At 36.7% G+C, this 144179-nt stretch overlaps 2 protein-coding genes and 2 long non-coding RNA genes across 4 annotated transcripts in view; 3 read left to right on the top strand and 1 right to left on the bottom strand.

The window, feature by feature from the left end:
• Positions 1-2643, top strand: part of LOC140170223 (uncharacterized) — a 5198-nt gene extending 2555 nt beyond the window's left edge. Inside the window, exons 2-3 of the long non-coding RNA XR_011861502.1 lie at positions 338-429; positions 2506-2643. This is a non-coding gene — a long non-coding RNA (uncharacterized lncRNA). The remainder of the gene's footprint in view (positions 1-337; positions 430-2505) is intronic.
• A 36438-nt stretch (positions 2644-39081) lies between these two features.
• Positions 39082-44779, top strand: LOC140169063 (uncharacterized). The gene is made up of 3 exons (XR_011861336.1): positions 39082-39225; positions 41987-42137; positions 44578-44779. It is a non-coding gene; the product is annotated as an uncharacterized lncRNA (long non-coding RNA).
• An 8951-nt stretch (positions 44780-53730) lies between these two features.
• LOC140170222 (UDP-N-acetylglucosamine--dolichyl-phosphate N-acetylglucosaminephosphotransferase-like) lies at positions 53731-69286 on the bottom strand. Its single transcript, XM_072193559.1, has 9 exons — positions 68966-69286; positions 67599-67716; positions 65639-65852; positions 64293-64439; positions 60928-61012; positions 59974-60162; positions 58464-58534; positions 57736-57908; positions 53731-54289 (listed from the first exon to the last, which is right to left on the bottom strand). Exons 1-9 carry the CDS (start codon positions 69181-69183, stop codon positions 54218-54220), a joined length of 1287 nt encoding a protein of 428 aa, XP_072049660.1. The 5' UTR covers positions 69184-69286; the 3' UTR covers positions 53731-54217.
• A 5435-nt stretch (positions 69287-74721) lies between these two features.
• On the top strand, positions 74722-120044 carry LOC140170221 (uncharacterized). The gene is given in 18 exon segments (XM_072193558.1): positions 74722-74841; positions 76626-77067; positions 78241-78616; positions 79684-79895; positions 83650-83821; positions 88716-88825; positions 90685-90801; positions 91607-91788; positions 93993-94089; positions 96518-96698; positions 97082-97213; positions 106604-106833; positions 108499-108757; positions 115851-116315; positions 116318-116607; positions 117208-117280; positions 117892-117957; positions 118686-120044. Coding segments are annotated over 17 exon segments (3375 nt in total). The 5' UTR covers positions 74722-74841; positions 76626-76905; the 3' UTR covers positions 118937-120044.
• The last annotated feature ends 24135 nt before the right edge of the window (positions 120045-144179 follow it).

Below are 144179 nucleotides of genomic sequence, written 5' to 3'. Positions count from 1 at the left end.
GTTTGAAATCTTACACCCAATGACCATCTTTTTTCAAAATATTATACCCAAATGAACCCCTTTTTAATTTGCTTGTACCCAACAACCCCCTTTTTAAAATAATGTTTTGTACCCGATAGGCCCCTACTTCATGATGCCGATAGGCACATACTCGACACTTCTAAAGTTTAGTGCCCCCCCCCCGGATTTGAGGCCTACAAAATTTGTTATCTTTAATTTCAGCCGAATATACTAGCTGGTACTAGTATATTCACAACACTGAAATAATAAAACACAAACAAATTGACACCCAGCATTGAGTGACATTGACATACTACGTATGGATTTATTATTTCAGATTTTGAAAACATACTCTGGTGAACTGGTCCAAATCATAGAAAAGACATGACAGAGAGAAGACTGACACTTGTAAACAAAGATACAATTTAGGTAAGTTATTTCTGCGAATATTTTTGCATTCCATAATTACTTAATTCAGGACCATCACCATGGGGGGCAGGGCTGTCAACTTTTGAAATTGCTTGGCGTGAGACAGAGGCGTACCGGGCTTAGCCGACTCCATATCCAATGTTCATTTTGTACCACGATTATTTGAGCCACGGTGCTCGATAATGTGAAAAGCAGGGGGGGGATTAGGAGTAACAAATTATTCATGACGATGTGTGCGATTTTACTCATTATCCAGCTTTTTGCGTGAGATTTACTTCCTAGGCGTGAGATTATACTACCTTGGCGTGAGACTGTGAGAAAGTGACCCAATGCGTGAGACTCACGGCCAATGCGTGAGAGTTGACAGCCCTGATGGGGGGTGGTGTATGAAGTATTTTCAATGACTTGTTGTTTTAAAGCAGGAATAGCGGCATGCCATAGGTTCCAGAGTAGTGCATGATACTCTTTGATTTAAAAAAAATCAGAAAAATAAAAAAATTAAGTTTCTTAACAATTTTGAAGTGTATTTTATGTCTGTTGAAATATTTGAAAACATAAAACATGCCAGGAGATCCTTCCTATACCACTTTCAGTGGCCAAAACCAGGGCGTCGCTAGACCAATATGATTGGGGGTGTCTGTGTTTTGCAGACGGAAATATGTGTTGACCAATTTTTAATTAGTAACTACTATAACATTCACAATGTCTATTACGTAACAACAACTATTTCGTAACACATTAAGGGGTACTACACCCCTGTGGTAAATTTGTGACTATTTTTGCATTTTTCTCAAAAAATAATAACACACTGGTAAGGCCAAAAAAAAAAAAGTTTGTCTACAAGCTCACGAGAAATTTAAAAACAAATGCGAAATTCGATTTTTTTTTATTTCAAAAAATCAGCGGAAATCATACTTTTTTCTCAAAATACCATGAAAAAAGTCGGGAATAAAAAAAATTTCCGCATTTCTTTTTTATCAAATCGTGCGATTTTACAAACGCGCGCGCAAGCTTTGAGACAAACCTTTTTTTTTTTTGCCTAATAAAAGTTATGTATATTATTGGGGCAAGGAATCAAATTACTACACTGAAATTTCAATGACTCAAGACAAGCGGTTCAGTATATATGATAGGAAACGAGGTACATACTAGCGGTACCTTAATTCTTATCATAAATAACAAACCGCTTGTCTTGGGTCACTGAAATTCCAGTGTAGTAATTGGATTCCTTGCCCCTATTATATACATAACTTTTACCAGTTAACAGTTACCACTGTGTTATTAGTTTTTTAGAAAAATGCAAAAATAGACACAAATTTGTCTAGGGGTGTAGTACCCCCTTAATCTTATGTCTCTTGCAATTTGCCGACAATCACATAGCTTTGACTACATTTGCCGACAAAATTGTGTATGGGGGTGTTGCACCCCATACCCCCCCTCTAGCGTCACCCCTGGCTAAACCACAAGCTTCCAGGGACCCTGAACCCCACCCATGAGATGCTACGCTATATTTGATTAGTGGCATTGTGCACAATTGTGGTGACGCAGTACAACAAAAGCTTTTCATACACTCCTATCAAAGCAGTCAATCAGAAAAACTGTTAGAAAAGTACGCGAAATGCATTGATTGTGTATAATGTGCACTCTGCATACTACGTGCAGCGTTTCGTGCTTGTTCACATCGCTTATAGGATTCATTCATTTTTCGGGTGGGTATGATGCATTTATATTTGTTTCTATTTTCCCATATTTTACTGTGATAATTTGTATTTTCAGCAAGAATCTTAGTTTTTTTCTTCTCTTGTATGAAATAGATTAATGTATTTGTTGCTGGATAAATTAGGCAAAATAATGCAATTGCGCTGATGTTGACGCATCTAATGCACGAGCCCCGAATATTAGATGCATCAACATCAGCATGCGTGCATTATTTTGTCTACTTTCTCTCCGAACAAATAATACACATTCATTATTAGTACATGTAAATATCAATATTTATCAATGTCATGTTGGAATATTGTGTACGAATTGAATCACTGAAATAAATTAATTTACAATATTTGTTTTTTTTTGCAGCTTCATTCCGACTAATAGGGCCAGCCAGGCAGAAGAACAAGATCACCATGTCAGTTACTACCGAAGAGCTGAAAATTACCTTTGCGACCCCAGCCCTGTTTGCAAAGAAGAACAAGATCACCTATGTCAGTTACTACCGAGAAGTGCCGAAGAGTTGAAAATTACCTTTGGTTTAACATGGTGTTTCTGGTGCTGGATTTGCCATTGGGTGCTCCTTTGGCAAAAAATAAAACTTGTCCTCGCACTCTCTGTGGAAGACAGGGTCGGGTTGGTCGATTAAAATAAGAAAGCCAAAACATGTTTTACATCTAGGCATATGCTATTTGGGATATTTATCTATGAAATATACACATGCGCAATGTGCACAGGGACGATATATGCAGGTGAGGTATTCACAGGTGCAATCTGCGCAGGTGGTTTATGCGCAGGGGTATCTGCACATCCGCAGGGGAAATCTGTGCAGGTACTGTATGCGCACTTGCACAGGGGCAATAAGTGCAGTTCATGTATGCACATGGGCAATCGGCGCATGCACAATGTGCGTATGGGCAATATGTGCAGGTATGGTACAGGAGCAATTTGCGAAGGTAGTATATCTTGAATGTCTTAAAACAGGTTGGAAGTGTGTGAAAAAACTGTTTAAAAAAAAATAACCAAAGAATAAATGTTTTCCAGATTATTAAAATTAGGGTGGGCCTAGTGAGGACAAGCAATTGAAATGAATTATTTTTTGGTCTTATCTATCCAGGCCAGCAGTAAATACAGAGAACTCAGTAATGCCAAGGACATTGGTCTTCCTATCTTAATGTGGAAAGGACACAAGCATTGCATAATGCATTACAAAATACAACATACTACTTTTTCAAATTCTGTTTTATTTTGACTTTAATAGCTTATATTGTACAAATTGTATAGAATATGAACTTATTTTGACTACAGCCATGTATGTACCAATCACAGGTATAAAAGGTTTGGAAAATCAACATTATTCGCTACTTGCATGGTTCCGCCATAGTGCACAATGTACGGGGAGAGCCTTGAACATACATGAAAGGAAGAATTACATAACCTTACGCAGAATGTTATACAACAATTCCCATTCATGTATGCTGCCAGTTCGAGGCTCTCCCCGTACATTGTGCACTATGGCGGAACCATGCAAGTAGCGAATTGTACACCATATCTGGCTTTCTGATCTTGGATCTTTGTACGTAGCATGATAGAACATCTACTTTGTTTGGCTTATAATTTGCAAGAATGACTAGCTTACTTACACTTGTTTATGTGCAACTAGCATAGGTGCTTCGCCCGACCATGTGCATGCCATTCTATATCAATATAAGATGTTTATGCATCTTGTTTTTACCAAGTATAAGCCGAACAAAGTATAGTACAAGGCATTATAGTGCTTCTCTTCTGAAGTTGAGAGTAACAATTTTGCAGTGGCAGCATCAAATTGTGTGTTGTTACCATAATTCCGCAGGCGTATCGTATACACACAGGTAAAGGGCAATTTGTACCCATGCTGACGATGCAGCCGTGCAAACTCACTGACAGTTCGGAACTAGTTTCTTCCGGGGTGGGGCACTCACTAATAAATGGGTGACAGGGATGTGCGGCCACATTGACCCCCATTTTTCAACTCCGTCTCACCCAATGAACCCCCATTTTATTTTACCGAACTCCCTCTCCCCCAATGACCCCCTATTTTGTTTTCCCGTTACCAAAAGACCCCCTTTTTTCAAAAATTTTGGAGAAATTTCTGATAATCTCTCACAGAATTGTATGTATCCCCATGATCCACCAGTGGATCATCTGCGACCCCTACGCAGAACTTCCAATAGTGGATTAACTGCGCACGGTGGGCGCAAATGCCAATGAATCCACAGTCGTAGGCAGGAACTCCCCTCCATATATAAACAAATCCAACAAGCCAAGTGATAGTCAGAATTCAGGCGGCCATTACTGGGTCCCGTTTGCACCAAACTGGTGTTGTTACTGCCGAATTGGGTGGATTAAATCCGCTTAAAAATTGGTGTTGAATAGTATTGTGTTGTAAACCTTTATCATTCTTTTGTGTAGGTGTGTATGTGTAACACAGGTGATGGAATGCAGTTTAATATCCCCGCCAAGGCCATGTCATTTCACATTTTAGGTGGAATACACCTAAGGGGGACCCAGCTACATGTATGGCTGCCATTGAGGTGTAGGAATGCGTGAAAATGGATTTGTCTATAGCGGCGGTGGAATTAATTCTGCGCACGGTCACAGGGAATCCACTGACGGATTTTTGGCGCACGATATAATCTGAGACGATTAGGTCTACCTTATGATTAAAACATTACTTTCAGTGCATGTACGATGATTATTTATTATACTTTTTTTTATTTGTTATATTTCTTGTATCTTAATACCCACTGACGGATTCTCGGCGGACGTGCGCAGAAATTCCCCTCCGTATATAATGCCGGTGGAGTTATTCTGTGCGAGGTCGCAGGGAATCCACTGACGGATTTTCGGCGCACGTGCGCTGAAAATCCCCTCCATATATAGCACCGGTGGAGTAATTCTGCGCACGGTCTCAGGGAATCCACTGGCGGATTTTCGGCGCACGATGAGACGAATAGGCCTACCCTGGAATTCATATCTCTTATGAAACAAGCTAGCATAATATTAAATCATTGCAATTCATGAGAGGATTAAAACGTGCGCCGAAAATCCGTCAGTGGATACTCTGCGACTGTGCGCAGAATTACTCCATCCGCGCCTATATACGGACGGGAGTTTCAGCGCACGTGCGCCGAGAATCCGTCAGTGGATTCCCTGCGACTGCGCAGAAATACTCCACCGGCGCCTAGTATATACGGAGGGTTGTTTCAGTGCACGTGCGCAGAAAATCCGTCAATGGATTCCTTGCGTCCACCGTGCACAGTTAATCCACTCTCGGAAGTTCTGCGTAGGGGTCGCAGAAGAGCCACTGGTGGAATACATAACTCAGAATTGCCCTATTTTTTATTATTTTTATTCAATTTTGTATAAACTTTTATGTTGCAGGGCCTAGATTTCAACGAGAATCACAGAATTGATTCTCGTAATGACTCTCGTAAGATTCGATTGCGAGAATCAACTTCCCTCATTGTATCATACAGTAAGTGCAGTGATTGTGTATTTTGATTCTCGCAAACCAAGACGAAATCTAGGCCCTGTGTTGTCCCAAATTTTTCCCAAGTCTCACTGAATGACACGGGTGAATGACCCCTTTTTGGTCAGATTCTCCCCAGTCTCACAAAAAGACCCCTATTTTGAGACCAGACCCCTTTTTGGTGTCTAGGCTCTCACCGAAAGATCCCTAGTTCGAACTGTTGTCTGCATATTCCCTGTCACTTCCAGAGTCGAGTGCCCCCCTGTTTCTTCTGGTTTCTGTACATTTCTGTGTTTGAAAACAAATTACATGTATTACTGTATTGATTCAATCCATCTGTAAAAGACAGATCATGTACCTTCATTTGTCATTCCTGCACTGAGGATAGACCTGGAAAAAAATGTTTACTTTATTCTGCTTCTGCTCATATAAAGAAAAACTTAATTGATGGGATTGGGAAATACACTATACAGCAATGTAGGAAGTTTCCTCCTGAGAATTTCCCATAATTTTCTTTTGCACTTCTTTATCTACAGAAGCAGAATTTCCCTCCAAATCACAAATTATGTGGCAAGGAGCTGCGCCGATTGCCTCCGTTTTTCCAGGCCTGTTCCTGGGTGTTCCTTAAGTGACACATTAAAGTGTTTTTAAACCTTTAACTTGTATGTGCTTGCTTTATTTACGGTACATTATAACTTCCCTTCATGCTGTATACTTAGTACATTATAACTTACCTACATCCTGTCGATAATCAGATGTGATAAATAGCGATTGGCCCTCTCCCACTTGAACAGACTTGAGACTGTCACACACAATTTGTGTCCCTCTCCCACTTGAACGGACTTGAGTGTGTCACTCACAATTTTTCAGAAGTACTACATTTTCTTCAGAATAATACAAAACAGGTGTGGGTCTGCACTGATCTGTCTGAACTGACAAAATTGTGCTCATCTTTAATTTTAGTTTTACGTAAGGCCAAATTAAAAAATAAACATGTTTCATGTCCCCTCCCGCTTCCTTTTTTAAGGTTTCTTCAATAATATATATTTTTTTTAATTCAGTTGTAACGTTCCAAAAATATGTCTAGGAAGTAGAGATGCTTTCTAATATATAACAGGGGTGTGAGTGACCACAGATAAAAAGAAAGTTTGAAATTGGGAAAGCTCCTTTACTTTTGTACAGAGGAAGTGCAGAAAAAATGATAAAAATCTAAGATCAAAAAGTCTCATATCTCTGATATAAGAAACACTTTTGGAAGGTCTTGTGATAAATAGAGGGGCCTACCTCTGAGAAAAACAAATAAAAAAGGCGCTCCTGCTTTTCCAGGCATTATTGTACGCTAAAACTGCTCTCTTTAATTAGTCTAATTATGGGTATTTACACCGATTTTACGATAAAACACCTCTTCCTCCTTTTTTTTCAAAAACCAGGATGTGAAACATGCTTTATTTTTTACTTGGCCTGAAGTTCATAGTCCCATACCATTTGTAAGAAATTTAAGCAACATGCTTGATAAAATATGTGCAATATTAGTATATTATTGTGCGTGGTGTGGTTAAGCCAATCGGGAAAACCATGCAGGACTTTGCAGGTACAGGCAATCTGCTTCTACTTGGATGAGCCTTGAGGGTGCTAGGGATCATGCAGGCATCTACAAGTACTACACTCTGAAATGGAATGTCAGAAAGCAGATAGGGTGAAGAGGAAATAAATCAAAGAGGAATTAATTACACAAACAGAAAAGAAAGCTTGTTTACAGACAACAACAGTGAATGACACAGGGTTGCTATTAGCTTTTAAAATGATACAGTACTTGTGAAGTATGAGAAGAGGTTTTTTTACTCGGATTGCAATTTGCATAAATTTACTAAACGTACTATACCTGCTGGAATGTGCCTTAGTAAATCTTTCAATTCTTCAATATGCAAACTTGTGCCCGAAGTCTGCGTTTGATTTGTTATTCCGCATTAACTTTGGAAAATAACGAATAATGAAAAGTTACCAGATTTTATTTTGGAAAATACATGTAATTATGTGACTGGAAACTTTGAATCAAGTGCCAAGGGCCTGATCTTAACCTTAATTTCATGAATTTGTAATTGTTTGAGCATTGAGATCCAGAGTCGAAAATGTGTAGGCCAACCGTACCGAAGGTTTGGTGAAAGTTGACCAATATTTTAGCATGTTTCTGCATGGAGCAACCGTTTCAACACAGATATCGACTTCTAATGACGACCCGGAGCAACTTTTATCGAATCCAATTCCCAACATTTGCAGTGTAGGCCTATTACAAACACACAATTAAAAGTCGTCTTCATATTGGTTCAATTTGAAGCATGAGCAAGTGATGGCATAATAAAAGTCAAAATATATAAATTCACTATTTGTTTTGAAGTCGACTCAGTCAGTACGTACCATGCATTGCGGTACGGTATCACAATAAAAATTATACATTTTAAGTTGAATGTGGCAAGCAAGTTGCGTTGAGTTACGGCATAAAGTATCCGGAATGCACCCACCGCAAAACAATTGCGGCGTAGTATGAACGGGGCCTACAGTGCACTACTCTGCTACTATCTGTGGTTCACCTCTTGAAAGTTTGGTAGTGACGTCAACATTTTTTGTGGCTGCGCCGCAAATGTGTGGGCAAACTGCCCTTGGCCTTGTACGCGTGCTTGTACACTCTGTGCGATTAACGTTACACATGCAGTTCGATAACTGCGCACAGCGAAATACGTAACCATGCATTGCCTACATGTACGTCACTACCGAACTTTGATGTGAACCACAGTCATGACAGTATACTCATCATGTACTAATTTGATATACGTATGGCTGGTTAGATAATATGATGTGTGTTAGTACTGAGTGTTTACATGACATATTAAAAGCTTACCATGTCTGATTTATATCCAATACACGATGTTATCCTGAGACGATTCGTCTCAGATGTGATCGGTCATGTTTAGTAAATTAGTACATGAGTACATGACATGAGTACATTGGAAATTCAGTACATTGACAGTATCATCATGACTGTCATCATGCTGTGTCATGAGTGCACATTTTTTGCCGATTGCTCTGACAGTGTACATTACCATGCATAGGCTAGCGGCAGCGCCGTTGCCTCGCACAGTACATTGAGTGAGTTTATATCATGATGAACAAAACTGAATTGGAAAAGAGAATGACAAAATAAACTGAATTTTGAAAGTGTATTTTGCATTCTCGTATCCCGGTCTCGTATATATTTTCGTTTTCTTCTCTGGTAATTACGGCGTGTGCTAATTGTGTGCATCATCGGGATCGGTTCAGCCCAAACGGAAAGATCGCGGGCCAGACTTGATAGTCGAATCAATCGATCACAGAATCAGAATCCATCGCATAGTCCATCAGTCCTGGAATTGCTACGCACGATTATTTGCCCCGCCATGTTTATAGTTTCGGGATCGGGGTCGAAATACTTAGGCTACTATCGCGCGAAAAAGTAAATTTGGCGGCGCCCTATAAAAAATCGTAACTCAATACGGGCCGACAGGGGTGAAGAATGCCTCGCGATTTTGTTGATATCCTGCCAGAGTATTTTAATTGATTAAACTGAACATGAAGCTATATCTTTACTAGCTTCATGCACTAATTTGCAGACCCGCCCGGCCTTCTACATGTAGTGAGTACCACATTAGATTGTGTTTACAAGAAATAATAAGCGCTGCCTCCTCGAAATTTCTTATGCCAGCAGCTTTGATGATTAAATATTATCTACAACCCGCGCACATGTGTTCAATGCCTTTCTTTTATCTATTGACCTCAAAAGAAAGGATTAGAATGATCAGAATACCGTCCCAGGGATCGATATAATGGGATAGGCATCGTAGTATTACGTAACACACCAGAAGATGTAGTTTAACTCTAGACAATAGGCGCCATATTGCAGGAGGGTTAGAGTTCATAGAGGAAACGTTAAAGGTTAGTAGATTAGGTCACCCAGGCACATCACTAATGTGTTTCACGAGTTGTAATACCGACAGGTAAAAACATTGATTTTGTAAAATTCACCCGATTTTTTAAAATTACTAAATAAGGTTAGTACTTCAAACCATTCTTTGATAAATCTATGCAATATGACGGTAATTTTTGAAACATCTATGAATCAATCTTAAACATCTTCATGATACACCTGTCAATTATTTTTTTGCGCATGGTCAAAGCATGCTCTTACGCTATCCACAGACTATCCGGTGGAAACTTCAAAGCAACGATCATGCGTTAATATTTACAAAATGGCGAATGATATAGTTTAAGTCGAACAATAGCGTGACGTAGTTTTTGGCGTTGTTCCTATATGCACTTTCACCCTCCTGACCGTCCCTGACCCCTTTCCACACATTAATAATGAGTCGGTAAGGGAACGTGCTACCGTTATAACGAGTACGTATGGCCACAACACAGTCCACACAGTTCCCTCCGCACTGTATAACTATTTGATTCCATTGCATGTGTTAATGATATAATATTTCAGTCAGTTTGTAGAATTATTATTCTCTGTCTTGATTAATTCATATTTATGATTTATTTATGTTATATTTGCCTTGATCTTCATGACATGATGTAGTTATAATCAGTGCTGTGGTGATTTATCGGGTTCGCTTTTTATTTGATTTCTCATGCATTAGGCCTCTTGGTTTTATTGCTCTCCTTTCATATTTAACTGCAATCCTGATTTCCCTCCGCACTGTATAACTATTTGATTCCATTGCATGTGTTAATTATATAATATTCCAGTCAATTTGTAGAATTATTATTCTCTGTCTTGAATAATTCATATTTATGTTACATTTATGATATTTTTGCCTTGATTTTCATGACATGATATAGTTATAATCAGTGCTGTGGTGATTTACCAGTGTTGCTTTTTATTGATTTCTCATGCATTTAGGCCTCTTGGTTTTATTGCTCTCCTTTCATATTTAACTGCAATCCTGATTTCCCTCCGCACTGTATAACTATTTGATTCCATTGCATGTGTTAATGATATAATATTTCAGTCAGTTTGTGGAATTAATATTCTCTGTCTTGATTAATTCATATTTATGATATATTTATGTTATATTTGCCTTGATTTTCATGACATGATGTAGTTATAATCAGTGCTGTGGTGATTTATCGGGTTCGCTATTTATTTGATTTCTCATGCATTAGGCCTCTTGGTTTTATTGCTCTCCTTTCATATTTAACTGCAATCCTGATTTCCCTCCGCACTGTATAACTATTTGATTCCATTGCATGTTTTAATTATATAATATTTCAGTCAGTTTGTGGAATTACTATTTTCTGTCTTGATTAATTCATATTTATGATATATTTATTATTATTTCTGCCTTGATTTTCATGACATGATATAGTTATAATCAGTGCTGTGGTGATTTACCAGTGTTGCTTCTTATTTGATTTCTCATGCATTAGGCCTTTTGGTTTTATTGCTCTCCTTTCATATTTAACTGCAATCCTGATTTCCCTCCGCACTGTATAACTATTTGATTCCATTGCATGTTTTAATTATATAATATTTCAGTCAGTTTGTGGAATTACTATTTTCTGTCTTGATTAATTCATATTTATGATATATTTATATTATTTCTGCCTTGATTTTCATGACATGATATAGTTATAATCAGTGCTGTTGTGATTTACCAGTGTTGCTTCTTATTTGATTTCTCATGCATTAGGCCTTTTGGTTTTATTGCTCTCCTTTCATATTTAACTGCAATCCTGATTTCCCTCCGCACTGTATAACTATTTGATTCCATTGCATGTGTTAATTATATAATATTTCAGTCAGTTTGTGGAATTACTATTTTCTGTCTTGATTAATTCATATTTATGATATATTTATATTATTTCTGCCTTGATTTTCATGACATGATATAGTTATAATCAGTGCTGTGGTGATTTACCAGTGTTGCTTCTTATTTGATTTCTCATGCATTAGGCCTTTTGGTTTTATTGCTCTCCTTTCATATTTAACTGCAACCCTGATTTCTCTCCGCACTGTATAACTATTTGATTCCATTGCTTGTGTTAATTATATAATTTGCCAGTCAGTTTTTGAAATTGTTTGCTCTGTCTTGGTTAATTCATATTCATGATATATTTATGTTTATACTAGAATTGATTTTTATGTCATGGTATAACTTTTGATTTCATTGCATGTGTTAATTATATTTTATGCCAGTTAGCTTTTGGAATTATATGCTCTGTCGTGATAAATTTATATTTATGTTATATTTGCCTTGATCTTCATAACATGATGTATTTATAATCAGTGCTGTGGTGATTTATCAGGGTTGCTTTTTATTTGATTTTTCATGCATTAGGCCTCTTGGTTTTATTGCTCTCCTTTCATATTTAACTGCATCCCTGATTTCCCTCCGCTCTGTGTTATATTTTGCTGTTATATTATTATTTGTTTCCACTACCTTGATATTCAACTCTTAAAAACATCCAGTTATACTTGGTCTCTTTTATCAAATTTTGCAAAATTACTTTCCAACATTCCAGGCATTTATGCTCCACAAGCAGTGCTTGTTTATTCTTGCTTTAAATAGTAAGTTTGTAAAATCATTCTCAGTTGTAAGTTAAGTTGTAAGTTTAATTTTTGTAGTTTATTTAAGATCTTTGAGCAATCGCTGTTCCATCGTATATTTGATACACATTGATGTGCTCAATAGTAATTTTACTTAACTTTGTATAACTTTGTTATACAAAGTTATACTTGTGTTATTATCTGTTTTGTGTTTTTATGTTCAATTTGTCTAACGGACCCAGATTTGACCCATTTAAATTCAATAGTACCCTCAACCCTCATACCACGACCTCTGATGATGACTGTAATATTGACTCTATTCAAAGCCCCCATTGTAGCTACTACCTTTGTGACGATCTCAATGACAACCTAAAAACCGCGCGCAACAGTTACCCTGAGCTTTCCTTATTTCATCATAATATTCGCAGCTTGAATAAACACTCTAACGACATCACCAATTATCTTTCCGCTATCAATCACAAATTCCACATTTAAGCAGTATTCAGACTTTTTATTGTACGTACAATATTGTATACAACATATCTACGTTGTTTAATCTATTGCCATTCTATTTCCAGTAATGTTTAAGTTCTAACGAATGTTTGATGACGTAAAATCGATAATATATTTCTACTAGATATTACATGTAACATATTATCGATTTTTCGTCATCAAACATTCGTTAGAACTTAAACATTACTGGAAATAGAATGACAATAGATAAAATAACGTAGATATGTTGCATACAATATTGTACGTACAATACTCGGAGTCTGTGGAGCGCTTTATGGCTTTTCTGAATCCTGGTTCAGGTCTGATGATGATTCTAATTTAGTTGATGTCGGTGAAGGATATAGTGTTATAAACTCTATTCGTCATGGCCGTAACGGCGGCGGGGCATCCCTTTTTATTGATCCCGATATTGACTATACAATTAGACCTGACCTCAACATCGACTGCCCAGATTGCTACTCTGTTTTCATTGAGATAAACAATTCCAAAACCCTCTCTCGAAAGAAACACAATCGTTGGCATTATCTATCGTCCTGATGCGGTCATCCTGGACTCTTTTTATACCGAGCTTTCACGCGTTCTTGATATAGTTAATAATGAAAGCAAGCCCTGTTACATCATGGGAGATTACAATATTGACTTGCTTAAATTTGAAACCAAATCTTATGTCAGCGATTTCATTAATCTGATTTTCTCACATGGCTTTTTTCCAACCATTGATAGGCCTACCCGTGTTACCGAAACTTCTGCAACGATCATTGATAACATCATCACTAATGATCCTTCCGGTCGCATTGATTCTGGCGTGCTAGTTACCGATATCTCGGACCATTTTCCAATATTTTCATTAAAAAATCGCAATATCAATTCTAGTAACGCAACACAGCCCAGCTCAGATTTCCAAACGCGGCAAACGCGTCAATTAAAACCCAATAACATCAAGGGATTCCTCCACGGTCTGTCGCTTACCAACTGGGATAGTGTCTACAAGGATGACAATCCGGAAACCGCATTTAATGAATTCCACGACAGGTTATCTCAAATATATAACATCCACTGCCCTATCAAATCAATAAAGCAATCTAAACGTAAAACACCTAAGAAACCCTGGATAACCATAGGACTAATTAATTCAATAATCACTAAAGATAAACTTTTCAGGAAATACCGATCAAATCCCAGCCACGACAATAAACTTAAATATACTAAATACCGTAATACACTCAATCATCTCCTTAGAGTCTCCAAAAAATCATATCACTGCTGAGCTCGATGCCCACAAATACAAAATTAAGAAGACGTGGCAAACCCTTAACCACATTCTTGGCAGGAATAAATCCTCCAAGCCACCTTCTCATTTGATTGACAGTGATGGTTCAGAAATCAAAGACCCTATCCAAATTGCGAATAAACTCAATGACTTCTTCACCAACATTGGTCCGTCCCTTGCTGCAAAAATACCTCCGCCCAATAACACCAAATTCAGCAATCCAAATTCACTAAATCACAGTATCTTCCTATCCCCCACCACGGAAGAGGAAGTGCTAGATATTTCTTCATCTCTCAAATCTAGCACCAGTTGTGGCGTTGACGGTATAAGTTCAAACCTCCTCAAACAAATCATGCCTAAAATTGTCGGTCCTATTGTTCATATTTTCAATAACTCCATATCCACTGGCATTGTTCCATCAATTTTCAAAACTGCCAAAGTAATCCCTATTTTTAAATCCGGCGACAAATAGTTATTTAATAACTACAGGCCAATCTCCATTCTACCTGCGTTGTCAAAAATTCTTGAGAAATTGATTTACAAAAGGATCATTAACTTTGTCGAGAAACATGACATTCTTACCAGTGACCAATTTGGTTTTAGGCCAAAACTTTCAACCTATATGGCCATTAATAAATTATATGATACAATTGTCACATCTCTCGACAAAAAGCTTTGCACGGTAGGAATTTTCTTAGACTTAAGCAAAGCATTCGACACGTTAAATCACCAAATTCTTATTAACAAGCTTGATAATTATGGTATTAGGGGAATTGCCAATCTTTGGATTCAAAATTACCTGAATGATAGGAAGCAGTTTGTTGTTTTTAATCAACATCGCTCTTCCACCTTACCAATTGAGTGCGGGGTTCCCCAAGGTTCGATCTTAGGCCCCCTACTCTTTTTATTATATATTAATGATCTCCCTAAATGCGCTCCAAATCTCCTTTTTATCATGTTTGCAGATGATACTAATATAATTTATTCGGATAAAGACCAAAAATCACTGGAGTCTAAGCTGAATAAAGAACTTAATGTTATATCTGACTGAAAAAAACTAGTTTCATGTTATTTAAAAATAAACATACCCGCTTTCCCCCGTCAACTATAAAAATTTACATTGATGATAAATTAATTGAACAAGTTAATGTAACTAAATTTCTTGGCATTCTAATAGACGACGACCTGTCGTGGAAATCACACACATCCCATGTTACAAAAATTGTCTCGAAATACAATGGTATCATTAGGAAGGTTAGACCCTTTCTCCCCCCCCTGATTCTTGATCCCCCACTCTCTACAATACTCTTGTTTTCCCCTATCTTAATTACTGTGCCATGATCTGGGCAGACAAAAACAATTCCCATCTCCATACACTTTTTTTGATGCAGAAGAAAATTATCAGAACATGTACTTATTCAGTTTGGCTCGCCCACACCGACCCCTTATTCAAGTCTCTCAGGACGCTTAAAATCCAAGACCTCTACATTTTCCAAACTGCCCAATTTATGTTCAATTACCTTCATGACCAACTATCATCTCATACTACTGACCCAGACTATTTCATAACCAACAAAGACATACACACCCATCACACCCGTTTTTCGAATGACCTTCATGTAAGCCTTTTTTTTTTTTTTCTTTTTTTTTTGACGAGTTGTCAGGCATAAGCCTTTATTATACATATTACGAAAACCACATATTATACATATTTAAATCATTAAATCACACATTTTCAGAACACACAGATTATTGCATTACGCTATATAAAATATACAAATATAAGAAATTAAATTGAACAATTAGATATATTGCGAATTTTGAGTTCATTATCAAACAAAAAAAGAAGATTGGGGTGATTACCATATCTATATTTGCTAATACAAAGCTTGGCAATTACAATTACATAGTTGACAAACAAGTTGTCTTTGCTGTGTGAACCATGTTCACCAAACATGACATTTTTAACATTGAGAGAGATGTTATGTTGGATATTCAAAGATATCACTGTTTTGACTTTATCCCAAATGGGATTGATTTTTTGCAATAGTAAAAGAAATGATCAACATGATCAATAACATTACAGGTTTCACACATATTAGAATTTTCTTTGCCCATTTTATACAACATTGTTTTTGTGGGGTATATGTTGTGAAGAATCTTCCAATTAAGAGAAATCAGACGAGCTTCTTTAGTGCATTGGGGACATTATTCCAAATAGAATTCCAGTTAAAATGATACCTGGGGAATTTGTTCGCCCAGAATTTGTAACACGTTGGGGTTGTATACATCGACCTGATTTTAATTTCTATTTAAGTTGAATAGCATTGTTGTTCCATATTATTTCAGTACCAGGCATATCAATATCCTGTTTGTAAACAACAGGTTTTGTGTTAAACCAATATTTGATTACAGATGAGTAAAACTTGGGTAACTTATCAATGATATTGACACAATCAATGCCCATGGTTTTAACAGAGCAGTTACATTTAAAAAGGTCTGTATTAAGACCAATCTTAGACACATGATATAAAGCAATATTTTTCCACACAGCAACCTCATTATTGACGAGTTTCTTTATCCAAGACAACGTCAATGATTCAAAAAAGATGTTACATGAAACATTTTTATTCCTCCCATATCAAAGTCAGAAATGATTGTTCTGCGTTTTACCGCTTCAGCTCTATTCCAAACAAATTTTATAAACATGTTGTTGATTTTTGTCACCACTTTGTCTGGAATAATAATCGTGGAAGCAATATATGTGAGCTGTGATGCTAAAAGAGACTTGACAATTAAGTTTCTACCAATCATTGATAATCCTCTCATTTGCCATGCACGGATAGAACTCTCGGTTTTTTTATTTTTTTCATCCCAGTTACAATTGAGTTTTTCAAGAGGAACGTTTGGGCTAAAGGTAATACCAAGGATTTTAATAGTATTATCTGGAGAAAGCTTCCAATTAACATTACCAATTTTAAAATCGTTGTTTTTGAGAGAACCAATCCAGATGGCGTCACATTTATTGTAATTCAAACAGAGACCAGATAGAAGCGCAAACTTATCAAGAATGACTAGAGTATTTTGGAGTGCCTCAGCAGAATTGACAAAATTGTTGTATCATCAGCAAAGGCTGAAATTTTGACTTCGTTGCGACCATATCCTTCTATAGGAAGTTTTATACCTTTAATAGATTTGGATTGGCGAATTTTACATGATAACAGTTCCACACTTAGAACAAAGAGCAATGATGCAATCGGGCATCCCTGTCTTACACCGCGTTCGACTTCAAAGAATTTAGAGATATGCCCATTGTTTATGATACAATTTGATGTGTTTTTAAAAATGACAGAAATCCATTTTATAAATGATTCATCGAAATTGAACTTTCTTAAAGCATACAAGATAAATTCACGTTCAATTGTGTCGAACGCTTTTTATAATCAACACATAACATAATACCAGGAATGTCATTATCATCAACATAACGTAAAACATCTTCAATTAAACGAATGTTATTATGAATACTACGACCTTTTACAAATCCATTTTGATCATTGTTGACCAGTCCCTTAAGCACTTTTTGCAATCGAGCAGCAAGAGACTTTGTTACAATCTTGTAATCGATGTTAAGAAGTGTAATTGGACGCCAATTATCGAGCCTATCACGAGGCAATCCTTTGCCTTTGTGAAGAAGAGAGATAATTCCCTGGTTTTGGACAGGAGTTAAACCATCAGTATTGTATGATTCATTATATGCATCAACAACCAATTGACCTACTTTTGGCCAGTATTTACTATAGAATTCAACAGTGATACCATCATATCCCGGGCTTTTGTTCCGGGCCATCCCACGTATGGCATCACTACATTCGGATGTTGTTAACTCTCCATTACATAATACCTTTTCATCCTCTGTTAACTTTGGAATGTCAACACTATTGAAGAACTCATCCAAATCTGTCTCAGAGATGTTATTCTGACCTTTATACAAAGAAGAAAAGTACTTGATTTCTTCATCAAGGATTTTATCTTGAGCAGTTATATTGTTACCATTGTCATCGCTCAGGATAGTGATTGACTTGCGATTAATGTTACTTTTTTCGAGGTTAAGAAAGTATTTAGATGATTTTTCACCTTCTTCGATCCATTTTGTCTTAGATCTAATTTGTAAACCTTTCATATAGTGCTCAGTACAAACCTCATACTCAAGTTTCAATTTGTTATAAACACATTTAAAGTTGTCGTCACTGGGATTTTTACAGTGTTAACATAGGCTTCTTGAAGTTTACACTCAATTTCAGAAATTCTGTTTTTCTTATACCGGTTACACCTAGATGCAAATTCGATACTGAAAGAACGAATTTTATTTTTACATAAAGACCAGAGGTCAGCACAAGATAAAAATTCACCATAATTATTTACACATTCATCAATCATAGTTAGTAAATTCTCAGAGTAATCATCATTTTTTAGTAACTCATTGTTGAATTTCCAGTAACTATTACCTCTTATGACATTATCAAAAGAAAGACACATATGAACTGCTAAATGATCAGTTCTTGCTACTGTTAATATATCAACAGATTTTGTTGCAACATCCATGGTAGATGGTATAAACCAATAATCAAGAGTACTGCATATATATGGCTTATTTTGTTTCCAAGTATATCTTACTTCATTAGGACCATGTTTAACACGCCATATATCAATAAACTCATTTTCAACAAGAAAATCATTAATAATATTAGCACACACAGGGCTTGGTGTATTACCACCAATTTTATCAACAGATGGATTCAACACAGTATTCAAATCACCACCAATAATAACTTGCCCATCACTACTATTTTCTTGGATAGCACTGATCATTTTCTTAAGAAATGTCTTACGGTCATCGATACCATTAGGTGCATACACATTCCATAAATAATATATCTCATTGTTGTAAGCCTTACCAATACCAGGCTGGCTGAAAATATCCTTCGGATTCAGGGTGCCCTGCTCTGGAACTCCCTCGACCAATCATTGAAACAGTCTCCAACATTGGCTATTTTCAAACATAGATTATTTAATCGAATCTTATACCACAACTGATTAAGGGTATTTTCAAACTTTCCATCTCTCTTGGGTCTGTCCCGTCCTGTCCTGTCTTGTATTGTTCAGTCTGTCCATACTCCATTTATTTATTTGGCACAATATATTTGATTCCGATCTTGTCCAAATTATCCTTATGTGAAGGAATCATACGCTTCTCCTTTCATTCAGCTTTGTGTCAAAATATGTGATTTATTATATATTTTTTTTATTATTGTATTTTTGATTATCTGATTTAATGATTCCGTTCAATTAAATTTCATTTATTCTTATTTCGGCCACATGATTTCATCATTGTAGCACATATTAATATTGTAGCGTAAGTTAAATTTCCATCTTGTTCAGATTGGGTGCCACAAGCTTCACGCTCTGCGTCTTTGCGGCATCCACATCTCTTCACTTCTCATGTTCTTATATTGTATTTCTATAAGTAATTATCATTAAGTATTTCTTATCTTGCATTTCCAATTGTATAACTTTTTGTGAATTGAGATGAAAACAAATAAAACTTGAACTTGAACTTGAACTTGAACTTGAATGGCCTTATTGTGATCTGGCGGGCGTTTTAAAAGCACGGTCCCTGACTGCGTGGGCATATTTCCGGGCAAGGAACAATAGAGACCAATTGCCTGGCAATGACGTCACATGTAATCCCAGTCTATAGTGTGATTAGAACATTATAGGCTGGTGGTCACTTATAGTACGATCAGTACGAAAAGTCCAATGCGATTATTAATGTATTTTCTAAAATTAAAAGAACCACTTTTTAGAGGGAATTTTTGTAAGTTACACAGCTGAAGTTGTGAAAGGGTTGAAAGACTACAATATTACGGCATAAACAAGAATTTCTTTGTTTGGTCGTTATTCCTATAGGCTCATCCCTTAAGAAAATTCATTATTCAATAAGTTGATTTCAAGAGATGCACGTTGGTACTAATTTTATGATAATTATTATAATGGTGCCCAATTTTTTGTGGGCAAAATAATTTACTGGGTGGGCACTTTTGGGCAATGGGCAAGTTGAATTTACTGGGTGGGCAAAATAATTTACTGGGTGGGCATTTGCCCACCCAGTTAACATGTTATTTACCTCCCTGGTAGGACAGGTTACATCAGAGAGTAGATATTCTTGAGAGGGCACTCTATTCACGTGGTTTCTTTTCCAACGCTAAAAGATCACGAATTTTGGTGGTTTGCAAATGAAAGTGTCCGCACTATCGATTGATGACGTAACTGTTATGTATAATTTATTAGGTTTTTCAATGCAATCGCCTCGACCCATTAATACATATTATCTGTATTATCAAAGTACTTGGAATAGCAATCCGGTGAGTTCACTGAACTACGCCCTAATACTGATGGAGTTTTAATGGCGTTTAATGGCGCTAATCCTCTCCATACACAGATGAACAAATACAATAGATGAAAGTCAACACGTATAACCTCCTATGTTACATGTTATATGTGATGTACAAAAACCTGAATATCATAAAGATCAGTATTCGTTTGTGCATATGAACTGCACATTTACGTTGCTAAATATTACTCATTATATATAATGACAAATATTGGTATTATGACAATACGGTATATACACCAATCCGAGAAGCGTTTACTGTATTTGGCCCTCTATTGACGGCAACACAGATGTACCAGAGCGGGAGATTTAATTCGCAATTCAATACTCATGATTGTGTATTGAATATCACTGTTGTGTACAATTCCCGGGTACAATTCTGTATAGCACACAATAAATAATGGATGGAACCCCCGACCTCGGGACACCGCAGTTTTACATCGGGGACACCGCAGTAATGGCGAAGTCGGATAGGTGTATACATTGTATATAAAACGACTAATAGATCCTACTATCATGGCAATGTTCATCATACCCCGTATATTTCTTAAAATTCATTCATATTCATATAAAACGAATACGTGCTCCCGGTTGGCTCTATAGCGATTTCACAGAAAAGGTATTTCTAGTGCAATGCAGCGTCGGACTCTAGCTGAGAGCGTAGCCTAAGTCATTCCGGACTCCAAAAGGGCTCTCCATACACAAATGAACAAACACAAAGGAGGGTAGTCTCCTCCGTGACCAGCTTGATTTCGATGGAGCGGAACCAAATTGGCTGCGGAGTAGACGGGTCATTTGGATATGCAAATTAGGTATTGTCGCTGCCCTGGTTACATGACTGCGGACACACTTTGTTTGAGCAGTTTATTTGAGTATTGTTACGGTCGATAAATTACCGATGCTTAAATCACCTGCTATCGAGTTCATTCAACACCAAAAACGCTATTTATTATACAGGCATGAGACTGCACTTTAAAAAAAAAAAGGAAAATGCGCGTGAAAATGGGCAAAAAGTACCAAAAAGAGGCTGGAATTAAATACAGTTGCGGAAATTTTGAAAAACAAAAACAAAAACTGAATGCAGTTTTAAAACTGAAAATTCTCATGCCGGATTATATCAAACAACTTATGATTTTAGGGATTCAATCACCTGGGAGCCAAGGGAAAACAGTGCCAGTGCATTGATTTGTCACCCCATGTTAAATAGTAAATAAATAAATAAATAAATGAATAAATAAATAAATAAATAAATAAATAAATAAATAAATAAATAAATAAATAAATAAATAAATAAATAAATAAATAAATAAATAAATAAATAAATAAATAGTGGATTAAATACTATCTACTGAAGTTGGCAATATTGGACTAAATGCTATCTTCTGAAGATATCAATATTAGACTAAATGCTATCTACTGTAGATATCAATATTGGATTAAATGCTATCTACTGAAGCTGGCAATATTGGAATCAAATGCTATCTACTGAATTTGGCAATGTTGTAATCAATGATATCTACCGAAGATACGGTATCAATATAGAACCAAATGCTATCTACTGTAGATATCAATATTGGATTAAATGCTATCTACTGGAGATGGCAATATTGGATCAAATGCTATCTACTGAATTTGGCAATGTTGTAATCAATGATATCTACCGAAGATACGGTATCAATATAGGACCAAATGCTATCTACTGTAGATATCAATATTGGATTAAATGCTCTCTACTGAAGATAGCAATATTAGAATCAATGCTATCTAAAGAAGATATCAATATATTTGGACCAAATGATATCTACTGTAGATATCAATAATCCAATATTGATATCTTAGCATTTAGTTTAATTGGATAAATTCTATCTACTAAAGATATCAATATTGGACAAAATGCTATTTACTGATGCTAAGAATGTTGGATCAAATGCTATCTACTGAAGTTGGTAATATTGAACTAAATGCTATCTACTGTAAATAAATACCGATGCAAATTACACATTTAGTATGTGTTCTGCACGAAAAATCTAATCATGCAAGAAGTAACCATATAGACCGACTCCCTCACCAACTTTCATCACCATATGCGCCTTACGGATCGTCAGATATATCGTCCACAAATTTTGTAACATCACACAAAATACAGTTTATAAAGTTTTATTACATAAATCACATGCCATAAATATAGCTTTATAGCAAAAATACTGACAATTATAAAGATTTAACATGATTTGTATTCATATCTCTCTTTCTCTTAGCTGCTTTGAAATTTGCAATAAAACTGAAAAACTCAGCTGCAAAAACGTGATGTACGAAATGGATGCCTTGTGTATTTTGTAATCAATATTGTTCTTGTTGGTGTTAAACTATATTTTTGGCCACAAAACAAATCCTGTGCTACGGGTGGCTGGGCCTTTCTAGTATGGTTACCCGGGTGGACCATTAAATTTGCAAATGACCCTAAAATCATCAAAATCTTTAATTATTTTGAAATGCAAAAACAAACAAAAAAGAAATTTGGGTCAGCATTCATTTGTAGTATTTGAAAGTCTGGGTCGGTCAGGCCCGTAGAACGGGTTTTTTTTAAAATTCTGCCAAGGCAATCACATGCTAAAGAATACATCCAAAGTTACACATTTTGACAGCAACTGTCTGCAAAACTCAAGTTCTCTACTCAAAGTATTGGAAATTACTTTAGGGTCTTTGTGGGATGTGAATAGCGCACTGTCGTCAGCATATAACAAAATATTACAGGTAACACTTGATGACATATCGTTAACATAACATAAGAAGAGCAGTGGGCGTAGTATATTACCCTGTGTCACGCCACATATTCATGGGTTTGGATTCAACTTGCTTTGCACTAACAATCTGTTGTCTATCAGATAGAGATGATTTGAACCATTTAACAGAGTCAATGTGAATATCCAAAGCCTGCAATTTGCTACAAAGGATATCATGTTCTACTGTGTCAAATGCCTTTTGCGGGTCTAGGAGCACCATGCCAGTATATTTAACATCAGCCATCTGTGATCTAATAATATGTATTGAGGTGAATTAGGCATGTATCAGTAGAATATGAGCGTCTGAAACCAGATTGCAGGTGATAAATCAAATTGTTATTAGATGAGTACATTTCAAGTTGGTTTTACACTACTTTTTCAAGAATTTTGAAACGATGGGTAATATGCTTACCGGACATTAGCCTAATAAGACAACACAATTATACAGTGTTACGTCTTATTTATTACAATACTGCATGCACGTGCATTCGACTATCGTTAAATATCTTATGACATAATAAAATATTATAAAATACCTTTTATTTCTTTAATACAATTAAAGTACCCAAATTTACGACTTTAGTTTGATTAGCTCGTAATCGGCGAGCCTTAAAACATCGCGGATTAATACCAATATGTTTATTTGGAGAATTGTTTTGTTACATCGCGCCAAGTATTCGAAATTATTATTAATTTAAGTCCGAGACTAGGTAGATCAACTATATCACTCTTAACGTGGGTCTACTTTTCGGCGTAGTGTTAAAAGCCTAATAATTCCCGCCGATAGTATTTACGAGCTGATCAAAGTATATTATAAGTATTATAAATATATAAATATAATGTAATATTATTTATAGCACTATACTACATGTATCTCTCATTTATTTTTACAATCGTGCACCTACGACATATTGTAAGAGAAGCGACTTTGGAAGCTACAGGTATGTATGGCAAGTTGGCAACAACTCTGAAACTTGGTGTCTTTCAGTGGGAGATTTGTACCATTTGGTGAGAAGGCACGGAAAGAGAGGCGCTCTTTCCGTCAGACTGAGAATAATTATTTTGGATCAAAATATTTATAAAGTGTTTTTTTTTAATAATACAATTTTATAAATTTTAGAGAAAAACGGAGTGAATCGGTGACATTTGTGTGGGGATTATGTTACGGTGCAGATGGTTGCCCCGCTGTCTGTCTGTCCGGGTTTTTTTCTTTCGTTCGCTGGGAGGAAGCAAAATCATTTATCCACTCTGCAACCTATGCACAATAACGAATTAATTTCATTATTATGTTTTGATGAATCCAAGTGTGTGAAAATATTGGATCCAACACATAATAATCAGTGATAATGATACAATTGGATGCTTTACGCCCAATATTTATTGGTCTCGCTATGAGTTTTAAAATATTGGACGAGAGGTAGGTCCACGTCCAATATTTTGAAACTCATATAGCTCAACCTATAAATATGGGCTCAATCGATCCAATTTTATATCATAATTGGTAAGCTGTAATCCCTAGCTGTAACACTTTTTAAACATGTTAGGCATTTAGCTAAATTTTTATTATTATACACATGTACCTTTTCAAAATTATTTGATATCAGGATCAGGAAGACATTCCGCGTATTCAGAATGCAATTTGGTGTGTCTGATGTGCTCTCAGGTCCCACAAAAAATACTGTGCAAACGTTGCTATCCGGCCTGCTATCCGACCCCTTAAAACATGTAAAAGGTAAGTTTTTAACACCAATTATCTGCCATTTATAGGCACGCCATCGAACCTTCTTGGAAGTATAAGCCTAACAAAATAAACAAATTGGTGCCATGAATGAAATTATACAGGAATGGTAAAATCTTTCATGAATTTTTCTTACAGTTTCACATACTATCTCATGATGATGCAGCATAAATTCGTTATCATCTGCGTGGGGATCTTGATGGTCATGAATTCGTCTCTGGTCTTTGCAGGAAAATCCCGGGGAGGTTATCACCCTGATTACTGATTATGTTTATTCAGCCCGGAATGCAGGTTATGAAGGTGGGTTTGGATTTACGGTCCTTTATAGACTATTCGACTGATGAATAATCATGTCTTTGGTATCTAATCTATTCCCATTCTATTTCCAGTAATGTTTAACTTCTACCGAATGTTTGATGATGTAAAATCGATAATGTAAACGTCACATATTATCGATTTTACGTCATCAAATATTCGTTAGAAGTTAATCATTACTATATACTAGTAATAGAATTGGAATAGATTAAATAGCGGGGAATATTATATCGAATATTCTATGTCGAATATTTAGGGTCTACTTCATGAATATTGATTCGCAACATTTTCCAATAGAGGTTATCCGTGTTCTATTTCAAGCTGCGTATCCTTTCAGCGACAGCTATACCTTGTTTAGGACTTTCAAAAGAAGTACCTGCATGTGCAATCATGACTGTTTCAAAATAGCCCGCCAAAGTCATGCAGGTAACTCGGAGGTCGTGCATTGAATTGGATTGAATGAGGAATACTAAGGGAATCAGCGTTAGAAGTCACACATGAGTAAAGTGGATAACCTCTATTATGTGTAAAATCAGGTAATATTTTGTGTATTGACGAGCTTCGAACATGCCTTCGTTGCATTCCGAAGTCGCAAATATCTATCATAATTCTTATTTCAAGGTCCTGTAAATACCTCAGCAAAAAGATAGGGTCATCGTCCAACACGGACTGCTCGAAAAGAGTTCACCTATAAAAAACCTGCGTGGGCTGTTATGCGTCGTTATATGTACAGGCATATTTGAAGAATTTCCTATCAACTAATAATATTAAGATTGCTAAAATATTAATCTAAAGACTTCAATCTTAAAAGTGCACCATCAATTTTGCACCTGAGATAGATATTGCTAGGCAAAATTTCACAGCAAACATGGCAGTTTTCTCCCATTTCGGAGATATTTGAGACAATACAGCTCGAGCCCTTAATCATTACTATAATACTAGTAATAGAATTGGAGTAGATTAAATAGCGGGGAATATTATATCGAATATTCTATGTCGAATATTTAGGGTCTACTTCATGAATATTGATTCGCAACATTTTCCAATATAGAGGTTGCCCATGTTATAAGCTGCGTATCCTTTCAGCGACTGCTATACCTTGTTTAGGACTTTCAAAAGAAGTACCTGCATGTGCAATCATGACTGTTTCAAAATAGCACGCCAAAGTCATGCAGGTAACTCGGAGGTCGTGCATTGAATTGGATTGAATGAGGAATACTAAGGGAATCAGCGTTAGAAGTCACACATGAGTAAAGTGGATAACCTCTATTATGTCAGCGCTCAATTCGGACACATTAGATGAATAAAGAAAGTTTCATCAGTTCCGTTGATTTGCCGAAGGACCATAGCATTAGGTTAAAATGGTTTTTTTAATATATCGCACGGCACTATTACGTTCACGCGGTACCTCTGCATTGAACCATCTCTCAAAAAGAACAGGAAAAAGACCTGAGTCGTAATTCTATAGAATATTCATATTATTCTGATCACTCGCACCTGTAAGTTTAGTATCTTTGAAGAGGAGCGGTATTGTATTCAATCTATGATTGCTGATATACACAAGTGATGAGTGCAACCTGCTTGTAGTGCGGGACGATATATTCTAAAATTGTTTTAACCTATTGCTATCCCGTTACATTATCACTTCCACGGCGAATTAATTGTACAATTAGGCGACGTTATTTATTAGGTGTTTTTATTTTCATGCAGTGGGCTTATCGAGTCGACGTATCTTCAGCTCATATTAAACGTGTCCATATATAATCATTTTCTCCAAATTAGCTGCACCAAATTAGAGTAACTCAAGCACAACTACTGTAAAGCATTAATGAATATTATGCTGCCGGATCAGTTACCAATTTAATAGGGGAACCCTTTTATTTCGGCATCAAACGAACATTGTGTTACGTGATCCATTTCTCCATGTTTATATAACCTCCTTGGAGCAAACCATATAACAATGCTAATATAATATTTGTAGCGTAAAATTCGCAAGCAGAAATAAATGTATAGCAGGGTTGCCAAACTTGCTATCTGTTAGCCCAATTGGGCGACTTTTCAAGATTTTCCCCTCAACAACTTCCTGCCCAGAGCAACCAAGCAATGGTTAAAGAAAGACAACTTTTGCTCCTATGACTTCCGGTAGTTTCCTGTTCCGTGACTTTCGATTGGACTGACATTTTTGGCGACCATGACGTAAAACTGGAAACTCAACGTTTTGAAATCTTACATGTAAACATGAGAAAAAATCGTGCAAAAAGGTTAATCATTTATTTTTTGCTTCAAAATAGAACTTTTGATATTATTATAATTTACCATTTTCACCGGGTAACTTCTTGTTAAATTTGATGTCTGTTACTGTTTGTTGCTGTGCCTGATGCTGTTGCATTTGTTGTTTATTGCACAAAGATTGTTGGGATGGTCAACCGATGCTGGATAAAATAAGTCTAGATTATAGCCATAATCAAAAGGGTGAGCAGAGGCAATGGAACGAACTAAAATGTTAGCTAAATTGAATTTTCATCAAATTTATGTATAGGATCACCACAGTTGCGAATCCCTCCAACACATTTTGTATTGTTACCCATATTAGTAATATTTATCCAAAAATAGTTGTGTACAAATCTGGATTACGTTTTATTTACTTGCTTATTTTTTTCATTATACTTTGTTATTATAGAGCCCCTTGAAAAAGGATTGGAGATTGAGCAAAAGAGAACGGAAGAAACAACAAGCAAAAAATCGAATCCGGGTCACCAGTTGCCAACTCTGCACAAAAAATTTCGATATACAGGGTGAAGTTCCTTTGAATGAATGCAGGTTCTTAGTCATCCAGTAGATGATATCAGTAAAGTTTGGCGTTTGGAAATAAATAAAGTATATTTTACATTTAAAATAGACTTGGTGGTTTATTAAAGCATTATTCAAAGCATTATTAAAGCATTATTAAAGCATTATTATTATCAAAGAATTATTAAAGTATATTTTACACACGGGATTTGTAATGACTTTAATTTAAAAACGAAAATATATCCTCGTGATTTGTATCGAAGGTTCTGGTGATTCTGATCTCTTTATATGATAAAATAATAGATTCTGTTCTCGATCGTCATGGACTTGAACTCTTGTCGGTATTGTTACCATTACGTTTCACTACCTGGAGAGAATTGATCAAAATTGAATTTCCTCCTGAGGTTCCTATCTGTCAGTGAGTTGACCAGATCACAAGGATGTCATTAAAGCTAGAGGCAGTATATAACAAAAATGGGTCAATGAGTGACATAAAAATGACCTTGTGTGGTTTTTGGTTCCCAGGAAGCGAGTTTTGCCTGAGGTAATTTGTGGTTAAATGTTGATCCCTCACGACAAGAGTTATTACCATCGATTTGAAAAAGGAGGTGAGACATGATCAAAACTCTCTAGGTAACAAAACGTAATGACATATCATAAGATGCCAGTGGACATAAATCTAAATGAAAACGATGCAGAATAAAACAAATAAATTGTCGTGGGTTACGATGTTTACGACACTGATTAACTCTTAGTAAAGTTTCCTTTCATTACAAAAATCATTTCATTTTCAGTTGCACGGCTCTTTTCAGAGCCACCAATTAACGAGTATGTCATTTAATAGTATCTGTCCATTATCTTTCATCTTGTTCTTCGAAGAACACAATGTAGGTTGTAGTTTTCTAAGAGTATTGTTACGGTCACTAAAATAACCGAGGCCATAATCACCTGTTATCAACAGCAAACACGCTGTTTATTATACAGGCATGAGACTGCACTTTCCTAGGAAAAATGAAAATGCGCATGAAATTGGGCAAAAAAGTACAAAAAAGAGGCTGACATTAAATTGCGGAAATTTTGACCAAAAAAAATGAATTCAGTTTAAAAACTGAAAATTCTCATGCCGGATTATATCAAACAACTTGAAGATGGCAATGTAGGGCTAAATTCTATCTACTAAAGATATCAATATTGGACTAAATGCTATCTACTCAAGATAGCAATATTGGATGGATCAAATGCTATCTACTGAAGTTGGCAATATTGTAATCAATGATATCTTCTGAAAATATCAATATTGGATTAAATGCTATCTACTGAAGATGGCAATATTGGAATAAATGCTATCTGCTGAAGATATCAATATTGGACCAAATGTTATCTACTGTAGATATCAATAATCCAATATTGCTATCTTAGCATTTAGTCCAATTGGATAAATTCTATCTACTAAAGATATCAATATTGGACTAAATGCTATAAATTGGACTAAATGATATCTACTGAAGATGGCAATATTATAATCAATGCTATCTACTGAAGATATCAATATTGGACCAAATGCTATCTACTGTAGACATCAATATTGGATTAAATGCTATCTACTGGAGATGGCAATATTGGACTAAATTCTACTAAAGATATCCAATATTGGACTAAATGCTATCAACTGAAGATAGCAATATTGGATCAAATGCTATCTACTGAATTTGGCAATATTGTAATCAATGATATCTACCGAAGATATCAATATAGAACCAAATGCTATCTACTGTAGATATCAATATTGAATTAAATGCCCTCTATTGAAGATGGCAATATCGGAATCAATGCTATCTACTGAAGATATCAATATTGGACCAAATGCTTTCTACTGTAGATATCAATAAGCCAATATTGCTATCTTAGCATTTCGTTCAATTGGATAAATTATATCTACTAAATATATCAATATTGGACTAAATGCTATCTACTGATGCTAAGAGTATTGGATCAAATGCTATCTACTGAAGTTGGTCATATTGGACTAAATGCTATCTTCTGAAGATATCAATATTAGACTAAATGCTATCTACTGTAGATATCAATATTGGATTTAAAAATGCTATCTACTGAAGATAGCAATATTGTAATAAATGCTATCTACTGAAGATATCAATACTGGACCAAATGCTATCTACTGAATATAGCAATAGTGTATTAAATGTTATCTACTGAAGATGGTAATATTGGACTAAATGCTATCTACTGTAGATATCAATATTTGCTAATGATATCTACTGAAAATAGCAATATTGGACTAAATAGACACCACTTGACCCAACCATACATCACTGACCCACCCGTACCCCTTGGCATACCCTGACACCACTTTGACCCCCCCCCCCTCCCTTAACACCTGATACAGTTGTTATGAATGACTTTATTATGCAATTAGACAATACACTGAACATCGTCACTAAAGAGAAAAAACCCTGTTACATCACTGGTGATTTCAACATTGATCTCCTAAAATATGATTCTAGGCCTGAAGTAAATACTTTTGTCCATCTTTTTTATTCTTACCAATTCATCCCATGTATAGATAGGCCTACACGTATTAAAACAAATAAAAATGGAGTCACCAGTGTTTCCCTCATTGATAACATTTTCACCAATAACATATCACAAGTAACTAAGTCTGGTATTTTTGTTACCGACCTCTCTGACCACTTTCCAATATTTTCCCTCGTTAATAGGAATTCACGTCATAACACATCCAAGAAAACATCATTTAAAAGTCACGTCAAATGAAACCAGATAACATCAGAGGTTTTAAAAGTGCTCTTGCACTTGTGGATTGGTCATTCATTACAAACAACAATGACACAGAATGTGCTTATAATGATTTCAATAACAAATTAACCACCTTGTTTGATATTCATTGTCCAATCAAAATAACTAAATTATCCAAAGAAAAATCGCCTCGGAAACCATGGATTACAAGTGGCCTAATAAAATCGATTAAAACTAAAGACAGACTCTATAAAAAATATACCTCTAAGCCCACTGTGGAGAATAAACTGAAATATAATAAATATAGAAACTACTTAAACTCACTGCTTCGTACCTCAAAGAAACTGCACATCACATCCGAAATTGAATTTCACAGTCATAACATGAAAAAATGTGGCAAACTCTAAATAAACTCTTAGGTAGGAATAAAAAACGAAATTTCCTGATTTCTTTACTGATACCGTTAACGGTCATAAAGTCACTAATAATAAAGACATTGCATTGAAATTTAATGATTTTTTCACAAATATTGGACCATTATTGGCAGAAAAAATTCCGGAACCCGATAATAATTCCCCGTCAACCTTCAATGACTTTTCAAACAACAAAAGCCTCTTCCTTTCTCCAACATCAATTGAGGAAATTATCAAGCTCTCTTCCAAAATTAACAACACCTATAGCTCTGGTGCAGACGGAATAAGCTCCAATCTTCTAAAATCAATCATCTTCGAAATAAGTATTCCTCTCACCCACATCTTCAATTCATCTTTATCATCCGGTATTGTACCCTCAAAACTAAAAATTGCTAAAGTCACACCCATTTTTAAAGCAGACGATTGTCACAATTTCTCTAATTATAGGCCTATATCAATTCTACCATCAATATCAAAACTTCTTGAAAAAGTTATTTATAATCGTATTTTAAATTTTATTTCACTTCATGATATTCTAAGTCCTCATCAGTTTGGTTTCCGGCCACAAAGATCCACATATATGGCCATTAATGAGCTTTATTGCAAAATTGCAGAAAACCTTGATAAAAAGCATCATGTTGCAGGCATTTTCTTGACCTCAGTAAGGCATTCGATACCTTAAACCACAACATCCTCTTGAACAAACTCGATCATTATGGTATCAGAGGTCTGGCCAATACATGGATTCGAAATTATCTCAGTGATAGGAAACAATGTGTGGTATTTAATGAAGCAGTTTCTCCTCTCACGAATATCACCTGCGGAGTTCCACAGGGGTCAATTCTTGGTCCCTCCTCTTCTTATTATATATTAATGACCTTCCCCTGTGTTCCAAAATCCCACATTTTATCCTTTTCGCAGATGATACCAACATACTTTTCTCGCATTAAGATCACCATCACCTCGAATGAATCATTAATGCTGAGCTTATTTTAATATCAAATTGGTTTAAATTAAATAAACTTTCACTAAACATCAAAAAAACTAATTATATGCTTTTTAAAAATAAATACAATAATAAATCTGAAATCAATATAAAAGTACTAATAGATAATACAGAATTAAATCTGGTTCATACTACCAAATTTCTAGGCCTACTTATTGATGATAACCTCAGCTGGAAATCACACACTACACACATCACTAAAATTGTGTCAAAATATAATGGTATTATACGTAAAGTCCGCCCTTTTCTACCGGAGGCCTCTTTGCAAACCTTATACAGGGTGTCCCAGAATGATTTGTACCGTGTTTGCGAAAATAACTAAAAATAGAAGACGGGCAGTGTATATATTTTTGATACCAGCATTATAATGTTGGACATGTCTCCTACTTATTCTGTTAATTTCAGCACGCTACCTTTATTTGTTTTGGCGTGGCATGCAATAATGTAAAATCGATGAAAAACGACTCGCATACCTTTGAAAAATGGCACGATACGATTAAATGAAGAACGTGGGATGTTTGGCACAGCATTTCGACGACAACTACTGTTGGGGTTGGGCCTTAAAGCTTGCCGGACAGCGGCAATGTTCGCTCAAGTTCTTACAGTCTTACGAGCACCTGAAGCTTCACTCTGCCGATTCCTGACAGTTCCGTGCTCGTCAAACTTCTTTACGTTATACACTATCGTCTAATTAATCTTCTGTGCGTCTCAACATAGCTGCCGGTTTGCCAGTAAGTTTTTGAAAGAAATCCACGTTGCTGCACAGTAAATTGAGGAGCCGTCTTTTCTGTACCACAAGCAGTTCGATCTCTGCAAGCATTTCAAATGACATGGACATCACACCACAATAACTATATTTAAAACTACCGCCAAAGAGAGAATGGGATTAGGCCACACATCCTTAATTCCATATAATGCTTGCTTCGTAACGTCATAAATAATAGATAGATATCGGCTATTAAGTGGAAATATGAACAGGGCACAACCAAAATACCTGCATAACTTTTTCTAAATAACTTTGTGCTGAACGGTTAGTAATGTTACAGATTTTCAAAATAGGTTGCGTTGTCAAAACTTAGAATTCACCATTTTTACGCAATCTTCTATAACATCTACTAGAAACATCAAATTTTTAAAATCTAAAAAAATCTGAGAAAGCTAAATATATGTATAACTTAAAATGCAAAACAATATGACCATTCAACATGCCCTTCATACCTAAAAAATTCCATCTTTCCCGGTACAGATCATTCTGGGACACCCTGTATAATACACTTGTGCTTCCCTATTTAACTTACTGTGCAATTGTCTGGGCAGATAAAAACAACGCCAATCTGGATTCTCTTTTTCTCCTACAAAAACGAGTTGTTAGGACGTGCACAAATTCTTTGTGGCTCGCCCACACTGACCCACTTTTCCACCAATTAAATGCCCTTAAGATTCATGACATTTTCAAATTTCAAACAGCATTTTTTATGCATAAATTTCATTACAAAATGCTACCAAATGACCTCTACGACAACTTCTTTACTACTAATGACGACATCCATACACACGATACCAGACATTCTAAAGACTTTCACATCCAATTATTTAATACGGTTTTTGCTAGCAACACCATCAAAACACATGGTGCTCTCCTCTGGAATGATCTTGACCAATCCCTTAAACTCATCCCGTCTCCTACAGTATTTAAAAAAACATTCAAACAAAACCTCATCAATGGATATTTACATGATGATGTTTAAAGTGCTTTCTCCTGCATGATGGATTTACATGCGCTGCTTTAGTTCGCATTTTATGCTTCATTGATTTTTCGGACTTTATGTTGTCTGTCTATGGCATTCATAGAATTTGTAACCTTATAAATATCGAATATTGTATTTAAGCTATAGACTTGTCTGTAACTTTCAAATGGGTGCCACAACTTTACACGCTTTGCGTTTCTGTGGCATCCACATCTCTCATACCACATTGTTAAAATATTATTTTGTAATATTAATATTGGTATCTCAATTATAAATTATTTGGCATTGCATTGTTACTAATTTATTACAAAATGTTTTTTTTTTTTTATATCATGTTATTTATATGTATGTGTGTTGAGATGAAAATAAAACTGAACTGAACTGAACTGAACACCACATGACCAATCCTGACACACTTGATCCACCTTGACATCACTTGACCCTCAACGCCAACATTTGACCCACCTGACACTCCTTAACTCATCTTGACACCCTTTGACCCAACCTGACACCCCTTGACCCACCCTGACACATCGTGATCCACCCCAACGCATCTTCACCAGCTTTACCACCAAGCGTTATACGGATTGTCAGGTATCTCATCCATAACCTTTTTTTTTTTAGAGGGGGGGGACAGCTGCATAAATATGCTAACATATGTGCCACATTAATCAGGTTACTTGTCCCCGCCATTCTGCCATGAACCCTGAAGATGGTACCATGTTAGATCTGCTGTTTACATCAAGACCGGACCGTATTTGCAATGTTGACGTCACTGATGGGCTTGGCAAGTCTTATCACTTGGGTGTGAAATTTCGCATCCGTGGTACTCCGAGTCGCCTTCAAAACCCTCTCCGGACATGCTTTGTTTATGCAAAGGCTGACAAGATTAAATTGCAAAATCTTGTTTCCCGGACTGCATGGGACGTCTTGCTCCCCCTCGACATCGATGGTGCCTGGGATCAATTTCTCGATTTATTCATGGCATGTGTTAGGGACTCCATACCTTCTCGCACTCAAAGAAAACGTCCCAAGCCCTGGATTACACCAGAAATGCACAGACTCATAACTCGTAAACATGCCCTTTTTCGCAAGGCGAAGTCTTCTCAATCACAAACTGATTGGGCTGCATTTAAAAAAACTCGTAACAGGGTATCCAATGGTATAAAAGCTGCTTACAGTAACTACCTTCATTCTCTCCTCACTGCTGACGACAGTAAAAAACGCTTTTGGTCTTTTGTTCGTGGTCGCAAGAAAGAACCCGATGTTAAATCATTTGTTGTCAACGGCAAACTGTGCTCTGACCCGGCCGTTATTGCTGACAATTTTAACCAAACTTTTGCTAGCTACTTTACTGCCCCCACCTCTCCAGCCTTTGATATCACATCTCCCTTATTACCTGTGACCCCCTTATGCTCCCTCCAAATAACCATAGACCAAGTTTTACACCGCATCAAAAAAATTAAAACCGATGGTGCTGTTGGTCCCGATGGTTTGTCAGCGAGGATGCTTAAGCTCTGCATGTACCAGGTTGCTCCAATTCTCACCAAATTATTTAATCTTTCTCTTAGTTCTGGTCACCTTCCTAGCGGCTGGAAACAAGCCAATATTGTCCCTGTTTATAAAAAGGGGACCGCTCAAATGTTGCCAATTACAGGCCCATCGCTCTGACTAGTATTGTCTGTAAAATGCTTGAAAGCATCGTGGCTGACAACCTTCGTGTCCATCTAGGTAACAACAATCTCTTATCATTAAGTCAACATGGCTTTAAGCCTGGTTTATCATGCTGTACACTATTACTTGATAAAACAAATGAACTCTTGGAATTAATGGACAGTAAATCTACTCAAGTTGACCTCATTTCTCTAGACTACAGCAAAGCATTTGACTGTATATCACATAACATTCTAATTTCTAAACTTGAAAAAACTTATGGTATCAGAGGTCAACTGCTTGCCTGGATCAGTTCCTTTGTCTTTTAGAGGGCAGAGTGCTGATTGGGTCTCGGTCCTTTCTGGAATTCCTCAGGGCTCTGTTCTTGGCCCCCTGCTCTTCACCATTTATGCCAATGATCTAGGCCAGCACATGACCTCTGGAATCGGGCAATTTGCTGATGATACATTTCTTTATCGTGCTATTTACAATGCTAATGATGTAAGGGATTTACAAATGGATCTTGACAATCTTTCAGTATGGTCGTCTCGTAATTCACTTCAATTGAATCCTACCAAATGTAAATTTATATCTATCACTCGTTAACGTACTTCATATCCATCAGTGTATAGTATTAACAACATCAATCTTGATCAGGTAAATAATCTTCCCCTCTTGGGTGTCATCATCTCAGATAAGCTTAATTGGGATGCTCATGTTAAGGATGTTATAGCAAGAAGCAACAAACTTCTTGGTTTTATTCGCCATGTGGCCGGGGAATCTCCCCCAGAGGTTCTTCTCCAATTATATCGGACCATGGTCTTGCCCATCCTCGATTATTGCTCCCCTGTCTGGATGCCCCACACAAAGCGTCTCAAAAATGCTCTTGAACGCGTTCAAAGGACAGCCACCAAGGAGGAGTACAATGTTCGTTTGGCGCGTCTTGACCTCAGTTATTTGTCCCAAAGACGTGAATTCATGTCCATTTCACTTGTTTCCAAATGCCTCCTCAATGTTGACTGCTGCAATGCTATGCCTGCTTTAAATAAAATCCGTCCAAATAGTAGGCATCCCGATCACCTTATTTTTCACCATCTCAAAGCCAAAACTGATGCTTTTCTTTATCATTCCATCCAACGCTTCCCCAAAAATGGTCTGACCTCCCCGTCACATCACTGATATTTATTTGTGCAATAGCTTTAACTGCTTCAAATCCCACTTGAGAGACTACTTTCAGTCCATTCAAGAAATTTAATCCTTGGTGCCATCTATGTTTTGTTGTGGTGATAGGGTGGGAGGGGGGGCATTATCTCATTATGTTGTGGTTTGTTCTTTCCTGCTTGGCTAAGTGCAATATATTGTGTCTCTTGTATCTTGGGGCTTCATGCTTCTAGTTTTAACATAGTGCTGTTTTTAAAAAATGTTTGTACTTTTAATGTGTTAATAATCTTTGTAATTTTTATGTGTATTTATAGTGCAATACTTTGTTTATTTTCATGACCAGCTTGCAAGGGTGGGGTCCACTCATCTTTTAGATGTCAGTGCTTTATTTGCCACTTTTGTTGGGCCCTGGCAGCCCTTGCTTGCTGGTCTAATTTTGCTGTATATTTTTGTTGAAATGCCTAATGAATAATAAATAAATAAATAAATAAACATCCTGCATGACACCCCTAATCCTGACACCCATGATCTGTGCTGTAAATCTAATCAGCAAGTAGACCTTTCCCTCTACTAGTTTCGTCACCATATGCTAAGCTTATGGATCATCAGATACCTTGGCCAGAAACCTTTTTTAACTGCATAAATTATGTAAATAAATATAAAAATTACACATTTAGTATGTGTTCTGCACCAAAAATCTAATCATGCAAGAACTAACCATATAGACCCATTCCCTAACCAAATTTTATCACCATATGCCTTACCATACGGATCGTCAGATATAGGCCCTATCGTCCACAAATTTTGTAACATCACACAAAATACAGTTTGTAAAGTTTTATTACATAAATCACATGCCATAAATATAGCTTTAAAGCAAAAATACTGACAATTATAAAGATTTTACATGATTTGTATTCATATCTCTTTTCTCTTAGCTGCTTTGAAATTTGCAATAAAACTGAAAAACTCAGCTGCAAAAACGTGATGTACGAAATGGATGCCTTGTGTATTTTGTAATCAATATTGTTCTTGTTAGTATTAAACTATATTTTTGGCCACAAAAAAAAATCCTGTGTTACGGGTGGCTGGACCTTTCTAGTATGGTTACCCGGGTGGACCTATTTTTTGCAAATGAGCCTAAAACCATCAAAATCTGTAATTATTTTGAATGCAAAAACAATCAAAAAAGAAATTTAGGTCAGCATTCATTTGTAGTATTTGAAAGTCTGGGTCGGTCAGGACGGGTAGGACCCGTAGAACGGGTTTTTTTAATTCTGCCAAGGCAATCACATGCTAAAGAATACATCCAAAGTTACACATTTTGACAGCAACTGTCTGCAAAACTCAAGTTCTCTACTTAAAATATTGAAAATTACTTTAGGGTCTTTGTGGGATGTGAATAGCGCACTGTCGTCAGCATATAACAAAATATTACAGGTAACACTTGATGACATATCGTTAACATAACATAAGAAGAGCAGTGGGCGTAATATATTACCCTGTGTCACGCCACATATTCATGGGTTTGGATTCAACTTGCTTTGCACTAACAATCTGTTGTCTATCAGATAGAGATGATTTGAACCATTTAACAGAGTCAATGTGAATATCCAAAGCTTGCAATTGCTACAAAGGATATCATGTTCTACCGTGTCAAATGCCTTTTGCGGGTCTAGGAGCACCATGCCAGTATATTTAACATCAGCCATCTGTGATCTAATAATATGTGTTGAGGTGAATTAGGCATATATTATCAGTAGAATATGAGCGTCTGAAACCAGATTGCAGGTTATAAATCAAATTGTTATTAGATGAGTACATTTCAAGTTGGTTGTACACTGCTTTTTCAAGAATTTTGAAACGATGGGTAAATAAATGCTTACCGGACATTAGCCTAATAAGACAACACACCTATACAGAGCTACGTCTTATTTATTACAATACTGCATGCACGTGCATTCGACTATCGTTAAATATCTTATGACATAATAAAATATTATAAAATACCTTTTATTTCTTTAATACAATTAAAGTACCTAAATTTACGACTATAGTTTGATTTATAGCTCGTAATCGTCGAGCCTTAAAACATCGCGGATTAATATCAATGTATTTTATTTTGGAGAATTGTCTCGTGACATCTCGCCAGAAGTATTAGAAATTATTAAATGAAGTCCTAGACCAAGCAGATCAACTATATCACTCTTAACGTGGGTCTACTTTTCGGCGTAGTGGTAAAAGCCTAATAATTCCCGCTGATAGTGTTTACGAGTTGATCAAAGTATAGGCATATACTACATGTATGTCTCATTTATTACAATACTGCATCTACGACATAATGTACGTGGAGCTCTCCGACTTTGGAAGTTACAGGTATGTACGGCAACCATTTTGGGGAGATTTGTCACCATTAGGTGAGAAGGCACAAAAAGGGAAGGGCTCTTTCCGTGAGACTGGAAACAATTTTGGATAAAATTATATATACATGTAAAGGTTTTTTGTTTGTTTTTTAAATTGAAGAAAATTGGAAATGCGTTAATGAAATAATATTAATTAAATTGATCCAGTACACCTCCTGCTATAATTTGCTCAACAGTTTAAAGTCACATGTTCGTTTTAATCTTGCACTTTATGGTAACGTATGTTACATTTCTTAACCATACGGTCAGAACCTTCGTATTTCCTATAGGATGTTTTCCTCAAATACACAAATCATGTAGTCCTGACAACATAACATTCCTATAACTTGCATGATAAATCGTATATTTAAGGACAATTTGGTTCAGTTTGCACTGAACGACTAAGGTACGTGTTAACATATCGTGGTAACGTAGGTTTCACGAAACCTTGTGACATATTTCGATGGTTTTTATCAGTATAGACCGTTACTACAAATACGAGCCATGTTCGAACTGAATGCACGTTTATGGCAAGCTAAGCGGCTCAGAACGTCGGACTAGCTACGCGCAGCTTCTTTCTCGTTACGTGCAGCTTATTAACCAATCAGATTCGCAGTTTTAAACACGTGGAGCTGATGTAAACATCCTCTCTCACAAATATTACGTTGTTAATTTTGTAAATGAAAATATCTGTAGTATATCAGCAAAAAATGGTATAGGTGCTATTATAAAGTAATATCTGAACAGAATGATGATTGTTCTATATTTAGGGGCTATCATTTTCTTCGGAAGGGGATCCCAAATATAGGGGTCATACTTTTTGGAAAGAAAAATAAGGGGAGGGGGGCATAAATTGATAATGACAAAATGTAGGGAGTCACAAGATGACTACAGATAGTGTGTTTATTGTATTCAAAAAGACTAATTCAATACATTTTTAGGTAAGGTGTATCGGTGGTGGGAGTCGGGGGTCATAACATTTTGATGCCGAAATAGTGAGGGCCGCAATTTATTGACGCTAACTTTTTGTAAATTTAGGACCCAACATCCCTTCTAAGAAAAAAATGATGACCCATTTTACTCTCTCCATATTTACACAGTGGCATGTGATATCGCTTTCCCTGCAATATCTTTACACAGCGCTTTACATCAGTAGTACTTGTTGTTTGACCTTCATATCCACTGTACCGCTAATACAGCACGAGTATAAAGTTACTTGCTATTAAACACGGTGTAAACTTGGAAACACTAAATAAATATGCTTTGTGTCATTTTAGCCAGGCATTAGCAACATGTTCTCTTGACACGTGCTGTGATTTGGCCTCCTTTACCCGTTCGTTATCTATATGCTAATTCCGTAAATTAATTACAAGATAATAATTGTGAAAGAGGATACCTATAACTATACTACGCGCAGCTAACGACCTAACCACGTGATTAAATTTGACTATTTTGATTGGTCAAACAGCTGCTCGTAACGAGAAAGAAGCTACGCGTAGCTGTTCCACGCTTTTGGCCCCCTTGGCTTGCCATACACGTTTGCTTAAGAACGAGCAACATTAAATATCAAGAATATTTCATTTGCGACCAGAGGATGATTTAAGGAAGCCCCATCATGCACTGTAAAAGTGTTATCACTAGAGTTTCAACTGCCACTTTACTTTTCAAATCCCATTGAACTCTGTGCAAAAGATGTTGTTTTAGAATTGCCCGTGTGTCATTATTTCTTGGTCGATTTCAGATCTAAAGTGATGTATGCATGAAGGATAATTCATACCTACTGTATATAACATAAAATGTGAAATCGACCAACCTCTAGAAGGTGTTTTTACTGTAAATATATCTGTCCAAATTCAAATTTAACCATGCACGTGTGTATGCAGTGGGCGGACAGTGGTGTCGTGTTCACTCACACAGCTGTGCTAACCGCAAGACTTGCTGGGAAGTGCTTAAATCATCCTCTGATTTGCGACACAGTGTTTTGGCTATATCCATCAAACAACTTCATGTGGTTTACAAAAGGAATTAATCCAAGATTAAAAAACATTTCCATTTTTGAGCGTGCAGTTTGGTTGTTTGATTTTACAAAAGGAATTTACAGTGCGAGCTAAAGTATTCGTGAAAAATAGAATCCAATGTGTGCGACACGATTTTTTTATCGGATTTTACCCAATAACCATGATAACAGTACTGATTAATCTCAAACTAGAAACACTGTATAATCCATAACTGTAACACTTTTTAACATGTTAGGCGTTAGCCTATTATTATCTACATGAACCTTTTCAGAATAGGGTTCATATTTGGAAATCTGTTCTTCTCCCACAAAGACATCACAAATCTTAGGGATTTACAGTGCAGGCTGATAGAGTATGATGATCGTACATGTACTTGTATAGTTTTGGGTGAAGTTATTTGCATATTTATGAATATTAACGGGCTTACTTGCATGTTTCCAGAAATTCCATTAATTTACTCTGCAGCCTACACCATTGTACATGCCGCAATAACCAATTAACTTATAAATTTGGTTTGTCTGATGTGCTCTCAGGTCCCTCAAAAAATAATGTGCAGAAGTTGCTATCTGATCCCTTAAACCTGTGTAAAAGGTAAGTTTTTAACACCAATTTCTGCCAGCATAGGCACACCAACGAACCTTCTTGGAAGTATAACAAAATAAATGAATGAATGAAATGTACAGGAATGGTAAAATATTTCATTAATTTTTCTTACAGTTTTACATATATCTCATGATGATGCAGCCTAAATTCGTTATCTTCTGCGTGGGGATCTTAATGGTCATGAATTCATCTCTGGTCTTTGCTGCAAAATCCCGGAAACACCCTGATATATATATTTATTCAGCCCGGAATGCAGGTTATGAAGGTAGGTTTGGATTTACGGGCGCTAGACTTTTTTTATATTCAATGTAATATATGTAAAAAATGTCTTCGTTGTCTAATCTATTCCTATTCTATTCGCAGTAATGTTTAACTTCTACCGAATGTTTGATGCCAGGGGGGGCACTCGAGTATGAAAGTGACGTACCTGTGCCCATCAGCGTATGAAACTAGGGGTCTATCGGTGTAGAAATTTTCAGAAAAAAGGGGGTGGTGTTGGCAACGTCAAAAATTGGGTGATTTTGTATGTGAGCGCCCAAAATTTCACATCGTTAACAATAATCAAAAATAGCTTTTTACCCAATTTTACAGTACAAAACAGACAAAACTTGTTCATTTTGCTGAAATTTCAATTTTGCTGAAATTTTCAATTGTTCAAAATAGGGGTCATTCAGTATAGGCTGCTGACAAACGGGGTCATTGGGTGTAGGATTTGCCAAAAATACCAGGGTCTTTTCATGGGCACATGACGTATGTCAATATGGGAGTGCCTCCTACACGTCACATTATCAATTTTACGTCATCAAATATTCGTTAGAAAATAAACATTACTTGAAATAGAATTGGAATCGATTAAGGGATCTAAAATGAGCGTTTATTGCGTTTCGACAGTATTTTTTGTGGGACATGAGAGCACCTCAGACGTATCGAATTGCATTCTGAATACGAAGCATGTCTTTCTGATATCAAATAATTTTCTTTTTTTTATATTCACGATGTAATACAAATTTTATGACAAAGTCGTAAAATTTGATATTTTTCACATTTTTGATATATAACAGTCCTCGAAATAAATTATATAAATCTAATGATATATTCTTAAAGTGTATGTAGCAGGGAGGAAAAGCCGATGGTCAATTGAAAATTTTGACCTTTCATATTGAAGATATGAAAGGTCAAAATCACAATATAATACAAATTTTATGACAAATTATAAAAATTTGATATTTTTCACATTTTTGATATATAACAGTCCTCGAAATAAATTATATAAATCTAATGATATATTCTTAAAGTGTATGTAGCAGGGAGGAAAAGCCGATGGTCAATTGAAAATTTTGACCTTTCATATTGAAGATATGGATTTTTTTCCCCCAAAAAGACTATTTTTGTTTTGGTGTTTTGGGAAAAAATCCATATCGTCAATACGAAAGGTCAAAATTTTCAATTGATCGTCGGCTTTTCATCCCACCTACATACACTTTAAGTATAAATCATCAGATTTATCAAGTTTACTTCAAGTACTGTTAAATATCAAAAATATCAATTTTTAATGATTTGCCATAAAATGTGTATTAAATTGCGAATTTCGTATTCAGAATGCAATTCGATATGTCTGATGTGCTCTAATGTCCAAAAATAAATACTGTCCAAACGTTCATACCCCAGCCCTTAAATAGCGAAGGAATGTTATATCGAATATTCTATGTCGAATTGCAAATCAACGGAATGAAACTTTATTTATTCATCTAATGTGTCCGAATTGAGCGCTGACATAATTGGAAAATATTGCGAATCAATATTCATGGTGTCGTACGATCGACACCTATTCGCCGTAGAAGTGATGATGTAACAGAATGAACTACCATAGCAATAGGTTAAAATAACATTAACATATCGCACTGCACTATTACGTTCATGCGGTACCTCTGCATTGAACCATAGATGTCAAGGAACAGGGATAAAGACCTCGGTCGTAATTCTATAGAATATTTATATCATTCCGCTCACTGGCACCTGTAGCCTAAGTTTAGTATCGGACAAAAACGGTATTGTATTCTATTCTATGAATACAGACATACACATGTGATGAGTGCAACCTGCTTGTAGTGCAGATTTTTGAAGATTTTCCCCTCGACAATTTGCTGCCCAGAACAACCAAGCAATGGTTAAGAAAAAACATTGAGCGACTTTTCAACTTTTGCTCTCATGACTTCCGGTAGTTTGCTGTTCCATGATTAAGAAAAAATTAGGTGACTTTCGATTGGACTGACATTTTTGGCGACCATGACGTAAAACTGGAAACTCAACGTTTAGAAATCTTGCATGTAAACATGAGAAAAAATCTTGCAAAAAAGTTTATCATTTATTTTTGCTTCAAAATAGAACTTTTCATATTATTATAATTTACCATTTTCACCATTTTCACCGGGTAACTTCTTGCTAAATTCGATATCTGTTACTGTTTGTTGCTGTGCCTGTTGCCGTTGCGTTTGTTGTTTATTGCACAAAGATTGTTGGGATGGTCAACTGTTGTTGCAAGCTCGTTCCGATGCTGGATAAAATAAGTCTAAATTACAGCCACAATCAAGCACATTTTGTATTGTTACTCATATTAGTAATATTTTTCTAAAAATAGTTGTGTACAAATCTGGATTACGTTTTATTTACTTGCTTATTTTTTTCATTATACTTTGTTATTATAGAGGCCCACGACAAAGGATTGGAGATTGGGCAAAAGAGAACGGAAGAAACAAAGAGCAAAAAATCGAATCTGGGTCACCATTTGCCAACTCTGCACAACAAATTTCGATCTAGGCCCCCTCCAGGGTGAAGTTTCTTTGAATGAATGGGGCTTCTTAGTCACCCCTAGTAAATGATATCAGTAAAGTTTGGCGTTTGGAAATAAATAAAGCACTTTTCACACACGGGATTTGCAATGACTTTAATTTAAAAACGAAAATATCCTCGTGATTTGTATCGTAGGCTTAGAGCCAGAAGGTTCTGGTGATTCTGATATCTTTATACGATAAAATAATAGATTCTGTTTTCGATCGTCATGGATTTTAACTCTGTTCGGTATTGTTACATATCATAAGATAACAGTGAACATTAATCTAAATGAAAATGATGCAGAATAGAACAAATAAATCGCGGTGGATTACGACACTGGTTAACTCTTAATAATGTTTCCTTTCGTTACAAAAATCATTTCATTTTTCAATTGCACGGGTTCACTCAACACCAAACACGTTATTTATTATACAGGCATGAGACTGCACTTTCAAAAATGAAAAGGAAAATGCGCGTGAAATTGGGCAAAAAGTACCAAAAAGAGGCTGGAATTAAATACAGTTGCGGAAATTTTGAAAAACAAAAACAAAAACTGAATTCAGTTTTAAAACTGAAAATTCTCATGCCGGACTATATCTAACAACTTCTGATTTAGGGATTCAAGCACCTGGGAGCCAAGGGAAAATAGTGCCAGTGCATTGATTGGTCACCCCAGGTTAAATAAATAAATAAATAAATAAATAAATAAATAAATAAATAAATAAATAAATAAATAAATAAATAAATAAATAAATAAATAAATAAATAAATAAATAAATAAATAAATAAATAAATAAATAAATAAATAAATAAATAAATAAATAAATAAATAAATAAATAAATAAATTAATTAATTAATTAATTAATTAATTAATTAATTAATTAATTAATTCATTAATTCATTAATTCATTAATTAATTAATTAATTAATTTATTTAAAAAAATATCTACCGAAGATATCAATATAAGACCAAATGCTATCTACTGTAGATATCAATATTGGATGAAATGCTATCTACTGAAAATGGCAATATTGGAATCAATGCTCTCTACTGAAGATAGCAATATCGGCCAAATAATTTCTACTACAAATATCAATATTGGACTAAATATATCAATATTGGACTAAATTATATCTACTAAAGATATCAATATTGGACTAAATGCTATCTACTGAAGATAGCAATATTGGATCAAATGCCATACCTTATACAGTGATATTGGCCAAATGCTAGCTACATAAAATGATATCTACTAAATAATATCAATATTGGACTAAATGCTATCTACTGAAGATAGCAATATTAGATTAAATACTATCTACTGAAGATATCGTTATTAGACTAAATGCTACCTGCTGAAGATATCAATATTGGATTAAATGCTATCTTATCTACTGAAGATGGCAAAATTGGAATCAATTCTATCTACTGAAGATATCAATATTGGACCAAATGCTATCTACTGTAGATATCAATATTGAACTAAATTCTATCTAGGCCCCTACTAAAGCTGGAATCAATGCTATTGGCCATATGATATCTACTGAAGATAGCAATATTGGACTAAATGCTATCTACTGAAGATGGCAATATTGGACCAAATGCTATCTACTGTAGATATCATAGTTACTGCTATCTACAGTAGATATCATTTAGTCCAATGGGATAAACTATAAGATATCAATATTGGACTAAATGATATCTACTGTAGATAGCAGTATCTATGATAGCATTCAGTGATATCTTCAGTAGATAGCATTTAGTCCAATATTACCAACTTCAGTAGATACAATTTGATCCAATTTTGCTAACTTCAGTAGATAACATTTAGTCCAATGGGATAAACTCTATCTACTAAAGTTAGCAATATTGGATCAAATGCTATCTACTGAAGTTGGTAATATTGGACTAAATGCTATCTACTGAAGATATCAATATTAGACTAAATGCTGTATGCTGAAGATATCAATATTGGTCCAAATGCTATCTACTGAATATAGCAATATTGTATTACATATTATCTATTGAAGATGGCAATATTGGACTATATGTTATCTACTGAAGATAGCAATATTGGATCAAATGCCATACAGTAGACAGTGATATTGGCCAAATGCTAGCTACATAAAATGATATCTACTAAATGATATCAATATTGTACTAAATGCTATCTACTGAAGATAGCAATATTGGATCAAATGCCATACCGTAGATAGTGATATTGACTAAATGCTAGCTACATGAAATGATATCTACTAAATGATATCAATATTGTACTAAATGCTATCTACTGAAGATAGCAATATTGGATCAAATGCCATACCGTAGATAGTGATATTGGCTAAATGTTAGCTACATAAAATGATATCTACTAAATGATATCAATATTATTGTACTAAATGCTATCTACTGAAGATAACAATATTGGATCAAATGCCATACCGTAGATAGTGATATTGGCTAAATGCTAGCTACATAAAATAGCAATATTGACTCAATCGCTTGAAGATACCATATTAAAGATACAGAAATTGAACTAAATGATATCTACAGAATACAGCAATACTGACTTAAGCCTGCATATCAAGGATAGCAATATTAGTCTTAACGCTAGAAGGCAGCAATAGCGTGTGGAATGCAATCTATTCAGGATACCAATATGGGCTAAATGCTACATATAGAGGACAACAATATTGCAATAAATGTTATCTAATGACGATGATATAAAATTGAATTGATTGAGTCCATATTTGAAGAGCTTTGTTGCAAAAGGCCTTATATTCACTTTTTGAGAAAAACAGCTTTTTTAATTGAGCAATCATTACTTGTTCAATTTGATTCATTTTGGTTTTGGATAAAGTGTTGATGATAAACTAAAATAATAGGTTTGGTACAATTTTTAGCCTTCTCGCCTTTTGTGGATGCGAGGCCTTTTGCAGCAAAATAAATGTATCCCTTTTCTAGAAACCACCTTTGCAATCAAATTTGAGCCCATGTTTTACACTACTTTATGTAACTTGACTAATGCTTTCAAAATCAAAAAGAATAATAGAAATATCTCATTTACTCTTTTAATTATGATTTTTTAATTAAATCCGACATTTTGACATAAAATTACATTTTTGACCAAAAATCACACTTTTGACCAAAAATCAGATTCTCGAAGCATAATAATGATAAAATCGAATGGATCATTTCGCACGATACACAAAGATATTTGTCTCGCTGTGAGTTTAAAAGATATCGTGTGCGGCTATTGCCTCACATGATATCTTTTAAAACTCCACAAGCTTTGATCACCAAACGTTGTACGGAGTGTCAGGTAACACATTAAACCTTTGTTTGGAACAACTGCATAAATTATGCAAACATCTGTGCCACATCCTGCATGGCACCCCTATCTTGACACCCATGATCTGTGCTGCAAATCTAATCAGCAAATAGACCTTCCTTCTACCAGTTTTGTCACCATACGCCTTATGGTTCATCAGATACCTTGTCCACAAGCTTTTTTAACTGCATAAATTATGTAAATAAATATGCAAATTACACATTTAGTATGTGTTCTGCACCAAAAATCTTATCATGCAAGAAGTAAGCATACAATGTCATCGCCTCGATATCTTCATGAGGACGGAAATCGCCATGGTAGGTTGAATCCATTGCCACGCATGGCCATTTTGTTCCGACCTGTTTAATAGTTTTGAGACGCATAATGAGCCGAGGGACATTTGACTAAGGCTATTGACAATAGCCTGGTGACTGACCTGTGTGGGAGAGCGAGCATGGTATACACCATGAGGTCATCTGCTTTTAGACTGCCTCCACGATTGGCCTATGCTGCACTATAGTTTGCACATATAAAATCAGAATTTTTGTCAGCTTTTGAGCTCAATACGCACAGTTCTTTCTCAATACGCAAGCTAACGACTATCATAAGCTTTCAACACATATATTCAAGTGCAAGCAAAAAATATGGCTTCATTAGAATAATAAAATTACGGGAGATTCTACCCCGGTATCCGAGATTTATCGTCTGAATATCAAATCGTGCATAGCATATTCATGTGTATCGATCACGGGTATTGATTTTAGTATCTCTGCTGTACAATGTAATTATTAACCAGGCGATGTCAGTGTGCCATATAGACCCATTCCCTCACCAACTTTCATCACCATACGCCTTACGGATCTTCAGATATATCATCCACAAATTTTTGTAACATTCAAGACAGACAGATGAACGGATAAAAAAATACTTGATATCAAACGAAATGTAGTTTGTAAAGTTTTATTACATAAATCACATGCCATAAATATAGCTTTATAGCAAAAATACTGACAATTATAAGATTTAACATGATTTGTATTCATATCTCTTTCTCTTAGCTGCTATGAAACTTGCAATAAAACTGCAGAGCTCAGCTGCAAAAACGTGACATACAAAATGGATGCCTTGTGTATTTTCTTTTTAGCAATATTGTTATTAATAATGTTATACTATAACAAAAAAAATCGTGTTCTATAGAGGCCGTCAGCGTGACGTCATATGCCGCCATCTTGTGGGTACACGCTGTGATGGTCGTTCTATCTCCATGCGTGAGCAGCAAAATCACCGCGTTGAGGCGCGATAACAGCTGCGTGGCACGCTGCGCCTTGCGCGTAGTGTCCGACGCATGAACACACAGATCATTTGTACCCACAAGATGGCGAAAGGCTGACGGCCTCTATTGGCGGCTGGACCTTTCAAGACCGGGTCTAGTAAATTACCATAAACTAATCAAAATCTGTATATATTTTGAAAGTTTTTTTAGAACAGGGTATTTTATTGTTACCTTACCAATCTCTCACTTCACACTCGCACTAATTAATTCCCACTAATTAGCAAAGTAAAAAGGTATCTCATTGCTTTAATTAACAATATTAACACAAAAATACCCAATACAGCCTTTGTATGTACCACAATTTACATCTGACCTTTTCAAATTTACTGTTCTGGTAAATTTTGTTTTATGCAGGAATAGATTTTATATAAATTTGGTATTTTATGGTGTCTCCATGAGAACACTGATATTGTGGCGATTACTGTATACTGACGTATCTTATTCACCATCATACGGTTCCACCATATGCAAGGAGAGCCTTGATCTGGCAGCATAATGAATGGGAATTGAACCAGACATTGCAGATCTGCCAACCTACCGAGGTCAGAAAGAGGGACACCAAGGCCAAAACATTGTACATGTATGTACACAAACCAGGTACCAACAAATTCAAAGACTTGGGGTTCAATTTTAATTCATGTATGCTGTCAGATGAGGATCTCCTCTCATATGGTGGAACTGTGTAGGCAAATAGGGATGGATTAATAGTAATATGTGACCATTCAGCACAACTGAGCCCTGAAGTCGCCAATCATCATTTTTGAGATATTCAACCAAAATATTCTGCTTGAAATTAGCTTTAAAATGATGTATATCATGTCTATAGTACTTGACATTTAAGTAGTGAAAAATCAATAAAACAGTCAATAAATCCTTTGTTTCCTATTGTTATTGTTAAGTTCAATGGAGCATATCTCAATAGTGGCACTGGCGACATCCGGGCTCAGTTGTGGTGGATGGTCACATATATGCTACTGTAAAAGTGGCAATTTTCACACAATTAATTTTTCACACCTTTTCAATTTTGAACAATTTCACTTGCTTTTAAATGTGCAATTACAAGTTTCCATGCATTTACCGTAACCACTCGGGTATAAGCCCACCTTCAGGTATAAGCCCACCCCCTATTTTTCAAAACATTCTGGGAACAAGGGTGCACTCGGCTATAAGCCCAGTACTACATTTTGGCCAAGTTCTTAAATCAAATCAATGCTTTTCTCTATTTAAGAACCAATATAAAAAATATCAGTTGATAATTAACATTCCACACTTCGAATTTTAAGAAATTGACATAGATGATAGAAATTACTGGTACATTGGGCATATACAAATGGGGATGATTTTCCTTATTTCTAAATTCAAGTACTAGCCCCGGTACCCCAGGTCAACATAAAAAGTGGTAACCATGTGTGTTCTAAATTTCGCGGAAAAAGGGGGTATTTTTCATTCCCTTTCCAGAGATATCGGCAAATATATTCGATTTGTATTTTTGTCCCGGGTTTTTTTGTCTGTCGACAGACAGAAAATATACAATCCTATGGCTATGGACCATTGAAAATATACGTTTTGGTCCATATCTCGCCAACGGTAAGTCAATTAAAATCAGTATACAGGCATTGTAATTACCCCAGTTAATAACACAGGATCATCTGGGAGTACAACAGACACAAAGTAATGTTCATACTTGCACATTTTGTACTTAATATATTAAAATATTTGGAGTCATTGAAAGGGGTGTCTGGAAATCTTCTCATTGAAAACCTTGAAAAAGGGGTATTTTTACCCTGATTTTGTCAGTGATTTGGCAAAAAAGGGGGTAAAATCAATGAAAAATCAGTGAAAAGGGGGGTTTTGAAAAAAGGAAGAACACACATGGTTACCACTTTTTATGTTGACCTGGGGTACCGGGGTACTAGCCCCTCCCCAGTTATAAGCCCACCTCCATTTTTGAAGTGAAATCTGCCATATAGGGGGATGGGCTTATACCCGAGTGGTTACGGTATTTACAAGGATTCTCGAGTACTAATATACTATAGGATAAGCCACTCGTTTGCGCAAATGAAGTCAGTCATTCAGCCTATGCGCCTTCATGCATGTGATGGCCTAGCTGGGCCCGGTACGTGTAGGAGTGTATAACCTGTGGAAGAGATGATGCAATGTTTACGTCATCATTTCCAAAAAAATTAAATGGCGAAAAACGGCGAACATTTGGTCGAATCTTTCCATTACTATCATATCGTGAAAAACCAAATAGCTGAGGAGTTAGCTCAATATGCTAGAAAAATATTATAACCGAGGACCCCATGACGAGACTGGCTAAATAAGCTGTATTTTTGCGGAAAGGGTCCGAATAATTGGCAGTCGATGGGCGCCATCTTGGAAAAATTTGGTGTACTGAAAATGCCCAGCAACTGTCAATCAAATACGAACTTGTCAATTGAATATGGGATAAGTCTGTTCCACTTTAGCATAAATACGCACAGCGTTGTTGTGCGAACGTCGCGTAAATTTTAGGCTAATGTGCCTGAGCGTTACCAGGACGTTACTAGGTGTACTGAAAAAGCCTAGCAACTGTCACTCAAACTGCCGATATGTCAATTAAACTGCCGTAAAGTGACTTCACTTTTTATACAGGGTTTGAATACGAGTGTCACGGCCCTGGTATTTACTTATACAAAAGGAATATATTCACACATTGTTAATTCTGTGGTAGCTGCTCAGAATACAAAAGCGTAAAAATAAATGTAGAGCAAAAATTTCCACTTTTACAGTATTTATCAGTATTATGGAAATCACAAAGATATAATTCCATAAATATTATAATTTACAAAATCATTAATCAGCAACATGATTAAACAGATTTTGATTCAGCAAAAGCACCAATTGATCAGATTACCCACCAATGATGTCGCCCGGGGGTGTCACTCCCATTGTGGCCTGTACACCATCCACGATATTCAACTTTTGAAAAGCACCCTAAACAAGGATTTAACCCTTGGCTAAAACAATACCCTAAATAGGTAACACAGGCCTGTTTTCACACCCTAAACAGGGATTTTATTCCTTGCATCAAATTCCATACCCTAAATTTCATTTCCGCGTATTAGCAATGGCAATTTTGCTACCCTTTTTTTCCTATTTTTTTTTGACACCCTAAACACGATACACATGTATCGTGCCTACCCACGAAAAACTACCCTTTTTATGTGTTTTTATTATCGTGGATGGTGTACAGGCCACAATGGGAGTGAGTACCCCCCTCCCACCCGGGTGATGCCGTGCCATTGGTTTTTGTCTGCTTGGAACACACAAAAGCTAACTGCATGTGCTGCCTGGAGCATAAATGGGCCAACTGCCTTAGTTGAATTTTTTGTGCACCAATCAGTCAAATAATGTTTATTTTACTCTTTTAGCAAGTATTATTTAAAATTTTGATAACAATATATATAACTATAATCTGGTGCCATCCAATGAGTCAAATATCAGCTAAAAATAATGTACGAAAATAAGATAAAAACAATAGAAAACATAGAAAAGTGGATATGCAACCCTCACATTTTCAAATGTTTGAAAGAGTATTTCTAAAATTACCTTTAAATATGTGTTTAAAATTACTTCACTTTGTCTTTTTAAAATTTGAAATGGCAATCAAAGATGGCATTATCATATAAACACAGGATTCTTCGTTGCTGGGGTGCCTCATAGAGTTACGCCCGATTCATACTTTGTATTTCATGTTGAATATTTGTTACAGCAAAATTTCGGAAATAAATCTAATACTGCAACTGACATGTTGGACTGATCAAGTGGTGGTTCCAGATGCAAGGTAGCTCTTGCATAAAGGAAGACCTAAAAATAGTTTGATTGGCGTAACATAAAAAAAATTAGGGTAGGTAGGCCTAGGTCAGGATTTTTTTAAAAAACTTTTAAAGCTGTAAATTATGTTTAAAAATGGCCTTGGAAGGTTTTTTTTCTTCTTTTTTTTAAATTTTTTTTATACGTTTTTCTTTGCAAAAAGAAAAAGGTCTAGGGTCCAGCCTATTTTTAGGGTTGGTCGGGTTACGCCAATCAAACCATTTTTTAGGCCCAAGTTCCACATGAGATTAAAAAGCTTCTGTTTACAACTACTGGGTGACAAAGAACATTCACTCACTTGATCCAACAATGGGGTATTTCAGTTCAAATCCATACACCCCCTATGGAAGACATTAACTTAATCTCCCACACAGGGTGTAGGGCACAATTTTGTTGCAACTAATGCTGGTTTCATACTTTCCTGCCGCTTGCCCGCTCTGAAGATTATTTTGCTTCACTGTGCAGTTGCACCAGAAATCCTAGCGGTGACCAGCGGCAAGCCCAAGTGGCAGCATCACTGGGAGTTGAATTCAAGTCAACTCGGAGCGGTGCCGCTCTGAGGTATGACAACAAAATACGATTTTGGAGCAGTGCTGAACGGCAACAATTGCTTTCAAAGTCATGCCGCTGCCGCTCAGTGGTGTGCCGCTCTGCTTGCAGACAAGTGCAAGCGGCGGCATGATGAAGCATCACCCGCTCAGCAGCAATCGGCAGAAAGTATGAAACCAGCATTAGGAGAATCAGTTATTGATTCTCATCACAGAAGTCTGCCAGAATCAATTATTGATTCTCAGTTAATTACCTGCTGGTTGTTTGCTAAAAGTTGTACACAGATCAATTTTGATTCTCTCAAACTAATTCAGGAAAATTGCGAGAATTGCATTTCTGTGCATATTAATTAAGTGAATCAAAAGTAACCCTCATGAGGAACACGTGTATGGCCCATATTAGGCACCGCAAGAAGGAGAGAAGCTGTGTTGTAAATATCCAATTTATTCTACTACATCATAGAAGACACCAGCTAGTGGAAAGCGTATGAAGAAAGCTGCACAACTACCCAGGCACTGCAATCAAACAAACAAAACATTATGTTATTGGGATTGTGTGTCATAATCAAGTGATTGAATAATTGAATATCGTTCAAAAATGTAATGCGAGTCAGTTGATGACACCCTGGCACTTATGTCAGACACTTCTGGGGTTGGGGAGCTTAATAATGAAATAAGTAAATATTGGGAAATTACACACATAGACATAAGAAAATACTTTGTATAGGTACATTAACAAAAGGGCACACTATACAAGCTAGATCAACTACTTTCTTTAAAATCAAAAAAGGCCTATTGATTCTCATTATAAATTCTCATTTTTCAGTCTCTATTTTAGGGGCTGTGCAATGATTATGAGCCAGTGGGGTAAATTTCTGAATAGAATGCCAAAAGCCAAACCTTGCTCCCCTCCCCCTCAATTTTCCACGAGGGGCATGGTGGTGCAACAGTACAGGCTCTGCCTTGTAATCGGTGAATTGCGAGTTTGAGCCCCGGCGCACAGTGGGCCAGGGCGGAATCAAAGTGTGCCAAAATTAAAATTTGGTGAATGTGGAATTTCCAAACTTTTTCAGTTGTTTGAGAAAGAAAACATTCTGAAGCATATTATTTGGCCCATAATTTATGTTTCGATGGATTTTATAAGTGTCGTTTAGTCATGAATTTGCCCCAAAAGTGTTATATTTTCTCTTAAAATGGTAAAAGTGTGAATTTTGAAAACAACTAATGTAACGTTAGTAAATGAGAAACTGTTGTCTTACCATTGTGCATATGTCATACCTAATAGTAGTCAAACCAGATCATTCAAGCCAAAATATAAATAATTGTATTAATCAGGAGTAATGAGGGGGCTAATTTGGTGAAATACGGTAAAAATATGCATTTTTGGGAAAAAATAGAAATTTAGTTTGGATTCCTGTAGATTCCTGTTCAAAAAATAATGTTATCATTTGTAGACAAGTCTTAGAACTATGTTGATGGCAATGGTTTTTGCAAATATTTGCCAGCCTGCATTCCAGGGCCCATACAATGTACCCTATTTGCTCACATTTCAGCTGATTTTGATGGATCAGTACGGCTTACTGGTTTATCATGTCATGTGCATAGCGCCCTCATATTGCTTAAATACCCTGGGGATTTTGCGGTTTTCACTACAACTCTGCTCTAAGAAATAGCATAAGGTCTCAATATTTTAAAACATCATTGATCGAGATAAAACAAAATCATGGAATCTTTATCAAAAACTTTTTTTATGCTGCTTATGCAGCAGGCTCACTTTCAGATATAAATGTATTATACCATGTTTGTATGGATGCTTTGCACATTGAACTACCAGATAATAACATAGCTTAACATTTTGAAAGGTATTAAAAGACAGTAAAAAGCTGGTAAAAAGCATTCTTTATCGTTTAGGTGAACGATAGAATAACTGTAGACACTATGTGGATCATTAAGACTGGCTTAACCGGAAACTGACATTTGATGAAGAACTCCAATGCAGCAGCTGAACTTTCAGCTGCAGAGGTTCGTAGCACGTCTTATTCTGAAGGAACTTCATCAGCACCAGCACCTCTAGGGCCGAGACGTCCATCGAATATGTGGGAGGCACTGTCGATCGTTCAAAGAAAATGAAGGCACATGATCTTTTAGAAGAAAAAGAGCCTGATATACGCAGTATCACAAGGCATATGCTAACTATACATTTGGATAATGGTATATATCATAAAACAATTTCATGAAAGTAGCTCAGTTTCACAGTTCATATGAAAAACCCTAAGCTCTGTGCTGAAATTAAGGACATGTGATAAAGTTGTGGTCGTTTTGGTTGGAAAAATAATTGTTTTTAAAATTATGAATATCAGGGGATTAGAGTAGGCCTATTCTAACCTCATTAGCCTTTTGATTGAAACGTACATTCATATAGGCCTATTACATGCACATTCTATTCTGCTTTGAACATCCATATAAATTATAGAATTTATGACAGAAACTCAAGACACAAGAACCCCATGGTCTGCCAATTTTAAACGTGACATCTAGATTTGGTATTACGTCTAGGCCTACTTGATTAAAATCTAATTCACATTCGCCTATATAGAGAACGACCAAATCACGTGTCTGTAGGCCTAATGGAGAATTGCAATTTGAATCAAATTATTTAGTGTCGTTTGTGATGACGTTGAAATTGTAATATCCGGGGTGGGGATCTTCCATTGACATGGTATACGTATGCTTGCCTTTTGGGGTGCTTTTTTGCCAATTTTGGTAAAGCGATGGGTGTGTTTTAACCATAGACGAAAACGCCCAGTATTATTGTGTATTTTGATAAACATATTGGTAAAAGCACCCAATTTGAGCAAAATCGGTTGCTTTTTCAAGGAATTTGGTATATTGATGAGTTGCAAATTAGGGCCAAAAATAAGGTTTAGACAATGGCAACGTTTTGGAGTCCGGCAGGAAGAATCACCTACATATTTTCCCCCACCCCCGGGCCTACCCCCAACATTTAGTCTGGTTGGTTGTTTGTTTGCTTTTATATATTAAACAATTACAATGTCTGCATTTTATTGATGTCATACGTATTAGAAAATGCCGTCAGTGAATTTTGCAATCCGTATAACCTTGAATATGCTATTTGATAATACTTTTCCAATCGGACATTTGAATCACTGTTGTAAGAGTAATTAACCAATCACGGCTCGTTATTTTAATGACGTCATATGCCTTGGAAAATGGCTCTATTGGATTCCGCAGTCCTTAAAACCCCGATTTGAAAGTTTTATAATACTTCTTACACAGGCATTTGAATTATTGCGGGAAGAATAATTGACCAATCATATATCAGCATATTAATGACGTCATACGCTTTCCAAAATGTCATCATTGAATTTTGCTCCCCTTGGAACCCCTATTTTGCTTTTTCAATTAAAATTTTAACATGTATCATTTGAAATACTGTTGTAAAAATAATCGACCAATCACCGTTCAGCATTTTTATGACGTCATACATTTCTAAAAATGCTTCCATTGAATTCTGCAGCCTCGAAAACCCCTAATAAAGTCATTTTACCGTGTTTGTATGCGTTTGATTGTCCGTTTATAATTTTGGCACACTTTGAGGCGATTCTGGCCCACTGTGCGGCGGTGCCATCGTGTTATGCTCTTGGGGAAGGTGCTTTACCTCAGTTGCCTGTCTCTACCCAGGGGTGAAATGGGGAGCTGTTATGAATAGTGTCCATATTGGGCACATGTGAAAGGTGCTGTATAAAATATTAAATACCAATATTTATTTTACCTCCTGGGATTCAGAATAATTTACACAGTACCTTAACTGAAAATATTTTTTGAACAGACAGTCTGCCCCCCCCCCCTCCCCTACACCACTGATATTGAACTCTTCTTTCAGCTCAATCTCAAAATCAATTCTGGCAAATAACTCAAATTGCTTGATGTGTGATCCTCACCTGTATGATGAGCATATAGATGACTAGTGTTTGTTCATGGGTAGGTCCAACAAGCCTCAGTACAAAGTTAATTAGAGTAAAATTGTTGGATTGTGTGTACTGTCCATCTTCACCTACACCCGTCTTGATTTCTATTAGTCTCAGTGTGGAAAATAACCACACAAATAGTCTACCTGTAATAAGTAAACAATATAGAAATACATTAGCAAGATTGCCTAGAAATTTGTAGGCTGTCTTGGGCTATTCCAGTTGAAATCCACACTACCCCTGAGGAAGATTTTGGAAGTATCTTCCACAGGGGGAGTATGTTTTTAAATGTAATTGGTCAGGGTTAATCATTTTGAAATATTTGAAACCCATACTCCCCCTGTATTATGGCTACCTACAATCTTCTACAACTGGAGCGAGTATTTCAAATGGAAGTTACCCAATTTGCTTATTCTAATCGAAACTTATACTCCCTCTGTGGAAGACCTCAGCTAAATCGTCCACAGGGGTAGTGTGGATTTCAAATGGAATAGCCCATTTGCACTAAATTATGCCATGTTTTAGCTCCAAAGACTAACAACACCCCGCATTCCAGAATCTGCCCGGACAGATATTGGCATCTTCAATTTTTCATTATATGAGCACAGAATTTGTCCTAATTACACAAATTACACAATTCTGAAACAATGTGTAATATTTTCAAATATCCAAAATGTAATAAAGAAAATTGCATGTCTTACCTATGATGTTTAGATCTTTACTTTTAAATTGTGTGTAACTCATCCCAAGTTTATCTGTTTTGGGATTATATCTGAAAAATAAAAAAGTACACACAAATAATTTTCATTAATTGGCCAAGCAAGTGAAAATGATTTATCCAGCAACGACTTAGCATCCGAAAGACATATCTGCATAGCTGTAGTGTGTATATCTGTCTGTGATATGCATGCATCTGTATAAGATTGTACATGTACAATGCATGAAGAAATTCAAGCATATCATAAGCACAATGGCTCAGCAGCACAAAGACATATCTCCATTAGCTGTGTGTCATGTGCGTATGATAGTCTGTGATATGAATGAGTTCACTCATGCCCAGTGTGTCTTATGTTTAAGAGTGTATGTATGATGATCAAGAGAAAATTCAAGCATATCAATTATCATAAGCACAATGGCTCAGTGGCACAAAGACATATCTCCATTAGCTGTGTGTATGATAGCCTGTGATATGTACAAGTTCTCTCACGCCCAGTGCATGCCTGTATAAGAGAAAATTCAAGCATGTATCATAAGTACAATGGCTCAGCAGTACACCATTAGCTGTGTGTATGATTGCCTGTGATATGAATGAGTCCACTCATGCCCAGTGTGTGCCTGGGTAAGAGTGTATGTATGATGCTATATGATGATTTCATGTGATGTGCTATGAGTTCACAGAAAGTAGTATTCTTTTTGAATTGAGTCTCATAAAACCATCCTTTTTATTCTATCACCATAGCGAACATACTTGTCTGTCTCTCCTGTGTTGTCCAGTTTCGTTTTGCACATTGTAGTTTTGTCGCTCTATAATATCTCTTGTCTCTGCACGTTGTATTTAAGTAAGTTTAGGCCTTTCATAAATAAAATTTCATTAAGGGTGGCCAAACCTGCACAAGCCTTGTGCGGGTTTTTTTGGTCAACCCTCCATTGCAATACAGCATGTTTTGATTTGTATGACTTTTGGTAAATAAAACTGAAACTATACTTTCTGTCTTTGATCTACCCAAATCAGTTATCACTAGTATACATGTACCAGCAACTGTAGTACAAATTGAACTTGATAACTAGCCATAACCATTCAAAATATGGACTGGCCATGAAGTTTGCCATTACATGTAGTCCATATTAGATACAGACTATACTATGATCAGCTCTTAATAGGCGGGAATTATTTGGTTTTTGTTACTGCGCGAGTCTATAAGGTCCAACTTACACACGCGTAAATTCACAAAAGCACACATCATTCACGCAAAACGCAAAGCGCAGATCGCATAGGTGCTGCATCCAGCTTTGTATATATGCCATTCTATATCAATCCACGATGTTATGAGTCCCGCCTATTACGAGCAGATCAGAGTATAAAAATGTTGGACATGTCTATCCTTTATATTAAATCTGGGGTTATAAAGGTCATGAAAACATTTTTAAAATGCATATTCATATGGCCCACACCCTGGTGGTATCTGGAATAGTATCAGTTGCTTAACTCACTTTGGTAATCTATGCCTTGGACATGGTACAAAACGGAACAATTGAGGTACAGAGAACAGAAAGTTGATGACTTGCGGAATGAAGAATAGCAGCATAGTCTTGCTAAAATGACCCAAGATGCCTACTACTGCAAACGTCATGCCGGCAAAGTAGCAGAATGTATCCCCTACAAATAGACCGGATGGGTACCTGGCAGGATGAAATTAAAATAGAATTTAAGTTGAAAAATAATGAAGATAATAGTTTTCAATCATATCAAAACTTGTGGCAAGGACTGTACCTTTAACTTTGCATACACTTGCCACTAGTCCCTAGCCGGATAGGTAATTCTAACGAGAATTATGCTGTGCATAAAGGTGGCCCCAATCATCCTTCTAAATGTAATCAGTCCATCATAGAGGCCTTGCCCCTGCATGCTCTTATCAATTGACTAGCATCTCACACAATAATGTAGTCTTTTCAATAGACTGTTGGGATGAACCTATATGGTGTACATTTCATATTTACTGTAAAATTAACTGGTGCATATGTACTAATGTTAGAGATCATATTAGTATGCTTCTGTTGAAAAGTTTTAAACATTTACCCATGATTGTGGGTAACTATATCACTCGCAGGGCCCTTATTGCATCTAGGTGCTGGAATTGACAAATGGAATTTCAACCAAAATATGCAAATAAACTAATTAACATTCACAAATATGCAGATACCATAACACTATACAGCACCAGCGATCATCATAATCTATCACCCTACCAAGTTTGTCAGATGTTGCATTTGACATATGGAGTGGATTATATAAATTTCACGAATTTCTTTCAGGCTCAGGACCAAATCCCACATTTCGAAGATGGGTGGACATAATTGCTAGCCAAATCTGTCCGTGTTCAACAGTCTCCATCAATCTTAATATCACCAAGCTTACATTAATTTGCATTTTCACAAATAACTTACCAATTGTGATAAAGTATGGCTGCACAAACTGCACAAAATGGCATCATGAAAAATAACGAAAACTGATGAGTTTCTCGGAATTTGCCTGAAAAAATGAAATAAGACAAATACATGTATATGCAGAATCTGGATCAGCACAAATTATAGGTTCTCATATGCAATATCAAAATTAATACAGTGTTTAGAAATTGTAGTAGTGTTTAGGGAGTACAATGGAAGTTCTTCCCTTCCCCCAAACAGGAATAAAACTATCATGTTCTGGTTCTGGTTCTGGTTCTGGTTCAGGTACTGCTAAACACCCCCTTGCGGGAGCCAAACTAGCAGGACGGTGCACCGCTTGGTTACTTGGTGTTGACGTAATGCTGAGTTACTGCTGCCTTGAACTTGTCTTTGTCCTCAGTTGAGGTTATGTGTTCGGGTATGGCATTCCAATCTACCAGTGTTTTTGGAATGTAGGAGTACTTATAGCAGTTTTTGTAGGAGTACTTATAGCAGTTTTTGTTGGTTTGGATTTGGGTGTTTTCCTTCTTGCATCACAATGGGACAATATGTACAATACATGGCATGGATTCTGAGCAATTTTGACCTACAACCACAGTCTTGGACCATGCAAAATCGAATAGCCTCATACAGCAGTGTGTACCCAGGCCGTTCCTACCGGGGGGGGGGGGGGGGCTGAATTTTGCTTCCCCTTCATCAACGGCCCATGTTTTTGGATGGTTTGAAAAAGTGAAGAGAAAAAAAAGGATAATAGGCATTAGCAACCTAAAAACAACAACTTTTCTATGTATATTTTTCTGCCCTTTTTACTTAAATAATTCTGTTTTGCCACCCTTCTTCTACCGCCCTTTCGTTTTTGCCGCTTCCTCCTTTTACCCGGGGGTGGGAGGGGGGCTGGTGGCTCATTCCCCTAAAGCCCCCTCAATATAATTATGTGCACATAGAGGCAAAACAGGTATAAATTTATCAGTCTTTATTCTGTAACTACATTTAATTTAAAGGTGCATTCACAGATTTCAACTACCACTACATATGACTGCCAACAGGGTTTGAAATAATTAAGCAGGGCCATTGGGCCAAAAGCCAGTGAAAACCACTGCTGATATGCTGATACTCTGTGGGCCTGTGAAATTTAGTCTCCAAAGTCAGCAAGCTAGACTCAATGATGATGATGATTTCAACATCAATCCATGGCATTGCCTGTTGTTGATTACAAGTCTGAAGTCATACAAAGTGTCACAATATACAAACCATGGTAACATTAAAATTTTACAATTTGAGTTCAAGCCTGTAGATTTAAAACCTTGGCTTCATTTGATACTGACTGCCAATTAAAGTAGTGACTACCATCAATATAGTCACCACAGTGAATATACTCAACTTAAGGTCCGTTCATACTACCACCGCATCTGCGATGCGTTGCTTTGCTTTGCGATGCCGATATATCGATTACTTTTGTCGCAACTCAACGCAACTCGTCGCATTTCCAAGTTAAAATGTATTTAAATGAAAAGTTTTTTGTTTGTCAAAACCAGTTGAAGAAACTTACATTTCTTGCTGACAGTTTCGTCAGTGCACCACTGACTTTCTCGAAGCTTGGTGTTGTTGTGATGATCCAACAGCTGATGACTGGCGGAAGTTATATCACTCCGGTAGCTAGGTTAGTCTTGCTACAAGTCTCCAGCAGTGGATCAAACACGTGACTCAGATTGTAGACCCCTCGTCTCTGTTCATAACTCCTCGCCCCTTCTCCTGATCTGAATTGATTCTTTTATCCATCTCGCTTTCCTATCACTTTCTCTCTCTAAGATTTTTGCCTCCCCCCAATTGATAATATGATTAGCCCTGGCTACGTGGTCACTAATAGCTGAGTTCTTGAAATGGCTCTCGGATTCCTTTCTTTTGATCTAGTGTTTTTTTGCTGACTCGCTTTCTCTGCCTCCCTTCTGTGTTCATCCATGCGCGTGCCAAAGGTTCTTTTTGTTTCACCAACATAAGTTAGGGTCGCAGCTACCGCAAGGGATTTCGTGAGACACAATTAGGGGTTTTACCGGCTCTTGCTTGTCTTTTGGGTGGACCACCATTTTTCGGATCGTGCTATGTGGTCTCATGGCCGTCTATGATATCATGTTTCTTGAGTGTTCTGCTAATTCTTTCTGACACTCCCCGCTACATAGGGGATCACTACTAGACCTTTACTTTTTGATCAGAAGTTGTGCTCTTATTTTTCTTAGTCTTTCTTTGTTGTTTTTCTTCCATTTGTTTCTTGACTCTGTCTATTGTCCATTTGGGATAGCCACATTTGGCTAGGGCCTGTCTTATATGCGCTTCTTCTTTGATTTTATCCTCCTCCTCAGTCACTATTCTATCCTTCCTGTCAAGTAAGGTACGCACCACACCCATTTTCTGGTGGAGTGGATGATGGGAAGTGAAAGACAAGTATTGGTCAGTGTGAGTCTTTTTTCTATAAACCATGAGTTTGATGGACTTGTCAGGTTTCCGTACTATAAGTGTGTCTAGGAATGGGATTTGTTGATCTTGTTCTACTTCATACGTGAATTTAATACTGGATGTGGTGTCAACTTGGTTAAGATGTGCCGTCAGCGTTTCAGCCGTGTCTCTTTTAACAATTTCTAGCACGTCATCCACATAGCGTTTCCATACGCTGGGTTTGCACTCTAGGGGAGCAGTGAGGATTGCTTGTTGCTCAAGCCACTCCATAAAGATGTTGGCTGTAAGAGGACTAACTGGTGAACCCATCGCTGCACCAAATTTTTGTTTATAAATGGTGCCCGGAAGGTGAAGTAAGTGGTTGTTAAGACAAACTTCATTAAAGACATAATGTCTTCAACCTCAAGTAGCGTGCGTTTTTTAAGTTTTTTCTTCGAGAAAGTCAGTGGTGCACTGACGAAACTGTCAGCAAGAAATGTAAGTTTCTTCAACTGGTTTTGACAAACAAAAAACTTTTCATTTGTTAATTACCAAACCTGATGAACCTGTTCCAAAAAATGTATTTAACTTCATTGCGATATCGCAATGCAGTATTTTGCTGTACGATGCAGTGCGACAACGCACCGTATCGCAAAGCAATGCATCGCAAATGCGGTGGTAGTATGAACGGACCTTTAGTCATGCAACCTTAACCCCCTGGTCACTACTGGTTATCTAACAGCATTTCTGAATGGTTGATAACTTCAAATGCTAATTTCAATTGCCATTTATGACTAGGCTTTAAACTATTTATGGTCAAATTTGTTTGCAGATGATCTTATTAATACCCTCCTTGATTGGCTAAAAATTGGACACAATATTCATTTTAGCCAATCGGCAGGTAGTTCTCATGGGGTTAATGGACACTGGCTTACCTGATAATTCAATAAAGTTGAATATGATGATACTGAATCCAATGACTAATGATTGTCCGGCCTCTACTCCATTGATACCTGATAATATGTTGATAGCATTGGTACAAAACACTGCTAACATACCCATGTACACATAATACAGCAACCCTGCAAAATGGTAAAAAACAAATGTTCAAACTGGTTTATCATACATGTATGGTACAAAATACTGCTACATACCCGTGTACACAAGACTGGACAATAAACAAAGTTGCGCTTTTACGGGAACTTACTTTAACACTTGCTACGTTGCGTCTGATACCATCAGACTTCAACAGGCAACTGACCTGCTGAGCTGGGTCAGTTGCCTGATGAAGTGTAATTGTATCAGATGCAACATAGGAAGTTGTTTAAGTAAGTTCCAGTAAAAGATTTAATTCAAAACTTAATAATATTTGTGTGTGTTTGGTAACCCGACCAACCATTTCCAAACCCTGCTGACCAAATATATTTCTGAGTGCTAGACAAAACAATAGGCAACTGCAGTTACACAGTGGCATATGACAACATACCATGATATGACTGTATGCCAAATCACAGAACAAAGATTTCATGCAGCCAGTACATAAAAACCATTAGTGCCATATCTCATTACTAATTACATTTATGATTTATGACTTTATGAATATATAGAGTTTCATTCATAGATTTTAAAAGTTTATATACCTCATTTTGCCCAAAAATCGTCATACAACAGTATATCAAAACACCCGACGATTTGTGTGAATCAATGATTAATGCAGAGTATCATTAGTGTGAATCAAGTTTGATTCACATATTCTCCGACATATTCTACCCCTGATGTATACGTTATGTGACCAACCATCATACAAAACAATTACCAGCCACCAGCAATGCAATTTTGACGCCTCTAATTTAGCTTTAAAAACCAGGCTAGCGGCACTACAAATTGCCTATATTCCGAGGACAAGACCTGTGTAGACGTGACAAACAGTGCAGGTCAGTCAGTTGCAATCTGTCTACTGCCATCCACGTAATAGATCTGACAGTCACCTTTTTGTACCGCCGATATGCAGCTGTCAATCATCATGCACAACGAGTGAGAATTACTGGGTTAAATCGGTAATAAAATTATAAAAACTATTCTAAATAGGTAAATATACCATACATTTTGTTTTAAAAGGTAATTAGATAATCTATCTACAAAAAAAGGCAGATGACGTATGCCAAGCTTGCTATCAGTCACAGTCACTAGCTCTTACACAAGGTTCCAAGCTCGACACTGTCCTCACTTTTGTGATCGAAGTAGCGCCTCTCTTAATTTAGTGCTCTCAGCTTAAACTTACACAAATCTACATCATTCCCTAGATAAATTCGGAATGGTTTTGGCACAATGATTGTAGTAGAACCGTAGTTGACAATGTACACCATGAGCAGTGGGAGAGTTGCAATAGTTGGTAAGGTGAGCTTGTGGCGCCACCGTAGTTCCAAGACATCATCAGCGAAACCAAGGAAGACCATGCAGCATATAGACAGCAAGGCTGCGATGAACTCAACAAACTGGAGGGGAAAAGGAGAAGATACAAAAAATATTATTTATAAAGAATAGTGTCATTTGATAACAAATTTACCGTAACATGACCTGCTACGTGCTACCTACCAAGATATTTGTGAGTGTTAAGTCGCAAGTTGGTCACAGCACCCATTCAAGGCATAGTACATGTATGTCTGTATGTCTTTTGGGAATGTGGACACAATGGACCATTTACGAAGGACATACTATTAAAAATACAGGTGCGGGGCAAACAAAGAACATCAACTTAGCAGCAAGCTTAAGGATGTCTCGAAATAATGCACTTATCAAGTCTTTCCCGGCCCTGGGGACCCGGGACATAGCGGGAACATGCCGGAACGAGCCGGGATGTGCACAAAATCATTGCCCGGCAGTCGGGGAAGTTAGCCGGGACTTGGCCAGGGATGTACAGTAGATCGTCCCCGCTATGCCGGGCCAATTATTCATGTTAGCGGGGGCTTTTGCAGGGGTGTACAATTTTTTTTCCCCGCACTGCCGAGACATAGCTGGGACTTTCACGAAGAAGTCACACCATTAAAGAACATCAGTATACCAAGAACGGCCGATTTTGCATACTCATCTGTAATGCGCTATTTTCACGATTGTGGCGCTACAAAGCAAACTGAGGAGTGGGGTAATTACTTGTTTTAAGTAACCAATTATTAAAACCAATTTCGTGCATCTATAAATGAAAGTCTACTTTTTTTAAAACATTTTATTTTGTTTAAATCCTTATGCATGTAAATTAAGGCTCAAACATGTTGATGTCTTTAAAATTATCGACATGCACTATTAAATCGGCTGTGTCGTGTACGATCACTGCTATCCAAATAATCCAATCGATCTTTTTTTTATTAGGCCTATATTGTGTCGTTCATTCAATAATCGACATGGGACACGGGTATACCGCGCTGCAAACTTTAGCACATGCTGTTAAAGTATTAATTATTGACCCCTCTCCTGCTACTGACGAAATGCAATATTATTGCCCTAAAAAGTTGAATTGACTTTGAACTTTTCTTCTTCTTCTTTTTATCTATGCCCGCATACCGTATATTAAACTCTGCAAGATAGGCCAGGGCATAGCCGGGATTGTACATTGTTTTAACGCAAGTCCCGGCCCATGGGGTCAGGGATTGTGCCGGGATTGTCACACTGTAGCCCGGCTAGCTGGGGCCGTCCGAGTCATAGCGGGGATGTACAGAAAATTTATGCCCTGCAGGCCGGGACTTTAACGGGTCAGTGCCGGGATGTCACGCTGGCAAAATGTACTTCCCCGGCTAAGTCCCCGCTAGATTCGGGTCCCCCAGGGCCGGGGAAAGACTTGATAAGTGCATAATGTGACTTTATGCTCATTTTGTGGGCCCATATTTTAAACAAATCCGCAAATAACTGCACAATTAGGTATCAATTTAGTGAACATTGCTACATTTAAACTTTGGACGTGCATGCCTGGCATAGTGTCAATGTGTGTGCGTACTGTGATTTTTTATATGCAACCATGGCAAAAAACAAAAATCTTAGCACTGCTGTAAAATGTGATGACCCTCTGAAGAACCACTGACTCAGTACTAGGCATGTTTGGTCTCATTATAATGCATTTTTGAGGCTAATTCCAAATATGGTAAAGAATATTAATAATTTTGAATTTTTAACAATAAATTGTAATATTTTGAAAGTTGTCGACCCCACTCAACATCCGACATTCAAAATGGGATTTATGTAGACTTTACCTCATGATGTGGAAATCCAGGTTCTTTATCAGTCAACGGTTTCCAAAATGGGACAGGTATGAAAAGAAACATCATGATGAGAAATACTGCTCCAGCTACTACACCAAGACTCTCTGGCCTGACATGAAAACAAACAATGACAACATAAAATTCAGCATTTGTATGCATTTCAAATAAATAAGGCCTAAAAAAAATTGTTTGATTGGCGTAACATAAAAAAAATTTTAGGGTAGGTAGGTCAGGATTCTTTTTTTTTTTTTTACTTTTTAAGCTGTAAATTTTGTTTGATAAAGGCTTTGGAACTTTTTTTCTTCTTTTTTTTTTAAATTTATTTATTTTTATTTATTTTTTTAAATTTTATTTTATTTTTGGCAAAAAAAAAAAAAAAAAAAAGTTAGGGTCGGGCCTAATTTTAGGGTAGGTCGGGTTACGCCAATCAAACAATTTTTTTTTAGGCCTAAGTATGAACATGATAAAATACTTATGAAATAAAAGATAGGATTTTGTTTTTTGCCTCAGTATCCAATGTCATAATGGATGGGCTGGCCACCGGTATCCGCTACGATAAAAATATTGTGTAGGGAATTTTTAAAAGACAAATAAACAAGATAAAAACTAATGCTCTATGTAAACCATGATACGGTAGTGTAGACTGTTACTGCACTAGTAAAAATGCAAAACCTCAGAGATAGTAATAGTATACAAAGTTAAACAAAAATACAACCAATGTTTCAAGCAGATAAACTGCCCTTCCTCAGGGACAAACAACAAAAATATACAGCAAATCTAGTTACAAGTGGGTAGCAAGCATATATTAATCAAATCATATCAAGCCAGCTCTATTTCTGTTTATGGGTAGAGACGCTATATTTTTGGCTCTGAAGTTTTGATATTTTGTTTGCTTTTGGTTTAATTATTTATGAGATTGCAACGCGATGTTGATGTCTAGATCATTTCTATTGAACGATCCTGCTTATTCAAGTGATAGAGAATTGAATGTCGCGTACGTCACAATCATTAACACAATATTTTTAGAAATTTTAATAGCATTCTGACTTGGTCGGGCTGACGTCACAAAGGGGAAATAGCCTTGTAAAACCAGTGTGCGCATGTCATGCATGTGCAGTTCCCCTTTCTCGAGCTGGTTGCTATGTATGCACACGCTTGTGCAAAGGGGACAATATTCCCGGATATCCGACCGAGTGAATCTCATGAATTGTGAATCCACAACCATTCTAAAAATATTAAAGACTGATCATCCGCTTTTTATGCGATGAGCTTGGACTCGTAACTGCTCGATTTGCACGTTAGCTGTCATCGATTGACTGTTACTTCATCCGATTAATTACACTTGGCAAACTACTTACACTATAACTGGCTTTCGTCCCGGCAGTACTTTTTTGCTCATATCTTTCCCTGACAAGCCAGCATGAATGAACAAATCATAGAACTTTGGTAGCATTTGTACAGTGATGACAAACCCAGTCACAGACATGATCAAGTTGATGGTCAATGGATGCCGTATGATCAGCTCGAAAGCTCGATCGACGGCATTTTGAAACGCAGTATTATTTGAGGAAGCCATGGCTAACAAATGCTGGTTAAAATATGGCTGCAAACATTGGAATTATGATGAAATCTTGATGCTAATTTCTGCAGCCACACGTTACCAGGCGAATGGCTACATGCCCAGCTGATGTTATGACCTATGAACTAGTCTCTGCTACACACGTGTCAAACTTCACTTTATGAACACGTGTAATGATAGAGACTGGTAATTCATTACTGTTACAGAGTTTGTTACCTCAGACTTCTGTTGCTGCATTGGAATAACAACTAAATTTAGACATGACCAAGAACTGCTTTAAAACAAGCGAGGGGCCAACTGGAAGTGAAAAATAGGCCTGAGATCCATCCAAACAGCTCCTCCCGCTTGGTCTACCACAGCAGGGATCTTTCGGTGAGATTGACATAAAAAGTGGGTCATTGGGTGCACCACTCGCGCCCAGGGCGTAGCTATTGCACCACCCCTTTACAAGCTTTTACACCTATCGACAAGTTGACCTCATGAAAGATTTTTTGGCATTGCGCTACCGTGATTTTAACTTAAGGTCTGAGTGTGAAAGGAGGGGGATTTTTGGCACGTCAAAAGGGGGGGTTTTGGCATGTCAAAGGGGGAGATTTTTGGCATGGCCAAAAGGGGGGGGGCAAACGATTTTGGCAGACCACTTTGAGAATTCACCACCCCGGACACAGACTTATTGCACAACCCCTAATGAACATTTCAAACTATTTTTTAAAACGAAAACTAATTTTATTTTGTGATAGGCCTATTTGCAGACTTGCAGCCTTACGCCACTGGGGGGGTGGGGTGGCCTTAAATGGTCCAAGTGGCTGAAAAGAAAAAAAAATGGCTATTAAATTGTCCCGAAAAGTTGAAGACCCCCAAAACCACACACACACCCCACACCCCATGCGCGTATTGGGGGGGGCACCAGCCCCCCCGGGGTCAAAGACGGGGGTGGCAAAAAAGAAGGGGCAGCGGAAGAAGAAGGCGGCAAAACAATTAGTAAAGTAAAAAGGGCGGAAAAATTTAAAAAAGCATAAAAAATCGTGAAAAAATTGAACTATAGGGCCTACATTGCTTTTAGGGCGCTAGCGCCTGAAATCTTTTTTTTTTTTTTTTTTGCTCTTCGCTTCTTCAAACCACCGAAAAAAAATTGGGTCAACCTGTCCTCATTGGGCTGTTGAGGAAGGGCGGCAAAATCAACTTGATTTTCAGCCCCCCGGGGACTCGAGCGGCCATGGCGCACTGCACCCAGCCCGGGGGGGGAGGCACAAGTTGACTGACGGGGATGATGTGCGGATAACATTGACTCATGAGGGGTCTTTTGGTGAGAACTTAGACACACTTAAAAAACAGTGTAAGACTGGGAAAAGTTTTGGTCAAAATATAAAGTTGTTTAATACAGAACTAGCTAAAACTTTTTAAAAATTCATTATTTAAAATGTTTTGAAAAATGCCATCAAAAATTGAAATTTTTTGAAAATTTTAAGAAAAGTAATGAAACAAACCAGTCATTCGGTGAGAAATTTGTCTTGAAATTTTAATGACATAAACAAAAGGGGGTCATTTGGCGAGTAGGCCTCATAAAACAAAAAAGGGAGTCATTGGGTGAGATGAGAGGGAGACTCGGAGAAATGGGGGTCAATGTGGCCGCACATCCCATCACCCATTTTTAGTGAGTGCCCCTCCGGAGGGGGGATGCCCCCTGGCCCATGCCCCCGGTCCCCGCACTCCGTGCATCCGCGGGGATTCATGCTTGTCGGTGAACTTTAAAAACACCCCCTTAGGCCTATGCATCTCATTTCGCGAAGTTTTTAGGGGAAAAACACCCCTTTTTTTAGCGATTTCGCGAATTATTTGCCCTTCGACAATACCTCTATTTTCGCTAAAACGCGAACTATATTTCTAATAATACCATTTTCTGGCAGAAACACGTAGGCTGCTCGATGAAAATACCCTTTTTTTTCAATTTCGCGAACACGTGGTTTGAAAAAACACCCCTTTTTTGTGTGTTTCGCGAATCGCGTTTCTTCATCTGAAAACACTCCTTATTTCGCGAAATTTTCGACGAGCATGAATACCCACGGATGCACAGCACGGAGTGCGGGGACCGGGCCCATGCACCCCGGGCATGCACCGTGTCGCTCACGCTCGTGCTGGCGTGGAGTAGGACTACATCAAGGGGTGACACTAACTTCACGGTTGTTCTATTATCAACGCAAACCTATATGACAAATCCCGCTGGTTTGCTAGTTAGAAAATGAGGCCAGTTATCGATCGGTTATGAATAATTAATTTCGATCCCTTTTAGGGTTGGCAAATAACGACGCCGTTAGTTTTGCGAACTCTGCCTGTTCAATGCGAGTAGCAAGCTTGAAAGTGCGCCAGCTAGCAGAGCAGGGAGCAATCCGGTGATGGCGCACTAGTATTTCCCATCAGGCACCAGTGATTTGTTTTTACAGAAAGTCTACTAATTTGATAATGGAATAACCTTTCGCAATAGTAATGTCGAAATTAGGAATTGGTGTCAATAATACGACGGTAGTGTATCACTTGAATTTGATACGATATTCAGCCAGCGATTTAGCGATAAAAAAACCTTTGACCACTGACCTGACCTGAAGCACGTGAGGCGCCATATTCGTTTGTTTTTATTTCCTCGTGTGATAATAAATAGGCCTATCATTCAAACTATAGTTGTCGGCCGTGAACGTAGTTTATAACTGGCCTAAGAAGTTTGTTTTTAAAAATAAGTAAATAATCATCATTCACCGTTCTATTTGATCTTGTGGATTTCCCAACACGTAATAAATTGAAACGCCACTACCGGATTGCTCTCAGGTAGTAAAGCGGGCGCACTTTCAACCTTCGAAGCTTGCTATTCACTACCGGTAGTAATATTAATTAAGTGATGTCACTGATGCATGTGCAGCGTTTCTGGAATAGCACTTGCATCGTGCATGTATAATTTGAATGTAGCTTGCTGTAGGCCTATTCAATATGTGCATGCATATTACAGGAGCTTAGGTCCATCGAAAAAACAATTGAATAATTTAGGAGATCATCAGGGGCTGTGAATAATTATGAGTCCTGGGGAGGGTAAAATTGGGATGAGGGGTGCGATTTTGGCCTTAAAACGCTTTAAAAGGCTTATATAGGATAACCAGGGGGGGGCGGGTACTTGGATTATTTTTCGACGGAGATGTGCGGCCCGAGCTTCCGAACCCATAACCATTTCTAAGGGTCACGATTTTACCGAAAATAGGTAGGCCCCTACCCATATCTAAGGATTGTCAGGAAAGTAAGGACCCATATCTAAGGATTTGAGCTTGAAAATAGTAAAAGCAACATGTTTTCCGGCATGTTTTTCACACATAGCACCGAAAATCTAAAAGGGAGACCCATGTCTCTGGATTTTTCGTGGAAAACCTTATACGTGAGTACTCCCCCCCCCCCTGGGGGGAGGGGGGAGGATAATAGTAAAGGTCCGGAAACGCTTATGATATGGAAATTTTATTTTGAACAAAAATTCTTTAATCACTATTGACGGTTTCGCCTACCATGGTCAATAATGAGTAAAATATCGGTTTAGTTTAAAAAAGTTTTTTTACTGTAGGCCTACATCTACAAATCTGATGTATTTAATCATTATTTGGGATCCCAATAATTTGAATGTGCAACAGGGGGTGGTCACAATATTTTTGCAGGCTGAGAGGGGAAAGCGATTTATTTATTTATTTATTTATTTATTTATTTATTTATTTATTTATTTATTTATTTATTTATTTATTTATTTATTTATTTATTTATTTATTTATTTATTTATTTATTTATTTATTATAACTATTAAGGCTTGTTCAAGTAACTCACCTCTAACATTTCACGCATTTGCACCGGCTCAACAAATCAATCAATCAGTTAATTAATCAATCAATTCACAAACAATGAATATGAATAAATTATATGATATTCAATTTCAATCAATAGACATATCATATCAAACCATCAAACAATGAATAAATGAACTGATCGACCAAGAGCCCTTTTTTCTAAAGAGTGTGAGTGAGTGATTAAACAAAATAAATACAAGCATAATTATTTACATAAATAAACAAATAAATAAATAAATAAATAAAAAAAGAAATAAATAAATAAGAAAAATTTGAACAAATGGTATCGTAGCATTGCATTCACAAAAACAAACATTGCTGACAGGAGGACTCGAACCAATAACCTTTGCATCACCCACTGTGCTACGACGTCGTCTAGTGGTGAGGACCTAGTTTTTAGCCTATACAGTGTTCGTCTGTGACAATGCCGCCTCGTGAAATGAATTTAAAGTTATTTTGATATCAATCTTTTTTTTTTCAATAGGGCCGTAACATTTTGTTTTGAAGATCTCAATTTTTATTTTCTTTAGAGCAGAGACAAATATTTCCCCTTTTCTACATTTTGAGCCCAAAATAAGAATCTACGTCTTTTAATACTGATTTAATGTTACACGTCTCACAACAGATATTTAGCTGGCTTAGCGGTCTTGCACTGTGCTTTTTAACCGGGAGGTACCGAGATCGATTCCCACCTCTGCCTGTAATTTTTTTTCAAGCCTGGGAAATAATAAGTTTATTTGGCTTCACAACGCTAAATTATTCATGACTTGCCCAACCTGGTGGTGTAAAGTGCTCCCCATAACATATGAATATTAAGCAATATAAACACAATGGCTAATTTAAATAAGAAAGCGTCACATGCAAATGAGGGATTGCCCTCTCCAGGAATTGCTTCATGACTACCTGCAGGCCTACGTTTACATGTCTCTCTCTGGTTCTTCTTCTTCTTCCTTATAAGTGCCTCCCTCATATGTATGAGTATTGTCGCACTGCGTACAGACAAGCTGTACTTATTTTTTACTCTGGAACCTAGAGTAGATGAGTGTATTTTGAAGTACAGTCAACATGACCGGGATGATCCCCTGCTCTTTTCGAATAGCCTGTGACGTTCTTTAAAGGAGTGTTTCGTGATCCTAGCATCCTCTTTTTATGACATTTTTCAGTACATATCCACGAAAAAAGCCTATTCCCAAAATTTCAGTTGATTCCGATTTTGCGTTTGCGAGTTATGCATGATTATGTGTATTACACTGCTCCATAGACATGCATTGTAATTTCGTTCTGGTGCACCAGAACGAAATTCAAATTTCACGATATCTTTGCAAAACGAATTAATCTGCAAGAAATATTTTGTACATAAACATTATGTAGCCAGAGGTTTCCAGTGATATAAAAATCTCAACTTTTTTTGAGAAAAGTGGGGGATGAGGCTGTGGATCACGAAGTGCCCCTTTAACGTGCACACTACATTAATGTGAGAAAATATGCATGTACACGGGACCGACAGCTTAAAGTGCCCTCCGAAGCACTAAGCAAGTAGAGTGAAGTGTCTTGCTCAAGGACACAAAGAGCCGGACCTGGGATTCGAACCCTTGACCCTTGGGTTCACAGTCCTATGCCTAAACCGCTAGGCCACGCTCTCCTGGTTGGCGATTTTGTATTAAATTCTCTAGGTTCCAAAGTAAGAATAGGATGGCAACCCTGTGATATCAATCAATCAAGTCAGTGAACCAAAACAACGACAGGTTGCAGTGACAGGTGGATGAGGCTGGCTCAGCTCCGTATGGTAAGCTTACGTAATAAAACAGTGCAGTGACTTTTACCAACACTAGGTATTGTTATTAGCATGAAATTACTTTTTTTTTTTTTCTCTTTTCCACTAGCATGAAATTACTTACATTAGAGATATCAATCATCTAATTTAATAATAATAACATAGGTACAAAACAAAAAGGCAAACCGTACTCATTTGCTAGTCAGCCAACTTGGCCCAAATTGCAATTGCCTTGGCATTGCAATATAGGATTATTAGCCTAGGAAAGTAAAAGTGAAAGGAAACCTAACTAAAGATGTTGTCTATGTATAAAGAGTCCAGACCCAAGCTCTAGTACCGGTACTTGATGTTGATAGAGCATGATACCCATTTGCAGAAGTCAAGCCACAAATTTGCTCACCGATAGCTTCACATCACATTCTACATTTCTAGTGACCTTTGCATTCAAAATCTAGTCGGATTCGCTGAAGCATGACACCATGTAAAGCAGTGGAAGTTCAGAAGTAAACACACCGATCACGACGGGCGATCACATCAAAAATGTTGCTAAAATTGCACTTAAAATTTTAGACTTCAAAATAGACAAATTTTACTCAAAAGATATAGTCGAGTGAGTCGACTCATCAAAATAACTTTCATCCAAATTTCAACATTAACAGCATAAATAACATCTGTTGCAACTATCTGTTACCACTATCGTGACTATTAGGCACTGCTGAGCAAGAATGTTGGTGTTGTCTGTATTGTCACAATATTTAGTACGATACGGTAGGGCTTTGAATATTTTGGAGTACCGGTATAACAATATTAAACATTTGTAATTGTATCTAGTGCAGTTTCATTTCTAATTTTTTTATAATTGTTTTAAACCATACCATTTATAAAAATATGTTTGTGAAGGTTGCATTCAATTCATCCAGGTACGGTAAATATTAAATTTGAATCATGAAACTGATCAACTGTTTTATTTTGAGAGGCTACATTATCGCACCTTATCTTCTTCACTTTATCTTCAGGCTGTCTTCATGATCTGGCGGGAAAAGGTTGTTGACCTGTGACAAGGTGGTGTTGCCAGAGGTCGTTGATCTTGAGTCAAACTTCTTACGAATGTTCTTGACGACAGAATTGTAGGCCCCCGCCAAGTTATGGCGCAGACCACCTCCCCTGTTTAGTGAAGGTTGTTCTTTCTTTGTAACGTAGATTGCTTCTTTGACACCCTTTCATACCACTACGTTCTCTGTCCAAAATCACAACATCTTTTTGTCAAAAGTGTGATTTGTGTTAAATCTAAATGTGTGAACATGGCTGAATCCATGCAACTAGTTTTGCTACATATTGGTAGAGTTTAAACCTATACACACAACTAAAATTGTTCACTTACGTGAGCTTTCGACACGACGACTCTGTGTCTTTTTCAAACTGATGGTGATTGGGTTATTGAGTTTGGGTTAGGTTTGCTACGTTGACGATACATTGGTGAAGCTAAAGAAAGATCAGCTTGAGTTACACCTTTCTTTGAGCATATCAATTCGTCGGGTTCATCACATCTAGTGACGTATCGTGATTTGTGGTCATTTAAAAGGTTTCAGATATTGTTCTTTTCAATTACACCAAGTCCCAAAGCTGAAAATTAAGTATAATGTAATTAACTATAGTAAATTGCCATAATTTGCACGCATAGGCCTACTGTCGGGCAATAACGTCGCATGTCTACCCTTGATTTGTCTTGCAAAAAGTTGGCATTCACCAGTGACACCAATTCAATAATTTTTATGATTGATGCATTTTTTCCGTAGAGAACAAATGAAGAAAATCTTGGTATGACATGGTAGGTCTACTACAGTGTATGTATGTATGTAGATGTAGCATTATCAAGATTCCTATGCTGAACACTACACATCAAGCTGGATGGACAGAAACTTAGATGCCTCCTGAACGGTTTTGGATCCTTTTCTTCAATCATCATCTAACAACTCGCTACATAAGCACATATCAATCCCTTCTGCCGTTAATTGACGCCTCAAAACCGTTGACCCTTTCTTCAATCATCCGATGACCATCACTGACGACCATAAGATGACCTCTCCAATGATAGCATCAAGTCTTGGGACTTTACCGTACGATGATGTCTACTTGGATCAGCTCAGCTCCGATGATGAGGATGAAGAAGAGGAGGAGATTGATGAGAATGTTAGCATCTCACTCAAACCTCTTATGTCACCACGGAAACGACCTAAGGTAAGAACTTCATTTTGAACTTGTCATCTGTCGCAACACGGGAAAGACAAAATATGTTTCCCAGTTTGAATACTTATAATGGAGTTGATTACTCCTCTGGTATCTCTCAGTGGTCTGATTCCATTTGAAATTGAAGTTTAAGGTTCAAAATATTAAACTGTATAGTAAAAAAAGGAACAACTAGAATATAGCTAGCTCTAAACTTATAAGAACTTCATTTTGAACTTGTCATCTGTCGCTTAACACGGGAAAGACAAAATATGTTTCCCAGTTTGAATACTTATAATGGAGTTGATTACTCCTCTGGTATCTCTCAGTGGTCTGATTCCATTTGAAATTGAAGTTTAAGGTTCAAACTATTAAACTGTATAGTTAAAAAGGAACAACTAGAATATAGCTAGCTCTAAACTTATATGTCGCTGTGTGAAACAGATTTGGAAAAATTACTCTTAAAGGAGTATTTCATGATCCTAGCATCCTCTATTTATGACATTTTTCATTAGATATCCACGAAAAAAACCGATTTCCAAAATTTCAGTTGATTCCGATTTTGCGTTCGCGAGTTATGCATGATTATGCTATTACACTGCTCCATAGACAATGCGTTGTAATTTCGTTCTGGTGCACCAGAACGAAATTCAAATTTCACGATATCTTTGCTAAGCGAATTAATCTGCAAGAAATATTTTGTACATAAACATTATGTAGCCAGAGGTTTCCAGTGATATAAAAATCTCAACTTTTTTTGAGAAAAGTGGGGGATGAGGCTGTGGATCATTTAAATGCCCCTTTAAATAGCCACTCTGTGTTGTGACCAATGTTGTGAGTGATTGAAAATGTCACTTTAGTAAAATAATTGCATCTATAGCATACCTGCAGATTTACCATTATATTATGCAGATTTCAATTACAATTGCAAACTATCATGTGTATAATTTCAGCTAAAATCTTAGGCATGTGTCAACGTTAAACAAGTTATTGGGGAAATTTGACCCAAGTTGACTTTTTTTTCGACATTTGCGCTGTTAATTTAAAATAGTTTTTATTGCAAAGTATCCTATTTTGTGATGCTGGGTCACTGATTTACATGTATGCAACTGTAAATTGAAATCTCATGAAAAGCAAAGTATTTAACTAAAACTTATCACACTTATACCTATTTCCATATTTTAGGTGGCAATGCGTATGTCTCGAGGTCCAACAGTCTGGCAGGTCCGTCAACAAAAGCGTTGCCTTAAAGCATTCTACGTGGTCATGATGCTATCCGTCATATCCCTCGTCACATTTGTATTATTTCGAATCACACATGACTATCACTCAACTATAAATAAAGTCACAACTCAAGAAAATTTCTATGTGACAGTGTTACCTAATGGGACTACGATAAAAGTGCCAGAGAAAGTAGAAACTGAAGTACTGCCATGCACAAGTTTTGATGTGGAGGATGTCTGGATACAGAATTTTCCTATGTATCAAACAGAGACTGCCGTTAGATTGATTGATGTAAATAAGGATGGGACCTTGGATGTGATCTTGGGGTACTCCACAGGTATGTTGTATGAATTATAAGAAATATACAAGGGAAAAATAGCAAAAAGTTTTTGATTTTCCTGTGTCTTCTGTAGGGTCGGGTAGGTGCTGTTAATATCTGGAATAGACCTAAACTATACCTACTTGACTATGGCTGCTTTAATTTCACACCAAGTTTAGTAATGATGTTGGTACTTTCATCATGCACAGCAAACATGTGTGTATACATGTAGGCACTGTTGGATCAGATTAGCACACAGTGACCAGCACCTATATATATGTTCATTACTACCAAACTGAAGTTGAACCAAAAGTATGGATATATATGTGTATAAGGCCTTAGTCATAGAATGCAGCCCAATTCTATTGTCTGGGACAGATTGGAATTCAGGCTCCTGATTGGCCAGATATGGCTGTTCCATGTTAATACTCCCTAGAGTGAAAGATTAATTAATGACCAAGTCAACCAAATTTCTCTTTGCAGCTAAATTACCGGTACTTATTGTTTAGAGTTGTTTCTTTGTATATATCGTTATGAATTCGGCAGACGGCCGAATCCAGATTCGGCTTTTGGTAAATTCATTTTACGCATGCATTATTTTTGAATTAGAGAACAAGGGATCTATGATTTACCTATAGAGGGCAGCATATCGATTTTTTTACGGATATCGTCGTTGACCACACTGCGATGCACCGTTAGCTAACCCTGTATGTCGCCCTCTTTTGATTACTTATTATGCTGTTATCATCTGATCTCCGTTAAAAAATTGACATGCTGCCCTCTATTGTACATCATTGATCCCTTCTTCTCTAATTCAAATGTTATGCATGCGTAAAATGAATTTACCAAAAGCCGAGTCCGGATTCGGCCGTCTGCCGAATTCATAACGATATCATTAACTATAATGTCCTTAAATATATGTACATCAAGAAAATTTAACACTGTCCAAAGCATTTTAAAATTGGAAAATTCAGGACCACTCCATATAGACACTCCATGAAAAGTTTCACTCCAAATGGTGAGTGAGCATGCTAATTTCAGCAACCCCAACCGTCAAAATAATTCAACATTCCTTTTATTTTCAGCTGTCAATGGGTATTTCAATGATGAAAATCTCCTGTGTGGTATCTATTTCAATGGAGAGAAGCCTTGTTTCGGTGGAATATTAGCATTGGATGGGAGGACTGGCGAGATGTTATGGAATTATCGCACAAAGCAAGAAATATTTGCTCTGAATTGTAATGTGGATATTGATAAGGATGGGGTGAAGGATTGCCTGGGTGCTGGCAGGACTGGGGTAAGTAAATTGGATCAATGTGAATTGTAATGTGAATGTGTACTCCCTCTGTTTGTTAGCTTCCCAAGTGGACTACTTACTTTGACTTGCGCTTAACATTTTTAACACAGGTCTCTATGTAACTAACTAAAATTGGCCATGATGTAATGCATCTTTAAATGAATCTGGCTTGTGATTGGTCGCCCAGATCTTGTTATTGTTTAAATCCTCCGGGCACGTGCCATTGCCATTAACTATACCTGGTACACAACTATGGAATGTGGCGCTTTTGTGCTGGCGCGAAAGTTGGTGGATGAACATACATCTAGCGCGTATTGACCACCATGCTTAGTGCTTGTGGTTAAATTTGGTTGATAAACAAGTATGAATGACAGTGTGTTTTAGAGAACGATGTCCCGGGGTAAAGTTCTGCTTAAAAGTCAAAGTACATAGTCCGATTTTTCACTAGGGTTTTCACGAATAAACTGGTAGATTCCAAAATCAGAATTGTTCAGTATTAAAGTGAGCCATTATGCAAGATGTTGCATTCAATAACATAAGTATACTTTACTTATACTGTCACTAATTATATAAACTCTTTATGACCATTTTACTATTAATTATAATACACATAGTATAATTTTGAGTTCTAACAGGATGCGTTCATCATGATTAATAATAACATATTTTTATTTAAATCAAAATTCGACTATGGCATAGTCTACCCTGTAGACATCTTAGTGTAAGTGGAGCACTATAGTCATTTAGTTCATGAAGAGTGTGTTTAATCTTTTGTAATGAAATTTGTATGACTGTGTAAATTTTTTTAAATGCAATTTGCCGACAACTTAAATGCACCTTTGCATCACTTAAGTTGCAGAAATCTTATTTTGAGAACTTTACGCTACTGTGCGACAGGTTAAGAGATGGTAGGGACACGTGAGCATTTCATTCAACATTTAATAAAGAGGTTCTGTGTACTTTTATGGAGTTATCAAAAATGACAGTTCAATTAAATAGAATGACATAAATGAAACCTACCCTTCTAAGTAAATCAAAAGGATTTTTTTAATTATTATTACATTTTACAGATATTAATTTTGTGCAATTGTAGGCACCTGTGCGCATTTATGCATTTTTGCAGAATTTGTATTCGTTTTTGCATATCAATACCATCAATACCATAAACTTAATGACATTAATGATCCTAGTGTGTACTTTCATGGAGCTGTAGGTAATTAAAATAATGACGAGTCAATTAAATGACTTAGTGAAATACACTAGTGAACCAGACAATCAATTTCCAACTTTAAGTGCATATCATTATGCTGTTAAATGTCAAAAATATCATTTTTTAATAATTTGTCATAAAATTTGCATTATATCGCAAATTTCAAAAATTCAAAATTAGAATTTGATATCAGTTTTAAGCTATTCCTCGTACTCGGAATGCAATTTGGTATGTCTGAGTGATGTGCTCCCAGCTCTCAGCCCTTAACCTCAAAAATGAGTCGGTAAAATGTGTGATTTTAACGGGTGATTTATAAAAGTTTACAGAACTCTAGGGGATACAACCCCTCTGGCATCAATCCCTTCCCCTCAAGCTTGTCTCCGCTAGCTGATCTTTTAGATTTTACGTTCGCTAACGTGCAGTGATTTTGTTCTTCTAAAATAGCCCTTGACCTGAGTGCTGGCAGGCAGGGCTTGAAAAAATGTTAATTTCCCGGGAAGCAAGCTAAAATTTCTCACAATTTATAGCATGTTTTTATGTACAAAAAAAGACACAATATCCCCTCCCAATACCAGAATTTCCCTCCAAACACACACATTTCCTGGGAATGAGCTTCCCAAATTCCCCACTTTTTCAAGCCATGCTGGCAGGACTGGGGTAAGTAAGTTGGATCAATGTGAATTGGTGCATTTTGTTTTAGTTTATACAAGTTGATCCCAAGCATATGTGCTGCACAGCGTCATCATCCCTATATCTTCGTGTCAAAAATTGCCGCGATAGTACGGCAAATCCTCTCGTTTTTCAATAGCTACGCATGGCGATTTTGTTCGAGATAGGCCGAGCGACTCAGGCTAAGCATCATACGACTATCATATGAGTCTATATTATGAGATACAATCAAGTTTCTATTCTACACATGATTACGATTTGCGTACATGCTCTAGTACCCCATGTAGTGTTGCTATTACAAGGAAATTAGATTTGTTTTCAGGTAAAACGCAGGTTTTGTTTTTAATACACTAACTTGAAATTAAATACACTAATTAGCGACCATTGCCAATTGCTTTGGATATATTTTTACTGCATTTTAGGCGTAAAAAATTTTAAATCGTAAGTTGAAATTGTGATATATTTAATTTTGAGAATTACATTTGTATAAAGGAACACATTAGCCCATTCACCTAGGATCCAGGTGCTTGTATTGAATATATTCAATCACACGTCTATGTCACAATGCAAACTTTCTTTATCTGTGTCAACAATAGAATATTGATCACCAACTAGTATGGAGCTACATGAAAAAAATATTTATAATATAGGGTGTAGACACTGTGTGCTGTTACTGGAGTACTTTATAATGGGTAATTTTTGTGATTGGCAATTAATTGATTAATATTGGCTATCTAATTTGCATAATTTATGCAAATTTTACTTTTTTGCGTATGATTTTCCATGCACTTTCACATCATTAAATAAAGACTAAGCATAAAGTGTAAAATAAAAAAAAACCATGATTTAATTTAATGGTAAAATACCTTTTAAAAAGTAAAACATAATTTTATCACAATTTCATAAGTACCATGTGTCATATAAAACAATCATTGATAAATGTTGTAATCAAAATTTTATGTCAACATCGGCAACTTTATCTAATTTCAATAACATGTCGAAATAATTGCACGTTGATGACTGCACTAATATTCTGTTCCTCAATCATATCGATAGACCAGTCCCTTATTCCTACACAGCTATTCATGTTAGTAAGCAGAGAAACTGGCAACTTGATCTAATTTCAATAACATGTCGACATAATTGCATGTCGATGACTGCACTAATTAATATTCTGTTCCTCAAGCATATCGATAGACCAGTCCTTTGCCTTCATAAACATTGCTCTCTCTTATTCCTACACAGCTATTCATGTTAGTAAGCAGAGACACTGGCAACTTTATCTAATTTCAATAACATGTCGAAATAATTGCATGTTGATGACTGCACTAATATTCTGTTCCTCAAGCATATCGATAGACCAGTCCCTTGCCTTATAAACATTGCTCTGTCTTATTCCTAAACAGCTATTCATGTTAGTAAGTGGAGAAATTGGCAACTTGATCTAATTTCAATAACATGTCGACATAATTGCATGTCGATGACTGCACTAATTAATATTCTGTTCCTCAATCATATCGATAGACCAGTCCCTTATTCCTACACAGCTATTCATGTTAGTAAGCAGAGAAACTGGCAACTTTATCTAATTTCAATAACATGTCGAAATAATTGCATGTCAATGACAGCACTAATATTCTGTTCCTCAAGCATATCGATTGACCAGTCCCTTGCCTTCATAAACATTGCTCTCTCTTATTCCTACACAGCTATTCATGTTAGTAAGCAGAGAAACTGGCAACTTTATCTAATTTCAATAACATGTCGAAATAATTGCATGACAATGACAGCACTAATATTCTGTTCCTCAAGCATATCAATAGACCAGTCCCTTGCCTTTATAAACATTGTTCTTGCTCTCTTATTCCTACACAGCTATTCATGTTAGTAAGTGGCGCAACAGGTGAAGCCATCTGGGTGTTTGATGACAATGAGATCCTGGAGAGTATCAGCAATCTCTATACAGCACAGTTTGTGCAGGATATGGATGGTGATGGTACACAGGATGTACTGAATATTCATGGCGGAGATCCATTCAGAGTACCAGGTAATTATTTGATGATTATGTGTAGTGTTCGAAATAAGTGGTTGTCCGTTCGCCCGGGACAACTAAAATAAATCTAAAGTACTGGACAACCAAAAATGCGTACTTGTGGTTGAAATATCTGCATGCACAATTTCAAAAAGTTCATAAAAAACACTACAAGTATAGTCATGATACAACTTTTGAATAAAAATAATGGATAATGTGTACACATGTTCAAGCTTCAAAATAAGCAGGCACCCAGGAACCATTTACCCAATGGTCATAACATTTTGGCTCATGGTCCACACCAAAATCATATGAACCAGGCTCTACATTTTTTTAAATAGAGCCTGGTTGGTAAAGCAGGTTTTGTATTTAATGTGTACAATTGAAATTAAAACGACTTTCAAAATAACTATAGAAATAGCTCTTTAAAAATGGCTCCTGGTTCACTAGATAATCACAGGACCAGGAGCTGCTTTTTTCCAAATGTGTGGCTCCTGGTCCAGATCTGCTTATTTTGAGGCTTGCACATGTATATATTTTATTAACCATTGATCAAATATGCGACCATCCTCCACAACTGAGCCCGGATGTCACCAGTGCCACTATTGAGATATGCTCCATCGAAATTAAAACAATAAACAATAGGAAACAAAGGATTTATTGACTGTTTTATTGATTTTTCACTACTTAAATGTCAAGTACTATAGACATGATATACATCATTTTAAAGCTAATTTCAAGCAGAATATTTTGGTTGAATATCTCAAAAATGATGATTGGCGACTTCAGGGCTCATCAGTTGTGCTGAGGGGTTACATATGATAACTTCTACACAGTCAACTTTGCAAAAGTGTTGGTGCCGAAGAAATACGGACAACTAAAAAGTGTGGGAGACAACCAAAAATTGCGACTTGGTTGTCTGGCGGACAACCACCTTTATTTTCTTATTTGGACCACTGATTGTGTGTAAAATCCAAAAACTACTTGATCGTATTATTTTTTTGTTTTAATGTTGAACACAAATTATCGGTAAGTTACACTTCAAGTCTCTGAAAAATACAGCTTTTTGTAAAATTTTGTGCAAAATGAGAGTCACACATTTCTTGAGTATACTTCAATAGTATACTGCACCAAGAAAGTATCCTTACACTTGGAAAAATAATCACAATTTCAAAACTGAACCATATTGGGGTAAATTTGTTTTTGTAATAGATGCACTATCTAATCCTGCACATTATAACACCCCATTGAATCCAACATGACCTCAAGAAGCAAAGTTACAAGCAATTGAATAGACAAAGGTCCTGTTTTAAAAGTGACAAATTGGCCTATAGGCGCAAATTGATTCCAACAAGCGCAACAAGGAGACTATACAGTTTCATCAATGAAGCCTTATTTAAAGCAGTATTTATTTCAGTTTTTAGTATTCTGTACTTTTCATAACTTCCATTTTATTTGTCAGCTCTTTTGTTTCAGTTTTCTTTTGTTCCTTTTGTTTTAAATTAAAGGCACACACAAATGAGCAATTTACCACTCTCAAACCAGTTGCCTAGTCCGTGGAGTTTTGAATAGGCCAGTGTGTCACTTTTAAAACTGGACCTTCATCTAATCAAATGCTTGTAACTTTGCTTCTTGAAGTCACATTGGATTCAATGGGGTGTCAAAATGTGCCGGATTAGATAGTGCATCTATTAAAAAAACAAATTTACCTCAATATAGTTCAGTTTTGAAATTGTGATTATTTATCCAAGTGTAAGGATACTTTCTTTGAGCAGTATACTTCAAGTAGTGTTCAGTTTCATATTCAAACAGTTCTTTTATGGTTCAATGAACCAGAAGCCATTGGTTTTATTTATGTAATCTCTTATGTTGTATAACACAGGACCATACAGGTGATGGGACATAATAAAAGAAACCTTGTAGTCTAGTCTACAGCATTCATTTTAATTTGTTCACTCTGGTTCACTGAACCATTTCATTTGTTCATTCATTTCAATAGGCTGTTTTGCAAACTACAAAGTTCATCCATTATCTGTGATTATGTACTACAATTTGAGGCCAAAGCTTCAAGCAGTAATGGCATATGGCAATAAAAAGTTGTCAGTTTTTTTACATAATAATCGAAAAACAAATTGAAAACAAGATTATACAATATAGTTGTAGAGTAGTCCATTAGATTTGCGTAACCACCATATGCATGCAAATCATGTTAAATTTGCCACATTTGTCAGAGATACTTATAGAGCTAATTATAAGGCTAATTTATATAAGTAACAAAAACCAATAGTGGTCATCCAGACTTTTTGAAAAAAAGGAAGAGAGAAGTCCATGTTTAATGTTATTTATTTTAAATTGAAGGTTGATGCACTTTATGACCACAGGCAGCTTTAGTGGGGGTTTTTAAACCAAATTTACAAAATTCTTGTACATGTATAGGATCAGATATATTCAAAGCATGTTTTAGGCCAACACCACACTCCAGACTGGTGCATAATATATGGAATAATGAATAATAAGAAGTGATCTCCTCTTTTGTTTAACCCCATGACATGAGAAATACCTGCCGATTGGCCAAAAAGAAGTTTTCACTATCAAATGGACCAATCAGCGACATTGTTAGAATAATTTCACCACGCAAAATAGTTGGGGTGAATTATTTGCAAAACTCCATTCTGATTGGTGATTAAAGTGAAGATATCATGTAATTGACCAATTAGAGGCAATGTTAGATGGGCAGATAGTGCTTTTGGGGTTAAGGTGTCCAATTCGCTGACATACTTTTTCCCCCTTTTACGTTGAGTTGAAAACTGAAAGCCATGATTATTTCATACCAATATCTAGTGTAATTGTAGCAACTACTCCCTATAATATTATGTACTTTGTGTTATTTCATCTCATTAAGTGGGAAACTAATGATCCATTTCCATTAGCTTTATTAGAACTGGATTTTCAAAATAATATTGAAAATATATTATTCCTATGATATCAGTCTGGTCAAGGACAAATTATATTTATTATTTATATTTTTTTGAAAATGGAAAAGTGAGTCTGGGTTTTTGTTAAAGGCCCATTCAGTGAGTTGTTCATCCGGACGTTCGGAAAATCATCAAAATTCGGATTTTGGTATACCTTTTTCATTTTCATAGATGTACTAACATAGCCGGTTAGTGGCTCAGCTAAAAACTGTGTATTAAAAAAAAGCATTTACAGGCCTTGCCATTTGAGGCGAGAGCGGCTCGCCTAAACTCAATTTCTAGCGAGCGGTTTTCCACTCACCATAGACACTAAAAATTGCTCGCTGCGAATCTCCCAAAATTGAATTCAATTTACATTCAAGTTTCAACACTTTCAATGTATTCGCTTTATTCTAATTAATTAGCCTTAATCCCTGAAAACGAAAGAGGGTGTCAACAGTGCGGTAGGGTTTCATATTGGTACAAATGATCTTCAGACCTAATGATCTTCAGACCACTCACCTAGCTACTTGCTAGCGAGTGATTGACCACTTGCCTTCAAAATCTAGACGGCAAGGCCTGCATTTACATTAAATCTGTATACAATGTATACTGACAGTATATAAATTAGCTACATGTATTTAAATGGGGCTTCAACTTCATCAATACTGCTGTTTTCTTTGTTTTTTACCAAATGTTTTGTTTCAAAAATACCAAATGTCAATTTGAATGACTTTATCCTTCACTTTTAAGCAATTCATAAACAATTTCACATATTTTTACACTTGTACTGGGATCACTGAATGGGCCTTTAAGGTCAGTGTTTTTCTTATGGTTGGTGTTTTTTGTCAGGGTCAGAGTCAGTCAGGCTACGCCACTATGGTTGTGTATAGCTAAAAAATTTAATATGAATTTTTTGAACTTAAGCATTGTTTTTCTTTATGCAGCATGGGAATTGAATCTGTTATCAATGTTAGATCAAGCAAGTATGCACATCAGTGAAAGTCATTGTATATGTCATACACTACCTGTACATGATTGGGTGCTATACCCTCCAGTACACATGTCCATGTATAAGCCAGTGCAAAATGATACATACATGTAAGAGCCACAGAAAAAAGCATATTTTACAGGTCCAACCGAACCAGATTTTGCATTTTGGGGAATTTTTTTTTACTTTTTGCTAAAATCATGTAATCAGGCGGATGGACATTTCAAGTAGGATTGGTCAGAGTTTTTTTTTTTTCTGGAGGCTAAAATGACCCTAAAATTTTTGATAAGATATTTTGCAAACATATTGTTCAGCCGGCAAAATGGCTGATTTTACATCATTCATTTATTCGTTTATCACATCAAAAGAAACACAATATGGTGGAAAAGGTAGGAAGGCCAATAAGACATGAGAATTGTCTTTCCCTGACGAAAAAACAAAACAAAGATTATGAAATCAACAAATTTAAATAAAAATGACTAACAGACATGACAAATTCCAACAAGCTTTTAGCAATTAAAGGAGGATTTCGTGATCCTAGCATCCTCTTTTTATGACATTTTTCAGTAGATATCCACGAAAAAAGCTTATTTACAAAATTTCAGTTGATTTCGATTTTGCGTTTGCGAGTTATGCATGATTATGTGTATTACACTGCTCCATAGACAATGTGTGTTGTAATTTCGTTCTGGTGCACCAGAACGAAATTCAAATTTGGCGATATTTTTGCTAAACGAATTAATCTGCAAGATATATTTGGTACATAAACATTATGTAGCCAGAGGTATCCAGTGGTGTAAAAATCTCAACTTTTTTTGGGAAAAGTGGGGGATGAGGTTGTGGATCACGAAATGCCCCTTTAAGCAAGCTATTGTCACCTTATAAGTTATAGGCAAATGATAAGAATATGGAAAAAGTTGATAATGTACATACTTTAAAATCAGTATTTCTTTGATATAACCAGGTTCTCCAGTGAGACATGTAGGCAAACTGGTGCTATTCAGTGGAAGAGATGGTCATGTGATCAGTTTTGTGGAAGTGCCAGATGGAGTGGAATCGTACTACTCTCCACAGGTATGTGAATGGTCTATTCTAAAGTGGCAACTTCTCTGTGTCACAGAAAAACGGAAAAATCCACAGAATTTAAGAAAAAAGCGGAAAACACAGAAATTTGCGGAAAACATGTTTTTCCATGAGAAAAATTAAAAGGAAGAAAAAACAATGAGAATGTGAGGTAAAACTAATAAAAGTCTTCAAAGATATCAACCTTAAAAAAACTATAATATAATGCAAGTAACTTCTTTTACCCCAATTTTAGCAGAGCGCATCTTCTGTAGGCCTACCTAGCACAAGGGAATTCCATCCTTTCTAATGAAATCACAGAATTTAGCATTTAAAACCACCCACGGAAAATTGCGGAATTTGGTCTTTTAAATCACAGAAAACTTGCCACCTTAGTCTATTCCAGTTGAAATCCATACACCCCTATGGAAGATATGACCTTAACCTCCTGCATAGGGAGTGTAGATTTCAAATGGAGTTACTCATTCATCAGGTATACTCCATTTGAATTTCACACTCCCTAGATGTGGAAGATAAAGGCCATGTCTTCCATAGGGGGTGAATGAATTTCAGTTGGAATAGACCTGAAAAGAAAGAAAGAGCAGGTATATCAGCTTGATGTTGGGAAAGAAGTAAAAGACCGGATAAAAGATTCGCAAAATATTTTTGCCTATTTGTAATTTCTACTGCACATGTCTGATATATATAAATCAAGAAACAAGCCTGACAAACTTTAAAAAGCATTGTGTATCATCAAATTTTGGGCTGAATTTGTTGTGGGTTTTTTATATTGTATGTGCAGAGATGCCACTTTTGTACGGATATTAGCCTGAATTTGGGTTTTTTGAGAGTCCAAATTCTGGAGTTTTTATTTATTTTCAGCCCATTTTGGGACTTTTTGGCCTGCATTCACATGTCTTTTCAGGTTTTTCTCACCAGTTTCAGGTTTTTTTTATGTGAAACTAAGAGGCATCTCTATGTGGCAAAAAAAATTTACAAACTGACTGACCCTGACTTTGGAGCTATGGGCAATACAAACTGTTCATGTTGCCTATAAAGGAGATCATTAAATATTATATCCCTCATTAATATATTCTCGTTCATTAATTGGTTAAACGAGTATCATGTGACCAAAAATAGTTTTGCTATTTTGCAAACTTGTTAACAAGCCGATTGATGAGGGAACGGGTACTATTCAAAGTACTATCTCCGGGAAATAGTTTTACTATCTCCCTCTGAGCGCGTCCCGAGCGCCAGATGACCTCATAACAGCGTCGCAGTTACTAGTGGTCAATGCAACTCGCCACATACGCGGGATATCAGTACCGGCTCCAGGGTATTAATGTGTAGCAATTCGTTTTGTCTTGCGAAGCACACAATTAAGCAGCACAGTGCAGCTAAAATACGGCGGTTTAATGGCATAATCTGAGTTACATCAGATTCAGTATCTTAACATTGATGGTGAAACAGGGAACATGTTAACATGGTTACTCGTTTCACGGCGGTATTGTAGAGGTTGTCACACATTTTCACGCTAAGCTTTAGCCACTCAACTGTGTGCGTGCTTTGTGCAATCAAAACAAAGCAAGGCCGGTGTAGCCTTGACTAGGCCTAGCCTACATTTATGCCTAGGCCTATGCCTTGTGTTTAATGAACAAATAATATATTAATGAAGGATATAAAAACAAATATTTACTGCTCTAAATTAGGGATCTGGTGGAATCTATTGGTCCCCTCGGTGAACTGGAAAATAGTGAGCACTACTATTTTCCCCTCACCTGGCGGGAAAATAGATCTCCACCAGATCCCTCATGAGCAGTAAATATTTGTATACTATAATTCAACATTATTTTCCTTTGTCTTGTTTACAGGTGTATTATAAGAAGGATAATAAACCCTGGGTGATATTCGGAACTGGCGGTGAGACACATAGTGGATCACTGTGGGTGATGCCTCTACAAGACATCATGGAGAAAACGACCATACATGTGAGTAATGTTTGCAGATCTAGACATATTAAGAACCTGATTATTTGACGGGGAGGGGGCAATGTGCTGTCTCCCCCCATATCTCTTATGGGTGCACACCACTAAATAATCGCCCCATTGAAATATGTGTAAAAATGCTGGTTTTCTTTGCTCATTTTGAGGCCTTTAGGGTGCTTTTTGAGATATTTTATGATAACCAGTCGATTGCAAATTGATGAAAGTTGAACATATGTTTTAATGTATGCGTAGCCTTCCACCTCATTTTCCCGCTACGATGTTATGAACAGCCCCCTCCCCTCCCCCACTGTTTTTGATATGTTCTCAAGACTGCAAACCTGTTTCTGCCATTTTTTACTTGAGGGACATATTTTCTCGATAATTATGAAAATTTTGGCGACTCAAATTCATGTATAGGCTTTACACTTTTATTTAAGCTATAATATGCTACTCGCTCTGATTATTAGTCTGAAGACCAGCCAAAAATACCTCAAAAAGACCTTGTATTTCACCGGAACTCATTAGGGTTACACAAATGGCGCATTGATTTAGTGGTGTGCTCACTCATAGGGCAGGCCAGCTAGACTACTGAGTAGAGCTCAATCAAAATTGAGTTCTGAATAGTTTTGGCCCTTTTAACACCAACATGTCCTGCAAAAGTTTCAATCTATTACCATTTTGTCTTTAAAGAATTTTAGCAGGTTGGCTCTGTTTTACGATGAAAATACTTTGTTGGCAAATTCTCAGGTTTTTTGTCAAGATCGTAGGTCAAATAATAAAGTTCTTAATTGTTATTTCCTGCCCATAGGCCAAGAAGTTGTACACAGGTGAAACCAAAGGCATCATGACACCCCCAGTATTGGTAGATCTGACAGGAGACAATGTGGAGGACATAGTGATGAGGATGTATGACTCACTCACACTGGCATTTGATGGGGAGACTTATCTACAACTATGGAATTATTCAAGACCAGAATCAGAGAGTTATGGGTAAGGGGTTATGTTTGTTTGTTTGTTTGTTTGCTTGCTTGCTTGTGTGTGTGGATGGATTAAGGATGTTAGGCTGAGAATGTAATATATGACTCCTTACCTTGACATCCAATTGGAAGGTTTTTTCAGGACTAGAAGCAGAGACTTTTTTTTATGGGTAAGGGGATATGTCTGTTTGATTACCACATAACAGACCATGATGTACAAGCAGTCAAAGTCTCAGCATCACCAGATAATGAGGGCTGATTGTTCCATGAAATGCAACAGGCAAAATTGCTACGCACTTATAACCGCATATTTTTACAGCCTATTGCATAATCGTGAAGGCACGTAACTCTCTACTGCGTATACACGAAGGCATATAACGCTGGCGTGATTGTTAGACACAGCGCAATAGAACAAGTGGCCCTCATGAATATGCGAGAATTCACAGTATACAATACATGGGAATTTGACTGTTGATACATGGTCTGTAGTAGTCTGTGGGAAGACTTTAGGACCTCGAAGCAGAGACTTTATGGGTAAGGGGTTATGTCTGTTTGTTTACAACATTGGAAATGGACTATTCCATTTAAAATCCACACTACTCCTGTGGAAGATTTTTGGGTATCTTCAACAGGGGGAGTATGTTTGTCAAATGTTATTAGTCAGGGTTAATCATATTGAAACCCATACTCCCCTTGTAGTATGGCTTTACCTAATTCTTCCACAACTGTAGTGAGTATTTCAAATTTGAAGTTACTCAACTGCCTATTCAATTTGAAACTCATACTCCCTCTGTGGAAGGTATTTCCAAAATTGTTCACAGGGGTAGTGTGGATTTTAAATGGAATAGCCCAATGCTGAGTCCAACAAATGAGGAGACAAAACACATCAAAATTCACTGAATGGTACAAGAGGATACCTTGAATTAGGGGGGGTATGATAATTCCATTTTTTTCTGGGGCCCCCCTCAAAATATAGTGTTGACCTCTCTGAACAAGAATATAATCATTTTAATCCAATTTGAGCAGTGCAACCCCCCTGTACATGCCCTCTGAAAGTTTTTTAACAAGGTTTCCGAATTCGGCAGCCTTGCATAATGCTTAATACAGACAGTGAAAACAAAATCGATGAATTAGAAATTAGAACTGTGTATTTGACAATGTTGTGTATTGTAAAGGTTAAACCAAATTAACATGATATTACCATTCATATGTCGTCTGCTCTGTACTAATGTATATGCAAGCCTTCCGAAACCTTGTCACAAAATTTTCAAGGGGCATGTACAGGGGGTTCTGCAACTTTTTTTCAGAAAATTTTCTACCTGTAGATTACACACCATATGTTGTTACACCATTGCAAATGAGTTTATGTTACAAAACTCGACCAAGCACAGCTTTTAATACATAAAATTAGGTTTTTCGGGTTACGGGTAGCTTTGCTCCCAAACTGCAGACCAATATCTTTTTCAACCGATCAACTTTGATGAAGCCCCTCTATGTTCCATCCCCTAATATGTTCCATGGAATGTACTGTGGTAAAGCGGGAGCTATTGTGCCAACTCTTTCCTGACCAGCTGCAGACTGACCCTCGTCTTCCCCGGTCTGTTAGATCTCATGACCTTACAGTTCAAATGCCTAGATCTAACCTTGTTAGTCATGAATGGTCCTTCATTCCATCTACAGCCTGCACATGGAATGCACTCCCACTTCACATGCCAGGAATTGTGAAACGGGCTAGCTTCAAAAAGGAGGATAACAGCTATTTAGGTGCCAACCCATCAGCTTTACCGCAATGATAACAGCGGTTATTGCCTTGACATGCCTTAACGTAAAAATAAATCAGTGGTTGAACCTTTGCTTTTCCATGGAACCTTTGCTATCTTTACTATCTGTAAGCATGGTGGCCTAATGCTTAGGGCGCGAGCTTCATAATTGAAAGGTTACAGGTTCGATCCCCACCACAGCCAGCGTGTTGTGTCCTTGAGCAAGATAGCTTAATTCCCAATTGCTCCCCTCCACCAGGTGTCAAATGGGGAGCTGCTGGTGGTAATCACAATCTAAGTCACTGAGAGTACTTGTGTATCAGTTGCGGACTTGGTGAAGCGGAAATGATTCTGAAATATCCTAATGGCAGCTGAATAATTGTTGAAGTATGCTATTTTATAGACATGCTTAGGTGAAGTGCTCATTAAAATCACCAACATTTATTTCTCCTTTCAGTACACCAGCAGCAGGATTTTACAATGATGATGATATACCAGACTTTGTGATACAAAGTAATGTTGGACCTGGCTATCCCATCTACTATAACTCTGAGGTAAGTTAACCCCATGAGAATTACATGCCCATTGGCCAAAAAGAAGTTTTCATTATCAATAGGCCCAATCAGCAACATTGCTAGAATAATTTCACCACGCAAAAAAAATTGGGTGAATAACAAAGCTTTATTCTGATTGGTGATTAAAGTGAAAATATCATGTAATTGACCAATCAGAGGCAATGTTAGATCGGCAGCTCAGGGGGTTAAAGTATTGGTGCAATCACTGATTTGTCCTAGTGGCAAGAAGAACATGACTAATTGCTTATTACTTGTATAAAAGCCAATGGGCTATTCCAGTTTAAATCCATACCCCCCCTGACATGACCTTAAAATTGTCTACAGTGGGAGTGTAGATGTCAAGTGGAATCACCCATTTAGGTAACTTCATTTGAAATTCACACTCCCTGTGTGGAAGATTTAAGGTCATGTCTTCCATAGGGTGTGTATGTATTTCAACTGGTATAGCCCAATGTGATATGGTGCATTTTACATATTGAAATCTTGAATACTTTAAAAATAAAATTCAAGCATGAAGCAGAAAAGCTGTGATTAATTCAAAATGAATATTATACTTTACCCACATATGAAGAAAAAATGCATTGTTAATATGTTGCTTTTATAGCTAAAATAATAGTTTCTCGATCATGAGAGGTCAATAGGCACGCAATGACAATTGCGTCAGCGTACAACGCCTACCACATACGCTCTGCATTTCCTGTGCGTGCACAATCGATCACGCTATTTTGTCATTCCACTAAACTTGCGACATTACGCAGTGCACGAGTACATTCATACTCTCATGATCGAGAAACTATTATTTTAGCTATAGTGTCTATTACTTAACACCAAATAAAAATTTTTATATTAAACTAGAATCCTTCCTTTTCAGCTCATCATTTGTGACGGATAAAATGTAAAGCCCCTCTTAAGGGATCTAGAATGAGCGTTTATTGCGTTTCGTTTGCGTTTTGTGGGACATGAGAGCACCACAGACCTATCGAATTGCATTCTGAATACGAAGCATGTCTTTCTGATATCAAATAATTTTCATTTTTTGAAAATTACAATATAATAAATTTTATGACAAATTATAAAAATTTGATATTTTTCAAATTTTGATATATAACAGTCCTCGAAGTAAATTATATAAATCTAATGATATATTCTTAAAGTGTATGTAGCTGGGAGGAAAAGCCGACGGTCAATTGAAAATTTTGACCTTTCATATTGAAGATATGGATTTTTTTCCCCAAAAGACCTAATTTTTTTGTGTGTTTTGGGAAAAAAATCCATATCTCCAATACGAAAGGTCAAAATTTCCAATTGATCGTCGGCTTTTCATCCCACCTACATACACTTTAAGTATAAATCATCAGATTTGTAAAGTTTACTTCGAGTACTGTTAAATATCAAAGATATCAATTTTTAATGATTTGCCATAAAATGTGTATTATATTGCGAATTTCAAAAATCAAAATTATTTGATATCAGAAGGACATTCTTCAGTATTCAGAATGCAATTCGATATGTCTGATGTGCTCTAATGTCCCAAAATAAATACTGTCCAAACGTTCATACCCCAGCCCTTGAGAGCATATGATGCCAGCAATCGTAGCATACTCAAAATCGCTATTGAGCACACGCTGGTTGCATTTTCACAATTGCCAGCAGCATGAATCAAAGTCTTGAATCAATGCCTTGAATGAAAAGCTAGCAACTTATTGATTAGATGTCAACAGTCGCTCTGCCGATCAGCGATGGAAATGACATCATCAAAAAATGCTATATTTTGAGCAATTGTTAAGTTTAATATGCCCTTAAGTAAGCCCAATCAAGAGTGCTGGTATATTGCATTTTGCAAATATTTTCTTCCATATTATATGAGAACAAAAGTTGTTCATCGTCAGTAAAAGCTGTTTATACTGACGATGACCAACTTTTTGTTCTCATATAATATGGAAGAAAATATTATACTATACTAGAATTCTGAGAAAAGTTTTTAATCAAGTCTCCACATCATAAATGACAGCCAGTGAAATAAAATCACTGACCATCTAGGATTTGAACCTGTGACCTTTGGATCATGAGACTTGTGTTAAAAACCTTTTTCCTAATTGAAAGGGCATTTTGTGATCCACAGCATCATCTCCCCACTTTTCTAAAAAAAAGTTGAGATTTTCATACCACTGGAAACCTCTGGCTACATAATACATGTATGTACAAAAAATTTCTTGCAGATTAATTTGTTTAGCAAAAATATCGTGATATTTGAATTACGTTCTGGTACACCAGAATTAGCTTTTGTCGTAGATATCTACTGAAAAATGTCATAAAAAGATGATGCTAAAAGGATCACAAAATACTCCTTTAATTTCCCACATTTATAAACGTTTATTTCTCAGTAAATAGAATTTTTCCTTCACAGGTGACCATCCTTGATGGACGCAACGGAAAGCCCCTCCTAGTAAGTCCAATCAAGAGTGCAGGCACTGTCCAGTCATCGCCGTTGACAATAAGCACAGAAGGAAGTGGAAATGACGCATTCCTTTATTTTAAGCTCTACTGCCAAGGCCATGAAGAAGATGATACACGCTATAAACTTGGAAGTAAGTTTGACTGGAGAATTAAGCCAATGTTATAACTAATTCATAACCTCATGAATATGCACGATGTGTGTGATCCAGTCATATTTTATTATTTGTAAAAATGCAAACGCAAATCGAGATCATTAATATCTCACAATTAACCGCAAAATGGGTAATTGTTCGAAAGTAAATATTAGTAACCTCAACGTTTGCCATATTTTGCGTCAAATAAACTGAATAAGGCTAAATCATGTTTATAAATATGTTTACAGTGTTTTAAAAACATTTTTGTGTCGGCTGGATACCTCACGACTATGAGTGTTAAGCCTATATCGCTGCGCCACCGTGCCTTCAATTCATATATTGAAAATTGCCTATAAATAATGATATTTGTCGTATTTCAGGTGAACAGAGGACTGAAAGCGTAAGCTGGATGGATTTTTGTTTTGAGAGGTTTGGTTCAAAAGAGACCTACACCAAAATGTATGCATTAAACCAACATATGCAGCCACCGGGAGAAGCCATATACAGCTCACGTAAGAACAAATTTTAGCTTTCATATATTTCCTGTTTTTTTTACACCGTATATCTAACTGAGTACATCTCGCAGTATACGTGAAAAATTGTCATGCTATGTCAGGCTGTGTTCATTCAATTGAAATTTCTACTGTAGAAGCACTTTTCATTCTTCCTAGTTTCCATTTTGTACTCACTATCATTTGTGTGTCTGTTGAACCCTTCAATGTTTTCTTCTCATATAAAACATGTTTTATTTTGTTTTGAAGTCCCAAAGCATGTCAGGGAGCTCAAATGGGAAGAAAATATTTATCCCGATTCCCGAGTAAACAGCTACAATCATAGGGCCTGCACTTTGGCTCGACATTTGAAAGGGGTGTGAATTCATTTTTGGATACGCCCCTATTATAATTAGGTACACATTCCCTATATGTATATACATGTACCACATGTAGTAAATCTGTCTGCTTTGTCTGCATTGTGCCGTTCTTAAGCAAATAGTTAAACACGATTTCATCAAACATTATAACAATAGCTCTTTTACAGCAATCATCCCGGGCAATAATTGGGCAATAATAGAGGATGTGCGTGAAATTATTGATTGGCTCCATACAAAGGATTTGTACCGGTGTCCTTCACCGTAATCATGGCGCAATGCAGTGCATTCAATCAAACGTTGTCGTCAACCTATTTGATCGTATAGTGCATTTGTTATGTGTGTGAGGCGAGCTGTCGCGGTAGATTGCAATAGCTTGTAATCATGGTTTTGTTGAATGAATTTGAGTACTCCGCCATATTTACAGTATGATACGTCATAATCTAGATGATTATTTGCATTGGATGTCTTGAATACGCTGGCGAAGTTGTGTAATAATCGGATTAATGCTATAACAGTAGGTGAATACAAGTTTTGAATATATCGCGTTGCAAAGCCCCATTCAGTGATCCCAGCGAAAGTGGGAAAAAAATCAAATTGTTACTTTCAAACTTTTTAATGAAAAAAATTGGCAAAAAAACCAAGAAAACGGCAGTATCGACGAAGTTGATGCCCCATTCGCCACTTGCACGGTTCCGCCATTATGCACTATATGCGGGGAGAGCCTCGAACTGGCAGCATACATGAAAGGAAGAATTACGTAACCTTACACAGAATGTTATATGACTGGTTCAATTCCCATTCATGTATGCTGCCAGTTCGAGGCTCTCCCGCACATAGTGCATAATGGCGGAACCTGCAAGTGGCTAATATAAATACATGTAGCTAATTTATATATACTGTCAGTATATAAATTACAGATTCACGTAAATGCATTATTTTTGTCTTAAATAGGCCTACTCGGCTTTCGGCTGAACCACTATAGCAGAAGATACCAAATTGATGTTTTATGACCTTTGAAATTCTTTTGTTGCGAGTGACATGGTCAGTTCAATTCAGGTTGAGTGTCCTTGACAGGTTTGACTCTGCTTCAGTGGTCATGAAAGAATTCAAAAGATAACCTCTGCCCCAACAATCCCAAGCAATTGTCTGAAACTGCTCTTCGGATGATGTATCATAAGAACTCAGTCGTCAAATGATGATAGTCATATAATGACCAAAAGATTATTACTGACTATATCATTGAAGACTGAGTTCCGCTGTCTAGTACAAAATCTGAATTTTGATGATTTTTACGATCGTCCGGATGAAAAAACCACTGAATGGGCCATTAGTACCCTCCTCTCCTTACCCTGGCAATATGAATAAAAGAAAAATAAAGAAAAAAATTAAATAAAACAAGAAAAAAAAGTCAAAGTAAAGAAACAATAAAAGAAAAACAAATATGAAAAGTTCGAACAATATTTGGTTTATAAAATTAATGTGACCGTGATGAGGCTCGAACTCACCACCTTCCGATTTAAAGTTCGAAGCGCTCGTGTACCAAATTCTGATGCCTTTCCAAGTGAGCTAGATGCTCCTGAGACACGAAATAAAAATAAAATAATACACTGTATACCTGCTTGTGTCGGTAATTGATTTGCTCTAATTCCATAATGGTACAGTGCAACAGAGCAAAAATGCCCTAAATTTAAAAGCTATATAATTTATGAACAATATACACTACACATAAAAATACTAATACAAGGGAATTTCAACATAAGAATCCAAACAATTAAGTACCAACATGCACAGCTTTGTCCTTATATCACATTTGGGTTTTTAACAAAATGTTATCAAACCTCTACTGTGATTGGCAGCTGATAATGGCCATCCATTCAGCAAGTGGCTACTAACTGACCTTGACAGGCTTGAATGAGCACTGTCAATCTGCTACAAAACCATCACACTCTAGGACCTGGTCACTCCCTGAGTGTGTTTATAGTAGGGATGACCATCATAATTTCATGTTGCCCCTTTTGCTACAAAAGATTGTTTTCTGGAAAGAACTTATCAACAGAAGTATTTTGGTGGTCAAATGGTCAAAATCGGTCAAAAACTTTTGAATTATGAATTTTCAAAGTTTCCCATTCTGACCGGTCATTGAGCGAAATAAATTGACAAAGTCTAAATATAGCGAATGTGAGCAAAATTGGTATAAGCATATATTACCTTTTTATATTTCTTTATTTTAATATATATGCAAACATGAAACAAGCATATTGTGAAAGTATCAAAGGGTTTCTTATGAAATGGCACTTTACTAGTCAATAGCATTAAGTATTTCTTCAAACCGAGGCACTGAAATCATGCTTTTAGAAAACATTTGCCAAAAATCATCCATAATGGCCAAAGTGGCACAAAATCAAAAGTCCAGGTGAACTTTTTTCCACAACAATATACACTACACATAAGAAAAATACTAATGTACTACAAGGGATTTTCAACATAGGAATCCAAACAATCAAGTACCAACATGCACAGCTTTATCCTGATATCACTTCTGGGGTTTTAACAAAATGTTTAACCTCTATTGTGATTGGCAGCAGCATAAGGTATCTCTTTGATAGCTGATAATGCCCAGCCATTCAGCAAGTGGCTAATAACAGACCTTGATAGGCTTGAATGAATACTGTCATGTACTACAAAACCATCACATCCAGGGCCTGGTCACGCCATATGCTACAGAGACCACAGTACTTTAACAATGGAGTGAAAGACTCATTATTGATTAGGCGCGTATTTTAAAAGTACAGCTCCTGTGCGTGTATAGCAGCAAGTCAGTGCAGATGGTATAAATATAAGAAAATGTTTAGGGTTAAGATCAGGTGAATAATACAACAAATGAGCATGAAACTTCACATTTATGTTCAGAAAGGTGTCTATTTAACATGATTCGAAAGGTGTTTGGAAATTCCAAAGGGAAGCTGGTGATTTAATTTTTAACTCGAGATCTACTTGTCCGGTTTTTTTTTCCTTTTTACAGAGGGTATGATAGAGGTAATAACAACAACTCTGCCAAATTACAGCTCAGTAGGTCAAGGTGTTCACCTGATCTTTTTCATCTGAATATTTTGTGCCATTCTGATCAGTGCTGCACTGGGCCACTGGCAATTAAAGCGCACTGTGGCGATTGACCAATTTTGACTCACACATACAGAAAAACCAAATAAGTTATGATGCTGTAATTTGCAGGATAGTTACAAAACATAATTGGCATTAACATCTCCAATTTTTACAGAAAAATTATGAAAAATAAAAGAATGAGCTCAATTTAGAAATGGCTGTGCAAGCAGTGCACAGTTGAGCTCCCTGCATGTCTATGGGAGTGTTCTAATCAAGTTGATGGTTCATTGGTCATCCCTATTTATAGTGAGACAATCTTTCCGTTATTTAGCTAAACTACCGCGTAGTCTAGATTTGCAATGGTTAGTAAAACATAAACAAATATAGACTGCGTGGCAGTCCAGCTAAATACCGCATAATCTGGCTCACTATAAACACGCTCCATAATGCTACAGAGAGCACACTTTGACAATGGAGTGAAATTATTGATTAGGTGCGGATTTTAAAAGTACAGCTTCTATGCGTGTATAGCAAAAAATTGGAATGTTTGGAATCATGTAACTAAAATACTAAATGCATTCTGCAAAATATGCTCTGACCAATAGGCCTATATAAAGCATTTCATTAGCTTTAATTTGACATATTGTTTGACATGTTTGGAATTATGGTAAATCATTAAATAAAATATTTATTAATTAATCAATTATGTCAATTAATTAAAATTTAATGCAAATATGCATATTTTCTCTGACAGAATTGTAGGATTTGACAAGAGCCATCTTTCTTGTAAGTTTGCGTCCCGTTATAGTTGCAGAAAAAATACGCGTGCAGGACACACATACGCACCCCCCCCCCACACCCCCACCCAGGGGATCGTACCGTTTTACAATCGTATAACATTCATTGGCGCTAGTAGTAAATTCCAATTTTCTTTGCTTTACCTCACTTGCTCGGCTCAAAAATTAAAGGGGGACATATCTGACAGCATGAATAATGTACGTTGATCGTAGTCCGAATAATCAGTCCCAGAACCAGTGGCGTAGCGTGGGTCATCTGATTGGGGCACCGACCATGATGGGGGGGGCGCACCGGGTCTGATTGGGGGCACAAGCCATTTTTGGCAATTTTCCTATGGGATTTTTAAAATTTTGCAATCGATTGGGGGTGCGGGCACGTGCCCCCCCCCCCCTGCCCCTATGACGCTTCGTCAATGCCCAGAACAAAATATAAATTTCTGACATGATCGTGCTCTGGGTCTGAACTGTTTCCGTTTGAAATCTTGATGGCAAATTGGACAAAAGAAGCACATGGTTCTACTTGACCTCCTGAAACTTCCGGGCATTCCGGGGGGGGTCAATCAAGGTCACATGGGGTCAAATTTTCAGAGTGCTCCAACTATGCCAAGTAATATATCAAAATACTCGTATGGTCATGAGGATTCCAAAATGTATAGTTTGTTATGCGTCAGACCTTTCTACAGTACGACAGCAACTTTGTGACCTCTTTTGTTCGACAGAGAATTTATACGGGTTAGTGAACACGGGTTACGTAACACAATGTTGAAATTTTAGCCGGCAAACGCTTTTTATCAAAATAGCTCCAGAAATGGAAGACACGGGTCGTATATAATTTGCTTCATTTATGTACCCTGACCACAGATAAGATATCAAACATTTGTGTAAAGCAACAAATAACGTGTAAAAGTTGAATTAAATGGGAAAAAAGAAGCTTGAACATGTCCAAAGTAGCTCGGAAAATGAGAAAAATTGCATGTCACGAACACAAAAATGTTCATATCATCCAGCAAGAAAAAGCGCCGGAATCAAAAATGGGTGTCATGTTATAGCTTGCCTGAAAATTTCATCACTTTAGGTTGGGGTAGGCCTATATTTCTAGTCGCATATTGAACATGTTGAAATGTTTATCTTTGTGCGTGACTACTGTCACGCCATATATTGTATGGGCGATGTTTTTCCTGCAAAGAAACTTTCATTGTCAATTGTCCATTGTTGGTTATTTAACTTGAAAGTAATACTCCCAACGTTCAAACAATTTTAAAAGTCAGTTAATTCATTCCAGAAATAGAATACACGAGTGAGCCACTGAGTGGGAATAACATTGCTATTATAGTCACCGAATTAATCATATCTCTGGTATGGCTTAGTGGTAAATACATGTATTTGGAAGTTCGATCTTGGTTCGAACCCCGCAAGCACCTCTCTTTGATTTTCGATTTGATTTTAACTCATATTTTTAAATCCTAGTTTTCATATATTTATTAAAGCCATAATATACGATTTCGGGCAAATTTGAAGTTTTGTTATTCCAAAAATTATAACAATATTTATAATATTAGTAAATAACTGTCAGGAAGGTTTTCACGTAACAATTGAAGCAGAAGTAGCGAGATAAAAATAAAAGAAAACACTTAATATCTTGACCGCTTAACTGTGGTGTTCTATGGGGGAATAGTCTTAATAAGTTAGTTGCTCTATCTGGACAACGAACTTGGCTGATTCCAATTAGGTGTAATCCGAGGTGTAAGTTAAAAATTACAAATATGCCAAAATATTAGGTTTGAAATTCGTGCATCTCATGATTTAATATGTATGCATAAAAGCTCATAAAATATGTTGCCGATAGGGGAGGGGACTAGTCCAATTAAAAAATCGTGAAAATCTGTGTTGACGTTCCTTTATTTGATAGGCCTATATATATATTCTTGAACTTTTAAAATTACTTAAGTTTGACATGCTTTATTTGATTATTTCATATTGAAAGCTACTGAACTTAAATGCATTTTTTGTAAAAAAGATATGAACTCGAATGTAGGATTAGGCTTAAACATGCGTTTCTGTGGCATCCACATCTCTCATACCACATTATTAAAATATTATTTTGTAATATTAATATTGGTATCTCAATTGTAAATTATATGGCTTTGCATTGTTACTAATTTATTACAAAATGTTTTTTTCTATATCATGTTATTTATATGTATGTGTGTTGAGATGAAAATAAAACTGAACTGAACTGAACTGAAATAAATCATGAAAAAAGTGGGCCTTCAAGCTGACATTCATTAGGCCTATATTATTAAAGACAAAAGGGAAGGAAAAAGAAAAGAAAAACGAACTGAAAAATTCCACATAATCGATAAAATAACACGGGAATCGAACTCACAACCTTCCGCACTGCACACCTTCGCTCTGTCCACAAGCCATCACAACTTGTTCGGGCAAAGGGTATTCTTTTGCTATCTTATTTCTCGTTCAACATGTTCAAGGATCTCACTCAACAACAATCTTTTCAAAACTGCTTGTACTTCAGTTAAATGAGATGATACTACCTTCTTTGGCGACTACAATATTTTGTTACACAATAGAGTATTTTGCATTTATAAAATATATAACAATAGACGTTTTTAATTGCTATATTAATCAATATAACATGTATAATAGATAGCGCCGGCTGGGATCCATCGTGACACTTGCAACGTGCGCTTACGACACGAGGACTTAAAGAACGCAACTTTTCAACCTACGACTAGGTTATTCCACCGCTCATTTTCGCTGAAATTTTAATACAAGCTGTGGTTAATTAATGTTTATCATAACAGAAAAGCATTAGACCGGCGTTTCCTCAAAGCTGTAGATATAACCATTTTGTTATCGTGACATGCATTTTCTCTCATTTTTAGGCTACTTGGCGCACCAAAAGCATTCATTTTTTCCACAATAATTCAACTTTTACACGTTATTCTTTTGCCTTATACTCATGTTTCATATCTTATCTATGGGCTCAATATGGAAATGAAGGGAGAAACGACTCGTGTATTCCATTTTTTATGTTTTCTGAAAAACCGCACGTATTTGCCACCTGATTTTCAACATTGCGTTACGTAACAGCAGAGGTCACGCCTGTAAAAATTACCGGAAGTGAGCTAAGTTGCTGTCGTACTGAATAGGGTGCTTGCACGGAAGATCATAAGTTCAAATCATCCTCCAGATACGCTCCAGAAGACATATGCAAATGCATGGAGTACAATACCAATCACCTGTAAACTGGTATAGATCAAAGTAAATCTTTGTACTCCATGCATTAGCATATCTTATGGAGCTTGTCTGGAGGATGATTTGAACTAATGACCATTCGTGCAAGCACTCTATTTGACATAACTTTAGAAATATTTGAATAGGGCAACATGAGTAAATAATAAGAAAACAAACATCACGCCCTCGATGCAACTCGCATGTAATCGAAGGCCATAAAAGATAACCTGATAACAATAGCTTGACAATAGCTATCTATAATCCGTTTCGAGACCCTTCATACACAGTCCCTGGTCCGATGCATATACTGTGTGTATTGTCCCGGGTATAGTCAATGCAGTCAAGCAAACATGTATTACATTTTTGAAAAGGCTATAGTGTATCACAGGCATGTATTGAATGGCCAGTCATACAGGAATTAATCAACTTGCAGTGACTGGTTCCGTCTTTGTTACCACATGTCAGTCATCTATTGGTTTTTAGCTGCGGGTAGCAGCTCTATTACTTCTTGCGGTTCGCCATTATGCACTATGTGCGGGGAGAGCCTCGAACTGGCAGCATACATGAATGGGAATTGAACTAGTCATAACGTTCTGTGTAAGGTTACATAATTCTTCCTTTCATGTATGCTGCCAGTTCGAGGCTCTCCCGCACATAGTGCATAATGGCGGAACCTGCAAGTAGCTTAATAAGTCACCATGTCTCTCCGTCTGTTAGTCCGTCCGTCCGTTAGTCCGTTAGTAACAAACGCTAAAAAATGCTGTTACGTCAACATTGTTTGTCGCATGGCTATGATACTTGGTGAGGGGGAGGGCCTCCACCGGGCCCTAACCGGATAAGCGTCTCGTCCCGAAACTGAGGAAAAGGAAGAGAAAGGGCGGGAAGTTAAGGGAAATTGAAGAGAATTAAGGGAAATTGGGATTTTTTTTGAAGAGAATTAAGGGAAATTTAAATTTTTTTTTCTTTTTTTTTTGATTTTTTTTTTTTTTTCGAATTTTTTTTTTTTTTTTTTTAAATTTTTTTTTTTCCAAAATTTTTTTTTTTTTTTTTTTTTGAAATTTTTTTTTTTTTTTTTTGAAATTTTTTTTTTTTTTTTTCTTTTTTTTTTTTTTTTTTTTTTTTTTTATTATTTTTTTTTGAAATTTTTTAAAGACACCAACACTGCAAAATTGAATTCCTTGTCCCGCAGCGACCGCTACGGATCCGACGGTACTTGTTTGACCATCGTATCACAGTGATGGCCAATCACAGGCGAAGTAATCAAATAGCAGTGACTGTTGCCTTTGTTACCACATGTCAGTCATCTTGTGATTATTGGACCATGTAAACCTGCCAAAAACGAGCCAAAGTGCAGGCCCTATGATGATGTTTACTAAACTTTGACTTCAGTTTTTAACCGAACAACCAATAATCACATTTTGATGAAATAACTTTTATTTTGTTGCCTATAGATTAAAGAGTATAAGCATGAGTAATTTCAATATCCTGGCACGTAGGATAACATAGATGTGATGATAGAGGTAGAACTTTTTGAATGACCCTCGTACATTGTAAAATACCCTATTTCTTCCTGTGAAAAGATGAAAACCGCTCAAGTGAGATTATTAGTTACCCCTGTTTATTCACTTAATACGGTAAAATAGCTACAATCTGGTGCCGTATTCCATGAAGCCAAAGGAACAGATAATTTGGCTCCATGAGGAATATGCACAGAATGCAGATTTTTATCCAAGTGGTGTTTGACCAATGAGATTACGGAATTCTAATCAACTAAATAAAGTTTTGTTTTCTGATTTTGACAATCGCATTATTTGTAGTAGATATATAGCTCACACATTAATTCTGTTTAAAATTGTTCCCTTTGTCCATGTATATAGTTGAGAGAAAGTCAGTGGAGTACCAATATAAAGTGAACTCAAGCCTCCTAGCAAAGGCCTACTTAGACAAGCATCCTGAGGTATTCAATATCATGCAGAAGGTGGTACTACAGAGGGAGCAAGGCAACGAGCAGGGCCTTGATGAGATGGTAGGAGACTTAAGAAATGGTGACGATGATGTCCAGGATATTGACTATGATATGACTACTGGTATGCCTCCATTTACACAGGTAAATATGGATTTATTAAAGATTTTTCAAGACTTTAAACGTGATGGATGCTCCTGTAAGGGATTATGATTAGGCCATTTTAATAGTTTGTATCAAAGCCTGTGCGCATTTGTAAAATCACCTGATTTAGTCAATTTAATTTTTTCCACTATTTTTTTTCTTTCAAAAAGCCACAACAAAATTCTCACTCCTGACATCGTCAGACGTAAAAATTGCCTAAATCTTAAATCTCAATCATTTTGATTTTTAAAAATTGGAGTAAAAAAACTAAAAATGGCCTTAGGTTTAGTAATTAAGGTTTGAATTAAGAAATATTGATGTTAACCCCATGAGAACTACCTGCCGATTGGCCAAAAAGAAGTTGTCATTATCAATTGCACCAATCAGCAACATTGTTGGAATAATTTCACCAAAAAAATTGGGGTGAATTATTTGCAAAGCTCAATTCTGATTGGTGATTAAAATGAAGTTATTATGTAATTGACCAATCAGAGGCAATTTTAGATTGGCAGGTAGTGCTGAGGGGTTTAAGCAAACATTCCCTGGAAGATAGAACAAATGGATAGAGACAAAGGCTTCACAGTAACTTTTGGGACTAATGCTGCACTTTATAAGTACAATATCGAGTGGTTTTGTTAATTCCATGGGCAATACGGGCCAAATTATCAGTCTTAAAGAACCATTTTGATTGGTTACAAAGAAGGTCATACCATGTATTGAGCCAATCAGAGAGTTGGTAAGATTAGTCAGAAGAACTGAAGGGGATTAAAGTCCCATTCAGTGATCTCAGCAAATAAATTGCTTAAAAGTGAAGGATAATTCATTCAAATTGTTATTTTTGAAATGAAAAATTTGGCATAAAACAAAGAAAACAGCAGTATTATTGACAAAGTTGAAGCCCCATTCAAATACATGTAGCTAATTTAGGGCTCATATTGAAATACCCTACCACGCTTTCACACAGAAAGCGCACGCCTCAGGAAAGCTCGGTCATAAAACGGATTATAAAGATGGATTATATGCATCAGTGATACACCCTGCCTTTTGAAGTCGACCATGACGCATGGGAAGAAAACAAACTGACTATGGCTCATCGCACAACCCAGGAAAGCGCGCCCTAATTTAAGTGGCTAATTGCAGTGTTATAATCACACAGGATTTTAACAAACGAAGGCTAGCATAGGAAAGCTGCAGGATGGCGCACACCTTCCTGTGTAAGGGAATAACAATATGAGCCCTTATATACTGTCAGTATATAAATTACAGATTCATGTAAAATGCCTTATTTTGTCTTAAATATACAGCTTTCGGCTGGACCACTGCAGCTATGTTAGCACATCTGTAAGAATGACAAAGGTAGCAACATCTGAATTTTGATTTTAATGATTGTCCAGATGAGCAAATCACTGAATGGGCCTTTAAGCTTAAAATTTATAACAGAGCTCAAAGCTCTATTTTGATTGGTTAGTCAGATGATTATATCATGTAATTAACCAATCGGGTCTGTAATAAGAAAGACAGTAGTGCCCATGGGGCTAACACTTTGATTTGCTTTCTGTCTAAGAGCTCTATTTTGATTGGTTACTCAGATGATTATATCATGTAACTAACCAATCAGGGTCTCTGTAATAACTTTGATTTGCGTTCTATTGTTTTACACGGCAGCAATTAATCAGACCCCATCACCTGCCAAATATAGACGCTGTAGATAACGATGCACTGCCTCCTTTCCTTGATGATGAAGATGATGACGGAGAGGATGATGACACCAAATATAGTGCTTTACTAGAGAAGTTGCAGAACTTCTTCGATGATATAGGGCTGCAAGATGAAGAAGAGGAGGAGGAGGAACCAATGGATGATGAGTACCAAGACTATTCTGTTATGCGTCGGCCTCCTTCAAGACCACAATATAGCACACAAGGTTAGTACTAATTAAGTAACTAACTAATCGGGTAAATTAAGTAATTCTTGGCCAAGCTCAAACACTATGAATGCTAGTGGCACCGTGATAAACACATATGCACATAGCGCAGTCCATTGCATACACGCTTAGTACGCTACATGGACGCAACACGCATGTTCCAGCTTGGCCAAGAATTACTTAATTTACCTGTAGTGTAGTAATAATGTTTTCCAGATATTATGATTAAAGTTCAAGAGTCTGGAAGGTCATCTGAAAACACAGTAACTTAGTTATAAACCCTAACCCTTACCCTAACCTTAACCCTAAACTTCACCCTAACCTTAGCCTATAATTTAAGCCCTAATCTTAACCTTGACCCAAGACCTAACGTAATTCTAATCCTAGGGCACTTGCCCTAGCCCTAACCCAACACCTAAACCTAAACTTCACCCTAACCCTAACCTATAATTTCAGCCCTAATCTTAACCCTGACCCAAGACCTAACCATAACTCTAATCCTAACACTTGCCCTAGCCCTGTCCCTACACCTAACCCCACTCATGTCCCAAACCCTAACCTAAAATGCCTTAAACCCTAATTTTAACACCTTTTAGACTAATGACCCTTCTGATTAATTCTGTTTTCCATATTATAGATTCAAAAAAAGAATTATGATAAAATGTTAAAAAATGTTGGTCCTCAACTGTTCCCTTAAATTGGGAATGGAATTAGTAAATGTATTATTGATCCTAGTAGTACAAATTTGTGACATGATCAAGGGGAATGAGTCGAATGTCACTAATATTGTTTTTGAGATATTGGCAAAAACAGTGTTCAAATTCTTTTGTTTTATATTGTTTTCAGCCATTGATAAATTGCTCATAACTCGGTAACCAGATGCCCGATTTGATAGGGTTTGCATCAAAATAAACTGCATGAAAATGATGTACAAAACTTCTAATTGAAAATTGCCGACAATTGACTCATTCCCCTTGATCATGTTACATTTTATAAAACTACTGTTAAAGTTAACATGTTGTGGAACATTAATTTCCCCGTTTAATGAAGCTACCACATTCATCATCATTCTGATGATGTCTATCAACCATGATAGGTGAAACCATCAGTAGTGAGTAAAAAGTTTGGCTTTGTTCAAAAGAAATTTTTCTTACTTTAAGGGAACTGGAATGAGCGTTTTGAGCGTTTCGACAGCATTTTTGTGGGACATGAGAGCACATCAGACCTATCGAATTGCATTCTGAATACGAAGAATGTCTTTCTGATATTAAATAATTTTCATTTTATGAAATTCACGATATAATACAAATTTTATGACAAATTATTAAAATTTGATATTTTTCACATTTTGGAGATATAACAGTCCTCGAAGTAAATTTGATAAATTTAATGATACAGGGTGTCCCAGAATGATTTATACCGTGTTTGCAAAAATAACTAAAAATAGAAGACGGGCAGTGTATCTATTTTTGATACCTGCATTATGATGTTGGACATGTCTCCTACTTATTCTGTTAATTTCAGCACGCTACCTTTATTTGTTCTGCCGTGGCATTCAATAATGTAAAATCGATGAAAATCCTGCTTTTCATTTCCAGCATAAACGACTCGTTAATGGCACAACACATTTGATCAACTCATGGAGCTCGTTCTTTAGCTATTTTTTTCTTTTATTGTTGACATTTCTTTTCTGTTATTTTGCTTCTAATTTTGTATTGTATTCTCAAATATGTTAAAGACAAGTGTGTTTACATAATGTCTGTCAAAACAATAATGGAAAGCGAAAAGCAAAGCAGATACGAAAACTAGAAAGATGAAACTGCTGGAATTCAAGTTATATTAATATGATGGTTCCAAATGCTAAAAGTAAAATGAACGACAATGGTGAACATGATTTTGATTTAAACTTTTGATCCAAACACAAAGAATTAATTCCTACCTCGGAATATTCAGAAATCCTGCAAGCATTTCAAATGACATGGACCTCACACCACAATAAAATATTCAAAATTGCCGCCAAAGAAAGAATGGGATTAGACAGCTCAAGCGAATCAGATCCTTTATTCCATATAATGATTGCTTCGTAACGTCATAAATGATAGATAGATATCGGCTATTTAGTGGAAATATGAACGGGGAACAACTAAAATACCTGCACAGCATTTTCCAAATAACTTTGTGCTGAACGTTTGTAATTTTACAGATTTTCAAAATAGGTTGCAATGTCAAAATTTGGAATTCACCATTTTTACGCAATCGTTTATAACTTCTGCTAGAAACATCCAATTGTTAGAATCTAAAAAATCTGAGAAAGTTAAATATATGCAAAACGCAAAACAATATGACCAATTATAGACATGCCCTTCATACCTAAATAATTCCATCTTTTCCGGTATAGATCATTCTGGGACACCCTGTATATCCTTATAGGCTAATAGTATTAGCTATAACCCTAAAATTTCTCATAACAAGCTGATTTTTTTTCAGGATAGGTCCAGAAACATGTGTAGAATCAAATTCCAAAAGTCCCCGAAAATCCCCCTTGTGCTTCCTTCAAAATCCAAGATGGCGTCCAAAATGGCCGCCATTTTCAGTTTTTATCATAACTTTGCCCCCAGACATGTTAAAATCACAAACAAAGCATCTAAATATATGTTTTGAGGTACAAGGAATGTTTTAAAAACATTTGCAAGAGGTTTCAATAATCCTAGGTAGCCAAAATCCAAGATGGCGTCCAAAATGGCCGCCATTTTCAGTTTTTATCATAACTTTGCCCCCAGACATGTTAAAATCACAAACAAAGCATCTAAATATATATTTTGAGGTACAAGGAATGTTTTAAAAACATTTGCAAAAGGTTTCAATGATCCTAAGTAGCCAAATTCCAATATGGTGGACAAAATGGCCGCCTTTTTAGTAAGTAAAATTAGTTTTTCGACCAGACATGTGTTTAAGATGTGTTAATTGGCATTGGAGAAAGTTCAAAACTCATGATTTGTAAGCAGCCTTGTAATGCACATCATCCAAATTCACTACCATTATTACCATCATTATTTTACAATATTGATTCAGTGCTTTTATCATGTGTACAATACAATAGTTACCATTATTTTCTATTTGCCTCCAAAAGAGCTGAGCTCATACCAAGATGGCTTAAGCCTATGTTCACATCGGTATCCCTGTGATGCAATGTAATCAAATGGTACACCTTAAACTTGATCAACTTGCACTGTGTTTTCGGCATTAATGTTCTTCAATGCTGGTTCAGTCTCCTCATTGTCTCCAACTAGTACAGGTGCTGTGTTGCTGCAAGACTGACCACAGCATTTGCTGCACATCAATGTACAGAAGAGTCTCAAGTTTCTTGCAGCTGCATGTTGTTGCAGCCATCTTGTTTGCATCAACATGATATCATGTTGAGCAATGTGTCTGGTGCAACAGTGAGTTCTGTTTCTACTGGAACAAGAATTCCATCTTGTGATCTCCATCCCCAGTCAGTTGGACTTAGGTTGTTCCCCATCCATTCTTGAACCGTGAGAAAAGTGCCATATCCATCAAATACAACAATCGGGTGTGCTCCATAATGCTTTAGCATGTGTGATGTGTAATTCTGACATATGCCTGCATAGGTGGAGGGATGTGGCCAAATGGCATGTCGAAGTAGGTAACCACCATCTACTACATCAAAGAGACAATTCTCTGGCAGCTTGGAATGCTCAGTGAACGATTTCAACAGAAGGCCCAGGGAACTCTCTGGCGATTTACGCATAAGGTCATCTTCAAAGGGAGAAGGTGGCTGAGGACCTAATTCGTACGTAAAGAACGACGCTATCTCAGAGCTGTTGTTCAGTACACATGTAATTCTATTAAATAATAGAGTCGGATTCACTTCTACTTGTTGTCCCCTAACTCGCACCATCTTGTCCTTTGCTCCAATCATAGTAACCTTGTCATTTCGGCGTAAGGCAATGTTTGTAAACTTCGTACCCGTTTTTTCTATTGCTGACTTCATGCCAACTTCCACCGCTCTATCACGATCCAGTCCATACCCAGCAAAGGGGGATGTGCCTTCAACCAACCAACAAAAACTTAACGATCCCCTATGTTCCCGTATGAACACCCGTGAACTGCTCTAAAGCATCATAATCTGGGGCACATCGAGAAAGTGCGTGGACTCACTTGGTTAATGTACTGTCTGTGATGCCGCGACCATGTGTCATTCCCCTGATGTCTTCAAAGTCCACAACAAAAACTGCTCAATGGTTTGGTCAGAGAAGTTTCCACCCCAGAAAAAATCTAGCGTCGGATGGTGAAATATCCCTTGTCTGTGAACAGTTGGTACTCATCTGGGGGCATGTTTTTCCGCAAAGACTCCATCTGTTGTAAATACAACTTTGCAGATTTGGCATAGTGGAGATGCCCTGCAGCGTAGAAGTGAGGCATCATCTCTCTTATGCAGTAGAGGTGGTGCTTCCAATTCCCTGTTCTTTCAGCTCTAATGAAATGCCGAATATATTAAAGGGCCACCTGTCTGATGTATTGCACCCACAGCTTCCCAATTCTGCTTTTACCTGCTTTGATGTCTCTTCACGCTATTACAGGCTGTGACACAGTCTCAGCCATTTATCGTTGAGGAAAGCGCAAACCCTGAACAAGAAACATGAATATGACTTGTTAGATACCTTTACAAATGCCAGCAGCATGCATGATGAGGTACAGAGAGCAGGGGAGAGCTTCATCCTGAAGATGTATGGGGCTAGCAATGGTTCATTGAATGAATACCGCCACACTGTATACAAACGGGCAATTGGTCGCAGTAACCTTAGCTCTTCATTTGAGCTCGCGAGTTTACCCCCAACTTGTGCTGCTGCAAAACATCACTCATTCCGCACTTTCCTCACGGTTCAAGAATGGATGGGGAACAACCTAAGTCCAACTGACTGGGAATGGAGATCACAAGATGGAATTCTTGTTCAAGTAGAAACAGAACTCGCTGTTGCACCAGACACATTGCTCAACATGGTATCATGTGGATGCAAACAAGATGCAACAACATGACATGCAGCTGCAAGAAACTTGAGACTCTTCTGTACATTGATGTGCAGCAAATGCTGTGGTCAGTCTTGCAGCAACACAGCACCTGTACTAGTTGGGGACAATGAGGAGGAGACCGAACCAACATTGCAGAACATTAATGCAGGAGACACAGTGCAAGTTGATTAAGTTTAAGGTATACCATTTGATTGCATTACATCACATGGATACCGATGTGAACATAGGCTTAAGTCATCTTGGCATGAGCTCAGCTAGTTTGGAGGCAAATAGAAAATAATGGTAACTATTGTATTGTACACATGGTAAAAGCACTGAATCAATATTGTAAAATAATGATGGTAATAATGGTAGTGAATTTGGATGATGTGCATTATAAGTCTGCTTATAAATCATGAGTTTTGAACTTTCTGCAATGCCAATTAACACATCTTAAACACTTCTTAGGCGGTCATTTTGGACGCCATCTTATATTTTGGCTTTATATCTAGGTATTGAAATCCTTCGAGTACATTTTGAATATATCCATTGTACCCCAAACCTATGTGAGATAATTTGTATATGTATTTAACAAGTCTGGTTGAAAACTAATTTTACTTACTAAAATGGCAGCCATTTTGGCCGCCATATTGGAATTTGGCTACTTAGGATCCTTGAAACCTCTTGTAAATGTTTTTAAAACATTCCTTGTACCTCAAAATATATATTTAGATGCTTTGTTTGTGATTTTAACATGTCTGGATGCAAAGTTATGATAAAAACTGAAAATGGCGGCCATTTTGGACGCCATCTTGGATTTTGGCTACTGAGGATCATTGAAACCTCTTGCAAATGTTTTTAAAACATTCCTTGTACCTCAAAATATATATTTAGATGCTTTGTTTGTGATTTTAACATGTCTGGGGGCAAAATTATGATAAAAACTGAAAATGGCGGCCATTTTGGACGCCATCTTGGATTTTGAAGGAAGCACAAGGGGGATTCTCGGGGACTTTTGGAATTTGATTCTATACATATTCCTGGACCTATCCTGAAAAAATCAGCTTGTTATGAGAAATGTTGACCTTTTAATGATATATGAGCTAATACTATTGGCCTATTAAAGTGTATGTAGCTGGGAGGAAAAGCCGACGATCAATTGAAAATTTTGACCTTTCATATTGAATATATGGATTTTTTCCCCAAAAGACCTATTTTTTAGGTGTTTTGGGAAAAAATCCATATCTTCAATAGGAAAGGTCAAAATTGTCAATTGATCGTCGGCTTTTCATCCCACCTATACCCACTTTAGTTAGAAATCATCAGATTTATAAAGTTTACTTCGAGTACTGTTAAATATCAAAAATATCAATTTTTTTTTAAATCAAAATTGTTTGATATCAGAAGGCCATTCTTCGTATTCAGAATGGAATTCGATATGTCTGATGTGCTCTAATGTCCCACAATAAATACTGTCCAAACGTTCATGCCCCTTCCCTTAGGTTACTGCAAATTTGAGTGAAACAAAATAGAGTAAATGAGAACAAATAATATAAAATCAGTAGTATATTGTTAACCAATATTATAACATTTGCATAAATAATGAACAAGGAGGCGTCCTATAATATAGGCTATATATCCTTCACCCTAGCAGGGCGTAAGACAAAACAAGACAGAATTAATATATGTGAGGATTGGATATAAAAGATGCGAGCCCAAAAAATTATGACTTTATAAATTGAGAGAGCAGAAAAAATCAGGACTCAACAGGGTTTGCACTATGGACCTCACATTACTGCTCGAGAGTTATACCACTAGACTACCTGAGTTCACAGTTGGTACAAGGGCGTCTCACCTATTCATGATTGCATAGATTTTATTTTGTTTCCCCATACACTGTTTTGGTCAAAGTTTTGAAAACTTTTTGAATATGTGATTATTATTGTTATTATACATGTATGTATCATGTGAGATTTATGGTTCGAGCTAGAGCATCCTTGTTATAACGGATCAGAATTGCTTGTATGTGATTTTGTTTTTCTGTGCTTTCTTGTATCCACAGGTTTTCCAAACAGATACACCACAGCCAACAATAGGTACGGCCCATCCCAAGATAGAACCAGATACCGCCCATCACAAGGTACTAACACATACCGCCCATCACCAGATAGAAACGATTACAATGATGATGATGATAACTCGGAAGAAACACTATCAAGACTTCTAAAAAAATATCCCTGGCTGCTTGAGGAATTATATAATAACCAGGGCCGACAGACACCAGCTGCTGATAGCTACAACCGCCCTGCCAAAAAGCACGAACCAGAATTATGGTTGCCACGACGACAGTGGGGAAGAGAGGGTGACCTCTGGAACAGAAGACGTCGTGACACAGCAGGAGTTGAAGATAAGAAGCGCAGAGTTCACCGTCCGCATGGGAAACTTTTGAAAGGAACTCACAATTCGAATGCTGTCGGGAGAGAAACAGACATTTTGTTAGGAACAAAATGCAAAATCTTCCACATCAAAAATTAAACACTTTTTCACATAATAGAGATCGTGTACAAAGAACTGATCACCATTTAAGAAAACATAGGTTGATTAATCATAACTCAAAATTAGACAAACATTTGGATAGGGGCCAGTTAAGACACCGAATCCATAAAAGACCAAGGAGGCACGCTGGCTCCCATGATGCTGGGGGAATAATGCGGTTGCTGTCCACGGGTAGTTTAGCGCCCCCTATTGATGATGTGGATTCATCGCAGAGTATTGATTTGTTATTTGCTATGTATTGGTTTTATCCTTCTGACCAGGAGGTGAGTGCGTTTTCTTTTCATTCCCTTTTTTTCTTCATTTCTCTTTTCTTCTTTGTTCTGGCAATTGATTTAAATTGTGCCAACCCTGCCATTCAATAGACCTTTTCAAATCGGTTTTCCAAAGTTTGTTATGGATGACCCCGTTTACAATTCCGGGTCATCGACGCTAATGCAAACGCAACTATTACGTCTGAACACAAATCTGTGTGAAAGACACAGCCAAGCATTGGGTATGGAGATTGATATTTATATTGCGAAGACCACACAAAGACCAAATCAAATGTGCCGCAGACGACAAATATTTGCATTTCTCTTTCTTTTACTGTCATATTGTGAAGTGCCAAATAGTGGAAGTGTTAGTTCAATACCTTTAGAAAATGTTTCTCTGTGGCGACTCTTGTTGATTTTGGCTAAATATGTTGTATTTTCACTCAAAAGGGGACAATTCTGTATCCCAAAGCTACTTAGCTTCAATGGAATACATTTTATGTCATTGTGCACCAAAAAAACATTTTTAACTTGGTGTTGGCCGTTGGTGGTACTTCTCCTTTGACCACCCAGAAAAGACTTATTCATTTACTGTTTTCTCCCTCTTTTCAGATTATTCTTCCTGAGGAAGAGCATTGTCTTAAAGCCTGGACAGCCAATGAAACAGAAAGACTAAAACCTGGAAGTAAGTACCGTAGGAGACAGAAAATCCTATTCTATTCTGTGGTTGCTCTACGAAAAAGGAATAAAAATCAAAACCACTAATCCCTCCAATTAGCTCCTGCTGATTTCCCATTAAAGAACTATATCAACATGGTTGGAAAAGTGTGCCAACAGGTTTCATAATAACATTATTACATAACAATTTTCTATCTTTTGGATTGTCTGTTGTGGTTTATCATTGGGTGGGCTTGCCCAGCTGGAAGTGTATTTGACCAAAGGGGGTAATTATCAGTAATTGAGCCTGGATTAATCCCCTTTTTGGTAGCAAAATCCAACTATACTTGCAGACGGACTTAATTGCCAAGTAGGGTAGGCATTAGTGCCAATCGGGTTTGAAATATGGGGGGGGCATTCGACCTAATTTGTCATTTTGCCAAAAGGAGGGGGCCACAGCGGTGAGAAGCGAGTGAGAAGACCACTACACTAACCCGCCATCATTTTGGGGGGGGGGCTGAAAATGAAATATTAAAAATGTTTTTCATGTAGGAACATTTCAAACAATTGATATTAGCATTTGGGTCAAACAATATTTTAATTGCCAAGTAGTAACTCCATTGTTTGTTTTATTTTCAGATGCTTTTTATGGTTTGGACCATGATGCATATGAGGAACGGAGTAGGGCGTTTTGTATAAAGAAAAGTAAGTGTAATTAACATCTTAAATATATATTTGTTGATAATTAATTCTATGATCGCCGGCAGAGATAAACTCAAGAATATCATCCTTGAGGAGCCTGACAAGTTTTGCACTCGTTGACCCAGATAATCTTGGTCAAGGCTGTTCCATCTGTTGCACTTACCTATAAATAAAAATAAATAAATAAATGTTGTTTGATGTTGTTAGTTAGTTTGTTGTTAGGCATGGCCTAATTATCAGCACACTTCAACAATTATTCCGCTGCCATTAGGATATATCAGAATCATTTCCACTTCACCAAGTCCACAACTGATGCGCAGGTACTCTCAGCGACTTAGATTGTGATTACCCCCAGCAGCTCCCCATTTTACACCTGGGTGGAGTGAAGCAATTGGAAATTAAGCTATCTTGCTCAAAGACGCAACACACTGGCCGTGGTGGGGCTCAAACCCTGCAACCTTCCGATCATGAAGCTCGCGCCGTAACCATTGGGCCACCGTGCTTCCCACCTATGATTTATGTCTGTCAAATGGGATGCCCTCATGAAATTCTTATTGGCTTGTGCAGGGCCTATCAGCAGGATCCAGTTAAAGTATGTGTGTTTCGTCAACTTTCTGTCTACAAATTCTTTGTTTAGGATATACAAGGAGTGAACATAACTGGTACCTTAATTTTTTGGCCTACTGTAGTCTGTGATGCTGACTCTTATTTATGATATATTGATTTTCCAGACCACCAAACTGCACAAAAAAAAGCACAGCTGTTGAGTAATATGAATCCATTAGACGTCTACCCATTCAACGTCCACGGCGGTGAGCTGACCGTCTACCGACTACGCCTCACCTGCCGGTGTGGACTACAGAATCAGAACAGCGCCCCCAACAAACGATGCGCTAAAGTACTGCCGTATAAAGAACAGCAATGGGCAGAGTACATGGGGACTTTCGGTAATAGCCGCTTTCAACAGAGGAAAACGACTTGAATGGACGCAGCACACAAATGATTCATTTCTATGGATTTATATGCAGCATGGTTTAATGTACCCTCAAGGTAGCCAAATTCGTCAGTCTTGTAAACATACTACATGTACTACACAGCAGATATATTTTTTATATTATTTGTTTTTATTTTTATTTATTTATACAGTGGAACCTATTTAACGCATAATTATGTTAGCGCATAAAGTATAATAAGTATCTAAGGTGTTATCGATTGTCGTATGTGTCGTATTATCGCCAACATGACCCTAAATCCGATATATCAAAATAAACTGTCCCTTTTTAACACTTTAAAGCACATGTCAAAAAGAAAAAAATTAAATTCTGTGCTATTTTGTCCAAATAAGCTTACCGTATGATCATATTTTCATCGGAAAGTCGAAAATTACCTCCTGAAGATCATGACCCGAACCTGGAAGTAAAACGAACCAGGAAGTATGTTTGCATCGGAAGTTGACGATCGCAACTCATATCGAAATGATTTTAAGCTTATCTATCGACTTTATTCAGCATTTTAGATCTCATTACGAGTGTCGACAAATGTTGATTATCATTTTTTTTTCCTGACGAAGTGCTGAATTAGTAATCATGTGTCGGTAACACCTCTACAAGTATCTTGTGCCCCATATTGACCTGATAACATACAACTCCTGTTAGCACAAAGTAAAATCTGAGTCCTAACATTTATTGTGTTCACTAGGTTCCACTGTATTTATTTACGAGGTAATTTGGTGAAATGACATGTGATGGCCAGTGAGTAAGAAAATGGTCCTTTTTATCACCTTCAGCAAAAAACAATAGTAGCAAAAGTGGTTTGGTTTAGTTTGTCCTGGGGTGATGTTAGAAAATATATGGTGAGATCAAGCAAAATCAGTCTGACATATTCAAATTTCTGTTTTATAGGATTGTAAACAGCATTTTCAAAGCTATATTTTGTAGAAAACCCCATTGAATTTGGACAATCAGTTCAAAAGATGTGAGCAGTTAAAGAATTTCCAAAACAATAGGAAACAAAAGGAAATGCTTCCTTTGTTTGGCTATATCTCAAAATCAATATTTCTGACTTCCGTCTTATTTTTCCTGATCATATCACATATACAAGGAATGATTGTATCATACTAAAGCCTAAAAAGATTGGGTTATTCTAGTTAAAATCCATACACCCCTATGGAAGACATGACCTTAATCTCCCACACAGGGGGTGTAGATTTCAAATGAAGTCACCCATTCAGGTAACCCCTATTTGAAATTCAAACTCCCTGTGTGGAAGATTAAGGTCATGTCTTCCATATAGGGTGTATGGATTTCAACGGGAATAGCCCATTGTTATATTGGCGTAACACTATACAGGCTGAAAAAATGGGGGTAGATGGGGAGATTTTATAACTTTCTTTCCAAAAGTCATGCAAATTGTGTGATTTTGGGTGTATTTCTAATACTTTTTGGTGCTATTCCTGGACCTAAATATTAAAAAAAAATTAGGGTATGACTGATTAATCCAATAGAAGATTTTTTAATGCATAAGCTGTTGCTACAAGCATAGGTTTAATTATGGTGACATATTTTGCATGTACATCCAGACGCTTTATCAGGAAAAACAACTAGCCAGCATCATTTAGAAGCAGATATGCTTAGCTGCAAATCACTAGTAGCTACCACTCAAACTGCGGGTAACTCATTGGGCCACAAGTGAATATCTGCTAGCATTTATAATCACTTGTATGTTAACCTTTGATCACCAGCAATCTGTCTAGATTGGGCAATTCTAGTTGAAATCCATACTCTCTCTGTGGTAGACATGACTTTCACTTGGGTAACCCCATTTGAAATCTACACTCCCTGTGTGGGAGATTAAGGTCATGTCTTCCATAGGGGGTGTATGGATTTCAACTGGAATACACCATTGTTGTGACCAGGAACAGGCCAAGCAACCATGGGAACTCCAGTGACAATTTTATGTATATAGGTATGGTTGGGTTTATACAAGGGCAATAGTAGATTTATCACAATTTATTTTAACCTATGATCTCAGCACAAAATTAAGATGTACCTAACATTTTCAATCCCAGCATTGATCTTTATCAGGAGACAGGCAACCCATGTATCAGTGACTTTTCGGACATTTTACCTATAAAATTGGTTCTTTTAAAAAGTATCTTAACTTTGTCCAAATCGACATGGAGATTCAATGGGCTATTCCAGTTGAAATCCATACATCCCCCAATTCGCCGTCGAAGTGACGTAATAAGAGGATTTACTAGCTACCATAGCAATAGATGAATACAATTTTTGAATATATCTTCCTACACCACCCACAGTTTGCACTCACCACCTGTGTATGTCTTGAATGATAGATTGAATACAATACCGATCTTTTCAAAGATACTTTTCTTACAGGTGGGAGTGATCAGCATGATAATATATGAATATTCTATAGAATTACGATCCAGGTCTTTATCCCTGTTCTTTGACATCTATGGCTCAATGCATAGGTACTGTGTGAACGTTGTAATGCAGGACGATATATTTAACAATTTTATTCGTCTATTGCTATGGTAGTTAATCCTCTTATTACATCACTTCTACGGCGAATGGAAGACATGACCTTAATCTTCTACACAGGTAGTGTGAATTTCAAATGAGGCTACCTGGATGGATGACTTTTTTTTTTTAATTCACGTCCCCTGTGTGGGAGAGTAAGGTCATGTCTCGCATAGAGGTGTATGGATTTCAAGTGCAATAGCCAAATGTGGATGTGCTGGGAGACTTGGGATGAATTCAACAGTGCTCTAGGAATTTGGTTCTTAATGCTCTTTCAGTTTCACCAATATATGATCCCCTTTCAGGCTTCCCTAGACAGGGATGTATTCTTCTTGTCTGGTAATGTCTTTCTTTTTACTAATGTGTTTGTCTTGTTTGAGGAAAGTAGTTAAAACTCGTAAAACATATTCAGTGGTGGCGGAAGCATTACATTTTAGTGGGGGGGCAAGCATATTTTGTGCAGGTGTGACTGGGACATTTATGGGCGAAGCGCGCTATAAATTTCAATTTTAGCCTATTTTTTCCTAAATGAAAGTGAATTTTGGTATTTGATTGGCCAGTGCACACAAAGCGTACAAAATTCTGCAATGTAACATTTTTTTTCCAAAGCAAAGGAAGATGTACAGGGTAACCTTTTTTTCTTTCAGGAGTTTTAGGGAGATGCCCTCCATGGAAGCATTTAGGGGGAATCCCCCTGCTTCCTCCACCTATGAACTTAGTGGTTTTGTTATATAGTTCTACTACACTTTCACATCTCTATCAGACCAAAGTCCATAATAATGAAATTCAGATATAGGCAAAAATAAGGAGAAAAATCATTTAAAAAAATTACCATATGAAAAGTTAATAACTTTGTAACCAAGTATGCTATATGAACATTGGGATTTTAACATCAATGTACTGAACAAGTTACTAAAAGGGCTGTACAATAATAATCTGCCACCCCTCCCCAGTTTGGCTAATTTAAAAATGTTCTGGCAACAAATGCTTGCCCTCTCTGCATGCCAAAAAATCCTTATCTGCCCTCTCGAACTGCCAAAATGTGCTTCCCCCTCCTCGGCTTGCCAAAACATCCTTGCCTCCCTCTGCATATGCACAAGTTTTGGGAACCCAATTTGCAAACATTGCAAAGTGTAGATAAATACTGTGCACAAACAATTATCCAAACACTTAAAACAAAAGACACTAACCTAAGGTGCCATATTAAGTAATCATTAGGTGGATAATTTTGTTCGAAAAAATCTTGTTGGCAAGATCAAGCGACTTTATTTCCCCAAGTTATACTGAATTAAATGGAAAAAGAGGGGATGGGAGATAATTATTTCACAACCCCTAAGACAAAAAAAAACCCTGTTCTATGGGCAGACGGACCTTTCAAGTAGGGTCAGTCGATCGAGCCATTGTTTTGTTGCAAATAACCTAAAATCTAAATATTTTAAAATACAAAAAAAGGAGTCCCTAATTTCTGAAATTCTGGGTAGGTATAGGGCCTGTACGTAGAACGGGGTATTTTTTTGTTGGTCCTTTACCTTGACAAATGGTAATTACTCAATTTTCAAAAATTTCTGACTTTTGTCTGAGTGGATGTAAAATGACTGAGAAGTGTTTTGTTGTGCAATACTGGTGCTCTGGAATACGCTAAAATGTTCCAATATTTGAAACAAGGTACGCGGTATAATTGGATAAATTATATATTTTTATTATGTATATAGGTTCAGGTATGTGAGGCAGTACTAATACACTGTAAGTTATATGTGTGTCTTGGGTATTTATGTATGTATGTTAATATACAGTACTTATTAAAATATTATTTAGGCCAAAAAAAAAAAGATTTGTCTCATGTCCCATGGAAGTTTGAAATCGAATAAAATAAATTTTTGGATTTATAAAGCGCCTTTCTCCAGATCTTAGAGGACTCAAAGCGCTGTAATTTCGCTGCAATGGTGAATCATCACAATCAGATCGCATCGACTAGGTTGCTGCCGAACGGCGCACACCTATCCGCATTTAGATTGTAACATTCACCAATTATCTGTGCAGCTCCCCAAATTCCATTGGGTGAAGGAAGTTTTTGATAACCAAACAACTAATCACCGATTTTTGCGATACAGGAGGAAACCGGAGATCCCGGAGAAAACCTGCAAGAGCGAGCATGGAATGGGGATAAACCAAGTGCACATGAGTCCTTGGGCCGCGCCGGGGCTTGAACCCGGGACCTCAGTGGTGCAAAGCGAGGGAATTACCGCTGCGCTAACTCGCCCTGCGCTAACTCGAATGCGGCATGTATTTTATTTATCAATAAATCAGGTGTTCAGGAGGGTTAGGTTACCCCTTGAAAACTCACAGGTTATGGCCCATATTATGTTTTGCCAATGGCAATTTTTTGGAAATAAAATATAAATATAAAAATTGTGAAATAAAACTTTATTTTTGAATGTTTTGACCATCAGAAATTCAATGCACGCGAGGGACATGAGACAAATCTATTTTTTGGCCTTATGTGTTAAAAGTAATATAAAAGCACATTATGTATTGTCTGGATATTGTGTATGAGGCATTTGTAATCGCCTTCAAATGGAAACATTTCGTCGTCGGTCGCAACACATAGTAGCATACAGTGGCGTAGCCAGGATTTTGGAACCGAAAATGTACCGAAATGTACTTGTAAATGTACCGACGGAAATATTTTTTGCCGACGGAAGTTGTGATTTTTTTTTGCATGGTTTGAAAAAGTGAAGAGCAAAAAAAAAAAAAAAGATTATAGGCAGTACCAACATAAAAACACAAAATTTGTGTGTAAAATTCAATTGCATTCACAATTTTTCATCATTTTTTTACAATTTTCCCCTTTTTCTGTCACCCTGGGTACAAAATAAGTCTATTGTTAACCCATTTTTTTCACCAATGCCTTCCGTCGGCCTTACATGAAGGCACCGCCCCCTGCCCCCCCACTGGCTACGCCACTGGTAGCGTACCTGAAGGACAAAATATGTTTCCAAGCAAAACTTGTGTAAAGGATATGCTACTAATAACAGAGTTGATACTCGATCCTCCACTGTTATATCTCAATGGCCTGATTCCATTAGAAATTAAAACTATTAAGCTGTATCTTAAATAGTTCAAAAGGCCAGGTCTAAACTTTACGCCACTATGTGAAACCGAAAATTTGGAAAAATTACTCTACGCCACTATGGTTTGCGACAGACAATTTGTATGATACTTTTCATTCCAACCGGGATTGTGCCCACATTCTAAATATGTACAGTTGGGGAGCAAATAACCTAAAAATGTATTTTAGAGTGCACCCCATATTGGTGATTTTTTTTTAAATCAGTCCCAGTTGAAAGGTTAAATGTCATAAAAAATTGTGTATGTATGTTCCTGGTTGAAGGCATATTGTAACATTTCTATAACAAAAGATTTGTATTTCTTTTCCACAAAATGTTAGTTTTTACTGTCATCGTTTAATTTGAGCCAAACAAACGAGATAAAGCATAGAAAATTGCCATTTAATCCCAGCGCCGATGTTGCAAATGCATGTCACTCTTTCGATTGTGACTCAGTCGGTCCTTTTGATGTGTTATGACCATTCAAAACACTAAGTATGTGGATTGTTATCAACATTGCGTATGCGCTTGACTAATATTTCGGTTGTGTGAATTAAACGATGGGACACATTGTTGTATTAAAAATATTGTATTTTGTCACAAATACAGCATGCTTTTGGCAGTGTACCCTTAAACTTATTAGTTCATTAAAAGGGCATTTTGTGATCCACAGCATCATCCCCCACTTTTCTCAAAAAAAAGTTGAGATTTTTATATCATTGGAACCCTCTGGCTACATAATGTTTATGTACAAAATATTTCTTGCAGATTAATTTGTTTAGCAAAGATATTGTGAAATTTGAATTCCGTTCTGGTATACCAGAACGAAATTACAACACATTGTCTATGGAGCAGTGTAATACACATAATCATGCATAACTCACAAATGCAAAATTGGAAACAACTGATATTTTGGGAATAAGCTTTTTTCATGGATATCTGCTGAAAAATGTCATAAAAAGAGGAAGCTAGGATCACGAAATCCTTTTTTAATGTACATTACAATCATGTTAAAATGAGAATTTTGACCTTGAGGGTGTCCTCCACAGCCAATGTTACAATATGGCTTTAGCTGGAGAAATTTGGAAAGTAATATCCCCATTTGCATATATACGTTGTAGTCCTACAACAGCATTTCTGATTGATGCAGGGTAATTGTAAAAAGGGGCATTAGTATGTGTATGTATATGTATGTATATGATATTGTTTTGAGGTCATTGTATGCAAGAAAAAAATGCCAATTTTAAAGTAAACAAAAGGCCAGTTTCTTATGTGTATGTGTGTATAATTGTACTCAATTGTTTCACCAAAATTATGTTAGGGGGCAAATTAATATAGGTATTTTTGTTAATGTTTTAACTTGGGCTTAACCAAAATGGCATTTGTGTACTGATCTGATAATCGTTATTGATGTTATAATATCGACCGATATCGGTATAAAAAAATTGTTCTTTCAAAGTTTTCGGTGACTTAGGAGAACCACTGGAGTGCTAGGATCATTCACAGTTAATTTGAAAAAAAAAAAAACATTACAAAAAAATTAGTTTCTTATCCTTAATGCAAACCATATATCTTCATCTATCACATATTATAGATGCATTGGTTTTCTATGCATTTATAATATGTGATAGATGTGATGGATTTTTTTAAACCAATATCCAATCCGATACCAATATCGCAAATAACGGGCCGATACGATATCCGGTTGAGCCCTAGTTTTAACCTATGGGTAATTCCATTTGAAGTTCCTACACCCTCTATAAAAGACATATTCTTAATCTCCCAAACAGGGAGTATAGATTCAAAAAGGAGTCGCCCATTCAGGTAAGCAATTTGAAACTCACTCCCTGTGTAGAAAATTAAGGGCATGTCTTCCATAGGGGGTGATGGATTTCAACTGGAATAGCCCAATGTTTTATGAATAGAATGCACTGTAAAATTGGAAATTTCTGTGCGATTTTTTTTTTCATAATTGTGACTCCATTAGAATTGTTCAAAAAGAACCAAATTCACAGTTGAAATTAACATTTCACATGAACTTGTTCAAAGAAATTATTTCAGTAGAATAACTGACCCATGGGCCGTATGGGTGCCCATGCCTGATCTAATGGGTTGGCATTAACACACCTTCCTTGTAGAAAGGTTCAAAAAGTGGTGCTTTTATCAGTTCAATTTGTGCAAGAACATATCGTATACAACAGGGTATGTAGCAGACTTTTTTTTCAGAACCAGAATAAATAAAGGCTGCTGCAGTCGCTATTTCAACTGACTGAACTTCTGGTGTATGATTTAAGGGTCAAATTTTGGGCAGGCAGTTTGTTGACAATGGTGGCCACTTGTCCAACCCTAGCTGAGACCCTGGCCAAGTACTTTTAGTTTGAATTGTTATTTTTTATGTAATATTGTTGACCACAGTATGCATTCTTTATACAGTTATATTCCAAAATATGCTTTCATTATTTGTATATTTTGTTTTGTTTCTAATTTATCCTGCATTTTTATAATTATGATATAAATTTTTATAATATTTTATGTTATTATTTGTTAAAGACATATAATTTATTACAAGGTGACTTTTCTTACTAAAAATCCAAGATATAATCATTGTGCACCTAGAATTGAAATATACTTAAAAGGGGCATGGTCCGATTTCGTCATATTCTGTTTTCTGTTCACGCCATCGTAAAGAAACGTAATAATCTGGGGCGTTGAATTTTGAATACCGTAAAACCTCATCTACAAGCATACATGTATATAGTGTTTTTGATTAAATCTTAATTAATATGAAACAAGCGTACATATACCAATACAATAGATTGGTCTTACAATAATACTTGGTTGTATATGCTTGGATCTGTAATTTATTTGCTTAAACTCCATAGCTTTCATCAGAAGCACTGCGAAGACCTGAGCGCAAGAAGATCACTTGGCCCCTCAACATGTATACACTAATTACGTATAGTTTCTTACGGTTTTATAATGTTTAATACATGTTCCAGGGTGAAAACATCATGAAAGGTTGTGAAAGATTTGTTTTGGCCCCTGAACATGTATAAAACATTACCAAACTATACGCAACTTAAGTGTATACATGTTGGGGGGCCAAGTGGACTTATGGTCTTATCAGGTCTTATTATGCTTGTAGACAAGGTTTTACGGTTACCGGTATAAGCTTTCTTCTAATACCATAATCTCAGTTTGATTGGAAAAAAAAAGAAGAGGGATGAGGCTATTCAGCATCGAAGTGGTTACGTAATTCTCTTGGTTACCGGATCACGCTACTTTGGTATGCCTTCGAGTGCCATATACTTTATGTGGTGATCATTTCGATCGTGGTTCATTACTCTAGCTGCGTGATCCCGTTGACATAGTAACATTACGTAACTTCGATACTGAATTGATCAGGTGATTCAGGTCATCGGGTTACACCACTTAAATATAATATACTTAATTGTACAATATAATTGAAGAAAAATAAATGAAAAAAGTCACAGGTAATATTTGATATGAAAAATATATCAACTAAAGTACCTGCTGGTTAATATTTCAACACTATCAAATATTTTATTTATTTTTTGTCAGAAAAATGCCAAGTATTCATTTATGCATTGTATGTGAAATATTCTTCAATTTGACAGAATATATGAATAAAAAAGACTGCAACTTGTTAAATGTACTGAGTGCTATGTTATATCTTATACAGTGGTTTTTGTTTTTTGGGTGTTTTTTTTTTTTTTGGGGGGGTTGCAATTGTAATGGGCTATTCCAGTTGAAATCCATACACCCCTTTATGGAAGACATGGCCTTAATCTTCCACATAGAGTGTGAATTTCAAATGGGGTTACTCCATTAGAAATAGGCATTTACACCCCCTTGTGAGAGATTTGTTTTTAAACTATAGCATGTTTGTGGGAGGCCTTTTTTGTAATTTTTAGCCCATTTTTGACCATTTTCGTCAAAGCCTTGCCCCTGGAAATTTGCCTTTCCCCCTACCCCCCCCCCTCCCCCCTCTGAAAAAAGTCCTGGCTTATGCGGGCTCTGGAATTGGCAATTTTGGGCCATCAAACTTTGTCTGTTTTTGTGCCTACATTGGTTGTTTGATTTATCATATCTGTTTATATGCACAATGATTTCAATCACTTGTTCTGGTGCATTTTTGTATATACAGGTTTATGGCCCTTGGAACTGGTATTTTTGGTATTTTTTGGCTTTTTGTTTTTACTTCTGATGCCTAAATTTGCTGTTTTTGCCCCCCCCTCCCCCGTGCGTACCGTCTAGCCTGTATTTTACTTGTTTCCCCACGTCAAATTGGTGTACCTTGCTCTTCCTCTCTCCAGTCATGTTTTCCATATAGGGAGTGTGTGGATTTTAACTGGAATAGCCCCAAGTCAAGTTAAAGGTACATTACCAGATTAACAGTGTGTTTTCTACCTCACATTGAGGCCCATCACCGAAACATGTTGATTCCAAGTTTCGAGTTAAATTGAATACCTGAGTGGAAGAAGGGCCCAACTCCATCAAAACTGTTTTTGATATACATGTATTAAGAAAAAACTTAATATTTGGAAAAGTTTTATATATAGAATGTTTTCATCTTCAGGGGACATTCAATACGTGAACATACAATATTAGGCCTACATACGTTCGAAATTATATATAATGTTTCCATGGCAACGGTACAGGCCTTAATACAAGCTGGAGTTAGGCCCTTCTTCCACTAATATACTGCAATTGCCAGTTCGGTAAGCAGATGTGTTATAAATAGCTACAAACATTTGATAATTAACCATTAATTGCACAAGTAGAAGAATGTATATTACATTCTTCTACTTGTGCAAGTTAGCAAGAAAGTTTATTTTTTTGATTGGCGTAACCCGACCTACCCTAGAATTAGACCCGATCCTAGACGTTTCTTTTTCTTTTATTTTTGCAAGAAATAAATAAATAAAGAGGAAACAAAATAATTAAATTTAAAAAAGAAGAAAGAAGATCCAAGGCTTTTATCAAATGCAAGCTTTGAAAGTTGCATTGGTAATTGAATACCTGAGTGGAAGAAGGGCCCAACTCCATTTTTTTACAAAAATGAGTTAGACCCAGCATTTTATTGCCAGCAGATTGTTCTTCCTTGTGTGTGAAAGATGAATCAAAATCCACTCTCTAAATAGTCTTCCACATACACTTAATCATGGTTTTCATGGAAGAAAGGCCCAACTCCATGGAGTTGGGCCCTTCTTCCACAAATATTGGGTTAAAGAGGAATTTTGTTCATCCATGAAATCTGCTTTTCACTACAAAAAACTTTCTTGCTAACATATTACATGCTTCTACTTGTGTAATTAATGGATAATTACCCAATTTCTGTAGCTATTTATAACACATTTGCTTACGGAACGGGCATTTGCAGTATATTAGTGGAAGAAGGGCCCAACTCCTGCTCGCATTAACACCTGTACCGTTGCCATGGAAACATCATATATGATTTCGAATGTATGTAATATTGTATGTTCATGTATTAAAGGTCCCCTGAAGCTGAAAACATTCTGCCTATCAAACTTTTCCAAATATTAAGTTTTTTCTTAATATCTCAAAAACAGTTTTGATGGAGTTGGGCCCTTCTTCCACTCAGGTATTCAATTATATTACGTGGTGATAACTTTTTATCATAAAGAATGTCCTTGGATGTACTAAAAAAATTCCCTACCTACCTATCCCATTTTTTATATAGGCCTATCGCCAATCAAACAATTTTTGAGGCCTTATTTTGGTCAACATTGTGCAGCGCTATGCAAGGGGCTTTGGCAGTTTGGCCTTGATGATATAATTTCAAGTGCGAGGAGCACCATAAACTGGAAAGTCAACTATACATGCAAACATTAATTGATCAGCTGATTGACAGGTGTATTTGCACCTGCGCTGCCGCATATCATTATCTGCCGGCGCACCAAAGTGAATCTTACTATAAATAGGGGAATGTTGTATGTATCTATCTATCTATCTATCTATCTATGTAGGCCTATGTATCGTGTATAAAGGCTCCGTCAGTTTCAATCCAAATGTCGCCAAATTCATACGGGACATTGAACCATATACCGAGATGGTTATGCGAAAATTTGGTTGAAAACGGTCAAGAATTGGCTGCAAAAACAGTGAAAATATGGGTAAAAACGGGGTTTTTGTTATGAAAATCGGTTACCAGCCTACGCGTCACTGCAGCTGGCCGGCAGCGCGTCGGCGCCGCATGCGTAATGCGCATTACGCAAATGCGCGCGTAAACGGCGCAGAGCCACACGACTTGCGAGCCAGAGACCAGTGGACATGAGAATACGGAAAGAAGGAAAAATAAAGGACAAAAAGGTACATGGACGGGTCACGGGATACCGGGTGAACACGTCCGCAGTCACGCTATGAGAAGACGTAATACATACGGGAAAAGATGTGTGTTGTATAAACAACATGAAGCCAACGGGTTAAAGTAACTAAATGAAACGGGAACGAAGGAAAGAAACTTATCAGGAAATATAAGAAGAAAAAAGAAGCTAAAATAATGAGAACAGAAAGTAAAAACATGGAAACGGGAAATCATAAGCAGCAAATGAAAAAAAGATGCTAAAAGGGAAATGTAAGAAAGAACAGATTTAGAAAATAATGGGAACGGGTTAAATAAATAAATAACATGGAAGAGGAAAATCACAAGCTAAGCAGAAGAAACTAAAAAAGAAAATGTGAGAAGAGACATATTTAGATAAGTAATTCCTCCTGTTTTAGTGAACGCTCCCATTTACTCATCTAGCGGGGACCCGCGCGAAGCGCGGGTGTCCCGCTAGTTTTTATAATTTGTGTTATTACGCACGAAAAAAAGTTCCTCTAGGGCTGAATTAAAAGTCATTCTTACCCATTCTATGACAACTGCTAATAATTGTCGTAACAATAGTAAAAGGATCTTTTACTCAAAATTTTGTTGGTTTCTTGTATTAGGCCTAAACTATTTCTGTTCAGGCACATTTTTTTCTCGCAGACGACACGAAGTGATTCGGTCGAAATCATTTCGCAAAGTTTGTGCTTCACAGGCCGGCTGCTTGGTAAAAGTGCTTCGTGTTTTAGCATCTTCTGGTCTAAAATTTAGGCGAACGCTGCCCTATCAAGAACATATTGATCAAGGAAATCATAGGCTGGACATTGAAGAAAATGTGGTACGAAAAGTAAGTGTTTCTCGTTTTATCGCTCTATTTTTTTTTGAGGTTTTAACATTGGGCCCATTATGAGATTGGAAGACTCCCCCAGAGACCTAGGGCACACTACGCTTTGGTGAAATGCCTTTTAAAGTTTGCAGACTTGCTTAAATCAAACTCGTCATGTAAACTGTTGATGTTAATTACGGTAGGCCTAATGTGATTGGAATTTGCATTTGTCTCTGTTTATAGGCCTATATCTCCTCCCAGCCCGTAAGAAGATTCCACAATCTTAAAATGTTATTTTAAAAATACCCCACTGCACTGGTAGAAAAGAGAGGCCGGTAAATAAAGAACTTAAGTTCTTTCTACATTCCTTGGTGGAAGATAATGCACTGAGTTTGCAGACAATATTAAAACAGAAACGTAGGCCTATGCTTTTCAGACTGGAGGGGCGTCAATAAATTCCGAAAAGTGCCCTGGAAAAGTGTGGGGGACATGGATCTAGGGGAGGCAGAGGGGACCCAGCTTTTGCATGTTTGAAAATATAAAATTGCTGCAAAGCTGCCGCGGCGCTTGCAGCTGTGTCTGAGGTAGATGTGTCACCTCAGCAAAACCTCTCGTGGCCCTATAGCTTATCAACTCTGATATTTATAGCTTTGCTCATTTATATAATGTAATCAATAAAGGACCATTTTAACACCATATTAGGCCTATTGTGTAGTCAGAAAAGCCAAATTGGCCTTTGGGGGGGGGCGATTGAAGCCATGCACTGTCGGGTGTCCAAACAGAAGGGGATAGGGCTATAAACCTACCGATTAATATTGTGCGTGCTCGATATTGATTTTAACAATATTAAAATTGCCAAAATGTAGGCCCTTTGTGGGGAGGGGCATTTGATATTGCGTCCCTCCCCACTTTTCACTGAGGCGTGCCCCCCAGGATTGACGCCCTTGCCCTTGAATAGGCCTTGCCCTGAGACGAATAGGTATATTCGTCTCAGGCCTTGCCAGACGGCTTTTAACGCGTTGGCAAGCTCCATCTAGGCCTACCGGGAAGAAATCCTGGGAAATCTATAACGCATCCTCATATTCCGGGAAATGTGGGCCTGCGTTGAGCATGTGAGTAGGCCTACTGGACCAACCACTGGTAGGCCTATAGGGATGTATCATGGTATATGCCTACTTTTTTTTTGTAATAAGGCCTAGCCTAAAAATTACAAGGCCCATCATTCTCCCCCCAAAAAAAAAGAAAATTACCGGGAGGATCTAGCGGGATGGATGAAGTATTTGAATAGTAGGCCTACATTAACCCGCGCACGGTATGGCTGAACACCTTCATTAATTTGATAATAGAGTGTTGCAAATTGGCCCGGTAAACACAATATTTCATCTTGATTTTGGGTTACAAAGTGTAAAATTGACAAAATTTTTAGGCGCACCGGGCCAAAATTTGGCAACCGGGATTTTTGTATAGACCTAATAATATGCATGTGCATTTTGTTTCTATTTCAACTACTAATATTTACAATATTAATTCAAAAGGATGTATTGGCCTACACGCATCCAGGGAATCTTAATTGAATTATAGGAATCAGCCTGAATTGTTTTATTAGGCCCGCAATGATATAGAAGATAGCCGTTTGCGAGCGCGTTGCGAGAAAATGATGCAGATCGTAAATGATGCAGATCGTAAGTAGGCTCACTCGTACGCGTGTTCACAGAAGATGATGGATGTCGCAACGGGTGATTTGCAAATTGCACCGTAAATGGATAATAAAAAAAAAACAGACAGACAAACAACCATGAAATATAAAAGAATACACCAAATGATCTTTCTTACTCGTCTCATGCTAAGTCTTATGATTTCCTTCTTTTTTGTATTATTTCATTAGGTTTAAAAATGTTATCATCAGTAGATAGCCTAACAAGCCTAACAAAATATAATTATTCAACCTTTTTCAATTTCTGTGTATTTTACAAATAAATACTATCTTGAGTAGATAGCGGAAAACTAACAAGCAAACAAATAACAAAAAAATCAAAACAAACTTTCCTAACAGACGTTTTCTTAATATTTTCTGTTGTTTTATTAGGCCCGCAATGCTATCTTTAGAAGATAGCCTTTTGCGAGCGCGTTCCGAGAAAATGATGCAGATCGTAAATGATGCAGATCGTAAGTGGGCTTACGCCTACACTGCAAATGTTCCCGAACACGTGACGCCTCTCAGACGCGTCCGAGGTGTTCATAATTGTCTCTTTAGAACACTAGTGTATTTGAAAATATGATAAGCCTTGCACATTAGTGTTCTTTTCGTATAATGTAGAACACATAGTATTGATCAGACGTGTCACAAGTGTTCTGAATGATTATATTGAATACTGGTGTTCAAAAATGGAACGCATGAGCAGATAGAGGCGTTGGAGAGCTGCGACGTGTCAGCGAGAAATACACGGTGCTCCTTTGAAGGAGGGATATAAGTAACAACAACAACAACAACAATGACAATGCAACGTGGAAACGCTTCCGGGAAACGCTATAACAAACTGTCTTTTCCAAGACAAATGGGATGATAGTGAGAGTAAATTCGAAGGATTTAGAGAAGAATGGAATTCAGGGCAACTTTGGGAGCGACTCGGAGCCCGTATATCTGTTGACAGCGATGAACAAGCATTGGAGAGACACAAGCGGGTGACTATGGCCGAGCGATTTTAATCGCATTAAAATGCGTTGCGCTGTCAGCCGGGAGATACGATCGGCGAGGGTTCGAGCCTTGGGCTTGCCCTGGGTGAAAACTCTCTGATTTCATCGGAATTCTTCGGAACACCGCCATTATCTTGTTTATACTACCATGCATTTGTTTATTGTCGAGTAATGAGATTTTGAAAATGTATAAATAAAGGTTGAACACCAGCATTCTGAAAATCAATGTTTGAACACGTGTCATGTGTTAAAAACCCGTTACATTTCTTTCATGTGTCCGAGGTGTTCATAGATAGTAATTTTGAACACCAGAGTTTAAAGGATTAGAACATGTTACACTAGTGTTCTGACGTAATAACACCTGTGTTCTCTACATTAACACTAGTGTTCTCTAAATAAGTTGAACACGTGTCATGTGTTAAAAAACCGTTACATTAATGAACGCGTTCCATGTGTTCTGGCCAATTTACAGTGTACGCGTGTTCACAGAAGATGATGGATGTCGCAACGGGTGATTTGCAAATTGCACCGTAAATGGATAAAAAAAACCAAACAGACAGACAAACAACCATGAAATATAAAAGAATATACCAAATTATCTTTCTGACTCGTCTCATGCTAAGTCTTATGATTTCCTTCTTTTTTGTATTATTTCAATAGGTTTAAAAATTTTATCATCAGTTGATAGGCCTAACAAAATATGATTATTCAACCTTTTTCAATTTCTTTGTATTTTACAAGTAAATACTATTTTGAGTAGATAGCGGAAAACTAACAAGCAAACAAATAACAAAAAACATCAAAACGAACTTTCATAACAGACGTTTTCTTAATATTTTCTGTTTTATTAGGCCCGCAATGCTATCTTCAGAAGATAGCCGCTTGCGAGCACGTTGCGAGAAAATGATGCAGATCGTAAGTGGGCTCATGCCTACGCGTGTTCACAAAAGATGATGGATGTCACAACGAGTGATTTGCAAATTGCACCGTAAATGGATAAAAAAACAAACAAACAGACAGACAAACAACCATGAAATATAAAAAGAATATACCAAATGATCTTTCTGACTCGTCTCATGCTAAGTCTTATGATTTCCTTCTTTTTTGTATTATTTCATTAGGTTTAAAAATGTTATCATCAGTTGATAGGCCTAACAAAATATAATTATTCAACCTTTTTAAATTTCTGTGTATTTTACAAATAAATACTATCTCGAGTAGATAGCGGAAAACTAACAAGCAAACAAATAACAAAAAAATCAAAACAAACTTTCCTAACAGACGTTTTCTTAATATTTTCTGTTGTTTTATTAGGCCCGCAATGCTATCTTCAGAAGATAGCCGTTAGCGAGCGCGTTCCGAGAAAATGATGCAGATCGTAAATGATGCAGATCGTATAAGTGGGCTTACGCCTAGCCTGAGTCCCTTGGCCCCGACCTCGAAACAATTCAAAATGGCGGAATAAAATGGCCGTTTCTCGTAGCCTGAGTCCCTTGGCCCCGACCTCGAAACAATTCAAAATGGCGGAATAAAATGGCCGTTTCTCGTTCACGCAAGCACAACCCGATGACCGTGCGTAAGCAGTTGAAGGACTGGTGGATCAAGTCTAGCTTACGCCTACGCGTGTTCACAGAAGATGATGGATGTCGCAACGGGTGATTTGCAAATTGCACCGTAAATGGATAAAAAACAAACAAACAAACAGACAGACAAACAACCATGAAATATAAAAGAATATACCAAATGATCTTTCTGACTCGTCTCATGCTAAGTCTTATGATTTCCTTCTTTTTTGTATTATTTCATTAGGTTTAAAAATGTTATCATCAGTTGATAGGCCTAACAAAATATAATTATTCAACCTTTTTCAATTTCTTTGTATTTTACAAGTAAATACTATTTTGAATAGATAGCGGAAAACTAACAAGCAAACAAATAACAAAAAACATCAAAACAAACTTTCCTAACAGACGTTTTCTTAATATTTTCTGTTGTTTTATTAGACCCGCAATGCTATCTTCAGAAGATAGCCGTTTGCGAGCGCGTTGCGAGAAAATGATGCAGATCGTAAATGATTCAGAGAGGTAAGTGGGCTCATGCCTACGCGTGTTTACAGAAGATGATGGATGTCGCAACGGGTGATTTGCAAATTGCACCGTAAATGGATAAAAAAACAAATAAACAGACAGACAAACAAACATGAAATATAAAAGAATATACCAAATGATCTTTCTGACTCGTCTCATGCTCTAAGTCTTATGATTTCCTTCTTTTTTCTATTATTTCATTAGGTTTAAAAATGCTATCATCAGTAGATAGGCCTAACAAAATATAATTATTCAACCTTTCTCAATTTCTTTGTATTTTACAAATAAATACTATCTTGAGTAGATTGCGGAAAACTAACAAGCAAACAAATAACAAAAAACATCAAAGCAAACTTTCCTAACGGACGTTTTCTTAATATTTTCTGTTGTTTTATTAGGCCCGCAATGCTATCTTCAGAAGATACCCGTTTGCTAGCGCGTTGCGAGAAAATGATGCATATCGTAAATGATGCAGATCGTAAATGATGCAGATCGTAAGTGGTCTCGCGCCTACGCGTGTTCACAGAAGATGATGGATGTCGCAACGGGTGATTTGCAAATTGCACCGTAAATGGATCAAAAAAAGAAACAAACAGACAGACAAACAAACATGAAATATAAAAGAATATACCAAATGATCTTTCTGACTCGTCTCATGCTAAGTCTTATGATTTCTTTCGTTTTTGTATAATTTCATTAGGTTTAAAAATGCTATCATCAGTTGATAGGCCTAACAAAATATAATTATTCAACCTTTCTCAATTTCTTTGTATTTTACAAGTAAATACTAACTTGAGTAGATAGCGGAAAACTAACAAGCAAACAAATAACAAAAAACATCAAAACAAACTTTCCTAACAGACCGTTTGCGAGCGCGTTCCGAGAAAATGATGCAGATCGTAAATGATGCAGATCGTAAGTGGGCTTACGCCTACGCGTGTTCACAGAAGATGATGGATGTCGCAACGGGTGATTTGCAAATTGCACCGTAAATGGATAAAAAAGAAAGAAACAGACAGACAAACAAACATGAAATATAAAAGAATATACCAAATAATCTTTCTGACTCGTCTCATACTAAGTCTTATGATTTCCTTCGTTTTTGTATTATTTCATTAGGTTTAAAAATGCTATCATCATGTAGATAGGCCTAAGAAAATATAATTATTCAACCTTTCTCAATTTCTTTGTATTTTACAAATAAATACTATCTTGTGTAGATAGCGGAAAACTAACAAGCAAACAAATAACAAAAAACATCAAAACAAACTTTCCTAACAGACGTTTTCTTAATATTTTCTGTTGTTTTATTAGGCCCGCAATGCTATCTTCAGAAGATAGCCGTTTGCGAGCGCGTTCCGAGAAAATGATGCAGATCGTAAATGATGCAGATCGTAAGTGGGCTTACGCCTACGCGTGTTCACAGAAGATGATGGATGTCGCAACGGGTGATTTGCAAATTGCACCGTAAATGGATAAAAAAAGAAACAAACAGACAGACAAACAAACATGAAATATAAAAAAAAAATATACCAAATGATCTTTCTGACGCGTCTCATGCTAAGTCTTATGATTTCCTTCTTTTTGTATTATTTCATTAGGTTTAAAAATGCTATCATCAGTAGATAGGCCTAACAAAATATAATTATTCAACCTTTCTCAATTTCTGTGTATTTTACAAATAAATACTATCTTGAGTAGATAGCGGAAAACTAACAAGCAAACAAATAACAAAAAACATCAAAACAAACTTTCCTAACAGACGTTTTCTTAATATTTTCTGTTGTTTTATTAGACCCGCAATGCTATCTTCAGAAGATAGACGTTTGCGAGCTCGTTGCGAGAAAATGATGCAGATCGTAAAATTATGCAGATCGTAAGTGGGCTCACTCGTACGCGTGTTCACAGAAGATGATGGATTTAAATAATAGGCCTATGCCTAGTTAATTTATATTATATTCTTTATAGTTGTAAACTGTAATCGTTCTTGTACTTTATTTGTATTATATATATCGTATCGTATTATTATATATGTTTTGACCATATCTTGTTGTAAGATGAATGTCAATAAAATCTGAATCTATATAGGATGTCGTAACGGGTGATTTGCAAATTGCACCGTAAATGGATAAAAAAAGAAACAAACAGACAGACAAACAAACATGAAATATAAAAGAATATACCAAATAATCTTTCTGACTCGTCTCATGCTAAGTCTTATGATTTCCTTCGTTTTTGTATTATTTCATTAGGTTTAAAAATGCTATCATCATGTAGATAGGCCTAAGAAAATATGATTATTCAACCTTTCTCAATTTCTTTGTATTTTACAAATAAATACTATCTTGTGTAGATAGCGGAAAACTAACAAGCAAACAAATAACAAAAAACATCAAAACAAACTTTCCTAACAGACGTTTTCTTAATATTTTCTGTTGTTTTATTAGACCCGCAATGCTATCTTCAGAAGATAGCCGTTTGCGAAACGCGTTGCGAGAAAATGATGCAGATCGTAAATGATTCAGAGAGGTAAGTGGGCTCATGCCTACGCGTGTTTACAGAAGATGATGGATGTTGCAACGGGTGATTTGCAAATTGCACCGTAAATGGATAAAAAAAACAAATAAACAGACAGACAAACAAACATGAAATATAAAAGAATATACCAAATGATCTTTCTGACTCGTCTCATGCTCTAAGTCTTATGATTTCCTTCTTTTTTGTATTATTTCATTAGGTTTAAAAATGCTATCATCAGTAGATAGGCCTAACAAAATATAATTATTCAACCTTTCTCAATTTCTTTGTATTTTACAAGTAAATACTATTTTGAGTAGATAGCGGAAAACTAACAAGCAAACAAATAACAACAAAATCAAAACAAACTTTCCTAACAGACGTTTTCTTAATATTGTCTGTTGTTTTATTAGGCCCGCAATGCTATTTTCAGAATATAGCCATTTGCGAGCGCGTTGCGAGAAAATGATGCAGATCGTAAATGATGCAGAACGTAAGTGGGCTCACTCGTACGCGTGTTTACAGAAGATGATGGATGTCGCAACGGGTGATTTGCAAATTGCACCGTAAATGGATAAAAAACAAACAAACAGGCAGACAAACAAACATGAAATATAAAAGAATATACCAAATGATCTTTCTGACTCGTCTCATTCTAAGTCTTATGATTTCCTTCTTTTTTGTATTATTTCATTAGGTTTAAAAATGCTATCATCAGTAGATAGGCCTAACAAAATATAATTATTGAACCTTTCTCAATTTCTTTGTATTTTACAAATAAATACTATCTTGAGTAGATTGCGGAAAACTAACAAGCAAACAAATAACAAAAAACATCAAAGCAAACTTTCCTAACGGACGTTTTCTTAATATTTTCTGTTGTTTTATTAGGCCCGCAATGCTATCTTCAGAAGATACCCGTTTGCTAGCGCGTTGCGAGAAAATGATGCATATCGTAAATGATGCAGATCGTAAATGATGCAGATCGTAAGTGGTCTCGCGCCTACGTGTGTTCACAGAAGATGATGGATGTCGCAACGGGTGATTTGCAAATTGCACCGTAAATGGATAAAAAAAAAGAAACAAACAGACAGACAAACAAACATGAAATATAAAATAATATACCAAATGATCTTTCTGACTCGTCTCATGCTAAGTCTTATGATTTCTTTCGTTTTTGTATAATTTCATTAGGTTTAAAAATGCTATCATCAGTTGATAGGCCTAACAAAATATAATTATTCAACCTTTCTCAATTTCTTTGTATTTTACAAGTAAATACTAACTTGAGTAGATAGCGGAAAACTAACAAGCAAACAAATAACAAAAAACATCAAAACAAACTTTCCTAACAGACCGTTTGCGAGCGCGTTCCGAGAAAATGATGCAGATCGTAAATGATGCAGATCGTAAGTGGGCTTACGCCTACGCGTGTTCACAGAAAATGATGGATGTCGCAACGGGTGATTTGCAAATTGCACCGTAAATGGATAAAAAAAACAAATAAACAGACATACAAACAAACATGAAATATAAAAGAATATACCAAATAATCTTTCTGACTCGTCTCATGCTAAGTCTTATGATTTCCTTCGTTTTTGTATTATTTCATTAGGTTTAAAAATGCTATCATCATGTAGATAGGCCTAAGAAAATATAATTATTCAACCTTTCTCAATTTCTTTGTATTTTACAAATAAATACTATCTTGTGTAGATAGCGGAAAACTAACAAGCAAACAAATAACAAAAAACATCAAAACAAACTTTCCTAACAGACGTTTTCTTAATATTTTCTGTTGTTTTATTAGACCCGCAATGCTATCTTCAGAAGATAGCCGTTTGCGAGCTCGTTGCGAGAAAATGATGCAGATCGTAAGTGGGCTCACTCGTACGCGTGTTCACAGAAGATGATGGATGTCGTAACGGGTGATTTGCAAATTGCACCGTAAATGGATAAAAAAACAAACAAACAGGCAGACAAACAAACATGAAATATAAAAGAATATACCAATTGATCTTTGTGACTCGTCTCATTCTAAGTCTTATGATTTCCTTCTTTTTTGTATTATTGCATATTAATGCTATCATCAGTAGATAGGCCTAACAAAATATAATTATTCAACCTTTCTCAATTTCTTTGTATTTTACAAATAAATACTATCTTGAGTAGATAGCGGAAAACTAACAAGCAAACAAATAACAAAAACATCAAAACAAACTTTCCTAACAGACCGTTTGCGAGCGCGTTCCGAGAAAATGATGCAGATCGTAAATGATGCAGATCGTAAGTGGGCTTACGCCTACGCGTGTTCACAAAAGATGATGGATGTCGCAACGGGTGATTTGCAAATTGCACCGTAAATGGATAAAAAAAAAGAAACAAACAGACAGACAAACAAACATGAAATATAAAAAAATATACCAAATGATCTTTCTGACGCGTCTCATGCTAAGTCTTATGATTTCCTTCTTTTTTGTATTATTTCATTAGGTTTAAAAATGCTATCATCAGTAGATAGGCCTAACAAAATATAATTATTCAACCTTTCTCAATTTCTGTGTATTTTACAAATAAATACTATCTTGAAACAGATGATTTTCATTTTGGACTTTACTAAGTCCAGATTTATTTTAAACTTGAAATTAAATTCACTTTGTGTAACAAGTATGATTTTGAATGTCCAATTTATTATCCATTCCAAAAGGAGCACCCCCCCCTTCCAAGGCTATATGATTAGGATTTGGACTAAGGTTAGGAATTGATATAGGATTAGGGTTTGCCTGTTAAGGGTATGTTAGGGTTAAGGTTGGGATTAGGGTTAGGTTAGGGTTAGGATTAGGGTTAGGATTAGAATTACGGTTAGTGTTATGGCCCATGTTTAGGGTTTAGGGTTATAGGGTACCGTAGGTAGGAGGGGTCTGCAATTACCTTGGATAAAATACAGTTGTTTGTGTGGGTGTGTGTACATCTGTACAGGTACATGTATGGCTATGTGAATATAGGCCTGTGATTCATATGAAGAATGTGCATGGTCTTTTTATAGTACAAGGACAAATTGGCCAATGCCAGAGGCTATATGCATACCAATGTGTGTACATCTACAAATGAGAAATTTTTGGTGGTTTGCTTTTCATTGCAAATTGCAGTCATTTGAAATTATCGCAGTTTTTTTAATTGCAACTTCCTACACACAAAATGGCGTTTAATTTACTCGCAACATTACGTGTCTGGTAAAGCCGTGAAATTGTGCCTATTTAGAGGATATCTCATCATTTGTATAATGTACATCATCACTATACTTGTCCATGTTATCAAAGATATGGCTATATGCAGCTGTGAATCCAGCCCCCCCCCCCCCCCCTTATGGCCAGGGTACCACGGGGATGGGTGGCTGGGACTTATACCAGGGCTAAATTTCAAAATGTTAAAACTCCCGGCCAAGTCCCGGACTGACGGGAAACAACACATGGCCGGCCCTACAGGGACAAATTTTGTGTCAATGCCCGTCTGTTATAATAAACTGCCCGGCTATTTTTTCCGGGTACTCTGCACTGCAGCCAGGGGTTGGAGTGGGTCAGGGACTCAGGGTTTCAATTGACAAGTGCATTATCAACAGTCTTCATTTTCACGTGCATGAAATCTATAACTACTGAACATACGGGCCTATGCACCCCCCCACAATCATAATTACTCACATCACTAGTATCACAGGGTCAGGCTTTCAATTGACAAGTGCATTATCAACAGCCTTGCATTTTCACGTGCATGAAATCTATAAGCTTAAATACTGAATATACAGGCCTATGTACCCCCCAGCACACACACACAATCATAATTACTCACATCACTAGTATCACAGGGTCAGGCTTTCAATTGACAAGTGCATTATCAACAGCCTTGCATTTTCACGTGCATGAAATCTATAAGCTTAAATACTGAATATACAGGCCTATGTAGGCCTACCCCCCCCCCTCAGCACACACACACAATCATAATTACTCACATCACTAGTATCACAGGGTCAGGGTTTCTAGTGACAAGTGCATTATCAACAGCATTGCATTTTCACGTGCATGAAATCTATAAGCTTAACATACAGGTCTATACCCCCCCCACAAACACACAATCATAATTACTCACATCACTAGTATCACAGACATTCAAATTCCATCATGAAATCTATTCGGCTTTCACAGTACACTGATTTTCAAGTTCAAACGCTAGCTCTTCAAAGGTGCTGAATTCGACCATCGTGCAAATCGCCAGATATCGTATGAGGAAATTAACATAAGGGCGCACATCACTGAAAATGATGCCAGTTTTTCTCTATAAAAATGCTAATTAAATCATTTAAACCATTTTTGATATCTGCCATCTGTGATACACTTGTAGGATTTAATATTACTAATCATTACCAATCCAAATTTATGCAAATTTCTGCTCATTTTAATGCTTACTTTTAGAATAAAAATAAATTAAGATTTGTTCCAAGTCTACCATGTTACAATACTGATAATTCAATAAAAAATACTTTTTAGACTGCAACAAGTCTGTCCTAAAACATTGTATTTATTTGGATAATGAATTGGAAATTCAAAATCATATTTGCTACACAAAGTAAAATTATTTGAAGTTTGAAATATATAGTGGACAAAATAAAGTCCAATTTGAAAGAATTTAATGTTCTAAGGTGTATGGCTCAAGGCTTGGATAGCAGTTATCCATGTTTGACCAATGCATGCATGGATAGCCCTAGTGAAATGGACATTGGATAGCTCTTATCCATAGTGCTGAGTGACCAGCATGGATAATTGCTATCCATTTTGCCTCTCAGTTTACATGTGTTTGGCCCAAGGCTTGGATAGCTCTTATCCATCCCAGTGCTGACCAGCATGGATAATTGCTATCCATTTTGCTTGTCAGATTACATATTAAGGTGTATGGCTCAAGGCTTGGATAGCAGTTATCCATGTTTGACCAATGCATGCATGGATAGCCCTAGTGAAATGGACATTGGATAGCTCTTTATCCATAGTGCTGAGTGACCAGCATGGATAATTGCTATCCATTTTGCCTCTCAGTTTACATGTGTTTGGCCCA

This window comes from Amphiura filiformis, chromosome 14, assembly GCF_039555335.1.
Source record: "Amphiura filiformis chromosome 14, Afil_fr2py, whole genome shotgun sequence".
NCBI classification, from domain to species: domain Eukaryota; kingdom Metazoa; phylum Echinodermata; class Ophiuroidea; order Amphilepidida; family Amphiuridae; genus Amphiura; species Amphiura filiformis.
The sequence above is the reverse complement of the archived record's forward strand: the minus strand, read 5'-3'. Positions and strand labels throughout refer to the sequence as shown.

Bases quoted from the DNA above. Each gene is read 5' to 3' on its own strand.
- LOC140170222 (XM_072193559.1), bottom strand. From the start codon at position 69,183: ATGGCTTCCTCAAATAATACTGCGTTTCAAAATGCCGTCGATCGAGCT. The intron at 60,163-60,927 runs GTAAGTTATTTG...TCATCCTGCCAG, and splicing joins GCCATACTTTATCACAATTG to GTACCCATCCGGTCTATTTG. The intron at 57,909-58,463 runs GTAAGACATGCA...TACTTATTACAG, and splicing joins TAAAGATCTAAACATCATAG to GTAGACTATTTGTGTGGTTA.